At 45.7% G+C, this 144,179-nt stretch overlaps 2 protein-coding genes across 3 annotated transcripts; one reads left to right on the top strand and one right to left on the bottom strand.

The window, feature by feature from the left end:
- Positions 1-31,854: 31,854 nt before the first annotated feature.
- Positions 31,855-120,488, bottom strand: LOC135907460 (cytochrome P450 3A24-like). Its single transcript, XM_070536875.1, has 12 exons — positions 120,439-120,488; positions 110,856-110,952; positions 99,173-99,298; positions 52,321-52,570; positions 51,538-51,668; positions 45,513-45,573; positions 42,703-42,772; positions 38,064-38,172; positions 37,911-37,999; positions 36,762-36,902; positions 33,690-33,855; positions 31,855-31,986 (listed from the first exon to the last, which is right to left on the bottom strand). The coding sequence occupies exons 3-12, from the start codon at positions 99,290-99,292 to the stop codon at positions 31,909-31,911; spliced, it is 1,215 nt and encodes a 404-aa protein (XP_070392976.1). The 5' UTR covers positions 99,293-99,298; positions 110,856-110,952; positions 120,439-120,488; the 3' UTR covers positions 31,855-31,908.
- On the top strand, positions 65,191-83,336 carry LOC139059048 (sterile alpha motif domain-containing protein 3-like). Of its 2 annotated transcripts, none has more exons than XM_070536871.1 (10): positions 65,191-65,511; positions 66,694-66,810; positions 72,159-72,226; positions 75,403-75,546; positions 75,642-75,729; positions 77,625-77,795; positions 77,914-78,123; positions 81,452-81,623; positions 82,365-82,447; positions 83,027-83,336. In XM_070536871.1, the coding sequence occupies exons 1-10, from the start codon at positions 65,356-65,358 to the stop codon at positions 83,153-83,155; spliced, it is 1,338 nt and encodes a 445-aa protein (XP_070392972.1). In that variant the 5' UTR covers positions 65,191-65,355; the 3' UTR covers positions 83,156-83,336. The 2 variants fall into 2 exon arrangements, with proteins under 2 accessions (XP_070392972.1, XP_070392969.1); XM_070536868.1 differs by having other exon boundaries at positions 83,020-83,336.
- Positions 120,489-144,179: the final 23,691 nt, after the last annotated feature.

Below are 144,179 nucleotides of genomic sequence, written 5' to 3'. Positions count from 1 at the left end.
CATGTATACTCAAGCAAGACTACCAGTCATGGTCCCAACAATTGGTTGCTATCTTCCTTCCACCGAAACCCAAATTCGGCTTTCCGAGGCGGTATCGGACGTGGACAGCCCACCTCCTCCACCTCTGGGAAGCGCGGCGCTGCGTCGTCCGCCGCTTGCGCCGACAGAAGCATAACCGCAAACTTAAGGCTCGAAGTGCCGAGCTCACCTAGCAGGCGGCCAAGTATGCGGCCTAGCTCGCAGGCGCCAACTGATTAGATCGTTGCAACACGGCGGCGTGGCAGATGTCCAGCAAGAATATCTGGCGGCTCTTTCGCGCCTTTATCGACCCAACGCAGACACGCACAGAAACTCAGAAACATCAGCTTTCACGGCAACACACCTCAGCTAGCGCACAAGTTATGGGACCAATACTTGTGCATTACCCAGGACCCCCACGGACCGACGTACTCTTATGCAGGTTCGGAGAACACTGAGCTGGACCAGCCGTTCCAGCTCCGCAATCTGCGGGCGGCCCTGGCGAAAATGAAACGCGGCATAGCCCCGGGTCGGGAAAAAATTAGTCAAAATACTCGCTAACTTACCCGACCCGGCCTACCAGTCCCCATTGGATTACTTCAATTCAATCTGGCTGGGGGACGCGCCACTCCCCAACGATTGGAAAATGGTTTTGGTCACTTTAATTTCCAAAGCTGGCAAGGCCATCAACACGGACAACCTTCGCCCCATCTCTCTCATCTCGTGTGTGGGCAAACTAATGGAGACGATGGTGCGTGACAGGTTGTCCGAGTTCGTGGGAAATTAACACATCTTCGCAGACTCCATGTACGGATTTCGCCCGCACAGGTCCGCACAGGATGTTCTGCTACAACTCAATCGAGACATCCTTGACCCGGTCGAATGCCCCCCCAACGACAAGGTCGTACTCGCCTTAGACTTGCCTTCGACAACATTACTCACGAGGTAATACTCATTCATCTTTCAGAAACCGGCTGCAGACATAACGCGTTCAGATACATTCGGCAATTTTTGACAGATCGTGAATCCTACTTTAAGATCCAGGACACTGAACACGGCCGCTTCCGACTTGGAACCAGGGGAACACCACAGGGTGCAGTGCTGTCTCGTCTGCTATTCAATCTGGCTATGATGCACATTCGGACCCAATTGGGTGCTGTCGTTAGTGTGCATCATGCGCTGTATGCCTACGGCATCACCCTGTGGGCCACGCAGGGCTCCCTCGGAAATATTGAGGTTAACCTGCAACAAGTAGTGTCCATAGTGGACCGTTATTCTCGCCACTGGGGCCTCCAGTGCTCCCCTCAAAAATCTGAATTTGTACACATATGCCCCTCACCAAAGTGTACGGCAAAAATTGAGCTCTCTCTGAAGACAGGCCAAAGACAGTCAGACAGCCCGGTACTGGGGCTTTTCATTCATCAACATAGATGGTCGAACACTACCCTGGCCAAAGTCCGTAAGGTGGGGGACCAGATGGGCCGCAAAATCGGCCGGGTTCCCAACAAACGTGGGTGGTTGCGGTGCAAAAACATCTTGCAGCGGGCGCATGCATTCGTGACCAGTTGAAACTTACATTCGACTCCTTACCTCCACCTTCAGAAACAATACGAGGATGCGCTCGAAGTCATCCTCCGCAAAATTAAGAGAGCCCTCGATCTCCCCGTGAACACCTCCAACCAGCGTCTTCTGGGTCTAGACATTGTGAGCACGTTCCGGGAGCTCCGAGTGGCTCACTTAACCAACCAATACACACGCCTCTATAAGACACTGTCGGGTCGCAGCCTCCTTGCCCGACAACACATCCAACACACCAACCTTATGGAAGAGCGAGTATGACTCCTTTTGGAGTGAAGGTGCGCCCTCTACGTACGCCCTCTTCCTAACAACATGACAGGTGAGGACTATAATTGTCGACGCCTGGCGCGCGCGGGAACCCTTGGCCGCCATTGTGGGTCGAAACGCGGCACTTATTACGTGGCGCCTCGGGCCCCCTCCATTTGGGAGTGTACGCGGCCGCAGTCGTCCACTAGTCCAAAACAGTTAACGGCTTTAAATTTCGCGCCCGCGACATAACTCATGCGGAGCAGGTCACCATTGCACTGGCTGCTACCCACTGTGGTTCCAAAACAATTATCTGCGACTCGCGAGGGGCCTGTTGGAACGTCGAGCAAGGCTGGGCTCCATACTTCACCTACCGACTACATCAAAGGTGCACCTACGTAGGGGACTCCGTTCACCAGAACATAGTATGGGCTTCTGCTCAAATAGGTCTCGAGGGGAATGAGGCAGCCGCTGCCGCCGCCTGCGCGCTCTCTCTCCGGGATTCCTTTCTCGACCCCCTAGATCAGGATCTTGAATTAAATCCCGCGTATTCTTTTAAGGACATTGTCCTGCACTGTCAATCTGGCCATCTGCCCTTGTCTACCCGTGTCTACCCTCGTTCGAGTAACGCATTATCTAAGACGGAGGAGCAGCTCCTACTCCGTCTCTATACTAACACTCTGCTGTGCCCGGCAGCACTCAAACATTTTCATCCTTCCTGCACGGGCAGTTGTGTGCACTGTGCGGAGAAGTCTTCAGACATTTGCCACATGGTGTGGGCCTGCCAATCTAACTATTGCCCCTCACCCCAACCCCACTCGGGAGGACTGGGAGGCGACCCTGCTCGACTGCTATGACTTGCATGCCCAAAGGACCTTGGTCGAGCGCACCGGGGCAGCGGCCGCCGCCGCTAGGGTCCCACACTAGAGATCCAAGCTAGTGTTTTAAGGGCCGGAGCCTTAAGGACCGCCTCATGCATACCTCCATGTGCTTCTCTTCTGCGAGCAATAAATGTTTTTCACTAACACCACCAGCGCGAATGCCTCGACATAGTTTTCAGGCACAGCTGCCACGTCTGTGACCGGCTCTGGTTCGACGTGAATCTCTCTACGGTGAGCTCGGTGCGGAACTTTGAACAGAAGAGCTTTGCCTTGCAAATGCTTCGCGAAGCCTTTCCCGACGTCACCGGCCTGGCAAAACCTAGCAACCCTCAGCAAAAGCCGTAACTGGCTCCGTTGCACCACTAGTGCCTTGCACAACTGGTGCAAACTGTCCACATTTTTTTGTGAATACTGGTCTAGCATGAAAGTGAACTCGCGGCGTCAGATCAGGACACGTAAACGAAGGCACGTGCAGCCAAATGAATCCTCTGTTTTGGCTTGGTGCATCTGCATGCATACCCTGATCGCCAAGTTAATTCGTCGATTCAGTTAAACCTCCTTTATCCGGTCTGCATACAATGCGAACAGCATGTACAGAAAGCTTTTTTGTTTATTGTTTCCCCTATGTGCACGCTACAGGGCATTAACAAAATAAACAAAAACTGCGCGTTACAATACCCAGGAATGCCACGGCACTGAAAAAAGAACATTCAGGGCCAAGAATTGGAAAGACACTCCTTTTTCCGAGGTAGTTTAGAACCTGCACGACGGATGCAACGCTACATTTAGCCTAATGTACATATATTGTTGTGCACTCCCGTGGATGTAGAAATAGCATTCTAAAGATAAAAAAGTCATCTGCTTTATTTACTCACAGGTATATAGCTGAAACGAGTGCCGCTAGCAGAACGACGACCGTGATTGGCAGCATAATGCTAGCAGTCTCCGGATCCAATCGTACACTTTCAGCGCGAAAACGAAGTGCCAGAAGGCGCGAAGACACAGCACTGGTTAATACGAATCTCGCGGTAAATTCTAAACGGTTCTAGTCATATATATATGCGTACGTGCACACACAGGAAATCGCACACGTGTGGCTTCTCGGGGTCATCATATTCTTCATTCCTACTTGCATATATTATGTGGCCTGAATCCTATTTCACATGCAAGTGACGGTGCGACGGTGGCCGCGGCGGCTGAGCGGCCTCACGGCACGCAAAACATATATATATATATATATATATATATATATATATATATATATATATATATATATATATATATATATATATATATACATACAGTAAAAGCTCGTTAATTCGAACCGCAAGGGGAAGCCGCTTCAGTTCGAATTAATGAAAGTTCGAACTAACGAAAGTGAAGGATGGCAACAGTACACTGCGATTTGGAAGCAGTAGGGCATGTCAGAAATTTGGCGTGTCAGAAAGTGATGGCGTGTGCCGCGGGCACACGCCATCTTCAAGTCGAAGCTCTGGGTCCGACTGTGCCACACCACCGATGTCCACCGAAACGAACGTTAGCCGAGGCTTAACACTATCACAATGAATCGTGACGGCCGATACCTCCTAAGCTGAAAACAGAGGTGCACAACCGATGAAGACAGCCGAGACACAGACGCTGAACATGTGAAGGTGGCGAAGGCCCTCATTCGTTGGTTCTTGATTGCAAGCGCAGCTGCGACGTACTTGATTCGCTTTGTTTTGGAGCTTGCTGTGCCATCTCCACACCACATTAGCAGCTGTACAAGATTTGCAAAGCCTCCGAGATTCGCAACGGGCAAGAAGTCTCGGAGGTTACGTAGAACGGAGAGGCGGCAGCCGCCGCTGCCTTCTGGCTGACCCCGCGTCGGTTAGATTTTTTTCCGATTTTGCCTTCTCTCGCCGTTCTCTCCGTTTCGGAGGCAATACAGCCTTGTGTGTAGGCAGTAGGCGCTCTTCTCTGGCCGTGTGTCAGGCGAGCGTAGTTCGAATTATCCGTGAGGGAACCTTCTCGCGTTCGAATTAACGGACTTTTTTCTACATAGACTTCTGTGGAGCTTGGCCGGACCAAATCATACAGTTCGAATTATCCATAAATTCGAATTATTGAAGTTCGAATTAACGAGCTTTCACTGTATATACGTACACACAGGAAATCGCACACATGTGGCTTCTCGAGGTCATCGTATGCTTCATTCCAGCGTGCATACATTATGCGGCCTGAAGCCTATTTCACATGCAAGCGATGGCGAGACGGTGGACCGCGGCGACTGAGTGGCACCGCGGCACGCAAACATGTTTATATATATATATATATATATATATATATACATGTATATACACGTACGCACGCGGGCAATCGCACACGTGTGGCTTCTCGAGGTCATCGTATTCTTCATTCCTGCAAGCATGCATTATATGGCCTGAAGCCTATACACACGAAAACAAGCAGTACTTCTGAGGCACCAACGGACATGGCCTCTTCGAGTGAGGCCGACATTTACTTTGTGGAAGTATGCGTCACTTGCGACTGACGACGAATACCCTCAGCTTCAGTACGCAATTTCTTGCCAAAGAATCCTCCTCTTGTCTTTACTGCGAAAGTTCTTCATTTTAGCTTCCATAACCAGTGGACACTGCACAACCTGAGTGATGAACAGCTCGTTGGCTACAGCGCGAGAGGAGGAGGAGGAGGAGGAGGAAATAAATTGGCGGTGGCTTAGCTCGGCTATGCCAGGATATACGTAGTGAAAGCTAAGGCATAGCATAGTTAGCCTTGGTTAATCCTGATTACAAGTCAGGTTGATCTGGTTGTCTAGCTGTGTTGCGGTGTTTAGCCAGTCGTTTGGCGCGCTGTTCGTCCGTTTCCTGGGCGATCCGTTTCCTCTTATTTCGTTCCGATGTCGATTCAAGGCCTCCTCCTGCTTATCAGAATTGTCGTCTTCCATACTGGCCCCTCAACTGTGGTTGCGGTGCACGCGAGCTCTCCTTTTCAATCCTCCGACATGGTATCAGGCATGCGACGCAGCTGGCGAAGCGAGCGGAGGCGAGCGCAACGACGAAGAACGCGCTGTGACGTCACACCAAATGGCAGCGGTGGAGAGGCGTGGCGCTGAGCAGCGGCGGGACACCTGTGGCTCGGTGCTATTAGTGGCGCATGCGCAGTAGTGCCTAGGGAGCGAGAGAAATATCCGAGGCGAGGCGCGTGTTGTGACGCCATGTGCCTGCTCGGAGCACCACCATGGCGAAATCGCAAGTTTGCGGCCAGTAAAGCTTCCGCTTTAAAAACAGAAACTTTAGAGCGAGGCGTTTAAAACTAGCAGCGGGCGTCGTTTGCTACAAATGTAATCTGCTAAAACCGTCATCTCGAGTGGGCGAGTTCCCCGCAACGCCCGCGCTTCGGCCACGCCTCTGCCACGCGATCTACTAACGGCCGCTCTGCGACTGGTGTAATGGTCGGGGTCGGGCTTGAAATAGATGGCAGCTGGCCCATGCCGTCTGCCAACTCTTCCACGCAGAGGGTGTTGTTGAAGGGAGAGACGTGTTCTCATCGAGAACGAGGAATATGGGATTTATTTACAGTGTCTACATGGGGAACGTTACATTTGAGCAGTCTAGCATGACTGAAAGAGAATGCACACTCAGCAGCCGCGCCACGGCTGCTTATAAACACACTGTCCTCACTAGATCTCAAGGTCAGGGAAAAACGGCCATTCAACCATCGACCAATTCGGAGCGTCCAAAGCCATCGCAACGATTCTTTGTGACCACACCAAGGTGAGATGGTTTTCGCAGACATGGGTCTTGCCCTGAGCAGGCGCCCCTTGGTCCCTTGGTCCCAGAGTTTACGTGGGGCAGCTGACAGTGGCCACCACGTTAGTCCGTTGAATGACGACTTCTAAGACCCATGAGACAACGCCGCATAACACCTTCCTCCAGGAGTTCCACCGCTTCAAAGAAAACGTGACGGTGATGGCGAATCCTCTAACAATACTTCGTTCACCGACTGCGTGTAGACATCCCGGCACCGTTCGGTTGGGGACTGTCGTATTGTCACGTGGTGGTGACGTTGAAGAACACAGTAGCAGTACTGTGAAAGACAAAACTAACTTTATTGGGCGAACTTGTGCCCACAAAAACAGTCCACACTTTTAGCACAACGATAGCGGCAAGCACGGTCGGCGATCGTCGAAAATCTGATCGGCGGGTCAAGCGCGTTGGCTGTTATACATCAGTCGTCGACTGTTCCAGAGAGTAATTGCTGGGACCCGCGTGCCTTCCACAAAGTTCTACATCATTCGCGTCGCGCACACATGCGATCAGATTACACGAGGTTCGGTCACAGACAGCGGATGGAAGCATCGATAACATTCCAGAAACTTGCGACACATGCGGGCGCGTCCTGCGCAGTGCGATAACATTTGTTAGGCGGTGAAACATGTCGCCCGATATGGACAAACAAGTACACGTATCAGTATTGTCGTCCTTACAAAGCGAGTCACCGCAGTAGACATCCCGGCGCCGTTCCTTTGGGGACTGTAGCTTCCCCGAAGATCAACAGCCCGTGCAGGACGAACGTAACAGCTCTTCCATGGCCCGGAAAATCTCGACTGGCCAGTGCTGGTAAACGCTGGGCAGGAAAAGAATGGCTGGTGGCAAGGGGGGATGCCTTTTCTTGCAGCGACCAGCTGTGAAATGATGACACCACCCAAAACATCCAACAAGCACAGACGACTGCAAAACGAACCCCACCACACGGCTTTGCGCCGAGATGACGTATCTTGGATCTCACTTTAGACCCGCTTGGCTTCAGAAAAAAAAATAAGTTCAGAAACAACAAATGCTGCATTTCGCTACGCCAATGTTTGAAGGAATTTCGTGCTCACAAGGTGAGCAATCATGGATCAAGTCCAGCTAAATGAGCGGAATTCTTCTTGGCTTAAAAAAAATTAACAATAACAGCCCCAAAATTTAGGCAGGATCCCTAAACAAAGAATTCAAATTAGCCTGCTCAAACAATCCGCAATTGCTATGAAACTTTTTCTTCTTCTATCTAACGGAGTTGTACTCTTGAAGACTGTGGCTCCATGGGAGCAAGTGGCCATTTTGTGTGACATTTGATTGCGCCACGTCAGAGGACAGTGGTCGGTCTCAAAGATGAACCTCGCTCCATACAAGTAACACGACAACTTCTGGGCTGACCAAACTAAACAAGCACATTACTTCTCTGAAGCGCTGTAGGCTTCCTCTCTTACAGTTAGTTTACGGCTGGCATACAGGATATGATGTTCCTCATTATCGTCGCCGTCCTTACTAAGTGCCATGCCCATACCCCTGACGCTTGCTTCGCACTGAATTATGAATTCCTTTGTGTAGTCTGGCGCACGAAGCACATGACGAGAAGCAAATAGCGTTTTGAAACCTTGGAAAGCATTCTCTTTGTCCTTATCCCAGTGCACGCAATTCGGTGCTACCTTTCGGAGGGCGTCCGTTAAAGGACTTGCTATTTGCGAGTAATTCGGAATGTACCGTTGATAGTAACCGACAACTCCCAAAAATAAACAAATGGCTGTTTTCGTGCGCGGCTCCAAAAATCTCCTATCGTAGCTGTTTTCAGCTCGGCCGGCCGTCTCGTGCCTTGACCTGCAACATGGCCCAGATAAGTAACCTGCGAGCAGCCAAACCTACAATTTTCCGCCTTCATCGTTAAGCCAGCTTCCCTCAACCGTGAGAACAGCTGTTTGAGATGCAATACGTGCTGTTCCCAGCTGTCCGAAAAATTGCTACATCATCAAGATATGGCAAGGCGAATTCCTGCAAGTCTTTTATAACAATATCCATTAACTTAGAGAAGTTAAACGGCGCCTTCTTAAGCCCGAAGCTGAGAGCGAGAGGGCGAAAAGTGCATACAGGTGAGATAAATGTGGTATAGCTGCTGGCACTTTCTAAAAGGGGCACTTGCCAGTATCCCCGCACGAGATCTATAGTTGAAATGTATTATTGAAATGGGTATCCGGTACAGCTGATCCCTGGTGATGGCATTTAACTTCCTGTAATCAGCACACGGAGGGGGGTCTTTATTAGGGGTGCCTACAAATATTAGCCGTGACGTGCAGTCATTTTCAGCAGGCTCAACAACTCCCAACACTATCATGCTCTGTATTTCTGTCTCCATAATTTCTCTCTGTTGTGGAGACACCCTGTGAGACTTTGATCTTACGGGTTCGGTTGATTTCAGCTCTATTTCATGCGGTATTAGTTCTGTTTTACCTGGCCAATCGGTGAATCTGTCGAGATCTTCCCCTAACAGCCCTCTTAGCTCACCTATCTGCTCGCGTATAAGAGCGTGCGAGCTTACCGAATGTTTTACCACTTCTTCCAGGCTGATTTCACAGTTGGAGGTCGCCTTGTACTCATTAAACTCGGTACTTGTTTCATCCTGCTCCTCGGTGGTAAAGTTAACGATTCCGCTCCGCTCTACGTACTGCTTCATCAATTTGTAGATGTATACCCTTACCTCCTTCCTGCGACCGGGCATTTTCAGAGCATAGTTAGTATCTGAAAGTTTGTACAACATTTTAACGGGTCCTTCCTAGTGAACTTCAAGCTTGTTCTTTCTTGAATGTTTGAGGATCATTACCTGGTCTTTAGCGTTAAACGTACGAAGCCTCGCATTCTTGTCGTAATAGAACTTGGCGTTCTTTGAGCTACTCCCATGTTCTTTTCGACTAGTTCCTGGGTTGCACTTAGCCGTTCTAGAAGGTTTAGCACGTATTCTACCACTGCTGGACTCTCTCCTCTTCCCTCCCACATTTCAACATTCTCAGCGCAAAACAGTGTCCTCCCATACACTAGTTCCGCTGGCGAGAACCCTGTAGCCTCGTGAGGAACTGTTCGCAAAGCAAACAAAGTGGCCAGATGACAATTCTCCCAGTCCTCCTTGCGCTCGTAACATAGCGCCCGCAGAACTCGCTTAAGAAGTGAATGCCAGCTCTCTACACTATTTGACTGAGGGTGGCAGGCGGAACTGTGTATCAACTTTACCCCGCCCTTTTGTAAGAATGTGCCACTCAGTGCGCTGGTGAACCTTGATCTCCCGGAATTTCAGCTGGAGACCCAACTCATGCGAATACTGTCAAAAGCGCGTCTACTACTTTGGCGGAGCTGAGCACTTTCAGAGGGATTGCATCTGGAAGCTTTGTAGCCTGACACAGCATTATAAACATGTACCTGTAACCAGACTTCGTCTTTGGTAGAGGCCCTACTGTGTCTATCACAAGTCGCCTGGAAGGTTCTGATATTAAGAGCACTACATTTAGTGGAGCTTTTCATGTCTCTCCTGGTTTACCCGAGCGCTGACACGTGTCGCATGATCTTAAAGTTTTCTACGTCTTTGAAACAGCCAGGCAAGTAGTATTCCATAAGCAATCCTTCCTTCGATTTGTATATGCCTAGGTGGCCAGACCACCCATTTTCATGACAGAGACTCAAAAGGTCCTCCCTGTACTTAGCATGTACGACTAACTGCTGCAAAATTCTACCATTTTGGTCTCTGTAGAACCGATACAACAGTCCTCCGCTCTCTTGTATCACCACGTTGCGCCTAGCAATGCCTCCCTTAGCTGTGTGATGCAATCAACTAACCTGTCATCACCATTTTGCTCGGCTGCCAGGGATTCTCTGTCCACACCTAAGAACTTATCAAAGTTCTTTGAGGCCGGTGACAGTAACGACCCTGTCTCGCTTGCGAGAGCATCAGCTGGCTCTTACCACAGGAGTGAACTTCGACACTATAGTGATAAGCTTTCATTGAGCTGGTCAGGGGGCAGGCTTTCCTCAACCGCTTTTCGTCCTTTTAGCCTAGCTCGGATTTGGTTACTGAAGTTACCTTTTTTGTTACTTCCACTGGAGCAGCTTTTGCATTTTCAGCCGAAATCGACGCGATTTTCCGAGCTTGGCTTCGCGTCAACGCCAATACTAAGCCCTCTCCCAGTTTAAGATTCTGTTCCGCAGTAACTGATCCGAACGATTCGAAAAAATGTGAGGGTACTGAAGCGACAAAAATGTGGAAACTGCAACCTCGGTCACTAGCTCCCCGAACGGTCCATGTATTTTGACTTTGGCCATGGGCAGACACGTGGTGTGTTCTTCTACAACCTGTTTGATCCATGCTACTTCTCCAATGAAGTCATCTACCGTCACGTAAGACGGATGGACCATGTCCATAGTGGCGGCACTGTCTCGCAGCACCCGACATGGTTTGCCATTAACTTGCAGGTCGTGAAAATATGGGCTTAAAAGTTCCATATCATCGTCTATTTCATCCACGTAGGAGAAAACTACGCTAGGCTTCCCGCAGTTTACAGCGATATGTCCTAGTTGTAGCAGCGGATCAGTCTGAAATATTTGAATTTTCTTTTCTGCTTTTTTTGTACGATTTCCTCGTAGGACTTTTAGGACTCGTAGGACTCTTTTCGGAGGGCTTTTCCTCCACGTCTACAGGCTCCGATCGTCTAGTCTGCGAACCCTTTTTGAACGGAAATGGTTTTTGAACAGAAATGGAAACTGTCTCAATTTCCTTAGTCGGCGTTCAGCTTTCTACGCGTTGCGTACTCTGCGGCTAATTCAGCCACCCTTTTCGCAGTGTTTACGTTTCCTCTGTCCCGCACCCACAGCTTCACAGTTTGTATAATGCTTTTATAAAACTGCCCTAGACACAAGCATTCAAAAATCATGTCTCCAATCTAGTAGGTTTCCGCGCTTTTCGACCACTCGTCTTGGTGGGCCTTTAAGCTATATGCGAACTCCGGATACCCTTCGCTATCCTTCTTGCCCGTGCTTCTAAAGCTTTGCCGAAAAGCTTCTGCTGAAAGGCGGTACTTCTTGAAAAGACTAGCCTTAACCTTTGCATAATCATATCCATCTTGCGCAAAGTCTGGCGATTACTTTGGCAGCATCACACGGCAACACTGAAAGCAACCGCTGCGGCCATGTACTCGAACCGAAGTTCTTTTCTCAAGTCCTTTCGAAATTTCCTAGGAAGAAGCCTATGTCATTCCCCACCTCAAACAGCCTGTCGATTCGGTATGATTGCGCCTCACTTGATCGTTCCAGAGCCCCTTCACTTCCTTGAGACAACTCCAAACGTTTGCTTTCAAGTTCAAGTTGCATTTTTCTTAACTCGCGATCTTTCTCGCGTTCTTCTCTCTCTCTGTCCTATTTCTTTCTCTCTCTGTCCCGTTTCTCTCTTTTCCTAAGAAGTTCGAACCAAATTTCATTCTCCTCGTCACTCGCCTGTTCGAAAATCAGCTGCAATAATTCTGATTTTAGCTGTTCCTCACCAACAATCAACAATTCGTGTCTCAGTAGTGTCCTTAACTCCATTATTGCGGCTTTACTGCCTTGGCCCTACTCGCTAAACATACCTAGGTAAACACATCCTAGCTAACGATCAACAATCCAGCTTCCCTACTGTTCTAAACAGAACAACCACAATATGAAGCCTAGAGAGTCAAAGCAAGAACCAAGCACTCAGCGCAGACACAGCACCACGTCACAAAGTCCGTCTCACCGCTGTCAGCCAGTTGTAAGGGTTCGGATCGGGCATGAAATAGATGATAGCTGGCCCATGCCGTCGTCACTCTCATTCACTCTGAGGACGTTGTTGAAGGGAGAGTTTTGTTCTCATCGAGAACGAGGAATATGGGATTTATTTACAGTATCTACATGAGAACGTTACAGTTCTTCAGTCTGACTGAAAGCGAATGCACACTTAGAAGCCACGCCACCGCTGCTTATAAACACTCTGTCCTCCCTAGATCCCTAGGTGAGGGAAAACGGCAGTTCACAGCCAGTTCGGAGCGTCCAACGTCATCGTAGCCGACCCGCCTTTGAGTGGGAGTGCCCACGCACTCGCCCTCAAACCCACGCCGAGGTGAGTGGGTTCTCGCAGACCCGGAGCTTGACCCGAGCAGGTGCCTCTTTATCCCAAAGTCGACGCCGCAGGCAATGGCCGCCGCGTTTGTCCATTCTAAGCTGTGTGAGACGGCACCGCCAAATGTCTTCTTCTAGGAATTCCCTGGTTCCAATCAGACCACGACGGTGTCGGTGTACACACTAACAAAACTTGCTCCACCGACTACGTCCACACATATCAGCCTCATCCCCCGGTTGACGTGGCGCATTCTTCTCCTCACAAAGTGAGCCATCGCAGCAGGCCAGGCATATTTCGTCCTTTCAAAGCGAGTCGTTGAAGCAGATATGGTGGCGCCTTTTCGTCGTGATTCCCCGAAGATCGCCAGCCCCCGCCGGCCGTTCGTAACAACGTCTGCCAACGGCTCTTGTTTTCGAATGCCCCAAGGCGTTCGGGCGCCGTCTCGGTCACACATATGCAAGAGGCTTATGGATGGCTTTCAAAGAAACTCGCGTCCCTTTTCCCCTCTAGGCATTCGAGTAGAAAGGCGGCGCCCCCAGTAGAGCTCGGGGTGCGTGGCCTTTTACGTGAAGAACCAACACCAAATTACGGCATTGCCATTTCTTGGGCGGGTTTGTAAACTGACTTAAAAAGCATATTTAGTGCCAGTGAATAACGACAGAAGGGATGTGAAACACAATGCGCTTGAGGTCTAGCCTCCATTCTCTCCTTGTTCGCTGGCGCTAAATATGCTTTTCAACCCAACTTCATTACATTCGCCATCAGTAAGCGTATGTTGATTCACAAAACCTGAACAGCCGTCGCAGATGACGAAATAGAAAGCTTTCTCTACGATAGGGGTGTCGCAGCCTTACGAACATAATTATGTCGATCTGCGCCGATCGAGCCGACGCGGGTATGGGTCGGAAGATTCGTTGGTAAGTGCTGCGGGTGATTGGCCAGAGGCCACAACTGATAGCCGAGAATGACGCGTGCTTATATCTTTCTGTCGCGCTATAATATGTCATCTCACAGTGCACTGAGCTGTTTTAGTGCATAAATGTATTGGGAGTGCGCTACTGTGGAAAGCAGTAACAGTAGACTGTTTTAGCAAAACGTTTTTCACGATCCGCTCCACTCTCGCGTTCCCGCTCACAGTTAGCGGTGCGGCGGACGAAGAATCAGTTTTAGTGGAGCGCCCGGCTGACGTCCGAGAGGCATGTGTTCGCCGGCCGCACCACCTTGCCCCAGAAGATAAAACCACTCTAAACGTAATACTTGTAAGAATTGCCGCAATAAAATATTATTTTTGCAATTACTCAAATGTTTGAATGTACTTCACGAAATACATTGCATTTTCATTTGTTATAGATGTAATCCTTAGATTAACAAAGCCGTTACGCTGCGTTGTAGCCATGGCAAGGTCTTTTGCTGTGTCAATACATGTAACACGTAGCCCACATAAACAAACGTCCACACATGCGACAAACGTGTTGTTCATCTTCTATTTACACGTCCGCTGTTCTCCCAGAGTTTCGGTGCATCGCACAGCTTGATTTATGAGAACACATGACAACAAGGCAGAGCATACGGTGCTACGAATTAACTGAAATGGAAGAAACTGGAATACATTTTCCTGCGTACCCGCCGTGGTTGCTCAGTGGCTATGGTGTTAGGCTGCTGAGCACGAGGTCACCGGATCGAATCCCAGCCACGGCGGACACATTTCGATGGGGGCGAAATGCAAAAATACCCGTGTATTTAGATTTAGGTGCACGTTAAAGAACCACAAGTGGTCCAAATTTCTGGAGTCCCCCACTACGGCGTGCCTCATAATCATAAGGGGGTTTTGGCACGTAAAACCCCATAAGTTAATAACATTTCCCTGCGCGAAGTTTTTCGTAGTACGCGAAGAGAGCCGCTTCCTCCCAACGGACTTATGAATATGGATGCCATGGATGCTGGTGTTTTCAGGTCGTATTTTCGATTAGAAAAAAATGACATTTCAAGGCTTCATAATGCTCTTCATGATGCCTTAAGGATGTCAGATGTCATCACAACAGCTCAACGAATGACTGTGCCCGCAAACAAGAGTTTGAGCATTACGCTACACCTACTCTCGTACCCCGATACGCTGTGCGGCCTATAGCAACTTTTTGGCAGACATTATTCAGTTATATCATGAGCGACAAATGTCGTTCTTTCACTCATCGAAAGTAACTTCAAGCGCCTTTTGAAGGACGCAAGCAGTCAATCCTTGCTTTACATACCTACCTTGGAGGAATTTTCACAGGTAAATATCAGACATTTTGGTTCGTCGTCCGTCTTTACTTATTTATATTCTTTCGCACGTATACTTTGCAGGCTGTGCATTCCAAAGGAGCACCCCTGGATAATTGTTGGGGCTTCACCGACGGCACCGCGAGGGCTATCTGCCACCCGTCGACAAATCAAAATATGCGTTTTTTTTTCGAGCAGAAGCGCACCCATGCTGTAGAATACCAGTCGACCATGTGTCCAAACGGCATAATGTGTCAACTAAATGTACCGTACTTTGGCAGCCGATATGACGCAGGTGAGTTGATACAGTAGAGACGAGGGTTCCTATTCGCAAATTGTTACTGGCCATGATCGACGCAGACGTCATGTTTAGTTTCATGTTTATTAGAATAAATGCATTCACAATATGTAGATGAAGGATGGTACATTTTCAGTAAACACAGCAACGAAATAAGTTTAGCTAAATAATACATATCTGGTCAAAGTACATAAGCAAGAACATCAGCTGTAACACGTGTATATCAAAAGCTAATAATTATGCTTAGTAGGCAGATGAAAGCAAATACGTTTTCAAAAAATATCAAAGTACTTTACGGCAGCATTTGAATATGTAACTCTAGATTGTTTAGAAGGAAAGGGCGCTGAAAAAGACAATTTGTTTTCATAATTTGTCGTAACTTGTGGATGGGGAATGTTGTTTGATAAAGCAAATGTAGTTATACAAGTGCGTATGAATGAATGCGTGCAAAATAAGGGAAGTGTAACAATGCTGAATACTGAACGAAATTTAATTACGGCTCTCATGACAAAATCACTGCATTTCCTAATTACTGAACCAATATGAACATCAATTTCTCATTAAAACCTGCAAAGACTTGAGCATCAAATTTCTTATTGGAACCTGCAGCGAGTCCTGAGAACTTCCTTTTGGTGGAGTTGCTTATTTCAATATTGCTTATTAGTAATTGCAAATTTAAAGCCAGTACATTTTACACGATGTGTGACTGGCAAATTTGTGAGAAGTATTAAGCTTTGCTAAATTCAGCAAAGGTGTAAGCAGTGCAGGTTGCTGTTTACCGGTTTGCACACGCTGCAAGGTTCAAGAGTGCACTGCACTGCGGCAGCACCTTATAGCACCTTGGCTTGTACCCCGTGCAATCGAAGACCCAGTTGCAGGCAGCACAGCCGTACCACATAGTATCAGGGACTATCTTCAGAGAAGCTTGGCTGAATAGAATATACCTGTAGGTTGGTTTACTTTGTGTACTTTTAGACAGCACAGACAATAAGATGCAATATGTAGAGTGAGGTGATACAACTGATAAAACTATGTCTACTATTGCCTGTTTTGTCTTGTTTACAGCGGTTTTGGGAGATTTGAGCGTATTCTGAGTGCAACAACCACTTTGTGATCTTGCAAGTATACTGCGGAGAAGTAAGGCGTATGAGAAACTAGAAAGGCTCGTAAGGGCCACAGCTATCGCATGTGTGGTGATCCTGCATATCCTCTGAGGCTACAGCTACTGAAGCCATACAGCGGGACGTCTTCAAGTGGGCACCAGTTGCTGCTCAACAAGGAAATCAGCAAAGCGTCCCAAGCTGTCGAATGGGGTTTTGGCAAGACCGCAGGCTTAGTTGCATATGTTGATTTTCACCAAGATCAAAAACTGTGCCGCCAGAATTTGCCACGAATGTATAAAATAAGTGCTCTTCTGGCAAGCTGTCACACCTGTCTCTATGGCTTGCAGGTCTCCGCTTACTTTGGTCTTGAGCCACCAGCCTTGGAAATGTACAGTCACTTGCATTATGACCTGCAACACCAACGCCCATGGTCGATGGGACTCCAAGAATGTACGCCTGCCATGACACAGGGTAAATTCTAGACCTAGACATAGCTTCAATTAGCGGAATTTAATAAACCACTTTTTCGCATGTCACAGCAGCCGCGCAGCCCTGGAACCCCTTCGGCCACGATAAAGTGTGTTGGAAGTCATAAGGCACGCGACTGCACCTGAATTCGCAGCACAGGTAAAATATGAGGCCTAGTTCTGGGCATCATTTTTTTAAAAAGTAAGAATAGATTTGAGTGTATAAATAAATTCTTAGCAAATATGGATTGCACACCAGCCCATTAAATTTAATTTAGTGCATCAAGAAACCAATTTTTGGCAGTCGCATAACTAATCCTTTCACGTATATGAATGAAAGGTTAGTAAAATCTGAAGAGTTTCGGGAACTTAATCACGAAGCAACAAATAACGCACTATTTAATACGTATGCCTTGCTATAGAAAAGCTTGCTTTCGTGGTACATTGCTTGCCCAACTAGGAAAAAAAATGAATATGTAATGTCACTAAAACGTGCTTCCTCGAAAAAGTTGCGCTTATTGGTATAAAATTTTTTAAAAAATGATTTAAGGAAAACAAAACGAAGGAGTTGAAACATCTGCTTCATGCACGAAAGACTTTCAAGAGTTAAATTGCCACAGATTTGTGCTTTGTCCCCTCCAAACTTTTGCTCTTGTCTTCTACTTGTGTGTACCTATTTTTTTTTCTCGCCTGTGCAGCGCTAGTGCGGTCAGAGAAAGTTTTTGGCAAGTTATTTGCGAGATAATTTTAATCGTGCGAAGGCCAGGTTTCAGTCTAACTTGTTACATCATGTCTACTGTGCGTGTGCTGTCTTCGTTGTAGTGATTGAGTGTCATTGCGCAAACTTGAGAGTCAGCACGCGTAAGCAAATAATAAAAAGTAATGCACTTGTAAAAAATTTGGTATCGAACTTGGCCTCATGCCTTAAAGAGCACCTAAACCCTTGTGACTCCAAAAATTTGTTGTTTAACAACGACAGCGGATCAGCCTCTGCACTGAACACCCTTCCTCAAAAATGTTCTATTTGTAGCAACTAACGCGGCATGTATAGCTGCTAGGTTCATAAAAGATTGTTGTCACAATATCCTGTGCAAAATACGTGTTCAAAATGTTAAAGTTGGTCTAAGGGCCCTTCAAAAACATTACAGCGTGAGTAGTGCGCTGTATGACATTACGAACGTGTGCCGCGTGCTTGTGTAGACGTCACCGTACATCTTTGTTCACATGGAAGCAAAAATGAAAGTGAATTACATGCCCCATAGGTCACAGCACATGGACTTTGTGTAGTTTATATTGTAGAAAAATTTATTATACTGGGAGCTAAAGAAAATAAGTTTATTACAGGCTTTGGCAGTTCCCTTTATTCCCACGTCTTTCGAGTTTTTCCAGATGTTCCAGAAGCTGCTCCCTTTCTTCTGCTCGACACTGGACTTCATGTCTGTGAAGGTGTCAAAATGATGTTGACAGTTCAATCACAAATTGAGAAATACTCAAGCCACTCATAGACTGCTTCTTTGTGAGTGCAATGCATTTCGTTAAGAAAAAATTCGCCATTAGTCTGGTCCAAAATAAGATTTTTTCGAAACTTGAGTGAAGAATAAACATTTTTGTGATGGCTGAAGAGTAATTATATGGAAAATTAAATATATATGTATGTAGACGACATTACACTGAATGCAGCTTCATGAAATTTATTTTAAGTAATAGGCAGTCCGCTGTACTTTCCGTTTAGAAATCTTACCTCACTTTAGACCTAAATACTTTGGTTTGCCTTAATTTTTAAATATGCATAGATTGCATTTTTGAAACGGGCTGATGGCGCGCACTCACAGACGCCTTGCTAGACAGTGTTGCAAATTGAGCTGTTAGGTCCATTCGATTTGCTTGCACCACACTGAACGAGTTCACGGCAGTTTACGAACAATGTGACAATTGAAATAATTGCTATAGAATATACGTAGTGCAGACGTTATCTTTTGGCTAACCAATGTGCATAGAGTGCATAGGTTTAAGGGTCTCAAACTGCACTTGTGATCGCCTTTTCAGGGTTAATACACACCGCACTTACGTAGTCACGTCAAGGACCGTCAACCTGGGTGACTGGCTAGATGCCGGCTACTACACATAGCAGTTACTGCTATGTTAAGTAGCCGGCATAGTTTGTGGTTAGGGCCACATGGTTACTGGTTATGGGCCAAATAGACAACTTCGGCATTGCGCACATGATATAGGTATCGGTCAATCCATGGTCGATCCACAAGATTGATTGCACCACGGTGGCAAAAGGAGTATGTGTCCTTTAAATAGCTACGAACTGGGAAAAAGGCAGCTCCCGAATTACCCGATCAATATTTCCGCCTAATTTATCCCAGACCTTCCGCTGTCGCACTTCACCACTTGATGGATGCAATTTGCAGCAGAGAGTTCGCAGCGAAGATACTAAGGGCAGTGCAGGCTACTAGGAAGTTTCAATGGGTTGCAGAGTTTACAAGAAGACACATATTTACTGTGTCTTGGTATCATACAGCATTAGGGTTGGCAGTAAGGTTTCCCCTTCGGCTTTCTGCTGATGAGCCCGTGTGGTGTGGTTATCTACGGATGACATGAGGATATGCATCAGGCTCCATAAGAAAGCTATAGCTGACTTTGATAATTGCTTTCTGCGGTGTCTGTCTGACATTTTATTCTTAAAGGCGCCATCATGCACTCGTTCAACTATTCTCCTTTTTTATTATAACTCGGAAGCAGAATTTAATGGAGGGCCAATATGGTTATGTACAAAGATTTGGAAAAAATGTGATGTAGGCCCTCAGCGCGCATTTTACCTAAGAATTTTAACTTGAAATCACTGCTTCTACGCCCCCCCCCCTCTTGTCCCGTAAGGAACCACCATTCTGGATTGACTTTTGTGACGTCAGAAATATCGCGGCCATCGCTCTGTCGTCTGCTCCGACACAGCCCAAAACCACTCCTTGGCACCCAACGACGCAGAAAGGGCATCTCCATTGAATAGTCCCACTTCTACCACTGGGGTGACAGAAGCAGCACAGAGCAATGAACGCTCGCCGGAAGTATATGTGGCTAACCTCCGAAATGCGTAAGCAAAAACAAGAAGATGCATAGCTACCATGACGCACTTCCGGCTCCTGCCATCCCTTCTAGTTCGTGCAGTGTATATATATATATATATATATATATATATATATATATATATATATATATATATATATATATATATATATATACATATATGTAAAATGGCCTTCAAGATCAGCTTCGATCACTGCAAGGGAGCGCACGGGGGTGCAATCGCATAGTTTGCTACAATTACTACAGGGAACTCTCGTGTTGCGATCGTTCAACCACCATCAAAATGATGGGTAGTACATATATTTGTCTGACCTTGGTGCTTAGGAGTTGAGTCGTTTGTGTGGCTTCGTTTATTACGCCTTATGTGGGCCTGAATTGGCCTAATTTTCGAAGCAATTTATACTTCTTTTTATTACAGAAAGCACTAAGACTGCAGGCACACATTATCCCTGCTAATTCCAGTGGTTCCACTTGTCCGTGCCTCCGTGGCGCAATGGTTTGGTATCGGGCTTCTGTGCTTGAAGTCTTTGCGCGAGTCCTGCGGTGTCGTGATTTCAGTGATGTCTAATTATTTATCACAGAGTACTTGCCTAAAGAATGGTCGCCCTACAAGGCCACGAAGCCATTTAAAGCCAGAAGGAGGATGGAAGTTGAGGCATATTCATGTACTACCCATAAATCCCGTGCTGATTCAGATGCTCTAGCACCACGGTTCCCTCTAGTAATTGTGTGGGTTTTAGACGATGCCATCTACTGAAAGCGGGGTGTGATAGTTCCCCGTGACGGCGCGTGGACGGCGATCTGGCAGCGCGCGCTTCCTATTCTTCGTCTTTAGATAGAACACGCAAGGTGGGAACAAGTCTGAGAGGCTACTAAACCTGTGGTCATGTGACTCCTCGTCTGGCCGTCTCACTCTTCCCTCCTGGCTACAACATGGTGTCAGAAGAACAGGTGCTACCAGCGGACATCGGCTCGCAGTCATCCTCCGTGGAAAGGACGACACCGGCAAGAAAACGCCGGTGAGCTGATTCCTATGCGCCCATCTCGGAACTCAAGCAACGCGACCCCCTAACGTCGGAGACCATGGTGCCGTTCGTTATTCAACTGCCAGACGTCTTCAACTTTTCGTCACCGAATGAGTAGCCGAAGTGGAAACAAAGATTCGAATGTTTCCGAACCTCTTCAGTGTTGTGCGGGAAGTCCGAGGAACATCAAGTAGACGCGCTACTCTACATCATGGGCGAGCAAGCCGAGGAAATCTACGGCGCCTCTTTGCTCTCTGTTAAGAGAACGCCAAGAAATTCGATGCAGTTGTGGAGCAGTTCGACAAATACTTTAACCAGGGACGCAACATAATCTTCGAACGGGCCAGATTCAACCGCGGAGTACAGCAAGAGAGTGAATCGGCCCAAGATTTTGTCACTGCGCTTCACGCACTTTCGAAAGATTGCGAGTTCGGCTCTCTTCGAGAAGAGTCCGTGCCCGATCGCCTGGTAGTTGGGATAAAAGATTAGCAGTTATCCGCCTGGTTACAGCTCGACCCAGACCTCACTCTTCGAAAGCCTGTTGGGTTCGTCTGCCAGGTTGAGAGCATCTGTTGACAACAAGCCGAGCTCCACAAGGAAGTGCCATCTGTGAACAAAGTTACGTCCGGTCCCCAGAGGGCTCCGTCGAAACAGGACAAGAGCGGTAGCTATTCACAGGGCGTAAAAAAGCTGTCTTCATCCTTCGGTAAAAACTGCTTACACAAAACATGCCCTTGGTGTGGTCGAGAGCAGCACCTTCGCCCTCTCTGCCCAGCACGCTCGGAAGTCTGCAGGAACTGCCGAAAAAAAAGGGTCATTATGCCTCCGTATCCATATTGAGGAGCCTCAATTGTCTTGAAACCCAACAATCAACAGCAGGATTCCTCGGGGCAATCAAGCCGTCGGATGCTAGAACGTGGGAGGCAGCAGTCTTGATTCAAAGCCAGCCAGTAAGCTTCAAAATTAACACTGGCGCCGACGAAACCGTCCTCCCAAAGCAGATATTTCAGACACTCAACAACATACCTTTTCTCTCAGCTACTCCTCGCCAACTACATGGTCCAGATGAGAAGCTTCTTACAGCCACAGGAGTGGCACAAGTCGATCTCACCTACGGCTGCCGTACGACCACTCATGATGTCTACGTCCTAGATGAGGCACGCATTCTGTTGCTAGGCCAGCCAGCAATCAAAGAACCCAGGATGTTGACATCTGTAAATACGATTGCTCAGAAAGTGAACTCGAAAGAAGAATTTCCAATGTTGTTCCAAGGACCCGGCAAGGTACACAAGGAACACCGGATTAAGCTGCAAGCAGGAGCGAAAACTTTCGCATTCCGCTCTCCCGGGCGTATCTTGATTTGTTGATATGGAATGACAAAATTGAAACTAGAAAGAATGCGGAAAATGGGCGCCGTATCACCCGTTGATGAGCCGACTGAGTGGCGTGCACAAATGTTATTCATCCCAACGCCCTCGGGAGACGTGAGAATCTGTGTGGACATTAAAGAACTGAACCGCCACGTTCTGAGAAAATGGCATCATGTTCCATCCGTGCAGCACACTGTCGGACTTCTTCCCGGGGCCAAAGTGTTTTGCAAACTGGACGCTAACTCCGGATTTTTGCAAATTCCGCTGTGTGGAGATTCTAAAAAACTCACCACGTTCATCTCACCTATTGGGAGATTCTACTTCAACAAGTTACCGTTTTCAATTGCGTCTCCTTCTGAACACTTCCAGAAACAAGTACCATCCATTTTACGAGGCATCAACAGGGTTGTCTGTCACATATAGACGACATCCTGATCTGGCGTTCGAATGAGCCTGAGCACAATGAGACACTCACAAATGTGCTTCAGCTACTCTTCAAGGCTGGACTGTCATTGAATGAAAACGAATGCTTGTTTAATGTCTAGTGTCTTATGTTCCTTAGACAATGGCTAGACCGAGACGGAATGCGACCCCACTAAAAGGAGGTTGAAGCCATTTTGAAAATTGAGAGCCGACCAAGCTGCAGAGAATTCTCGGCATGGCAGCATACCTCGCCAGATTCGTTCCCAATCTCGCTGAAGTCCTGCAACCACTTGCTTCCCTGCTGTTAAAGAAGCAAGACTTCGTTTGGGATGCTCCACAACAGCAGGCGTTCAACAGATGGAAGTCGGTGCTTTCGTTTCTCCCTGTCTTTGAAGGTTACGATTCAGTGAGAGAAACAGTCGTCACTGCCGATGCCCCGTCCTTCGGACTTGGGGCATTATTCAGGCAGAAGCAAACGAATGGTATGTGTTCTGTAATCGTTAATGCGTCAAGATTACTGTCAGAGGACGAAAAGCGTTAGTTTAAAATTGAGAACGAGGCTCTTGCTTTAGTCTGGGTATGTGACAAGTTCAACGTTTACCTCGTCAGCAAGCTGTTCAAGCTGGAGGCGTATCACAAACCGTTGGTTCCCATCTTCACTTCTAAGAGCCTTGACGACCTGGCGCCTAGATTGCAGGCGCTAAAGATCGGACTAATGCGATACCAGTGCGAGATTACATACGTTCCAGGCAGACCTTCTAGCCGCACACTCTCGTTTCCAGAGCGCCTCTACGAAAAACAGAGGACCCAGAGCTCAAAGAAAATGTGGAAGCTTTTGTATGCTGTTTGAAAACCTCCATTCACATAAACGAACACAGCCTTGAATTGTTAAAGGCATCTCAAGAAACAGACCCTCTTTTTGCGCAACTTCGCCGGTTGAGCAACAACGAATGTCCCACCAGGCGAGATTCGCCAGTGGACATAAAGCCCTTCTACGAGCATCGGCACCAGCTCACTCTGAAGAACGAATTAGTCCTCTATGCTGCTCGAGTTCTCATTCCAGCTACTTGTCAAAGGGAAGTCCTGCGACTCTTACATGAAGGACATTTCGGCGTAAAAAAGACGCTTGCTCGAGCCAGATATTATGCCTGGTTTCCCAATATGAGAGCTGACGTCCCTGGTGACGTCCCTGGTGAAGCAATGTCAGCAATGAGTCGAAATAAGAGTTAATAGGAAAATTCTACTGATAAGCTCCGAATTTCCAGAAAGACCCTGGCAACGCATTGCAATAGACTTGTTTCCCTATAAGAGCCAGTGGCGGTTGAAAGCTACAGATCACTTAAAATACCCTGAACTGGCTCGGCTGGAGAAATTTACGTCCACGGCTGCAGTCAACCACTGGAAGTCCTTTTTTGCACACCATGTAATGAAATTCCACGGGAAGTGGTTTCCTACAATGGCCCGCAGTTTTCGTCAACTGAGCTTTCACTCTTCGCTCAAGTTTCAAGCACATTACATCTAGCCCGCACTATCCTCAGAGTAATGGACTTCCTGAGGCTTCGGTAAAAATCATCAAAACTTCCATGAGAAACACGAAAGACCCTTAATTGACGCTTTTAGTTTAAAGCTCCACTCCTTTAAAGAATGTGCATAGCCCTGCGGAACAACTCATGGGTCGTCGGCTAAGAACCAAGGTTCACCATAGTTCGACCAAACTGAGACCCTAACTGACGGATCAAGAAAACCTTCGGAACTTCGATGAACAATACTGGAAGCGTCAAAAGAAAGACTTCGACAGACGTCATGGAGTCCGCGACTTGCCGGAGCTTCTCTACGGAGACGGTGTCTGGTTGACAGACCTCAAACGCAAAGCAACAGGACAAGTCCCAGCCGATGGGCCTGGGTTAACTGGGTAATACTGGGTTAACACCGACACTGGTGCTGTACGCAGGAGCAAGACCCATCTAGTTCAGTATCCCCCTGCCAGGCACGTACCCAGGATTTTTTTCGGGGGGGGGGGGGGGCCACCACCTTCATCATCATCATCATCATCATCATAATCATCATCATCATCATCGTCGTCGTCGTCGTCATCATCATCATCATCATCAGCCTGTTTTAAGTCCACTGCAGAACGAAGGCCTCTCCCTGCGATCTCCAATTTCCCCTGTCCTGCGCCAACCGATTCCAACTAGCGCCCACGAATTTCCTAATTTCATCGCTCCACCTAGTCTTTTGTCATCCTCGATTGCGTTTTCCTTCTCTTGGTACCCATTCTGCAACCCTAATGGTCCAACGGTTATCTAATCAGCGCATTACATGACCTGCCCAGCTCCATTTTTTCCTCTTGATGTCAATTAGAATATCGTCTGTACCCGTTTGGTCTCTGATCCAAACAACTGTCTTTCTGTATCTTAATGTTATGCCTAGCAATCTTCGTTCCATCGCTCTTTGCGTGGTCCTTGCTCTCAAACATCTTTGTCAGTCTCCGAATCTCTGCCCCATATGTCAGCATTGGCAAAATGCACTGATTGCACATCTTACTTTTCAGTGATAATGGCAAGCTTCCAGTCAGGAGCTGGCAATGTCTGCCGTATGCGATCCAACCCATTTTTATTCTTCAGTGAATTTCCTTCTCATAATCAGGGTTCCCTGTGATTAATTCACCTAGGTAAGCGTGCTCCTTCACAGTCTCTAGAGGCCCACTGGTGATCCTGATCTCTTGTTCCTTTGCCCGGCTATTTATCATTATTTTTATCTTCTGCATATTAATATTCAACCCCACTCTTACACTCTCTCTGTTAAGGTCTCCAATGATTTGCTGTAACTCGACTGCATTGTTGCTGAATAGAACAATGTCATCGGCAAACCGAAGGTTGCTGAGATATTCGCCGCCGATCTTTACTCGTAAGCCTTCCCAGCTTAATAGCTTGAATTCTTCTAAGCAAGCAGTGAATAGCTTTGGAGAAATTGTGTCTCCCTGTCTCACCCCTTTCTCTATAGGTATCTCCCTGCTTTTCTTGTGTAGAATTAAGGTAGCTTTAGAACCTCTGTAGATATTCTTACGCGAAAGACGAGTCAGTAAGACGAGAAACTATTTATAGGTTATATTTACAACAACGCTTGCAGCGCTGACCGGTTAGATCCACAGCTCGAGCCCAGTTCGTTCTTACTCCTCTTTTCTGGAGTGATGGCCCCCACGCGCCTCGTTCAAACAAACACCACACGCATGTAGCAATATTACTCCGCCAGTTAATCACAGAAGCAAACAAAAGCATCGTCATGCGGCCTTATCAATATGGCGTCGTGCTTGATAGCTTCAGATCGTCCGCTGTTCTTGAAGAGTTTTTCCATCGGCGGAACCAGTGAGGTATGCAACAGACATGGACAAAGTGTACGGAGTCTGAGTATATTTCACTCTTCAAAAGTCTGCGGTACAGTTCTTTTCACTGCTGAGCCGGTTTACTCATGAAACTTCACTGCCAACTGAAGTGAAGCTTGACAATAAATAGTTGCAGCGAAGCAAGCATTTCAGTTCAATAAAGAATTAGGCTTTCGTCATTCCACTGTAGTAGGCGAGGGAAAACGTGTAAAATTAAGCGCTAATAATTTTACTTTTTTGTGGTTACCACCTTATTTGGGTAACAGGAAAAGTTTGAAGTACGGATTATTTGCAGCCTCGTGGAGGAACAGTGGCTGGTTGTAATGAGGGCGTGGGCGAGGCTTCACTGTAGACTTAAGTTGTCTCCGACTATAGTAGCATTTTTTGTATTAGCTCTGGAAGAATTACAGCGAAATATATATTTGCGGAACAATCACAGTTCTTTTGGATTCCTCGTTTACTGCTTCAAGTGCGAAAACGACTCGTGTTGTTATTTGGGAAGTTGCGTACCGCTGTGTGGCCGCCAGTCCCATACAACCGCGTAGAGCGCAGGATACTGCGATTGTAGACGTACTGCGCCCACCGCGAAAGGTTAGAAAAACACCCACATAAGCACAATAGAGAAGTGGCTACGTGAGGCGGTTCGACCGATAACTGTAGAAGCGTCATTCAAAACATGTAATTGTTCTCCGCTTCCGACGGCGTTTTCTCTAATTCCTATTTAAATAAAAAGATGTTGATCCATAAATATTTTATGAAGCAACGGTTATATTTGTTAGATTTGTTGTTAAATTCGCTTTTCCTCGCAGTTTGGTTGTTGCCTTGGCTCTCTCCCTTAGTAGATCGCTTGATTTCTCAACTCCTTGCGATTTCTGTTTCCAGTTGCCAATTTTGCACGAAAAGTGCTATACAATTAGGGAAAAACCAGACGAGGTAACGGGCGACAGTCATCTTGATTATCGGTTTGAGGGTTATTGCAGGTTTTCGTGATGGATGCTGTTTCACATTATTTTATTTCCCACCTTATCTAACCCATATCACGTGTATATGATTCCGGGCATCTGCCAGCGTCGCGACGAGCTGTCATTCAAGGAAATAATGAAGCAAAAGGAAAAGTTAAACGCAATTGGAGTTTTCTCCGCCCGCAACTCGTTCCACGAGAGTACAGACCAGCTGACTAACAGCCGCATCCCTTTCCTGGTCCCAGGATGAGCCTAAACAAAGAAGGTTGAACTAACAAAAGCAACAGCTATGCGCGTGACAGTTGAATGGATGGTGACAGATGAACGCATCTCGAGTTAATCTCGCGGGCGCCGAATCTATGAGAAAACTGGCCTTCACATCCCAAGAAATGCTGATAACTACCTCCATCCAAAAGGAGTGAAAAAGGCAGCATAATGCTGACCGGTGAATAGCTGCCAAGTCTCAACATCGATCTGGCAGCGCTTTAGGAATGTGTGAGGAGTGGTGGCGTGGGTGGGGAGGGGGGGGGGGGGTATGCCATATGATTTCGGGGGGGGGCCCGGGCCCCCCCGGGCCCCCCCCCTGGGTACGTGCCTGCCCCCTGCCAACACCAACGCAGAAAGTGCCCGTATCTGTGAAGGCAATGCAGATCCTCTTTCAGGTTGCCAGGACGCTTCCCACATGCACACCAGAAGTGGAAAGTGCGTGAAGCTGCCTTCTGCAGCCCACTTCGCTTGCTCTATTGGGGAGATGTTGTAGATGCCACCATCTAGTGAAAGCAGGGCGCGATAATTTCCCGTGACGAGGTTTGGTCGGCGGCCTCGCAGCGTGTGCTTCTTCATCTTTAGGTAAAACACGTCTGAGAGACTATAAACGTGTGGTTGTGACTCCTCGTCTGGCCGTCTCACTCTTCCCTCCTGGCTACAACAGTGTGAAACACTATATGTGCAATTTCATTTCACCACCAGTTAGTGTCACCAGATGACTGTATGGGACAATTGCTAAATAGAGCAATTCAAATACAATTTTCGTATCGCACCAAATACGCTCAAAGTATGCCAGCTTTGTGTAGGGTGCGTACGTTTTAACATTTGATGCATACTCAATCACGAAAATCTGCGTCATATGGTCCTTTAAGTTCCTCTTTGGTTGAGGAACACGAGTGAGTTTGCCTTCTCGGTCTGTAAGGCAGTTGATGTGGCTGTCACTTCGTATCAGCGTCATAGAAACAAAAGCTGTCGTCCACGGAGAAAGTATACACAGACACCCGAAATATGGCCGTAGTGATTGGGTGCCGAAACTGTGAAATCACAAACATTTTGAGCGTAAGTAGTTGATACCCGTTTGAAGAAAGAGTACAGCCGGAAAATTTCAAGGTGTAAATTTCCATGTAACCTTGCTACTTAGTGAATTATTGGAATTTTCAAACCTTTCAAATTTGCGCAGAATTCGTTTTTTCTTGCTTTCCAGGCATAATTTTAGCTTTAATCACCAAAAGCAATTGCGAAAGCTTTGGCTGATGCTTCCGCCGCTTACTTTCTCTAAAGCTAGTTAATAAATAGTTCTTGCGAGCTTATAAACATTTATTGGGGTATTTACCGCGGTTTTCGAGTTACTATGTTCCGAATACAACTTACACTGCCGCACAGTTGAGACTTGCGAGCGAGTAGTAAATCGAGGTTGCGGTGACGTTCTGGCGAATCAATCTTCTCCTTCTTTGCTCGTGCGCTTACACGTGGGAAGGTTGATGACAACGATGTTGGTTTGTCAGTCTTGCTGATGCAGACGACGTAAAAAGTGCGTCGTGTCGTTGCCGATCTTTTCCCGTTGAGCCATGCAATCGCGGCTGTCTGTGGTGATGGTAGATAGTGTTCAGATGGCGCGACCAGTTATCAACGAATTGGAACTCAAGCGCAGCAGGCTAAATATGAGCTGCAGGCTCACCTGGAGGTGACGATGGTACTGTGGTCGTGATGCTCAGATGTTTCTTTGGCATCTGCGATGTCCCATGGACGCCGATACCATTGTGAGCAGCGCTGAAAAAAAACACCGTCTTGATAATCACCTTTCTCGGTAGCGGGACGAGGTGGTAACGGCGGAAGGTCGGAGCTGCATGGCGCTGTTCGGACGCTCCGATGATGTCGGCAGCACCTTCTCTCGACCTCACCGCGTCTTTTTGTCTCGACGCGTTATCATTCGGAACCAGGGATGGCGAAGGCCAAGTTCCCAGTTCGCTCTCTTCAACGGGCATCCTTAGAACGAGCACGGTCTTTGTTTCGTTGATAGAGTCTAGTGTAACGATGTCGTCGGCTTGTCGGAGTACGGGCAGCTTCTCCAGTACCTGTCTTGATGCCAGGACGTAGCATAAAACGGCCTGCAACGAGGTGCAGATAAGCTTGGCCACCCGACCGCTGGGCACAACGTCGCGCCATCGTCGCGTCGACGGGCTGCTCACGTCAAAGTACGTCATATACGCCTCACCAATCTGTACTTACGCAGCTGCGACGCTCCGACGAGGTTTTGGACTGGACCGGACGGGCGAGTTCAAGAGCTGCTATGCGCACGCGGAGTCGGTGAACGTGCTGTTGTCAACGTCGGTGAGGCTAAGCGAACGAGTAGCTGGAAGACGGCGAGGAGGCCAGATAAGATAGATAGATAGATAGATAGATAGATAGATAGATAGATAGATAGATAGATAGATAGATAGATAGATAGATAGATAGATAGATAGATAGATAGATAGATAGATAGATAGATAGATAGATAGATAGATAGATAGATAGATAGATAGATAGATAGATAGATAGATAGATAGATAGATAGATAGATAGATAGATAGATAGATAGATAGATAGATAGATAGATAGATAGATAGATAGATAGATAGATAGATAGATAGATAGATAGATAGATAGATAGATAGATAGATAGATAGATAGATAGATAGATAGATAGATAGATAGATAGATAGATAGATAGATAGATAGATAGATAGATAGATATCTTAATTTGAGTGTACCTCAACAGACATTGGCCTAAACAAGCGCGCACTAGGTCAGATACAAACACCATGACATTACAGAAAAAGGAAAATCACAAAGGCAATATAGAGAATAAAGAGATAATCTAATTATAGGTGATCTGCAAACAAGTCATGGGACAAATGGCACGCATCTCAGGATAAAATGTATCACAACATTTGGCGACTTTTGCATTATGCACACGAAATCGTAGTGACGTCAATAACTAATCACTACCAATGGACCCACGCACAATTTTATGGAGGAACTGCTTGTCATGCGCAAGTCGCCTGTCCTGAAGTGTAGAAATACTAAGGCCTGCTAGGATAGAATCATAGCTATAAATACGACAGCGACCAATATATCTACCATACAGTATGTGTACGAATGTACACTGAACTTCAATTTCATTAGCTAACGGGGACGTCGTTCCAAGCTACTGACGCGAACTCGAGGCGTGGTCCCACGAGAGCACAGTAAATAATGCGCCGACAGTCGTACCAACGAACTGGTCGTGTTAACCTATAAATAATACCAATATCACTAATTGCGCGGAATAAAATTGAAGATACATGCAAGCGGAAATCGAGCTTTGAATCAGCAATAACATCAAGGTCTCGCACATGGGTAGCACGATATATTTTTCTGCGAAGAAGAGCATTAAGCATGTACCTGCTGCGAGACTACTCTTCCTCGCTTCCTTAAGAACACTCCGCCCAATCTAGCGCTGCCTCCGCGAGGCCTGCGCCTCGCCTCCGAAATACGTGGCTCGCTGGTGCGTGCGAACGCTGAGAAACGCAACCGCAACCACACTCGGCAACCGGGTTCCTTCTAGCTTCTTTATGGACGCACTGCGCCATTGATTGGCACTGCGCTTGGCCTCCGAGACGAGAAGCGTGGCGCGCCGGTGCCTGCGAACGTTGAGAATCGTTACTTCACTTGCCGCACACGCAGTTACACGTTCTCAGTGACTCAAGTTGGCGAGAAGTTCGTTGTAGAACGGCACATACCCGGTGCATTTGTTGTGCAGCCTGCTAGTGTGTCGGATTGTTGTTCTTGACGAATGCTTGTGACGTTGGTACAATTCCGCTCATCATCGCGAAAATTCGAGGGATTGTTTTCGTCGTTGTAGAGCGGGAGATTCACAGTTATACATACTTAGTTATGCGAGTTCGCATGAAAGACGTTCATTAAAGAGCGGCATCAAAAAAGTTCGTTTTAGAAGAGCACAAGACAGAGTGGCACATACCCAGTATTCCAAAACCGCGTCAAAGGGTTTCTTTGAACAGCGGTACGTATCCAGTACCGCGTCTCACAGTGACCCAATCTGCGTGCTAGCTCGAGGTTCGTTGAAGAGCGGCACATACCCGGTGCATTCATGAAGCTAACACGGGAACATATTGGTTGACAAAAGGACACCCCCCTCCCCCTACCCCATTGCCCATAAAAAATATGGCCTCTCACTTTTCTTTATTCTTCTGCCTCATTTCTCAGCGACGAGGGCCGCAAATTTGACAGCATTGGTCCGTTTATTTTTCAGCTGCTTGCTACCTTCTCACATACCACGGGGCGCCTGTGCTACACAAACGCTTGACGGTGAGAAACTCAACCCAATTTGTAAATATGTGGAACTGAATGGAAAGAGTTGACGAAGAGGTAAGTTGAGTGCCTGTGCTACGAATATCTACGTATGTCTTGTAGTGGTCTACATACGTAGAGTACCATAGTAGGCTGCTGGTAATAAGACACAGCAAATCGTTAAGTAATGTTTATGCAACACGAAAACATCTTGTTTATTAGCTTACAAAGCCCAGTGGTGGCGGTGCAGTTGTTGGGTAAGAGAAACCAATGGTTAAACGTTCTCAAACTTGAACCACACGGAGCGCGGCAGGCATGAGGTGATGAAATTGCTCCTGAACACCAGACCTTCCTGCAGAAAACAGAAAAGGAAGCGCTCAACATCATCAGCTGCAGCCTATATTATTGCCATATTGTTTCAGCATGGTGATACTTCTATATAGAGAGAGAACATGTCCAAAAACAGGTTACTGCCGGATGTTCGGAAGTAACAGTTCCTCCAAGTGTTCTGTGTAAGTGTAAAAGGGTGATAATTTGATAACAATAACTGCAGCTCAATTTAATACGCAATGAAACAGGACGCGTTTCGCATAAATACATGCACTCACTTTGTATGAACCGTACATTTATTTCATCTCGGTGCTCCTTTGTATAGGTGCCTTCTCATGAATTACGCAGATCCGACAAAGCAAACTGCACTTGTGTATAATGTGAGGACGACCGTAAATATCATCAATGCAAACAATATATTCTGCAGCCACATCGTAAAGGTTTCGGTTAAAAGTACTAGTTTTTAGAAAACGGCGCTGTTGGACTTTAGCAAAATAGCTGACTTAAGTAAAGTGAAGTAAAGCGTCGAAAGCGCTCAAAGGACTCTTGAAGGCAGATCCCAGGTGTACTAATGCCATCTTCGACTGGTCGTTTCTGAGCGCTCTGGAGCGCTCTCGCGAGCGGCGTTGTCTTCGGCTGGTTGAAAGAGGGTGCCCGCTCTGCGTTCGGCTGGTTCTTCTCGATTGCTCTCCTCCACCTTCGAGCGCTCTGAGGCGCTCCGAGCCCTGTCGTCGGAGCAGTCGTCGAAATTGAAACGTCATCGCAGAGCCGCGTTGCTGCTGTTGGCGACGGCCCACCGTAACCTAGGCAACCTAGGCCACTGCGACGAACGCTCGTCCCGCCGGCGCGTCCGCCGGTTTTCCCAGCAGCGCCGGGAGCTTTCGATAAGCGAAACAACGGACGTTGGTAGTAGTCACGTGGTTTAGCATCTGCCATTGCCTCCTCCGAGAGCGAGTCGCACGTTTGGCTTGCGCGCTCGTCCTCTACCTCTGAGCTCGGGGAACGCCGGATCTGCCCGACTCTGCTTCGGGGGATGGAAGCGACCAGCCGAAGATAGCATAAGTCTGCTCTCATTGGCACCCTTCAAACTACACCGTTCACACTGACTATTTCGTTATCGAGCTTTACAAGGCCTTGAATCGTGTAGCTCAGCGCCATTCAATCTAGAGATTCATTATAGCCGCAGCGCTATGGGACAGTGACACAAAGAATACAAACACAGCAGAAGCGCTGAACTAACAATCACAGTTTATTGCAATCTGAAAATATCTAGAACTATGTTCGTCTTCGTACGCCCCCTTACACTCACCAAACATTTCAAGAAGGCTGATATCGCAACCAAACAAGTTTTCATAAGATACGGAAATTGGAGATTGTCTATGTCGCCGTCGCATTTAAGCTTCCGTTATATAATGTACGTCAACGATCTCGCCTAGTTTTACTCCCTGCTGCCATCTCGAGAATATTTGCTTGACGAATATCCCGCTTACCCTGTTTTTGCCCGCGTAACTTGGTCAGCGCAAACTACAGTACATAGAGCATGTGTGATCGAGGTTAGTCTCTAGATCGGCCCTGCTCAGTTTCTTTGCCTTCCTTCCTCGTGCGAATCTCGCCAGCTCCATACAATGTAACACTACGCATCTTTCTTACTGGTTCTGACTTCTGGTGAAACTGAGAACCTGATTGAAATGCTCATGACTGAATGCGAAGTATACGCCAGCTTACCTTGTGATGATCTTCATCCATACGTACACGGTATCTTGAAAGTAAGGTGGCAATAACAGTTTTGACGTTCAGCATGGCGAATCTGCGGCCTACACAGTTACGTGGACCGCTTCCGAAGGGCAGGTAAGAAGCAGGGTTGATGCCAGTTTTGTTCTCATCGCTAAATCTGTTATTAAAGAGAAAAAGTAGGCTGAATCATTCATGAGGAACCCAATGTTTGTGTCTAACAAAACGTTCGAGTGCGAATGTTTGCGATGGATGGATGGAAGTTATGAGCGTCCCCTGTGGAACGGAGTGAGGGGTTGCACCACCAAGCTCTTGCTATTATACTGCCTAATGTCCTACACAGATGAAAAAGGGAAAAAAGGAAAAAAAACAGAATGAATTCCCATAACGAAATCTTCTCTCCCCCTATTGTGAACTCTGTTTTTGTACGTCTCGTTCTTTATCGTTTCCCTACTTTTCTTCCACCAAACTTCCAATCACCTCTTACTAGTCTCTTTTGTGAACGTCTTTACTTTCCCCCTGCTCTCAGGGAACCCAAGGGCTTTAACGAGGCCAGTGGTGCCAAATCGACCGCTGGGCAGATATCTTCACATTCTAAAACATCCTCCATCGTTTCCATAGCTTTACCGCAGCAAGCACATAAGTCTTCTTGCTTGATATGTCTCGCTTTATATCTTCTAAGGCATCCTGATCTGGCTTCGAAAACTAATGAGCTTCTCTTCGAGTTACCATAAATTGTTTCTTTCTTTATTTCGTTTTTTCCTCTTAAGTAGTTACTCATGGAAAGTTTTTTTTGCATTGCCGCCACCCATGAGATTATTTCAGCCTCTCTGACTTTCCACTTGACGTTCATTGTTGCTGTCTTGCCCACTCTACATGCCGCATACTTGCTGGTAAGCTTCCTAGTTCTTTTCATCCACTGTGAATCAATGTTTTTCCTGCACAAATACATCAACACTCTCCCAGCCCATTTACTTTTTTCCATATTCCTCAGTCGTTATTCATAATCAATTTTACTGTCAGCTTACCTCACTTCAAAACTTGTCGCGCCCATATCAACCTGCACAGCTTCATTCCTAATCTTGCCGTGAGCGCCCAATGCGAGACGTACCACTGACCACTGACTAGCATAAGACAATGAATGCGACACCCACTCACATCGCGTTGTAATCTGAACACTACTTAAGGCCCTTACTACCGCGCATGACTGAACCCTCCACTGTGAAACTATAACGAAGGTTGTACTTCATTTGGATAGTAAATCCCACGAACGATTTTATTTATGCAATACTTTCGGAAATGTCCACGATTTATGCCTCGGAGTACTGAAGCCGAAAACGTGTGATGGTCAGCTGACATCTGAATCTATAATATCTCTCAATCAATTTATTAAAGAAAGACGGATAAAAGAAGCAGTTATTTACGACTAAGTACAATTACGGCTGAAAGGACGAATGGAGCGTGATCACCAGTTCAGATATTTTTTACGCACAGTGCCCCCTTTCACCCAAGAGGAAATGATGAAGCTCATTAGGGCCCAGCACCAGACCTCTTAAATCATGGCAGTCCAGAGGGCCCGCGAGAGGGCCGTCAGATTTCACCTGGTGATCCCCGAGTGGGCCTAGTCAGGTGACGTTGAGTTTTTTTGCGTCTATTCTGGACCAAATAAAGTTGTTTCACTCACTCACTCACGCACAGTGCATGCTGTTGGCGTAAGCTTGTTTGCTCATAAATCGCCGCTTCGCACATGCTACGTGCTCAGATGAAGCTTTGCTTAATTGCTTTCTTTTTTCGAAGGAGGAGAGGTGGATGCCATGATAATGGTGGCACCATCTATTGTGCTCTCGGTGAATGAAGCCTGTTGACGTGGAGATTTCGGTGCAACCTTTGCGTCTTTGCCCACCTTTAATTTTCGGGAGAAGGCGGCTCGTCATCAGACATGTGGCACATTAGAGGCTTCAGAAAAGATGTCACGAACCAATGAAACACCAAGTATAATTATTTCAAACTAAACCATTGTGTAAATAGCCATTTCAAGGGCACAAATTACATAGAGTAGGCTTCACGAACCACCTACGTTGTCTTGCCTCAATCTCTGAGGCTGCCGTTTGCCAGTAGAAAGCGTCATTTCGAGTGGTTCTTGGTCCCCGAAGGCCTTTATTATTTTTTTGCTATTAGAAACTTTCAAATATGAAACCATGGAATTGATTATACGACGCATTTCATTAGCATTCATGATTTCGAACATTATAGCGCCGCTGCTTTTTGAAAGCGGAGACCGTCGGTGAGGTTGACTAGAAAGTGGCGTCATTGATTAACGAGAACGTCCGCTATCTCATAAGTAAGATCGGAGGTATTTGAAAGCCTTGCATACTATCCCGCAGAATGCACCATTTGAAAAAAGGTTCTTGGGGAGTCTCCAAAAAGAACAACAATAAAATGTCACAAAACAGCTAGCTTTGTCATAAAAAGACGAAGACAGGTATATGACAGGAGTTTCTGTCGTTACAGAATTGCCTTTATCGTAATATGACAGGACAACGTAGTGCGATAGAGGAATTTCAGTCTTTACGCAAAAAAAGATAAAGCAAGAGAAACAATAAAGATTGTATGTTCTGTTTGTCAAGTTTTATTTTAGGGCTTTCGAGTTCTTTTTGTAGCAGCGATTGTTTAAGTTGAACATGCAAGGGGACGTAAAGAGATAAAATATTTATTTAACAAACGAGGTTAAGCGTATACATACAAGCTTGGCATGCTACATCATGCATCTATTATCATAATAATGTATGATGACGGATAACAAGGAGGGAGGAAATTGAGATAAAAATAAAAAAAAACTCGCGTATACATGAGGACGCATGCTGACACAAAGCCTTCCAAATTTATGGCATAAATACATTACATAAAATGGGCGCGTTACTACTGATTCAAAAGACGCAACATGTTTGGTGTCTGATAATTTTCTTTCATAACAGAGAGCAGACACCATCATGCTACTTTCAAGAACTTTAGGCCTTTTTTAAATAGCACATTTACTGCTGTGCCAGCCCTCCCATATTTCTTTACCTCTCGGGGTCAAACACAGTTGGGTCGTTCCATATATCAGGGTCTACGTTGAGGCAGCTCGCAGCAGCTACTATGCTCACACCTTTTGGTATTAAAAGGTCTTTGTACGAGTAGTCGGAAACTGCACGTCTTGCAACAAACCTGTATCCAAGAAAATGAATTAGAAAGGCAACTAACAGCATATATATAGAAAAGGAAAGTTTAATTCACACAGCACCATTAAGGTGTAAGTTAAAGCTTGGGTGTTCGTTCTAACGCAACTAATTACGCTAATAGGCAAATCTGCGAATCACAATGCAAGATTTATCGACTTAATTTCTTTCGTGTGCCGTAGAATCTATGGTATGGAAGCATTTTCGCTTTGTTCATGAGAGCCAACTGATGGGAGAAAAAAATGACAACCAACATACAAGAAACACTTGTGCATGTCCATGTCAAGCTATACGCTGTACCATTTACGCGGTATCTTGCAGTGACGACTGCGTTTGTACGTATGCTTATTTGCGAAGATGCAAAAAGCATTGGCAACGTCTTTCAATCGCTGGTAGTTACTACACTAACCTTCAGAAAGCTAATCAAAGCTATTACTTTGTTTCGCATTTAACATGATTTGAAATGTTCCCATGCATACACTCTGCCCTCATGAGCTTCATACTTGCTGTTATGTGTGAGCGGGATTTCTTCCATATCCTCATTTGCTCAGGTGTCATTTCTGATACATAATTCGACAATCGAAATTTGCGGACAGGAGAAGCCTGCGACTGAATTTAGCGAAATTCCCAGTATTATGAACTGAATCAATAAGTGGCTCATCAACTTGAAGCCATCATCACTCGAATCCATCCATTCAATCCAAATATCCATCAACTCAAAACTTACAGCTGCGTCGCCATTGAGCAGCAACTCTGAGTTTCTCTTCATGTAATTTGCGGTGCACACCTTCTACATTAAATCATGATGTGCAGTGCCGGGTTGTTATTTGTTTCCAGCACCATATTGTATCATAAAGCTAGTTTTAAGGTTCAGTGAAGGAGGTGCCCTTAAAATGTCGTACAAGATTCATTTACTTGGTTAGCGGGTAAAACGTCCACCACGAGCTAGTTCGCGCGTCAGAGTTGCTTATCAAGTCAGGGTGAATGTTTCGTTTACCCAACGTTTTGAGAGTACAGGCGCATAGATTCCTTGACCACCATGTCGAGGTATTTCATTCGTCCGACAGCGTGATAGGTGAGCTGGCCCTGCAAGAATACAAGTCATGGAGATGATGCGCACATCTTCGAAGAGAACGACCATCCAGGTTACCTCCTCCTTCAGTATGTCGTGAATTTCTTTTCTCAATTTTTCTTGGATGTCCATATGCGTGGCCACGGAGTACAGAGCAGAGACAACTGTGTGAACCGTGCTGTCTAACCTGAAAATTGCAGTTATGAGGAAGCTTTAGCTCGGGAGATCTTGTCCAAATACTTGAGAAAGTAGAAATATCTTTTTTTCTGCATCCACTGCATTGACTAGAACAACGTTTGTTTTATGAAAAGAAAAAGAAATTAATACGTATTGATTGTTGGGAGTAATGTTTTGAAGAAGGCCATCATTTTGTTACAAAACTTGTTGAAAAGTGCAAGATGAAAAAAACTGACACGTGATGCTTGCCACCCAGTCTCTCAACAACAGGCGTTACCACAATTCTAAAAACTTTACCTATTGAGAAATCTGAAACGTAGAAAACTGATGGATTGTGCTTATGCATCGCTGTGGAATATACCATGTATTTGTAAGAAGAACTTTTCGCGAAACATTCGTAAACATCGTAACAAGTCGACGTAAGTTGCCTAACTGAGACATCAAGCTCGTCCGTTTCAGGCGCTCTAGCACAAGCAGTTCGTAAAACATCAGAAATTTACACAGCGTAACGGATTTGTAGGAATTGTGCTTGGGTATTCTTAATCTTACGAATCTGAGAGAAATTTATATTAGGTTTGTGTACAGCCGCTTATACGCGTGTACGCACAACATATCGCTTCTCCGTATATATAGTAATGTATATAAGACAAGTAATCTTCTTGGGCCAAATGCGCGTTCTATATATCTGATAGCAAAGTTATTTGACCATCGGGCAATCGGGCACAGTTCCGTATGTTAACGTATGTAGGTCTACAGAGAGCTATACAGAGGACTTTTCTAAATGAACAAATCCATTGTGCAGCTACATATTTTGTGTTGTAGACAAGCAATTCAGATATCAGAAGTTAGCTTACATTGTAGACAACAACTGAGATTTCAGCAGTTAACTTACAGAGGTGGTCCAGCTGGCTGCAAATTACGCAGTAATGTTTCGGCGGTATAATTCATTTAAAAAATGGCAGTTTCGCCGAAGGGCGAAGCACTGACTGCAATAGCAAGGTTTTAGCATTGAGCTTGAACTTGTCGAACGGTGTTCTAACCATGCGCGAGTCCACTAACGCGGACGCGGCATAAGCAGGTGCAGCAAAATTTTTGGCACCCTTAAAAGCTTTAACACGCCACGTAGGGCCTGTAATGGCATCGCGAAAACAGCACTACGCTGCCCGTAGAGAGCCGCTTCCCTAAAATCACTTCGAGGTTAGAGCACCAATATTGTTTTGCACTTTTTATGATATCCTCGTGGACTACAAAACAATTTGAGTTGGTGTGCTCATTCGAACTGCGCTCATTCATGCGAACAGAGGATCTAAGCCACGGTCGTCATGTTGATCTTTCCAGAATGTCAAAGATCAGGGAATAGGGCATCGATAGCGTCGATATACTGATCGAAGTTATAAACGTCGTCCTCAGTCGTACGTCGAGGTAGGCGCGATAAGCAGCCAGCGTCTGCGTGGCAGTTGCCGCTTGTGTAGCGTACTATAATGTCAAACACCTTTAAGCTCAGGGCCCATCGCGCAAGTCGGCCAGAGGGGTAACGTAGGCCCACTAACGAACAATATGAATGATGGTTGGTGATGACTGAGAAACGAAGGCCGTAGACGTATGGACAAAACTTGTGGCCGGCAAAAACGACTGCCAGGCACTCCTGTTCTCTCACTGTGTAGTTGCGCTCTGCCTTGCTCCATAAACGGCTTGTATAGGCAACCACGTGTTCAGCATTGTCATGGCGTCGCACGAGCACTACGCGGAGGCCGATTCCGCTGGCATTCGTGTGAACTTTTGTAGGAGCAGAAGAATCAAAGTGGCGCAGCACCGGCCCCAATGTCAGCATTAACTTTAGCTGCGTAAATACAGAGGCACAATCCGGTGTCCAGTGGAGAGCCCCATTATTTTGCAGCAAGTCAGTCAGCAGATATGCCCTATCAGCAAAACTTGGAATAAAGCGGCAGAAGTATGAGCATAGGCCCAGAAGACCTCGTAGGTCCCGGAGAGATTGAGGCTTCTTGAAGTTGCTGACAGCGGCGACTTTCTTCGGTTCCAGTGTAACGCCATTTTTGTCCACGAGGTGTCCCAGAGCCAGTGTTTCCCCTTCTCCAAAACGACATTTTTTGGAGTTAAATTTCAGTGCAGTTTTATCCGGACAGGTAAGAACAAGATCAAGGTGACAGGTAGGTTCCTCGAATGTTCGACCAAAGGTCGCCTCATCGTTCAGGTAACATAAAGAGATTTCCCATTTGAGGCCCCACAAATCTGTGTCCCTATATCTCTCAAACGTTGCGGGGGCTTTGCACAAACCGAACGGCATAACATAAAATTTAAACAAATCGTCCGGCGCAACAAAAGCTCTTACTTTTTTTGTCAGTCGGATGCACAGAAATTTGCCAATACGCGTATCACAAGTCTACCCAGGAAAAATAAGACGCCGAATGTAGACAATCGATAATGTTATGGTTGCGAGGAAGTGGGTATAGACGTCCTTCTTCGTTATAGAGTTGAGACGTTGATAGTCAACGGAGATCCACCATGACCTGTCCTTTTACAGCGAAGCTGTAAGCTTTAATTTGTCGGTGTACGTCTTTCTCTGTCATGCTCTAAAGGTAGTAGATATGTCTCAAAAAAACATAACTTTACGGCCAACTCGTTCCTTGAAAACCAAACTCATTACAGAAGCTGTTGCTCCAGTGTCTATCAAAGCCATTGTGCGAACATCGTAAACAAGCACATGGAGCTTGCTTTGAAGCATCGAAACTGGTGGAAACATACTTGTGTGCAGCGCGGTATGTCCAGCGTCCTCACCTCTATCGGCAGCGCAGGCTAGTTTCTGTGGCGGAGATGAAAGCCGCGGGCGGGGCAATGGAGATGGTGACCGTCCGTGGCACGTAATAGGCGGCGTCAGGCTTCGCATAGAGGCGGGAGAGTCCCTATGGTTGTTATGTCTGTACAAGGGCTGCTGGGCAGCGGGATCCGAAGGCCAGTAGGTGCGATGTGGCCATTGGCTGCGCCATGGGAATGCCACACATCGAAAATGCCATACGTGGACGACGTCACGTAGGGCAGTGCCGGGCTATGTGTCCGCGAACACCACATTTCCAGAACACGGGGCGTTCACGCGGCAAACGATAAGTCGCGGTATTTTGAGTGTACTGGGTACACTATTCCCACTCTGGAATGAAAGGAGACGGTTGGCTGTTGTAGCCGTAACCGTCACGGGGTGCATAAGGCGGCTCGATGTTAGAGGCCATAGGTAGTGGAGCTCTTAGCGGAGGCCTGCGGTTGCAGTAGCTGCGCTCCTCGAAATTTGCGGCATTGGTAGTTGTGGGTGGTATATCCCACTGCGTGCCTCTAGCTTGCACAGGAAAAGAAACATGTCGACGTAGTTCCTCACGTACAAGGAGACCAATGGTGGAGGAAAGGTCGGCAGGTAGTGAATCATGGCAGAGAGTGGCGACAAATCGTGCCGTTGGCCCGACGTACAAACGTCGAAGTGATGCGACTTCTTGTAAGGGCCTCGAAGGTTCGACAGTGATTCCGGAGTCTCCTTGCCGATGAAGTCATAAACATCGTCGGCATTACCTTTGAGAACATGGCCCACCTTGTCTTCTTCCACCACGTAGGTAATCCGCCGACTTGAAAAACTTCAGTATCTTTTCAATGCACGTTCTGCAAGTCTCCCCGGTGACTTGAGCTCTCTGCGACATCTGCTCCACACGTTTCTTCTTCGTTGCTGGGTCTCCAAAGCATTTCTTAATTTCCTCCACAAATAGTTCCCAGTTTTTCAAAGTGTCCTCATGGTTCTCAAACCATACCAACGCAGTGAAATCAAGGAACCACCCGACGTTAGACAACTGGCTAGCGGCATTCCAACTGCTGGACTGGCTCCCCGTTGATCGTGGCTGAGCCACTTATCCACGTCGTCGCCTGGTTTTCCTGTGAAGGTCCGCGGGGTCCTGTGTTGGAAAGGAGATGCCCTCGTGCACGCTTGCTGGGTGTTTCCATTCGAGCTCATTGATTGAGGCAGTGTTGCCAAGCCTGCAAGTCGACGGCTGTGGCGAAGCTTGTACTGTTACGCTTTCGTCGTTGACAGACGGTGTCCCTCGGGTACCACTAGGTAGTAGTTGGCTTACCCTGCACCTTCCACAACAATAGTCATGATGGATCGCGTTTTTTTTTTTTCACAAGATGAAGAATGCGAAGGTATCGCTGAGCGAAAGCAGTTCACAGCGCCGCACCCGAGCCAGCCCAGCTTCGTTCTCCTGTTCATCCAAACTCCGCTCGCACGTTTCAATAATTTTGTTCCATGGCAGTGATTTGTGGACTGCAAATCAAAAATTTCTGAGGAATGATTTCGTCAAGACCGTAAGACCTTGTATGTGCCACTTTAGCTATTGAACAGTGTAGCAATATAACCTGCATGTAAGGCATGGCGAAGCATGTAGCATAATTATACCTAAATATATGGCGAGCCCTACGGCGACGACCGCATCGCTAAAATTCGACTGAGGTGTACATGTAGTTGCTACAGCAACGAAAAGCGACTTACCCGGCAGAGACTAAAACGCACGCATTGATCATGATCTCAGCTCTAGATAGGCGGCTATGAACTTGATTGCCTGAAAAAAGAAGAAAAATGCAAACACCATCATGCCAGGATTTCTATTGCACAAGAAAATATTTACGAAGGCCAAGCGAGGAATTGAGAAAATGTTGAACAAATGTTGTTTTAAAGCCCTTAAAGCAGGAAAACTTTTTCAATGTTGTTAAATAAATGAAAGTCTAAACAATTGAAGAATTCTAAATATTTATTGAGCCTGAACGGCTAAACAGCCATGCACTGACTGAGCAACACCTCATATTGTTGTATTTCTCTTTAGTTCGTTGTGCAAGTTGTATGAAAATATTTTTGTTATTAACTACAATAATCATTTTAGAACAAGGAGCTATCGCTACCATACGGCAACAAAACATATGTTGTATCCAAGTAATACGTTTCTTTAGTTACTTACTCAGGTGCGCATGGTTAGCGGACGGCGATCTAACAGGCTGGTGGTTAAAAGAGCGAGGGCGTGTGAAGAAGCTGAGAGGGAAACACCAGTGCGGATGAGGCGGAGGAGTGTAATGGAGCGTGCGCAGAGAAGCAAGAAAAAAAGCGAACCACGTGACTGTTCTGCACAGGTGTTGACGTTATGCACACAGGAAGAGGAGAGCGCTGAGGATGGTGAGTACCAGGCCTCACCATCTCCACACAAGAAACGCAGAACGAGAGACGCAACAGGGTAATCGGAAAGATTTATCGCTGACTTTGGCGATGTTCTTTGGTAGTTCTGCCAGAATTTTTTTAATGGAAAGTTAAAGAGACAGCTGCAAGTATCGGATTACAATGTATCCAGTGCAAACAAGTCTATGAGGGAGCACAAAGGCTTACGTATTTTGCGCAAGCACGGGAGTGATAAGGTGCATTTGGGAGCACGCGCGGATGGGCTTCTTTAAGTAATCCTAAATCACCAGAAAGGCTCCTGGAAAATTTGCCGAACAAGGAGGAAATGTTAGCGAAGGAATATATAAAAAAGAATCATTTTTTCGAACTGAAAGCACATAATTGTACACTATATTTTCATTTAGGTTTTCAGAAACAGTTGGATTTCTTTAGAGCACCTGACCAACATTAGTGACAATATATTTGTCGCAATCATTACTTGCAATGTCTTATTGTTAATTCCAGTAATACATCTCGCTCGTGCTTCTATAGCTTACGACCGAAGTCACGGTTTTCATTCAATAATCTAATTAAGGCCCCAAGAGGGCCCCGAACACCTAGAAATAGAGAAAAACGTAAAAATAAGGTCCCACGTTCACCCGTTCCTGCATACTTGCAAAAAGCAAAAGTCGCAGTTTCCTCCCAAAGCATCGATTGCGATAGGAAATTGGTGGACAGCTATACTAAGTAAGATAATTAGTATTATTGGCCGTATAAAGTTGTAGACATAGGCAAACCAAGTAAATTAGCAAGCATGGTGTCCCACGCGCACAAGCAAACATGAACACATCTCACCCGATGACCACGGACACAAGGTGTCAAAATGCCGGAGCGAGTAAGCGCGGCACCAGCAGCAAGCCAGTTGACCTTCGTGCATCTCTCACTTCAACGTGAACGAAACGTCCAAAGCACAGCGCATGCGAAGCCACCGGCACTACGTGCAATCTGCAAACATCGCATAACTCTTTGCAGGTTAGGCCCGCGGCCATAAGCAGCAGCCGCAGGAGAACCCCCGCACCTCACCTCGCCGCGTCTCCGTGCCTCGCGCGCGATAGGAGAACGTGTGCTTCCACCCAGACTTCCTCGCTCGTGCACGCGAGGTTGAGCCAGTGGTTGAGCCGCGTTCGGTGGCTCGCACGGAGCCTAACACGGCGGTGACGTCGACGGTAGAAATGCGCCTGAAGTGTCCATATAATTGCTATCGCAATAAAAATGTTATCCCGCCATACCCGGTGGTTTAGGTTGCTTATAACATTTCTTGATCGTCAGATAGCCAGCGCGAAAGTACGAAAAGCGGCTCGAATAAATTATGATGTTGTACGTGCCAAAACCACGATCTGATTATGAGACGCGCTTTAGTGAGTGACTATGGAAATTTGTGCCACCCGCAGTTCTTTAACATGCACCTAAATATGATTGCACTGGTATTTTCGGATTTCGCCCCCATCGAAACGTGGCCGCCGTGGCCGGCATTCGATCCCGCCACCTCGTGCTTAGCAGCTTAACACCACAGCCATTAAGCAACCGCGGCAAGTGAAAAGCTGCTGATAACCTCACAAGGCAATTTACAATAAATTGTATCAGTCCCGATATTTATCTTGGTACCATCATTAGTAATTTTGCGACATATTCACGAAGATATCGTGGTTTAGCCGAGGTTTGCCTGTAGGGAATTATTTGGTATGGTAAGTTTAATATAAACGCTGAAGATGACATATAAGTGGCCAAGGCAGCAAACTTTTTCGCCACGAAAGTCGCAGTCTTGTGAACATTTTGAGCTAAGACAATTTGTCGTGTTGTGAAAAAAAACAGTAATTACTAAATTATTATACTTATTTTTCTAGGTTACGCGCGACGTTAGTTACTTTCTATCTTACTCAGCTACCACATACATCTCCGTCACGTTCCTACAGAAATGTTCCAAATGTGGTTGAGTTATTCTCGCCATGAAACGAAAATTGTAGATGGATATATATACTGCACACTGAAAGCATGGCTATTAAGGGGAATTAAGGGATAAAAGATAGTATACACAAGGTAAAGAACTCACACATGCAATCAAAACGTCTCGGTTTACATAGATTTAGAAGACATACCTGTAGCAGCATTCACGCCTTCACTCTTGAGGAGAACCTGTAGGATGTCACATGCCTTGTTCTGAAAGAAAATAAATATAAAATCCAGGGTGGCCTAGCGTATCCCAGGTACACGTGCATCAAGTCGCGAAAGGAGAATAATTGCGATATGTCTAACAACTTAAAAAGCACTAAACTTAGAAGTGTGCTGCTGTCATGCATGAACTTATCGGTGCGCATCCATCCTTTTCAATTCTACTGATCAGGATGCTTGCGTCATATCCTTTGTACCACTGTCCAATATTCCCACTGAACCGATACGCTTTGCCAGAATTTTGTTAAGGCACTGAGTAGCATATCTTATTTCCTGGTATTCGTTCTGCGTCGAAATAGCTTCTGAGATTTGATAACTGAAACCGATTGCTAAAGAAATACAAAAAATTCAGTTCCCAAGCAGCATACCAAAGAATATATACAGACTGCAATAACAACAAAATTCTCTAATAATTCCGAACGTCAGAACATGCATGCACACACACCTGTTCTGATCATCACTGTCAGAACACCCGTCCTTACTGCGTTGTTGGAAGTCATTCGAAAAAGGAAAGTTCTTGTTCAGTCGCTACGGCGGGAGCTGCTGGATTAATTTTTTTTTATTTGTAACGAAAGGAAAGAGAAACATACATACTATTTTAACTGTAAAACTAAAATGTGACCAGAAAACGTCCTACGCGATATATGTCTATAGGAGCTGAAATTTGGGCGAGTTTGTGAGACTGCACATTCGATTTGGTTTTCTTGGCTAGTGTCGACGGAGCCATAGGGAGGAACCTGGGTGGTTTCCCTCACAAGGTGGTGAGGTAGGTAGATGACTACCTAATCCTTCTTAATGGGATCAACGTCATGCAATAGGTGGTAGATGGTGGTGATAAACTTTATTGAAAGGGGGAAGGGTAAAGGGGGACGTGGGCTGAGGGATTGGGCTCAAGTGAGGCCTTGGGCCTGCTTGGCCTTCTCCGCCCAGTCCACCAGTTCAAGCTGTCGATCGACGTCCCCGGAACTGAGCCAGGCTGTCCAGTCAGTCTCGCTGCTGACGGGGGGATGAGAAAACGGGAGCGAGGTGCATTCCTACATTATATGTGTGAGTGTTCCTGCTTCTGAACAGAGCCTACATTGGTCCCTTTCCTTGCCCCTCTGTGATTTTGTTAATGTACTTTGCGTGTGGGTATGTGTTTGTCTGAAGCCACCGAAGCGCGACCGCTTGAGTTTTATCGAGTTGCTTGGCCGGTGGTGGAAGCACGCGAAGCCTCAAGCGATACCTATGGGCTAGGTCATGATAAGTCTCGCAGGGTTTTTCGTGTCTCTCCTCCTCATTCACGCCGTCCGCATCCGCGAACGAGGCTCGGCGCGCGAGATCTCGAGCCAAACTGTGAGCCGACGCGTTGCCGGACACAGCCACGTGAGCGGGCGTCCACACGAGGGTTTTCAAGCCGCTTAGGGGGCGTGGTGTGAGGACATGGTACGCCTGTTTGGAAATTCTACCGCGGACGAAATTGCCGATGGCCTGCTTGCTGTCGCTGATGACGGTATTCGCTTCCGCATGCATGGCCATGGCAATCGCGGTTTCCTCTGCTTCCACCACTCGGCCAGCCGTGATTGTTGTGTGTTCTATCAATCCTCCGTTGTGATCCGCTACCACCGCGGTCATGAGGTCGCCGTGAGGATGTCTGTCTGAGTCTGTGTAGACCACTCCATCTTGCGAGCCGTAGCGTCGAAAAATGGCTTCACTACAGGCCTGCCGACGGCCCTGATGGAACTCGGGGCCCATGTTGCGGGGTAGGGGTGGGGCATAAATATGCCCCCCGACCTTTCGCGGAATCGTCATGTACTCTGTAACATCGGAGATAGCCTCGAGACTGCGCTTCCGGAGGACTGTGCGGCCAGCCGGGGTTAGCGAGAGACTACGGACTTGGGCTGCGTGCTGAACGTCTAAGAGCTCCTCGATCGTGCTGTGCATGCCTAAGGCCTCTAGCCTTGCGGTGGCTGCGTGGTCCGGAAGGCCCAGGGCTGCCTTCGCGCTTCGTCTGATCATTGTGTTTAGTTTGGCTAAGTCCAATAGGTGGCAGAAGTACTCAGTGTATTCAAAGCGCAATGACTGGGTTTTAACTTTTGGTTTGAGTCCCCTGAAGATACAAGGATCCAGTTTCTAGACCTCCAACTTGTGATTGGGAGATCACCTGTGTGTTGTAAATACATGCCCCGTTCTGTTAAAGCCCTCCTAAGCTTTCGTTCGTGTCATTCGAAACTTGTGAAGATTGACATCGCTTTTTCCTGCGTCCGCTCGGCGGTGACTAAATCTTGCCAAGATCTCATAAAACAGAGCGTGGAAGGTCAGGTCAGAAAAGTTCGTGAAGCAGGTTACCCTCAAGCTTTTATTACAACAGCCAGCTTGAAGTGCCTCAAGGGCATAAGGTGGGAGCGGAGCGCGCACCAAATGAAAGGGTTGAGAACAGAAACAGGTATGCAGTAGTGCCGTATATTCATGAGCTTCCGCATCGCCTAAAAAAAGCGTGGCGTCCCGATATAATGTTGATGTTGTTTTAACTACTCAGAACAAGCTAAGTGCTATCTGTCCAGCTCTTCAAAAGCGCGTGCGCCGGAAAGGGAAGCCAAAACAAGCTCAATGCAGCACGAGACACAACACAAACTTCGTCACGTGTACATGGAATGTTGTATACCTCATTCCTTTTTTTTTTACGTGAACACAAATAACTCGAACAGACAAACCGCTGCCTAAACATTAGACTCAGAGTGCACGAGAGCTCCCTAAAAGGGTCGCCATATTCGTGTCTTAACACTTAACACTTAAGAAAAAAGGTATGCAGTATCGGTGTTTTTTTCATCACATTTTTTTCCTCAGAACTTGGACGAATAATTTTCACAACAACGTAGGACCTGGTATTATCAACTTTAGTGATGAAAGGGTGTGGCAATATAGCCAGCATGTACCGCGTGTAAAACAGCGTGACATCGCATATAGCATACATATGCGTAATTATGTATGGAACATCACGGCGCTGACAACGGCAACAATTCGCTTGGAGTGTCCATGAAGTACTAGTTAATAATCCATAAAATACTAGTTAATAATACATAAATACTAGTTAGCATTCACAGAATCCATCCTTCTTACTGGTGCTGTTCATGGTAAATTGAAATGTTCCTAACACTTAATAAATACTGCGCGTGTAACTTAACATATATGAATGGTAAACGAAGGTCATTATCTTTTTTTACTGAAAGACACTGTTTGATACACAATTTTCGCGGTACATTTTTTGTGCATACAGCAGGAAGTTCAGTTATTAAGGTTCTCTTTTATCTTCCTATATGCTTTGTATGGTTTGTCTCATGAACACTATGCAGTAACTGAAGTGGCAAGTATGAGTGTAAAATGTATGACTAATCATTTAGGCACTTGTAGTAAAACGTGATATCCATGCGCTAATTTGGAGGGTATTATGTCAGCCAGTTCATGGCTGCACCGAACGTACACCTTCAATACTTAACTTGAACTGCTCAACGCAAATACCTATTTTGCAATCTTGGGCAGAAATTTTAGTCGTTCAACTGCTTCTGATCGAAGTGGAAAGAACACCACACATTTTATGAACATAACTGTTAATCAAGCGTTTTTTACAAACAATGAGACAACACAGGTGTTCAGTTTCTTATTCAGAAAAGTGCCTAGATACGTAATACTGTCGATAATAAATCGTAATAATGTGCTGCCTCCGTACATACCAACATCATAACGCTTAAAGGCGGTAGAAAAAGCATAACCCCTCAATGGGCACAAGATATAATGAATACGTAACACCTTGAGCTAACCAACTGCATGGAAAGAAGCACTGTCCCAGATGATGTAACGAGGTCATTAAACCTGCAAGCTGTTGGTCATTTTAACGATAACTTGCATCTTGCAATTTTACGCCTAACTTGCAATTAGGCGTAAAATTGCATAACTTGCAATTTTACGCCTCCAGGAAACTCAGTACTTCCTACACGGAGCAGCTGCTAATAACACTATAAAAGGCGTTCTCTACTAATAAGCATATCATCACGATTATCTTATCACGTAAGTCTGCATTAATTGTGTGTGTGAAAATGTATACAGCTTCAGCTGTTAATCTCATTGATCAGAATTAATGCTAGTCACAATATACCGTGTGTCCCAGCTAACGTTAGCCAAGCAGTTAAACAAAAAAAATGTGATGTTGAAAATCACGGTACAAGTTATAACTATAGGATATACGGTGTTCGATCGTCATAGGTCCATATCTTGTATCGTGTCTGGCTTCATGTGTTCTGAATGTTTTTCATTTTTCGTTGAACAGCTTGGCTAACGTTAGCTGGGGCACCCTTTATAATATTGTATATGTCTCCACTCACATCGTCGAGGAATATACCACCGCGACATTTCGCTCCATTCACTTATTGTGTGCCTGCAACGTTGACCTACTGACGCCTCGATTCTTTGGTCTCTCCTCAGCATTCTTTTTCATCAATAACGGTATTCTACGGAGCCGTAATTTCAACCCTGACGGACATGATCTTGTCCTCATGGCCACAACACACCTGTATGTCTGGCGCTTAAAAGACGACGACGATTTTTGAGCTATCATCAGTTGCTAAATTTTAACCAACTTGTAAATACCCTGCATTTACATGCTTTTGAATATATGGGTCGCAGGTAACTTGTGCCATAATTTTAAAATGTGTAAATGCCACGTAGGGAGATAGAATCAAGGCAATGTTATTTGCTGTCACTTTGAGCAAGTCCGACTACAGTCGGCGTGTGCGTACGCGCATGCGTGAGTACGTGTGTGTGTGTACAACTTTCTCTGCCAATTTTAGCTATGAATACAATATTTGAGAAGTTGATCGAATAATAATATGTAATTATGTAAGTAGGCCAAATACAAACAGTAGTCTCACTTGCTTCAAGTGACGGCAAACAACATTACCTTTGTTCTGTACAGCTACGTCACACTCTCATATATTTTGAACGATAAGAAAGGGGGTTAACCGAAGGGCCCAATTTTTATAATTCGTATCACGAGAAGCGGACAAACAAAGATGCGAAGGACAATGTAGGGGAAATTACTTGTATTTACTAATTGAATTAAGGAAATGATAAATTAATGGCAACGAAAGTGGATGAAAAAACAACTTCCCGCAGGTTGGGAACAATCCCGTCTTCGAATTACGCGTGTGATACTATAACCAATTGCGCTACCGCGGCACCGTTTCCTCATGCAGTTTCTTGGGTATTTTATGTTTTTACTACTACAGGTAACGTTGTGAGTGTAGGCCAGCGCCACCACTCGCAAACCTTGACGGCGGATGTGGAACACCATTTTCTGCCGCAGGTGTCATGAGTACGTGATCTTTTTGGGTGAACGCAACTGGTCAGTAAGCCCACATACGCTACCTGAAGGCATCAATGTTGCCGGAAAGAGAGGGGGCGGTGTTGTACTCTGGCAGCAACTTTGCATTGCGCTGCCGCGTGTGCCATGTCTTTGAGGCTCGGCGACGGCTCGTACGTTTGTGCGTGCTGCGTCCTCGCCGCTCAGTTGGCATGGAAGAGATACACAGCATAAAGATCACTTCGCTCACTGCTGCTGCCGCGCTTCCTCTAGCCAGCGTTTCGACAGCGAGTGCTCGCGGTCATCGAGTGGAATGTGTTCATGATTGCCGGTTGGAACTCATACCGCGCTTGTTAATTTATATAGTAAGCGAATGTTTGCAAGATTACGCGGCCTATGGAACTACTATGCTTACTTCATATAGCTATCTACTCATTTGCTATCGCAAAGGCTAGCTCGCCTTTCGTTTTGAGTGCTATCCCACAAATATATTAGGGTGAAGCCGACCACCCCCAATATGAACTACGTGCTTCAGAGGAGCCAACATTCTAATTCGCTGGCAAACATTCAGCCACATAAACCGACGAAGAATCCAATGAAATAAAGGGCGTTCTCACCGAGTTCTTCTCCCGGCGCCGTTCAATGACTGGTTCCACCAGGTCCTTGACTAAAGCGACGAACTTATCCGTGCACCATGCAGTAACTGTTGCCAGCCGCACAAAAAGGGGCTGAAGTTCTGGCAGACAATCTGAAAAACACAAAGCAGGATATCCGGCGTGATGTGTATACAGATGTAAGGTTCATTTTTTTTTTACTACTACGTCACTTATTTGCTACGATTCTTGAAAACAGTCAAATGCATTCAAAAGAAAGTTTTGGGGGCATTCTATTTTGAAAAGATTGTTTTAAAAACGTACGAAAAACAAGAATGTCTGAAGCAATTAGTGTCTGCTAATTTAGGTGATAGCCGCTTCGTGAGATGGCTAGACCACGATAACGAAAGTGCCATCAAAATGGTTATATTTACAAAAACAATACAAAAGGTCACTTTCTGACACTTGTATAGCGACTTAATGTTTCATATAGGCAGTACCACAGATGTAGTCGTTGGAGATACAAGTCGACGAATTATCGGAATTTTTTTGAGCAACATCAAAACCCATTTTCGGTAGCTATACACAGTTAAATTCTGGGCACTGAATTAAAAGCAGTTCAGTTGCAGGCGTGATGAGAATGCTCTACTCGTGAATGCAGCGTACAAGTGTGTGATTTTTCATAGCGGGTTTGTATATGCTAATATATATATATATATATATATATATATATATATATATATATATATATATATATATATATATATATATATATATAAATATATATACTACAACATTTTGTCGTACTTGCTATTAGTGTGATTCCTTGCAGCCCGAGTGAATCCAACAGCCGGGAACTTCTAAGGGTGAGCTTGTCCCAAAATCCACCTGGTTCGGCTTTCTGCACGCCCATGTCGATGCCGAAGCTGGCCTTGAGAATCGTGTCCAAGGCGTATCGCCGCAACAGCAGCATTGCGTCCACTGATCTGTCGGCAGCGCTCTGCTTTCCGACTATGTCCGCCAGTTCCTCGCTGGAGGTTTCAAAGACCTTGAACGCCTGAGATTAGGTACATACAATTTTAATATGTTTATTCGCTAATTACGCAGTTCTTGTAGGCTTTTTTATTTGCACAACAGAGCTTTCATTAAGCTTATTCAACAAAGAAATATATGTTTATCTCTTACCTGTTCTTTTATTTATCTGTGTAAGATTAAGATATTGAGTACATGCCTGCGAACGGGAACGCCTTTGTTAACGTGCTTTCTGGACAACACGCTAAACGCCACCACTTCGTTATCACAACGTGGCCCAGGAATCAAAGCGCTAATGTTCGTTTCCGCGGTCGCTTGTATCCTATGTCAAATATACCGTATACTTATTGCTGGATTTCTCAAGTTTGCTTAACTGAAATCGAAAGTCGTAGCTTAGGGTTTATGTAAATTATTTGTTCCATGAAGATTTACCTTTACTTTTCAGATCAACGTGTTACACGGGCGCTCGAGATTCGATGTATTCCATAAGAGCAAAACATATTGCCACGTGGACTTCCCTCTCTTTTATGGGTGAGCTCTATAACGAATGTTATAGAGCTGCGCGGGACGCGCCCCCATGTATCTGAAGTTTCTCTAATGTTATCGATGGTTCTGTTGTCACGGTAGCTTGTGCAATCTGCTTGCGTGTGCGACGCGAATTGTGTAGAACTTTTGGGAAGACACGTGGGCACCACCGAATTACTCTGGAACCTTCGATGATTCGCGTATAAAAGCCGACGCGCTTGACAGGCACACAGTAAAATAATTTACACCCTCAAGGGTGAAAACTTTTCCCCATAACACCCCACAAGGGTGTTACGATGGCGAAAATAACCCTAGGGTGTTTTAATTTTTGGCATGTGGGGTGTTTTTCCTATCAGAACAACCCACTTACAGCCAGCAAGGGTGTATTTACTTCAAGAATTACCCAAACACTGCAAGGGTGTTTCTTTTTCACTTTTACTGTCTGTTACAGTCGGCATGAAAAATGCAACTTATCGTGGCAGCATTGTACACAGGTACTTAATGACGCATCCTTGTATCCACATTGATTGTGCTGTTTTAACATTTTGTTTCTATCACAGTCATGAGCAGAGTCACAAAACAGTTCACCTATTACCTCCGGGAAATGGAAGTCTTTATAGAATACTAATAGCATAATTAAAAAAATACCGTGCAAAGAAAACGGGGACCAAGAACACATTGTGTTCTTGGGGCTCGTCAGGTTTGCGCCGTAAATTTCTTTGAATAATAGCCTACCAACGAGCTCAAACCAATGCTCTACTGATATTGTGTGCATCTGGATTGGTGGCGGATATGAACTGTTATATGGTGTGGTGTAACGTAACTAGTGTTCATCAATAAAACAAATGTTTATTAAACTCTGGACAGAAAGCATGTATGAAAACTACAAATACAGGCAAAAATAAATGTAACAGTGCACAAGTAACCCATTTTCTGAATAAGGATACCGAGGGCGTGCAGAAACTTGCACTGCACTAAAAATATTTAAATCACAGGATCGAGAATCACGTGTGGCGCACTATTACTAAAAAAAGCAGTGTCACAGTGCATGCCTCCAGGAAAGCTGCAGAAAGAAAAATAATACAGAATGATGCAGGACTACTGTCCAGTGCAAAAATGAACACGTCAGAATACCAAAGCCGTAAATGTATCCACAGCTGTCGCAGCAAATGGCTGCATTTTTACTCAGATAGTGAAGCAGTGGCATCGGCAACAGACTAATATACACCAGATATACAGTATAGACATGCCAACAGAATGACAGTAGTATACCATTCTAGTAACACACAAGCCAAAGAACCAAGACAAAATTTATTATTGAGTTATTTGTTCCTGATTTAATTATTCTCTTTTATTGTGCATGTACTGGCTATACCACTAACAAACGAAATTGCAAGAACAGCTATAAGAAAGAAACAAGCACTCTAAATGCGAAAATTGCTATATATATATATATATATATATATATATATATATATATATATATATATATATATATATATATATATATAAACACCTGACTATGTAAACCTGACTAAAACAGCACAAGGGAGCCAAGACCCAGTCAGTCCTACCACATTTTGCCTTGGTTTCCCCTTTCCCATATATATATGTATATATATATATATATATATATATATATATATATATATATATATATATATATATATATATATATATATATATGTATATGTATGTATATATATATATATAAGCGACCTTCTAAGCACTCCCATCCATGTGCATCCCCTCTCTACCTCTTCCACGTGATCCGCTTCCCCTCACTTTCGCACCTACACTTTACTTCACTTTGATACTCCTGATGCTGATGTATTAAAATAAGCCTGTCGAGCGTAGCTGCATAGGAATGCATGCTACTGAGAACACTTAAGAACCCGGCCAAGCATGGCTCGCTCCATACCGTATTCGTGGCGTTGCCTGTACCTCGATGTACTGCACGTATTTCGCCTTATAATGCAATACAAGGTTGATTTGTGCAACGAGTGGTTGAGTACTAATGACAGAATTTAACTGAGTGCTTTCGTCATCGGGCAAGTACTTGAATGTCGCGGAGGAGTCTGTAATCGTATCCTGCATTTACCTCAATTTCTCGATTATTAAGGCTCTGTTCGAAATAATATTGACGCCTTAGAGATTCCCGAGAAGTAATCTATCACTTTAGTTTAACTTAATATTTGCCTTTAGTGTCCCTTTATTTTTGGAGCATCGCGCTGCATTGCTGGTGAACCTAGGTTCAAGTCCTCTATCAAACACGTTATCCATCTTTTTTTTTGTGGATTATTCGGCTGGACAAGAGCACTCAGCCGCAGCTAAAAAGTCCGTTAGGGTCTACAAAGAAAGTTTCGCTCTAAAAGCACTCGACTGCCGAAGCAGTTGATCATGGGAAAAACCGAGAGCAGAGCAGCGAAATTCGGGCAGCGGCAGCATCTATTTACCAAATTTCCAAGGATTAGAACTGAGAAACTCAAAAGCAGTCTGCAGAGAATAACCTTTCTTTGCAACAAAGTGTTGCAGGACAACTGGGCTAAATTTTAATATTCATCATTTTATACTAAATTTGTTAATTTTACAAACTGCAAATGATTATAACAGTGGCTTACCTGGCCTGCAATGCTTTGTAGAAAGTCAGTGGCGATGTACTGGGTCCGTCAGTCGCAGGTCAAAGAAATCACAAAGCACGCAAAAACAAATGACAGAAGAAGCATACCCTCACTGACTCGACTGCTAAACGTGCTGGCACTTTATACCAGTGTGGCCTATTGTAGCCGTGTGCGGCGCGCCCTGCGTACCTCCTCTCCGGCGGGTTATTTTGTTGTGAATACTCCTGCCGTGGAAAGGGAAGAGTGGCACGTTGTCGTGTGTCTTACGATATTTTTATGCAGTCCCTTTATGTACTAGTGTAAGAAGCAAAATATTTCTTAAATAACTTTTTTCTCCATATTCGTCATTCGTCTTTCAGCAACCTTTTTTCTGTGTTGGAGATCAAGCCAGGTTTCCGCGAAATCCTCATGCAGATATATTTAAATGTGTCCATCCGATGAGTGTGGTTGATCCGATGCTTTGTTCTCCCTTAGTGCTTAAAAAAAGCATCGTGTTAAAAAAAATTGGTTTTAGAGGCCGCTGTCGTCAGTGCAGAAGACCCACTCAGCGCGACACGTCAAGCCACTGTGCAAGACCAGATCCACCGAGATACTGAGAGACCCGGCAGCCAGCAGTCACGCCAAAGCCAAAAGAGTAGAAAGAGCTACGCGAAAAGACAATTAGTTCATACTATTTCTTTTCCGTCTTTATTGTTTGTTTCATTGGCTTGGTGTAACAAACAAATCATCCAGCCCAGGTTTCCCTTATTCTTTCCGCTAACTGATAAGCAGGAATTTACAAAGTAAAATATAGTACAAAGGCTTCATGACACTATGTGCAATCGCGAACGGACGCGAACAGAGATAGAAACACACTGTGTGCTTTTTTTCTAAATCCCCGTCCAGCTGCGCTTGCATTTGGTATCACGAATCCAAACCACTAGCCTGCCAACGTGCTTAAATCAAGTAGAAAGTCACCTTATCACGTCTAGGAACGGAAAGTACTTCTACGATTTCGACGACAATTGCTTTGTTCTAAAATACATCAAATATAACGGAGGATACAAAGTGGGGATGGATGAGAATTTATTGAGAAAACGCCAATATGAGCCTGAAGTAATATCGATATTCTAGCCTCTATACTCTAGTCAGAGGGAAGGGGAAGAGAAAAAAGAAAGGACAAAAGGAAGTGCACGATACTAGCGCAGATACTGCGCGCGTATCGTTTACTTCCTTCTGTCCTTCGTCCAGGTTTCGCTGAATATGTTCAGTTACCAACTATAGCCCAGCTTGCTATGTTAAAACATTCCCGCCCAACGGCCTTGTTATTAAGTGGCTCCAACGAAGAGCTCAATGTCTGCCATTCTCGATTTTACTTGGTACAGGCAACATGTATATACTCCACTATCGCAGATATATCAGATGTGTCACAGTCTGCTGAGTCCGAGCTGTTCGATGCAAGTATTCTCGCGTAAGGGCAACATCTAGACCACGCCTGTATAGGAGACGCTCGCATGAATAAATTGGATGCGATTCAGCAACCGAAATGTCCTATGCGGACATTTCTGTTTGTGACGATTTGTGACGTTTGTGACGATTTTGTTGTATTGCCCAATGCCCTGTTGTGGATTTCCGCATAGCGTCGGTGAGAAAAGCAATAGAAATATCGAAATGAGAACCGTGTGATGACGAGTACGTCATCATTTAAGGCCATTTAATTCATTGGATTGTTACATTCCAGCAGATGTGGGCGTTGGTAAGTGAGAAGCAACATATAAAAGACGATTTTGATGACCAACGCCTTTTTCGAGAATACTGTTGTGCACCTCATGACGAGGGTGCTGCGCCGGGCTGTTTAGCTGTAGGTTCCATTGCGTGTCCGGCGAAATGAAACTTGGTTTCTGAAATATTCTGCGCGCACCCTGCGTCCGGCTGCCAAATTCTGGCAGTTAAGAGCGTTGTTAAATGAAGCGCAAAACATAAAAGTCCACTTCGATGAGCAACGCCTTTTTCGAGAATACCATTACAGACTTCGTGATGAGGCTACAGCGCCAAGCTGGTTAGCTGTGAATTAATTTTGTGAGCATATGAGTTAGTGCCTTGTACAAATCTGGAACTATAATTATTTTCCTCAAGCAGGCCTTATTTGCTTTACAAAAAATAAAAACCCTGTCGCAATGATTCTTGCACGACTTAACAAAAAAAAGTTCTGCCTTTATTTCTACATGAATCGACATAGTTCAAGTTCTGTGTAGCGTACCACTGTCCATCCTTTAGCCAAATGTGAACTCTCTCCGTTTAATCGTTTTCACAAAAGAATACCATATTTGTGGAAAGTAAAAAAAAATTAAATGTTTCTATTAATAATTTTGGGCTTAATGGCAGCCCAACTGTAGCAGATACCATTTAAAGATTTAAAAAACACGCACACCTGTGGTGACGACCCCTTTGACCTTTCAAAGTGTCATCGCACCTGAAAGATTCTTCACGCACATCTGCCAAATTCCTGCAGTTTTGGTCACTGTTAAAATTAAAGAGCGTTTAAAATCCAGCTTAGACGGAGCCAGCGTGTTTCTGCCTCTTCCTTTGTTTTCCCACGAATGCTGCACCTGCTACAGCTGTGTTGAGCGACTCTAGGCGGGTGATTGACCCTATCGAGCTGTGTGGTGGTTGTCACAATGCTTTCTGGAACGCCCTGGCCGTGAATGCACGTTAGCCCTCCCCCCCCCCCCCTTCCCCCCCTCACCTGTCAAACCATTGCAGTAGCTGCTGCGGTTACTTTCATACTCACGTGCAATAACCCAGAAGGGAGATGGTATGGTAGAAAGGGGAGACATAGTAGATGAACCCGGTTTCTGCAGAATTGCACGCCTAATGCCTGTCTGTTAAAGTGCTGCGGTTTCGAACGTTGTTAAATGGAAAAAAAAAAGAAGGTTTAAACGGAAACTTCGACGGAGCCAACGACTTTTTGAAGAATGCTATTTTACATTTCATGACGAGCGTGCAACGCCAGGCTGGTTGAGCACGTGCGATTTCGCGTCGTGTAGGCAAAATAAAATAAATCAATCAATCTTCCAATATCAATCGCCAATTCGGATAAGCCAAATTTCCGCAGCCGCCACTGATGCTTCTTACTCCGATATACGAGAAGCCGGCATGTTCTACGCTTAATGGGCGGGAAGTAAATTTCTCTTGGGCCAAAAAGAGCTGTCCCGTCGTCTGTGAACAGCCCTAGGCTGGTTAGCTATTAGCCCCGAGAACGAACTACAGGGCCGTTGCGAGCTTGTTACGTCAGGGCACAGACAAGCGCCTGTTGTCTGCTGCAGTTCGGGCGGGGCGCCTTCTGCAGTGTTTTCGTTTGTTCGCTCTCGTTCCCTCTGCTTGTATACTTATGGCAGTCGTCTGAAATATATTTTTACGACGTCTTCGTTTGCGAAAATTTATCCAAAGAGCTTATTTCTTAGACGACAATACAATTCTCAAAGGCAGCGCTACGGTGCCAGCCGAAGGAGCGCAGAGCGCGCGGATCGACAACCGCAATAACATAGCCTGTAAGAATCCAGTTATGATACGATACCTGGAGCGGTGCCACAAGTGTGGCACAAACGCTGGCTATATATGAATTCTACAAGAGTTACCTTGATTTTAATCCGCTGAGACAGGTTTGCTCACGACGAGTGATTCATGGTATAATTTAGAATTTTTGCATCTCTTCACAGAAACGTACGCTCGGCAGTAACGGGAGGACTTAAGTAACATTGCAGTTCAGGTTCTACCATCACCACAAGCTTCTTTAACTGCATCTAAAAATTAGGCGGTTTTTCACGTGTTTATCTTAAGTGGCGGTAACTTCAAGTAATGCTAACTGAGGTTTACAGCTGTTTGCAGGATACGAAAAGGAATGTACCAATATATATTCCCTTTTCCATGATACACGTTCAACTCCCCTGAGGAATGTACATGACGAATCTGTTTGGCGAACTGGCACAGGCTGCTTGGCCGAATTTTTTTAGTGAAATATGCCTTTTGGACCGTATGGCTACAACTAGCTACAAAGAAGCCGAAGCACCATTCATAAGTAGTATGGGATATATTGAAGCTATATTTGTGTGTGGAGGGTGAAAAATCAAGCGACATATGTCAGGCTTGTGGTGTCTTCCTTATGAAGGTTTGCGAAGTTCTCTTTTATGTACTCACGAAGTGAATAGTTCTACGTTTGTATAATTAAACGACGCTGAATAGAGACATGGTGCGGCAGAAGGTGTTTGAATTTTGCTTTTCTAGGCAGCCCAAGCTGCGCTGTGGTACCTCGAGTATACTTTAGGCATCGAAATTGGCGCTGTAAAAAACTGATTCATGGTTTTAACTCTAATTTGTAGTAAACTGATGGGATTCGCGAACAATCCGTGCCTCGCCATAACGACAGCCGGTTGCTTCCGTTGCGTGAGGGGTGTGTCATATTGCCGATAAAGGCTTTTGAGGGCCACCATGAAACACTTCATGGCTTGCAATTGATTGGCTCTCGATCTTAACCACGAAACTTTTCTTTTGGATGATTGTTACTATGGTATTTATGAATTAACTATATATGTAGATACTATATATGACGCGCCGTCGTGTTAGTCGCCATGAGCAATTCGTGTTATGGGGACCTGTTTCAGAGAGCGGTGAAAGTAGCTGCAAATTTTCATACGAAATGCGCACCTAACTTTTTCTTTTACGCATTAATAAAGTGGCCATATTTGACTACAACAATTCACCAGAGTAATAAAAATCATGATGACAGCTTCGCTGGGCAGTGTCTTTCTAACACGGATAACATGTTGACACCGAATACCAAGATCTTTCTTCCATGTAAAATGCAATGTCTCTCATAGCTAAGTACTCAGGGAATAAGTGTTTAGCGAAGCATTATACACAGCTTCGCGTCTTGAATTTGCAGACATTCTTTTTACGCAAAATTTATGGACGGACATGGCGCATATATGCGTTACAATATCAGTAAACCCTTTCAACACTACATAGCTTGCGATATCCAAGCCGCAAATTTTTTCGACTCACGAACTTTAGAAGAAGGAACTGTGATTCATGCATGGCAGCAGAAAGAAGGCGACTGTCCTTCAATAAGTACGGCTCGATTCGCCCATACCTCAAGCATACAGGAAGAGAACGAGCGCGCGCGGCAGCCGAGCTAGCCGGAGGGAGCGGCGTCCTGGCCGTGACGTCACTCGCGACAGGGTGCCACTCCAAATTCTCGCCGCTTATACGTTCCTTTGCGTGTCCGGCGAAATAAAAATTTCGTAATGGTTTTAGCATTTCTGAAGTATTCTGCACGCACCCTACGTCCGGCTGCCAAATTCTGGCTGTTACGAACGTTGTTAAATGAAGAGCAAAACATAAAAATCGATTTCGGTAAGCAACGCCTTTTTCGAGAATACCATTACAGATTTCGTGATGAGGCTACAGCGCCAAGCTGGTTAGCTGTGAATTAATTTTGCGAACATTTGAGTTAGTGCCTTGTACAAATCTGGAACTATAATTATTTTCCTCAAGCATGCCTTATTTGCTTTACAAAAAAATAAAAACCCTGTCGCAATAATTCTTGCATGACTTAACAAAAAAAAATTCTGCCTTTATTTCTACATGAATCGACATGGTTCAAGTTCTGTGTAGCGTACCACTGTCCATCCTTTAGCCAAATGTGAACTCTCTCCGTTTAATCGTTTTCACAAAAGAATACCATATTTGTGGAAAGTAAAAAAAAAATTAAATGTTTCTATTAATAATTTTGGGCTTAATGGCAGCCCAACTGTAACTGATACCATTTAAAGAATTAAAAAAACACGCACATCTGTATACCATATTTGTGGAAAGTAAAAAAAAAATGATGTTTCTATTAATAATTTTTGGCTTAATTGCAGCCCAACTGTAACTGATACCATTTAAAGAATTTAAAGAACATGTACATCTGTATACCATATATGTGGAAAGTAAAAAAAAATTAAATGTTTCTATTAATAATTTTGGGCTTAATGGCAGCCCAACTGTAGCAGATACCATTTAAAGATTTAAAAAACACGCACACCTGTGGTGACGACCCCTTTGAACTTTCAAAGTGTCATCGCAGCTGAAAGATTCTTCACGCACATCTGCCAAATTCCTGCGGTTTTGGTCACTGTTAAAATTAAAGAGCGTTTAAAATCCAGCTTAGACGGAGCCAGCGTGTTTCTGCCGCTTCCTTCATTTTCCCACGAATGCTGCTCCTGCTACAGCTGTGTTGAGCGACTCTAGGCGGGTGATTGACCCTATCGAGCTGTGTGGTGCTTGTCGCAATGCTTTCTGGAACGCCCTGGCCGTGAATGCACGTTAGCCCTCCCCCCCCCCTTCCCCCCCGCACCTGTCAAACCATTGCAGTAGCTGCTGCGGTTACTTTCATACTCACGTGCAATAACCCAGAAGGGAGATGGTATGGTAGAAAGAGGAGACATAGTACCAGAAGCCAACGCCCCGACGAACCCAGTTTCTGCAGAATTGCACGCCTAATGCCTGTCTGTTAAAGTGCTGCGGTTTTGAACGTTGTTAAATGGAAAAAAAAAGAAGGTTTAAACGGAAACTTCGACGGAGCCAACGACGTTTTGAAGAATGCTATTTTACATTTCATGACGAGCGTGCAACGCCAGGCTGGTTAAGCACGTGCGATTTCGCGTCGTGTAGGCGAAATAAAATAAATCAATCAATCTTCTAATATCAATCGCCAATTCGGATAAGCCAACTTTCCACAGCCGCCACTGAGGCTTCTTACTCCGATCTTCGCGGAGCCGGCATATTCTACGCTTAATGGGCGCGAAGTAAATTTCTCTTTGGCCAAAAAGAGCTGCCCCGTCGTCTGTGACGACGTGGTAAACTCCATGGCTGGTAGCACCATTGATACAATAAATGAGGTGGTACTCGAGAAAACTACAAGAACCAGCGGCGTTAATGCACCATACATGCAGCTGATAATGCCCTGAAAATGTAGGTGTACGTTTCAACACAATGAGGATCCGGAAAAATTTGCGCGTGATAGTTGAAATGTTACATTTTTAAGAAAACGTCACATTTATACAGCGCCGACAAGCAACTCAGTAGATTAAGTAACAGTGAATAAATGAATTCGCTTTAATTGAGCTGCGTATATTCCATCCTTATGTCTGCCTTTTAGTTGTAATGCTGATTCAATTGCTATTTCAGGTCAGGGATATTGAGATGCATCCGATGTAATAGATATGGAGTTTTGTTGTTCACGTATGTTAAACCGCTGACGAACATCTGATATGGCAAGCACGTCTTCACGGTCGCTTCGAGTAACGAAAGTGTACCTAATAAATAAATAAATAAATAAATAAATAGGTAGAAATTGATCATATATGTTATACACTGACGGGGGGGGGATATTATTGCAGAACTTTCATAACGAAGTCAGCTTCAAAACAGGCCACAAATTTTTACATCCTCATTGTACTAATTTGCGAAGCTGCCTGCTCTTTAGTGTAACCTACTTTATGAACCACAGCCTTCTACGAGCTCTAACTCCATCACGTTGTGAGACGCAGTACAATGTCACTTGAGAGTTACACCGCTTATGCAATTCGTCCGCCATTCCGCCAAACCCTTGATAACGTAGAAAACGTAGAAAATGGCACGAGAAAGGGTGCCTGACAATGTAGGTGAATGCCACTTGTTTCGAACTTTCAATCCTATAATTTATACGAAAGTTTGCCGAAGACAAAGCAAAGGCCTGATTGGACTGAGCTGTGTGGCAGGACTTTGCTGTTCTCTGTGAGTTCCATAGTTTCCAAGTAAATTCATTTTAAGTAAGTCTCACGTATATATTTTTACAATTTTTCTCTTGGCTACGCAATGCCGCGAAAAGAATCGAAGCGTAAGCAGCTACAAAATCTTTTAAATGCGGAATACTGCCATTCTGGCAACTACGACAACGCGCGCGAAACCTTTTCGAAGTCATTTTGTGCGTCGAAAATAGAAGCACAACGTCTAATATAACATTTGTGCAGTATGTTCCTGTGTATGATGATTCACAGGTTAGTTTGGAATAAATAAGCTGTTTTAGGATAAATAAACTGAGGTGTACTTTGGAATAATACGATTTGATTTTCGTAACGCAGAAGCCTTTTTCTCGCAACGACTCACCAAGAACTTGAAACTTGGAAGCAACGAGTTAATTCATTAGTAATTGGCGCACTATACATAGATTCAGTTCTCGCAAACGAGTAATTAAAACGTTATTCAATTTCTTGAATTTTCTAGCCTGGTACTGAGTAGCCTATGTCTTATAGTTAATTATTCTTTACGAAGTATGTCTGCCTGAGAGCTCTGAATTAGCCAGATTTTGGAACGAGGCGTACAGCGCAGCACTCCTACCGCCTCTATGACGTTGCCAAGGGCAATATGGCTTCAAATGTCTGTCCTCCACCCTATTTTTCTTCCTTTTCTTTCTTTTTTTTTGTAGCAGCGTTTGTTTGCGCAATCAGCACGCCATTACACAAATTCCAAATTCTGTTTTGGTGCTTTGCTCCTTCAGTCGATACCGAAAAAGTACATGCGGCAGAAGAGACTAAGCTTTTGAGATTAATTTAGGTTAGTGAAAGTGACGTTCTGTTTCTGTGACTGCAAGCGACGATCTCGAAGGCCATGCAAAACCCTCTTACTCGCAATGAGTGGGGTCCAAAATATGACGACTATATATAGTCCACTAAAGCGTGCCTTCAAAGTTTGTTTCTGTTCTTTCAAGGAAGCTGACGCTGTGCGCAGAATTTGAATACCTAATTTTTTAAAACAATGTGTTTATTTCGTGTTTCAGGCTCGCAAAATGGTTTTCGCCTATGCAGTAAGCTTAAGCATTGCTCAAAGCGACGCAAGGACAGGACTTAAGCAATAAAAGCAACGCAGGACACCTTGCCCGCTTAAGTCCTGTCCCTTCGTCGCTTTGCGGAACCACGTTAATTATGTCGAACCAACTGGCTCATTGGGCAATCTTCCTCTATTATAAGCATTGCCTTCGAGATCTGGCTTTGTTATCCAGAAAGCGCCGTCACATGGGGCATGGATTTGCACACCGCTTCAATCGAGCAGCTGAATGCTTGTTTAGTTCTTCGTGATTTGGGAGAGGGAAAGTACGCCTAATTCTGCAGCCCATGTGGGAGCACGGCGCAGCGTATTAGGGATGGGGGCGGGGGATGAAAGATGAGGGAATAGAGGGGGAAAGGGAGAGTAGGTTTCAGGCAGCATACGTCAGCTTCATCCAAGGGGGGGGGGGTTGCTATCGGTGTAGCGCCTACTTGAACGGCCTGCTTTCCCTTTTTTATTCTTTTGTGTGTCGGCCTTTTTTGTATCTGTGCGTGTGCGCGCGAGTGTGAGTGTGTTGGGCAGGCCTCGTTCCCTTCGCTCCCTGCGTTCGCATGCTCGGTCCAAAGAAGGCAGTCCAATCAGCACCAACATCCACTTTTCAAGATGGCCGGCATGGCGGTGAGGATGGTTTATAAGACCCAGTCGTGCGGTTCGTCATTTCAAAGCGTTGTAGTGGCTGCTTCGCGACGATCTGCATCACTTCAACGTCTCACTGCACCTGCGTCGTCTGTAACGCCAGTCCGCTTTTGCAAAGCTCGATTGCGTTCATCGAGGTGACATGACTGCTGTCACATGCCTAGTGACTGTGGGTGCCAATGGGGCTCGGAGGAAGATGCGGCTTACAGAGGAGCCCAATTTGCGTGCTCTCAAGGCATCTGCCAGTGTTTGCAGTCTTCTGGCTGCAGAGATCAACTTTGATACCGACAGATTTCAGGTAAGCTTCACGAATTTTAACCGTTTTAAGCGTAGGTCGGCTGAATAAGCCGATTTTCTCCTACTTGTTCACCGATATTTAAGCAGGCCATGTATACTCACACCCATGTGCACTTACGTTACCGCTCCCAGCCACTCATACTCACCAACACTCACTCGTGTTCTTAGTCACGTCACACCTGCAGCCCCCGTTCACGCTCATACTCGGTCTACTCCCCCTCACTGGCACTTGCTCACACATGCATCTACTCGCACACGCCAACACTCGCTCAATTTCACACTGAAGTAACTGTCACCGACACTCGTTCGTATTCCCATTAAGTCTCGTGTACGGATCAGTTCACACTCACCGGCACTCATTAACGCTGTATCTCAATCCCGTGAAGTCGGCGATGAGTGTAGTGTTGAGTCACTAGGCCGACCTATGGTTAGAACGTTCTGAACAACTGAAACTTTAAAACAGTATTGAAAATCGTATATAACTTTTTTTTAGTTCTAAACAAATTGAGAGGGAATGTGTGTACTTCTCAGTTCATAAAAAAATGAGGCTTCATTATTCTTTTATATTCATGTAATACAATTCACAGTCCGGTCAACAGAGAAGCTTGCGAATGAGAAATTACTGTTTTGGATTCTCTGGCGCATTGTGACAATTTTAGTATACTGTTTGTGGAAAGACAGAAATGTGGTACTTTACAGCACCTTGCAATGCTCAGGGGTTCAAACATGATAATGAGCCCGCATGGCGGCCGATGCTTTTTGCCCCAGCGCTGGGAGCTGGGGACACCGAACTTGTGCGTTGTAGTGTTCGATGAAGGTAAGGGTATTTGTCGTGACTCATTGCGACGCATTTGGCCTCCCAACGATCACTCTGATCCCATCTATGGCGCAAAAAGCATCGGCTACCTTGCGGGCGAATTATTGTGTTTGAATCGCTGAGCACTGAGAGTGTTTTAAAGGGATGCAAGTGCGATAAGGTAGTTGATAGAGCAAATTTTATAAATTATAGCACTGTGCATTGTTGAAGGGATGTAAATATTGTACAACTAGCTAAATATCTAAAGGAGCCGGTAAGACATGATAGCAGCTCTTGAGTCTTCTGGGATCATAACGCAGGTCAAAATTGAATATTGTGGTTCGTGTCGTATTGTTTTTCTGATGCAGAATATTATATTTTCTACAGATTTTTGACAAAGACTTCAATGATTTTGTGGATTTGTTGGACGAGGATCCTATCCCTGATATGGCTGTTGTGCGAGTTGTCAAGCCAGTACATGAGGCAGAAGTATGCATTGAAGAGGTGAGTGCTGCACATTGAAACAATTATGGTGCCTTCATTCTTGTGTTGTTGGCATTTGTGTCAAACTGGGCACGCCAGGGCTAACACCTGCCATGTGCAGGAAGCAGCGGCCTAATGAAAGGTATCTAATGATAATATGTACTGCGACATCCAATTTGGACAAGTGCAAGCCACACGTTGGCATTATGAAAGCTCTTGGCAAGAGCAGAGATAAAAAGCACGCAAACTGCTTGAGGCATGTCACAATAAAGGGTCCCTCACCAGGCCCTATAGGAAATTTTCGTTATGCACTGGAAGTTACTTGTCCTCTAGGGAGCGTTCTGCCGCAAAAATTTTTCAAGTCGCCTCATTAATAGCAGAGATAGAAATATTTCAGTACCGCGAACCCATGATATTGGAGTCACTCCGCGTTAGCCCCTTCCTGCACGGCTAACTGAATCGCCCGTACTTTGAGCAGATCTTTCGTGACAAGCCGCTGTGCCGGTCACTGCTCTTGCACATATACCGCAAGCAGCTCTTCTATTTCGGCGAAGCGGCCCTGCTTCGGTCCTCTGATACCCTTCCTTGTTGCTTTGCTGGCGAAAATATTCTTCAGTTTGCGGCAGTCCAGCACGCAAGTTTCAGGAACTCCAAACGCTCGTGATGTGGCCCGATTTCCGTCCGTCTCCGCGCACATAACTTTCCTTAAATGCGGCATCATGATGACTCGGCGTGTCTTCGCAGTTGGCGCCTCCAGCTGATTGAATAAACGCAGAAAACGGGAAGACAGGCGGCAGACTAGGTTACACCAGCGCCTGGTTACACGTACAACATGCAAGTCTGCACATGAAGGAAGTTACGGCAGCTAGGCTAGAAGCGCGTAGGAAGAGGCAATTTTTCGATTGCCAATGGCGATATGGTAACGTGGATTTAGGGTCGTACTCGATTCTAACGCGCGTGCAATTTTTGGGCCCGTTTTATCGGAAAAAAGGTGTGCATTAAATTCGAGTAAATATGGTATTTTTCAAAGGAAAAATAAAGTATATAATTGTGTAAAGCTGGTTGGAGAGGGTTTTACATTGCAGGTTGCAATTTTCAAAAATGCTGGTCATAATAATACTAGTGCATTGTTTTATACATTGTTGGATTATCTTGTATTTTGCAATGTAGTATTGCACAGTGAATGTACAGTTGAGCTCCTAATGAAAAGTATGTGCTGATTGCTTGTGACACTGGCCACATTTGTTACTGTAGGCACTGCAGTATCTGCCCATAGCTTTTACATTTGTGGTGAAGCTAATGGTGAATGTCAGCAGCTGATTCCTATGAATGGTATGATTTCCCTTGCAGTACCCTTTAACTATTGTTTCTGCATATTTTGTTAAATTTTTGTTTTATGTGTGTAGATGGGCTGCTTGGTCTGTTCAATTTAATTGTGAAAAATGCAATGCAGATTTATGCACCTGGGCACCCTGATAGCCAAGTTCACATTAAGGAATACTACTTTAGATTATTATAAAAATTGCGGTATTTCACCTGAATGCCAAGAGATCCTTTTCTGAAAAAAAAAAGATGCCATGAGGGCACTCAGAACTTTGCACGCGCAAGTGAAAGTATGCTATGCAGAATATTTTACAAGATTATTATTCATACCTAATACTGCAGTATAAAGGCACCAATCTTTCATTACTATTGCAAATAATTTACTGGCAGTTTTCTTATTCCAAGGCACAGATAAAAATTACCAACAGATGCATTGCGATTTTTATTGCACCATACATTACTACACATTTCAGCAGTCGAAATAAAAATATAGTATGTAGAGCATTTCGATCAGAATGAAATTATGTGGGCTGAGGTGCGAAAACCTCAACCTGATTATGAGGTACGCCGTATAGTGGGGGACTCTGGAAACTTAGACCACCCGGGTTTCTTTAACGTGCACCTAAATCTAAGGATACAGGTTTTTCACATTTCGTCCCCATTCAAATGCAGCCGCCGTGGTCGGGGTTCGATCCAGAGATATATGGACCATTTATAGCACGCTTTGATATAAATGAGACGAAGTTTGTTGAACTGAACCTTTGCAGTGACGCACAAATATGTCACCTTTGCAGCAAAGCACATCGCTCAGAATGTTAGACTAGCTTGCCTTTTACATTTTTTTTTTCATCTTTCGGGCTTGTGGGAAGCAAGCCCGTCTAACATGTTGACCGATTTGCGGTGCAGCAAAGGTGAAATAAGTGAATGTTTGTGCAACACGATGATTGTTCAGTTAAACAACATTTTTCTCGTTTATAACAAACCATGCTGCTGCAATGCCTAATCAATGCCGCAATACGTCAAAATGCATTTTTTCGAACAGCTATTATACATACCTAAGAAGCCCACAATTCTACACTACTTCTTATAGCACAATTAGTTTTTCTTTCGTGAAATTTATCATTGCCTGCATTCTGTTTCTTTCTCCTGGCTGAACACGATGTATATAGCTTTAAAACAATTATAACCGTCATAAAAGATTGCCGATACCCGCCGTGTCGCTTAATGGCTATGGTGTTGCGATGCTAAGCACGAGGTCAATCGACCAAATCCCTGCTATGGTGGCTGCATTTCGATACGGTCGAAATGCAAAAATGCCTGTTTACTTAGATTTAGGTCCATTTTAAAGAACCCCAGGTGGTCAAAATTATTCCAGAGGCCCACACTACCGCATGTCTGATAATCCAAATCCTCACATTTAATTTAGGGCTGCCGCTCCAACGTATTTGAGAATCAGTTCCGCAGGTAAGTTCGTTAAAAACAAGCGAACTGGTACACTTGCGATACATTGACCCAACTGGTAGCCTGTAACAAACTTTGTGTGCACACGATTCCAATTGCGTGTAAAAGCAAACAGGAGTCAGGGGTGCACCATTCAAGTTAACGCCTGTATTTACGCATTGAACTATAAAACAGGTAGGGCTACGATTTAGAAAGTGATCCAGGACTTGAGAGGAGTCGCTCACGCATTTGCATCTTTCTGCTTACTGGTAGTTGTGAGAATGCCAGGTTTGCGACGTTTTGGCTCCATTTCCCAGCTCATCTTGTTTATGGCACAGCTGTTAATCAAATAAAACTTTCCTTTAAAATTCTCTACATTCAGGTGTCCCAGTCCTAAGAGGTAGATAGAAGTCATTGTCAAATAAACAAATCAGTTCATGCTGTCAATACAGAGGCAGCAGTTTAAATGTGTTCTAGTATCTGCACTAGCTGTGCAAATTCATTTTTTAAAAAGGCAGAGTGCTCCAGGTGGACCACTGAGTGTGCCCCCTATACCTGAAGTTGGGAAAAGGCCTTGTCTTGTGCGTCATGCATGCATCTTGCTGTTAAGTTGCTCGAGCATCCTTCAGTGATCCTTGGGACACTAGTACAGAATGACAATATTTGCACTGATGGATTGGCATAGGATAAACCAAGATGTATGCACAGAAATATAAACAGGGTCGTTTTATCAGCAATCTCGACGGTATGGTAACAGCAGTGGAAGAATTATATACATCCCTGTACAGTACCCAGAGGAGTCGGAACGCCTTCATTTGAGGCAGTAATGAGCAGGGTACAGAAACTCCTATAACTAGCGATGAGGTCAGAAGGGCCTTGCTAGACATGAAACGGGGTAGAGCGACAGGAGAAGATGGAATAACAGTCGATTTTTTCAAAAATGGAGTAGAAATAATGCATGGAAAACTGGCGTCTCTACACGAAGTGTCTATTGACTGCGAGGGTACCATAAAACTGGAAGAATGCAAACATTAGACTAATCCACAAGAAGGGAGACTTAAAGAATTGAAAAATTACAGGTCCATTAGCTTACTCCCAGTGTTATGAAGAAAGTGCGGTCACTGACGAAGTCAAGGTGAAAATAACACAGAAACGTATCGGGACCCGTACGACAAGACGAACTTTCGTCGAACTCTTGACTACATTCCCAGTGTTATATAAAAAATTCACCAAGATAATCTGCAATATAATAAGGGCAACACTGGACTTTAGTCATCCAAGGGAACAGACTGGCTTCAGGAAGGCATACTCTACAATGGATCACATCCATGTCATCAAGCAGGTTATTTAGAAATCCGCAGAGCACAATCAGCCTCTCTCTATGGCTTTCATAGATTACGAAAAAGGCATTTGATTCAGTAGAGATACCAACAGTCATTACATAATCAAGGATTACTGACCGCTTATGCCAATATGTTGGGAAATATCTACAAAGTTTCCACAGCTCCCTTAATTATGCACAAGAAGAGTAGGAAGATACCTTTAAAGAAAGGGGTCGGACAAGGAGACACAATCTCTCCAATGCTGTTCACTGCGTGCTTGGAAGAAGTATTCAGGCTAATAAACTCGGAAGGCTTAGGAGTAAGGATCGACGGCGAATATCTTGGCAACCTTCGGTTTTCCGATGACATTGTTCGGTTCAGCAATATTGCAGACGAGTTACAACAAATGGTTCAGGACCTTAACAGAGAGAGCGGAAGAGTGGGGTTGAAGATTAATATGCCGAAGACATAGATAATGATGAATAGATTGGCAAGGGAACAAGAGTTCACGATCACCAGACAGCCTTTAGAGTCTATGAAGGAGTACGTTTACCTAGGTCAACTAATCGCAGGGAACCTTGATCATGAGAAGGAAATTCATAGAAGAATAAAAATGTGTTGTTGTATCGCACATGGCAGACATTGTCAGCTCCTGACTGGAAGCTTACCATTATGATTGAAAAGGAAGGTTTACAATCAGTGCAGTTTACCGGTGCTGACATATGAGACAGAGGCTTGGAGACTGACAAAGTAGCTTGAGGACTAGTTAAGCAACGCGCAAAGAGCGATGGAACGAAGAATGCTAGGCATAATGTTATGAGACAGGAAGAGAGCGGTTTGGATCCCAGAGTGAACGTGTGTAGCCGATATTCTAATTGACATTAAGAGAAACAAATGGAGCTGGGCAGGTCATGTAATTCGCAGGCTAGATAACCGTTCGACTATTAGGTTTACAGAATGGGTACCAAGAGAAGAAAAGCACAGTCGAGGACGGCAGAAGACTATGTGGGGCGATGAAATTGGGTAATCCGCGGGCGCTAGTTGGAATCGGTTGGCGCAGGACAGGGGTAATTGGAGATCGTAGGGAGAGGCTTTCGTCCTGCAGGGGACTTAAAATGGGCTGATGACTATGATCGTTCAAATCATGGACTGCATCAGTGACAGTCTAGTCGGTGAGATGTCATGGTGGCACAAGTTTAGGTTTAAGTAAAAGTTTGTTTGAATTCCATTTTGTGTGTCATAGCATTGTGTATCAGACCAACGACACTTATTTGCTCTTTGCAGGAGCCGAGTTTATATGGTCCAGAGAATTCAGCAAGCAGCCTTGATAGAAGTTTCAACATCGCTTCAAGGTACAGAGTGCTGAGCATGGCTCCCATGCCTAACCTTACTAAAGTATAACCAGTCCTTGCTTTGCTTGTGTATCTGCAATAATTTTTGCGGTATTGTGAAATCACAATTAGCTTACATAATTTCCACAATGGGCGGGTCTGGAAGATTGGATTCTGATTTCTACTGTGCTATATAGATGAATTTGCAATATGTATTTGGTATAATGCAGCAGCAGCAAACCGAGATAGGATTTAGTCAACATGAAGAGTGCTCCGCTGTGATGGAAGTTTTCTGGTATTGTCGACAATATGCTACATGCGTGTTATATTGCAGACAACACTGGGAAACTTGCTTTGGTGTATAGGACATCGAGTATATTAAATTCAGAGCAGTAAAACGCAGCTTTCAATATCAGTTCTGGTTGCTTGAAATTATGCTTGTTTGCAACATTTCAACCTAACCACTTTTCTGCTAACAAACTTGCTTTGTGTGCTGCACACTTTCGTTTACACAATAAACTTTTTTAAGAGCAAGTTAAAGGGACCGACAACCGCGCATAACATGCCACGAAATGTGGATGGAATTGAAACGGTGATAATTCATAGATCTTGAATTGAGCATGCCGTTCATGGTTTATGTAGGAAATATAAAGGGGCCCAGAATGTCTAGAAAAACGGCATACAGTGCCACCTTGGAGTGGAACCTTTATACTAAAGTAGACAGCTGACTACGTAAACATGATTTCTGTACATAGGGCAAATATTAGGTGCACCATGTGTATTGCTTAAGTAGAAGAATCGACATTTGGGCGAGTTGCTACTGGTTGAACATTTTCAAGGGGCAGCGCAAGACGATGAAGACAAAAGGCAGGAAACGCACAGGACAGCGCTGAAATGAGAAGGAATACATAAACTTATGTACCACAACCCAAACCCACATGCTCTCCTATCAATGGTATAAATATCAACGTGCAGCCATAAATGCAATATCCTGTAATCTATTGTTGCACTATGTGGCAGTTTAAAAATTCAAGTTCACTGTCACGCAAATTTAATGATGGCATGCTTACACAATGCGATAGTAGGCCTGATATAGTAGGCCTCCTGATATATTAGGCCTCAACAATCTCCCTTGTAGTCCGATTGCTATGCGCGGAATGTGTTGTGGTGTCTTCATAGATTGCAGTGCACCCATGCTCAGAGCAGTGCTACGCGACATGTGGGTAGGCATTGCCCATTAGCGAGCACCTATGCTAGATAGTACCCTAGATGACCAAACAATCAATGTGCTAAGATATGTTGATGATTTTCTGGCCTTTGTGAAGAATTCTCATTTCCAACAAATGGTTCATGATGTACTTCAAGTATTCATTAAATGTTACCCAGGGTTAGATTTTAAGTGCATGCCAGATAAGAACGAGCTACAATTTTTAGATACAAGGCTTAACCGAACTGATAAGCAAGTGTGCGGGATGTTTTGTCCAAAGTCAGAAAAAACAATTTTAAGTTTTAACTCTGCACATTGGAAGTTGGTAAAAAAGGGCATTGCTTTTTCGGTTATATTTCCCGCAATTTCGAAATTCTGTTTTCACCAGACTTCCAAGTTTTTTTTTTAAACTGGAGGCGTTTAAGAACGGCACGTTTTCGGGAGGATGCCATCCGCATGACTGTACCGAAGCTTGCTAAGCGTGTAAAATTAGGAGCGCCCACAAGAATGAATAATCCAGAGCTTGCTGACAAGAAAAGTAAAGTAGATATAATTCCATATGTAAACTATCGCACAGCCTCGGGAATGTAGCAGGCAGGTTTGATGTAAAGGTTCTTTCTGCTGCCCCTAACAAGATGATTAAAATTTGCAGTAAGATTGATAGGAAGTTGTACCAGGTTGTCGCCATTCATGCTGGGAAAGGCTACACTGTTAAGCACACCTCCCCACCTGTACACTGTAGAATGGCAGTTGTTTATGAGCTTCCTTTTTCCTGCAGTCCCGTCTATATCGGCGGAACAGGCCGATGCCTAAACATTAGATTATCAGAGCATAGGCGCTCGCTAAAGGGTAATGCCTACCCGCATGTCGCGCGGCACTGCTCTGATGGGTGCACTCCAATCTATGAAGACACCACAATACGTTCCGCGCATAGCAATCAGTCTACGAGGGAGATTATTGAAGCCTACTATATTGGGTAAAAAAGATTGCGTTGTGTAAGCATGCGATCAATAAATTTGTATGACAGTGAATTTGAATTTTAAACTGCCTCATATTGTAGCATTAGATTACAGGATTTTGTGTCTATGCCTGTGCCCTGACATTTATGCCATGATGGGAGAACACGTGGGTGTGGGTGGTAGTACATAAGTTTGTGTATGCCTTCTAATAAAGTTTGTTGTGATTTCATAGTTATGAGTTCAGCGCTGTTCTGTGTTTTTCCTGCCTTTTGCCATCTTGCACTGTCCCTTCATGATGTATGTCTTAACATCAGCATATTATTTAGGTGTTTACGCTTTTTCATGTGGAATTTATGATCTAAAAGAATGTAACACATAGATGGCGTTACTATCGTAGTAATGAGTGAAACCCCAACACCATGGTGAGCTGTGGCAACCCTCATTGTATGGCGGCGCACATGAGGGCTTTTGTACGCGTGCAAGTTTGCGAATAAGTACCCCAAGTTCTCTGGTCTCCTTGTGAGATGCAAAATGCGATCGGTTTATGCTATCAATGGGTGCCAGCTCGACATGACTAGCACTACCTGGAGATCCTGCCGGCTCCCAACAACGCCAGCGTAGAATAACTATTGCGCTTGCTTATCAATGTTTCCAGCATGTTTCCCCCATACAAATTCATAATACATTCGCGACTGCAGATCAATAAGTTTAGATGCGGAAAATGTGGAACATCTTGTGCTTTCACTGTGGCATTGGACATTCTGACCAGTAAGGTTTATATTGCGCTAAACATCTTTCAAAACTAGTACCGTAAAAAGTGGTTGTCGGTCTCTTTAAGGAGTGATAGTAAAACCTAATATCAGATTGTTGAGCAGATACCAACATATTACACAACGGTTGTATAATACCACTGGTGCGCTTAGTAGCTTGACCTTTGAAAACATTGTTATTCGCCCTGATAACATGAGAACTATGAGCAGTTTTGTTGCTGTGTAGTAGCAGTAATTAATTCTGCGTTTGTTGCTGTTTAGCCAAGAGGACGATGATGGGATGGCTTTTGCTCTCCCAGACCTTCATTTCCTCAATGGTGTAGTGAAGGAGAACATACCAATAACATCATACATCACAACAAGGATTGTTGACTCCTTATTTCAAGAAATGATTGCACACACAATGTGAGTAAACTTGCAAGCAGAAATTTAAAAATCACTTGCAATATTTATTTACTTTTAGAAAGATGTACTATTGCAGAAAGTTAAATATTTTGCAGGTATCCGTCGCACAAGTTTTACCAGGGCGCTGCATCCATGTTAGTGTGCCGCTACCCAGAGCTTGCTGACCCGTGTGGCAGTGGACATGTGAGTGGTATCGCAGAATACCTGTGTATTTTTTCCTTTTGTTGTTGGGCTGGGATACCAATGCATGAGTTATGTTGTTTTCCTAATCTGCTCAGAGTAAGTGATCTCCTTTGTGATGAAGCTTTAAATATACATATATGTAATGAAATAGCCGTTAGTAATCAATGGCAATATAGGTTAAAAGGAAGTCACATAGGAAGACTGGCGAGTGCTTACCCAAACTATCGCAAGTAATTTACAGTGCTGGAAGCTGCTGGACTCCTTAGCCAATGAGAAGGCTGAATGCCCCTCGAGATGTGTTCATCTGCACCGCATCGTCTGCTGAGCGGCTGCTGAATTTTGCTGTACATGATGTGCATGCGCAAAGGTCCTAACACATCATCTATTCTTGTAACGTATCTTGTACCAAGCGATGACAACTCTCTAATTTTGCCATTAATTAAGTAGTAGCATGTGGAACTATTAGATACTGCGCAAGGATATTGCTTGTGTATGCCTCGTACCTTCGGTAGCTCTGAAAAGTACCTGTAAGGTGGAGGATATAGTAACTAGCGAGTGCTTATTTTAGCCAAGCTAGAATACATACAGAGCAAGAAGGCTGCACATTAGAAGCATTAAGAGCCAGCTATTTTGAGACCTGGTATTTAATTGCTTAGTATTTTACATTAGATGGTATTTGTGCATGCTCTTTTTTATTTCCCTGGTCGTTCTGCGTTAATCCTGTATTTTAGTGCTTTTTCAACATATCAAAGGCGGTACTCTTTGGTGATCACTTTTGAAGATAGATTCGCTTTCGCGATATACGGCACTGGATGCGTCGTACGGCAGACAGCGCTCTTGGCACAGTACCACAAACTCTGCCAGTCATATATGTGAAGACAATTAACTGTTGCGACTGAATCCGTTAAAGTCATTTTCATAGGTGTGAGGAAAAAACACAAGTTAGTAGTATTTATGTGCTGTGCCAGCATAGAGCTTATGTTAGCTGGCCAAACATGTGACTCAGAAGCCTAATCTTTCTTTGCTGCTATATGAGAATATCTGAAATATTGAACACAAACCGTGATGCATCATATTAAGTTTACAAAAAGTACACCACCTGTGTTCTGTAGACTATACAGAATTTGCCAATATCTCTTGTGATGTACAGCAGTGAAAGAAAATTTACTAATTGGGTTTTAACTCATTTTGGGGCATATTGCAACTTATAATTTGTAGCCAATGAGTTCACAAGGCATATTCACCTGAAGTGATTTCTCGGATTACACCAGTTTCAGAATATTCATTTCAAAAGTGGGCAAAGAAGTACATCGGCGTTTTGTTTATTTTTTGTGCTCTATATAGTGCATAAAATGGTGTTTTCTTTAAAAAGTGAAACGTTACATGTTTTACATCAAACCCGCCTCATAATTTGTTGCAAGTAGATATGCCTTGCAATTGCACTGACTACAAGCCATAAGGTTCAATATTGGTTGTAAAGTAATTTCTTAAAAACTGAACGAGAATTATTCAATTATGTATTTTGATGTAACGTGTAGCTTATGTCCACCTCATTGAGCAATCAAGTTAAAATATTACGAATGTGCTGTCACAATTGTTAAAAATTTTGTATATGCAAAAAGAACAAACTTCATTATAGGAGCTGCTGGCACGCTGTATCCTCACAATAATTTGATGTCTTCTGTTGGTCATTTATTGCAGAGCATTGAGTGCTATACGGCAGTCATTGGACTAGGATGAAATACGTTTTGTGTAGTGACTGTATATATATATTTTTTTTCTTTTTTGGGTAATGTGCTAAGGTGTTTTGAACCAAAAGGGGCTTTCTTGCTTCACTTCAGTCATGAAAGCGAAAGAAGGAATGCTGGTTTCTTAAAGATTATTTGAAATTGCAGGCTTCTTGGGTTGTGATGCTGCGGCAAAAGTTCAAAAATGAACGACGGAAGCTGGCCACGGATAGAGTGGTAATTAACCGACAGAAGTATGGCACTGCAGCAAAGCGGCCAAGAACATCCAATGGTGCTGCTCCCGAAGTATTGCAGCGTGGAAAAGTGGGACCCGTTTTGGTAAGGGCATCATACTGCACGTTCTACCTAAATACTCGTTAAAGGATCGCTATTCCATTAATTACATCTATCATTCCATTCCATCTTGAGAAGATGCATTTCATGTTTCGATGTGCAGTCACAACGTTTGGTGCCCAGTGGTGAAGACAGCTGCAGTCTTGCGCACCATGAAGCCTGGCTGGTTGCCGAATGTAAAAAGGCAAACCCTGACAGCCCGCAAATGCTCTCCAGGCTGCAACTGACACACTCTGCGAGGGTTAAGGAACTGTGCCGGATGTCACCTGTGGTAGCCATGGAGAAGTATCCGTACCTGGCGGACATAGAATGGGTGCGTGCTTTCATTACATATCTCATGTGTCATGAACTATCAGTGAAAAGCTTTTGGAGGTTTCGGCAAATAACGTGGCAGCTTAGCTGTACTTCTAAATAAATATTATTCTCAGGCGCAAGAAAGTTCCTCTGATCTTGCTATTTGCATGCATAAAGTGCAGTCGGGTATGTGTGCTTCTCCTAGAGCACAAGCACATCAGCCGCTACACCGCAAAAAAATAAATGCATATAAATGAGACATTTGAGGACCATGCTATTGCCATGCACACATTGTTCTGCTTGCCAAATGTTGCGTTATTGTGATGATGAAGCAGAGAGTACCAAACTCGCGAATTTTAATGGGCAGACGCAGAAAAAACAATGCATGCATAATACTGTTAGCGATACAATAAAACTGAAAGGTGGGCTAGTTGGTTTGACTTCATTGTGGAAAGTTTTGTGCACACTGAACGAAGTCGACAAGAAAAGGACCCAGACCAGCGCAGACTGACAACTGAAGTTTTATTCCTAAATACAGCCCGTATATACCCGCGGGACTAGTCACAATGATCAGCACGCATGGGTAACAGAGCATCCGTTCCACATAATAACAACACTCATAACATCATAATAGAACACTATCACCTAATATTGAGCACGTTGATTTCACTATCGTACAAAGCGACAGATGGCTGGCTAACACATGCTCCCTGTATTCTAGATATGGGCCAAAATTGTACAATTTCTCTTGTCTGGTAAGGACAAACGTACAAAATAGCAGTTTTGTCAAGCAGTGGTTTACGCTGCTCAATGAACATTGTGCGCAGCGCATCGCCAAATGCATATAGGGCCTTCCCTTCAAGCTGGCCAACTACTCTAACCTTTCGTGTATGCCTTGGCCAGTATGACCGAGGTAGTGCTGCCTACACGTGAAAGAAATTTTCTATACCACATTTTGTTTACATTTTCAAAACTGGTGCACGTGATGCACCCGGCACTTATTAGTGGTATATAAACTTCCTTTCAAGTGTGGCCATCACTATGTCGGTCAGGCTAGCCGATGCATAAATGTAAAGTTAAGAGAAGAGAACACTTGGCCAGCTTGAAGGGAAGGCCCTGTAAGCATTTGGCCATGCACTGTGCACAACGTTCATTGAGCATGTGTAAACTACTGTTTAAAAAAAAACACTATTTTGTATGTTAGTCCTAATTAGACAAGAGAAACTGCAGAAGCTTGGCACATATCTAGAATACAGGGAGACTGAGTTAGCCAGCCGTCTGTCGCTTTGTATGAAAGTGAAATCAACTTTCTCAATATTAGACGATAGTGTTCTACTATGATGTTATGTGTGTTATCATGTGGAACGGATTCTCTGTTGTCCATGCGTGCTGATCATGTGACGAGTCTCGTGGGTATATATGGGCTGTTTTTATGAATAAAACTTCAGTTGTCAGCCTGCACTGGTCTTTGTGTCCTTTTCTTGTTGACTTCATTCAGTGTGCACAAAATTTTCCACTATTGGCGATGTCATAAACATATCGGTCCTAGTGAAAGAAACATCAAATATCTAAACTATATCATTGAAGGACATTTTATCATTTTCTGTTTGGGCATGTTATCATTTTACCTAATGAGCACCAAAGAGCACTCAGTGCTCTTGGTATGCCCTTGTTACAGCTGTGCATCTTCTATGCCACTGATTCTCCTCTTAAGCAGTGAGAGCAACAAAAATTTGACAGTATGTGTGTTATCAGCTCGCATGCAAGGTTCTGACAGGGGGAACGCTAGTTAGCTCTAAGCTCTGGCTTTCCTTGTTTCCGACAGTTGCAGAATGCTTTTGCAATATGAAAGGGTTCTGAACACATTGCGCATGGGAGCCTCGCACCATGCAAATCTTTTTCATGCTGCCAATTCTTCTTCGTTGACCTTATAAATCTCCTCGCTCACCTTGTATCAGTTGTCTTGCATTATTCAATGCTTCTTTACTTAAACACCTTCTTGTGATCTATAGGGAGCTGTGTCCTGCGTAAATTTCGAGTTGGTACCTGACTGGTTTGATGGCTCTGTACACAATAGGGCCACTTCAATGCAAAGTCCTTAAAACTTGTGCCACAATAGGCAATATTTCATAACTGAATGTGCTATGGTTGAATGTATTGCAGTAACCTTGTGCAATGTCGTATTTTTTTATTCAAGCACATCAACGAAACTAGATCACCTGCCTAAAAAAATCACGGATGCTTCACGGATGCTTCGATAGAGTTTTCACAGAGCCCCACGTTTGTCCAGTTCTCCCTATTTTACGTGCTTTAAATGCATGTCGGAGAAATATCTCACACTGGTTTGTGTGATGCCACTGCTACTGCTGGAGGAAGGCTTCTGGGAAGCGTAACTGAAATGCGAATGTAATTTGTAGCACTATTTAAGGATTGACATTTTGAAAGTAGTGTTTGTGTTTAGGTTTGTACGCAGTAGACATGACCGTGTTACTGCTCGGTTTGTATTTTACAATTGAAATATGTGCCCTGAAGTGAATAATTGATTTCTTTAGACTGCGATTTCTCGTGCAAGTGATGACCACCACTTCAAATATTCCACATTACAATGCCGAATTGCAGAATATGCACCCCTTGAGATAAAAAAAAGGATAGAAATGAACCGGAAAAAGCTATTGGGAAGCCCACTGCAAGAATACTGCAAGAAAACAAAGCCAATAAACAATAAATCAAGGAAAGAACAGAAGAAATAACCAACTGTAATATTAATGACAAGTGAAATCAAGATGAGAAAAAAGACTCGTAAAACCCAAAACTTTTGCATGACAATGATAGCAATGAAGTTGCGATGCTTTATACCTGTTTAGCTACGGTGGCAGCTCTCCTCTTGTTCACTTTCATGGACGTTTGTGTATCTGTAGTAAACTTAGCTGTCAGAGTGTCACCCAATAATCGTCACTCACGGTCATACATACAGGTGTGGAAAATACTGTCAACAGCAGGCATTGCACTGTATATGTAAGCTCGTGAGCGAGAATCTGAGGAACTGAAGGGCTCGATATATTGCTAGCAGGAAGACGACTGCTTGAATAAAACACTTGGACTGCTCTGTACTCATATGCATAAACGGTGCTGTCTAATTCGTTTTTGTTTGCTTCATCTTTCAGTGCAGTCAGTCCATTCTTGCAATTCATCTCTACAGTTGCAATGTATTATGCACTGATGCAATCGGCCTGCAGTTGAAGTCCATTATACTCTTGCCTACTTTAGCGGTGGTTTCGATCTGTGACGTTTTGATTGTATGTGAGCTTAGAAAGTATAGTGCATGTTTTATTTCAACTATATTTCAGTTCCTTGAAGACTTCAACATCCTTATAAAGAAGGATGGCGCAAAAAGTGTTGAAAGCGGCTTCGAGAAGACGCAGTGCCTCGCTTTGAGAGGAGTATTGGGGGCCAAAAAGAAAGACATAACGCGTGTTATTGAGGCCCACACTTCAAGTGGTTCAGCAAGGCGCAGGAAGCGTAAGTGACAAGTGTGCACCAAAATCTTGATATGCTTTCCATTGGACTTTGCTTGCTAACCTATTTGCCTGCGATGTGCGGCTATTTAGGTTTGCACAGCTGCAATTCTGCTCTTCTATTTTAAGACCAATTCGAATCATGAGTGAACTTAAAGGAAGGGGTGGGGAGAGATAGGACATTACTGGTCACTGATGTCCGACAAGCAGTAGCGCTGTTTGGCTGTCTTTTTGCAAAATATGCTGAACAGTAACTATGGTTCGACGAACAGAACAAATTGAGCTGCCAGTTGATTGTTTGACAATTGCAGAAGCAGTAACACACAAAGAAGGTCTTACAGTTCAAGCGCAGACCATCTCGTTGCTAAAAATCTGACCATTGTCACTAATTGAAACTAATCATTGTCACTAATCAGCTGTGCCATTTAATGGCACAGCTGGTAGAGCCTCCCTGTTCTTTTTCAAAGATTGTACTAGTACTATCAACTGGAAGTTGTTAAACTGGTGCATCAAATACATCATAGATACATACCATACTTAAAGCATTAAAAATTAATTATTGGGTAATCATGTAAAGTCGCTTTATTTACCATTACAAAGTGACATAATCCAAGTACCACGCATGCTGCCTCTGTCTGCTTGATACAAAGGTAGTAAAGAAAGGCGAAATTCATAAAGTGAAGCATCACTCTATTGTGTTTTGGGAAGGCAAAAGGTCATGACTTCATGTTTTTTTTTTCTTCAGATATACGGGCTGTGCGAATCCTGCAGCTCCTATCCAAAATTTTAAACGAGCCCAAGGCAGTCGACACAATGTTTGTGCATATGGTAAGTTTGCTAAAGTTCCACATAACGATGTAAGACATGTCTTGCAATTTACATAATTTATAATACTATCGGTATAATTTCTCATAATTTTAGTGACGTATAATTCCAATTTATAGCAATCGTATCACATTTGTTCTACGGCATTTGACACATTCGTGTAAACGCAAATGCGCTCATTGGAAGAGCTTCTCTGTTGCATAGAACTAGCATAATTCACTGAATTTTGATTCTCTGTGTACGTAACTTCTAAAAATAAATTTAATCGAAAATTGGCTACAGGTAAATTGCCGACAAAAAGGATTGAAGAAAACCTACAAGATATGATTTTGTATCTCTTTAAGTCATGTTGCCACTGTGTTGGTCTGCAGGCAAAGGAAAGACTACATTTCAGATTTATTTCTTTTAATTTACGGATTGAGGTTAGCCTATTAAACGACACATGTGCACTGTTCATTTGAAATGATAACAATTCTGGAAGTAAACAGGGCATTGTGGTCTTGTCAGTAGAGTAAGCTTTTAGTAGTCCCATATTAGTGGAGCAGAAGGATTAGTGTACTTTCGTCTTCCTACAGGATGAAGACAAGCCATGTACACCCTGCGTTGTGTACTGCGGCAATACCCTTGAAGCTGCTGATGAGCTCTTCTTGTTTGCCGAGAAGAGGCAGCTGGCTAGAGTCATCGATGCACAGGAGGGCACCACTGCCATGATGGCTGCCTATTGGGCTTTTGACTTCAGTTACGCCAAGCAAGCATCTAATATATCCTGTGTGTTAGAGCACCTCTTTCTAAATGTGAATGTATCACTCCCAAAATGTGTTGCAAGAAGGTTTATTTCAGCTCATAAAGCGGAATACGAGAAGTAAGGTACAAATAAATTAGCTGTTCGTACTCTGGTGTATTAAATCTTTTGTTTCTTGCCCCACAAGCAGGCTCGTCCACTAGAAACAATGCAGCATGCTTCTACAAAGCTTTTCAAAGCACCCTTACACCCTTATGACAAACTGCTCAAAACACCCTTGCACCCTTTCAACACTGCAATACACCCTTGCACCCTCACAGAAATATCCTGAAAACACCCTTGCACCCTTTACACGAAGGGTGTTATACTGTTCAAAGCACCTTCCAACTTAAGGGTGTTACTTCAATCAATAATACCCAGCATAAGGGTGTGATGGCTCATTTAAAAACCCCTTTAAAGGGGTGCTAGGGGGTTAGTTATAGACACTCAAAAAACCCTTCGGGGTGTAAATTATTTTACAGTGCAGATCAGATTTTCGACGATCGCCGACTCTGTTCGCCACTGTCACCGTCCTTTGAGTGTAGCCTGTTTTTGAGGGCACAGGTTCGCCTCATAAAACGCTCGTTTCGTCATTCATAGTTTTGCCGCTTTCTTCGCCGTTACTACTATGGGGGATTTTTTCGCTGAGCTGCTCGCGCAAAGTATCGGCAGCGGCGTAATTGTTGACATGGATACTTTTTTTGTTAATACTGCCCCCCCCCCCTTGAGTGGGTATATGCCTTCCCGCGGGGAACACTAGTGTGGATATTCATACACGTTCTCCTCCGTGACAACAGCGGGCGAAGTTCAAGCGGCGCGAGGAACAGCCTCGTCCCTCCGGGTAACGCATGCAAGTACGCCCAAAAAGACTGGCAGTGCAGCAAAGCGTACATGTTCTCGATGTTTGACGGACAGAGAGACCCAGTGCAATAGTATAGAAGGCACGCTGCTCGCAGTGTCCAGGTGGCCATGTTCCTGGCATCGGCAAGTGCAGAAAACGGTGCATTGTCCCAAGCTGGGGTGAACGCCGTGGCCATTCGCTACGTAGGTGACCAGTTGGCTCGCCGGCTCCCCGAGGTTACTGAGGAGGGTAACTTTTGCCGGCGACAACATTGCTAGTTGGTATCCGTCGGAGTGTAGAAGGACAGCATCGAGCCTTGGTTACTTCGTGTGGGGGCATCTCTATTCGAGTGGTTCGGAGTTTGCCAAGTGGTGAAATCGATGCGTGCATTGCCACGTCTCCGCAATGTCCAGAGGTGGTTGCGAAGGGTTATTGACTCTTGTATGGCACCAGGAAGGGTCTTTATTCTTCTGCGGCGAGAGCACTCACGTAACACGAAAACGCGACTAACGCGTTGTGGTTGGACAAAGCGTCGCGTGATGTCGCTGCGAGCGTTATTGCTGCAGTTCAGGTCTCCGGTAACACGGTGTATCGTGAAGGTTCACCCGTTTACACACAAGCTAGAACTCTGTAATGTGACACAGCTTTTACGTAACGTTAGGAGCAACGTGGAGAGGACTGGATAACGTGGGCCGATCCCGAGCGCTGTGCAGTTAACACGACGTCTCGCAACGCTAGCTGTGCCACGGGAACAATGACAGTGTAATAAGGCGATTTATTAAGAGGCACTGGGCACAGTCTGGTAGCGCTGGCAGTCGACAAACGCTGATCACGCGCACAGCCGCAACAAGAGCGCCTTCTTCGTCTTCCTCTTCACCACAATTGCCCCCGGGAGAGAAGAGGTGCCATCCTGGAGACTTACGGCGTAGGTAGGATGAGGGGGTCATAGTACGGCTTAAGTCGGTTGACATGAACCGTGTCACGCCCGCGATGCCTATGGTCGGGTGAAGGTGTCACAGGTTCGACAACATAGGTGACAGCGGAGGTACGGTCTATGACGCGGTAGGGGCCATCATAGCGTGCAAGGAGTTTGGTCGAAAGGCCAGGGCTGTGAGGCGGGACCCACAACCAAACAAGGGAACCAGTCGGGAAAACTGGTGTAAGCGCGTCACTGTCACGCCGCAGCTTTTGACGACCTTGAGCAGCGGTCGTAAGGGCTCGCGCGAGCTGCCTACAGTCCTCGGCGTATTTGGCTGCTTCAGACACAGGCGTGCATTCGGAAGCGTCGGGTCGGTATGGGAGCATTGTGTCCATAGTACACGAGGGCTCTCGTCCATACAGCAGAAAAAAGGGCGAAAAGCCAGTGGTAGCTTGTGTGGCCGTATTATAGGCATACGTGACGAACGGCAAAACAGTGTCCCAGTTACTGTGATCCGAGGCGACGTACATAGTCAACATGTCACCGAGTGTGCGGTTGAACCTCTCTGTCAAGCCGTTCGTTTGCGGGTGGTAGGCTGTAGACTTGCGGTGAACGATGCTGCATGCAGCGAGAAGGGCTTGGATGACTTCGGACAAGAAGACACGGCCCCTGTCGCTGAGCAGTTCGCGTGGTGCGCCATGTCGAAGAACGAAGTTCCGCAAGATGAAGAACGCAACTTCGCGCGCAGAGGCTGCCGGGAGTGCGGCAGTCTCGGCGTAGCGCGTCAAGTGGTCGACACCTACAATTATCCATCGGTTACCCGAGGAACTGCAGGGAAGTGGCCCGTACAGGTCTATGCCGACGCGATCGAAGGGCCGAGCCGGGCAGGGCAGCGGCTGTAGCTCACCAGGTGGGCGCTGTGGAATTTTCCGCCGTTGGCACGCCGTGCAAGCGCGTACGTACTGGCGCACGAAGTGATACATGCCGTGCCAGTAGAAACGCTGCCTTAGGCGAGTATACGTTTTCAGAACACCGGCGTGACCATTATGAGGAGCAGCATGAAAATAAGCGCATATGTCAGAACGCATGTGTCGTGGTATCACCAGGAGCCATTTGCGACCATCAGGCAAATAATTTCTGCGGTAAAGGACGTTGTCGCGGACAGTAAAGTGAGCGGCTTGGCGACGAAGTGTTCGAGAAGAGGGTGTGGCGGATGGGTCGTGGAGGAAAGTCAGCATAGTTGAAAGCAGGGGATCCTTACGCTGCTCGTCCGGCATATCAGCGACGTTGAAGGCTGACATGGATGCGAAGAGCGAAGACAATGAAGCCACATCACAAGGTAGCGGCGATCGAGAAAGCGCATCGGCGTCAGCGTGCTTTCTGCCCGATCGGTAGACAACGCGGATATCATATTCTTGTAAGCGGAGTGCCCATCGCCCTAGGCGACCTGACGGATCCTTCAACGAGGACAGCCAGCAAAGTGAATGGTGGTCGGTGACAATGTCAAAAGGGCGACCATATAGGTATGGACGAAATTTGACGAGCGCCCAAATAATGGCCAAGCACTCCTTTTCTGTTACTGAGTAGTTGGCTTCTGCCTTCTTTAAGGTGCGGCTCGCATACGCGACGACGTACTCGTCATAGCCGTCTTTCCGTTGTGCGAGGATTGCACCAAGTCCGATACCGCTGGCGTCCGTATGTACCTCTGTAGGCGCTGTGGGATCGTAGTGTCGAAGAATCGGTGGCGAAGTAAGTAGGCGACGTAGTTGCTGGAAGGCTTCGTCACAGGAAGTTGACCACGCGGAGATGCCGTTAGTAGCGGTAAGCAAATTGGTCAGTGGTGCGATGATAGTCGCGAAATTGCGCACAAAACGCCGAAAGTAAGAGCAGAGCCCTATAAAGCTGCGGAGTGCCTTAAGAGTAGTGGGCGTCGGAAACTCTGCGACCGCGCGAAGCTTGGCTCGGTCAGGAAGCACGCCGTCCTTCGATACAACGTGACCCAATATTGTTAACTTGCGAGCAGCAAAACGGCACTTTTTGATGTTAAGTTGGAGACCAGCAGAGGTGAGGCAGGTGAGTATCTCACGCAAGCGAACGAGGTGCGTCGGGAAATCTGGCGAAAACACCACGATGTCATCAAGGTAGCACAGACATGTTTTCCACTTGAAGTTGCGAAGGATGGTGTCCATCATGCGCTCGAAAGTAGCGGGCGCGTTGCAGAGCCTGAATGGCATTACGGTAAATTCGTACAAGCCATCGGGCGTGATGAAAGCTGTCTTCTCACAGTCGTCATCTGCCATGGGCACTTGCCAATAGCCGGAGCGAAGATCCAAAGATGAGAAGTACTCCGCGCCTTGCAAGGAGTCGAGGGCGTCATCAATCCGAGGCAGCGGATAGACATCTTTACGAGTGATCTTATTGAGGCGACGGTAATCCACACAGAAGCGTATTGACCCGTCCTTCTTGCGTACTAATACTACAGGAGACGCCCAAGGACTGTGGGAAGGGCGAATGACGCCACGGTGCAGCATGTCGTCGACCTGCTCGTTAATGATCTTTCGCTCGGCTGCCGATACGCGGTATGGTCGTTGGCGTAAAGGAGGATGGGAACCAGTGTGTACGCTGTGAGTGACGGTTGCCGTACGTCCCAGGGATAGTTGGTCACAGTCAAACGACGAGCGAAAATTCTGAAGAAGCGCGAAGACTTGCTGGCGATATGGAGGCGGCAGATCGGCGTCTACGACAGATTCAAGAACGTCTGACGACGATGACGACAACGATGATGATGATGATGCGCATGGCACGGGAGAAGTGAGGGCGTCGAGTTCATAACAGGCCGTGTCGTCGGTAACATCGAGAATGTGAAGCGGGTCAAGGGGCTGAACACGACCGAGTGATTCGCCGCGCAGTAACGTCACATGGTAGTGAGACGGGTTACACACAAGCATTGAGGATAATCCAGACGCAGTGGTGAGGACGGCAAATGGGAGAGGTAGGGCCTTGCGACGGAGAAAAATCGGCGACGGTGTAAAAAGCACTGTAGCGTCTGGCGCGGTAGAGCAAGAGACGGGCACAAGCGCACACATGTCGGGTGGTATGTCCGTATCGGACACAATAGTGAGCTTGGAGGCTTTCTGTTCAGAAGGGTCAGGCAGTGGGGCATCGGCAAGCGGGAAAAGCGCTACTTCGGCTCGGGCACAGTCGATGATGGCACGATGATGAGACAAGAAGTCCCAGCCGAGGATAATGTCATGTGAACATGATGACAACACGAGAAATTCAACAACATAGACAATGCCGTCGATGACCACCCTGGCAGTACATTGAGCGAGCGGGGCTATATGCTGCGCAGTCGCGGTGCTTAGAAGCATACCAGACAACGGCGTTGTGACCTTATGGAGGCTGCGACAAAGCTTGTCGTCGATAACAGAAACTGCAGCCCCAGTATCAATAAGCGCAATTGCGGCGGTTCCTTCGACCAAAACGTCCAATAAATTGCGTGGCGACTGTGCAGGCCTTGTAGAAGTCGCGAAGCTGGCAGTTCGTGCCTGCGGAACTGCAGCAACTAGTTTCCCTCGCTAGGTGACTGGCGGCGACGTAAGGGGGAAAGTGAGCGACGACGTGGTGATGGCGAACGATGGGTGCCGACAGGGCGTCGAGGAGGCGGCGAAAACTCGTGGTCGGGAAGAGCCGCATGCCCGGTGGTGTCATGGGAATAGGCATATCCAGGCGGTGCGATAGTAGCGTTACCAGGTGGCATGCGACGATGGCAGAAGCGCGCAACGTGGCCGGCGACACCGCAAGCGAAGCATATGGGTCGGTTGCGTGTGCGCCAAGGGGTCTGAACTGGGCGTCGAGATGGAACGGGAGGCGACGCGGGAGGAGGTGCAGCTTGAAGTCGCATTGGCGCCGGAAACGAGAACGTCGGCGGCGCAGGTCGCGCGGCGACTTCGGCATAGGTCAGAGGTGCAGCCACGGGAGGGCAGGGGTGGGCGAAAGGTAAAGACCCAGCAAGTTCCTCGCGAATGGCCCGCCTAATGGGAGCAGCCAGAGATGTGTCAGGCTGGGGAGGTCCATCATTGAGAGGCAGCATAGACAATTGGCGTGCCACCTCCTCACGAATGAAATCCTTAATCTCAAGAGAGAGCGATGCTGCTGGCGTGGTGTTCGAGCGAAGTGTGAGGCCCGAGAGAGAGTCGCCAGGTGCGAGAGCGCTGCGCGCAAGGACCCTTTGTCGACGCAGCTCATCGAAGCTCTGGCAAAGAGTGACGACAGCTGCCACAGAAGTAGGGTTCCGCGCCAGGAGCATTTGAAATGCGTCGTCCTCGATGCCCTTGAGGATGTGCTTCACCTTGTCCTCTTCAGTCATGGTGGAATCGACGCGGGCGCAAATATCGATGACATCCTCTATGTAACTTGTATAAGTCTCGCCGGGCTGTTGAGCGCGCTGGCGGAGGCGTTGTTCTGCACGGAGTTTTCGCAAGGCTGGGCGACCGAAGACTTCCGCGAATGCAGTTTTGAAAGCGGACCAGGTTTGCAGTTCCCGTTCGTGATTGTGGAACCAGAGGTTCGCAACGTCAGCAAGATAGAAGATGACGCTACGGAGCTTCGTCGGGTCATCCCACTTGTTGTGTTCACTGACGCGCTCGTAGGTAGAGAGCCAGTCTTCTACGTCAGTCTCACCTGATCCGCTAAAAACAGGAGGGTCCCGCTGCCGTTGCATGGCGCCGCACATGACAGGAGCGGCAGATGCGCCGAGTGGATTGTTGGGAGCGTCGGTCATAGTAGCGGCTGGAGCAGATGTTAAAGTTCGGCTGCGAAGTTCCAGGGCGAGGTCGGGGAGTGGAGCACCTTCCACCAAATGTAATAAGGCGATTTATTAAGAGGCACTGGGCACAGTCTGGTAGCGCTGGCAGTCGACAAACGCTGATCACGCGCACAGCCGCAACAAGAGCGCCTTCTTCGTCTTCCTCTTCACCACAACAGTAACAAGCACCTGATGCACGTGTCGATATTCCCCAACGAGCTAGTCGGCTCTGACATGGGAGAATTATGCGTGCAATTGTGGCATATACCCAAACCGTGGCCCCATGTTCTAACCATTAGGCCAGCGTTCCAGTAGGCTCCGCCCCCCCCCCCCCCGGGCTGCCGTTGTTAAGAACGGCCCAGCAGAGGTGCAAATTTTACCAGCCAGTTGCGACAGCGGCGTCAACTTTCCTAGAACGCCACTGCAAACCTCTAGCCACGGCGTCACTAAGCCGACTGTGTGTTTAGAACAATGCTCGCGTCCTCGACTCTCCGTCGCTGGAGCCAAGATGAGTTCGACGAAGCAGGCTTTGGCCGGAACACGACACCACCTACACGGTCTGCCGCGAGCAGGGGAGTCCTCGAGGAACGTAGTTCGAAGCCCTTCCCATGCGCCGTTCAAGACGCAAGACAATGGGCAACCGGCTGCGCTGCGGGGGTCAGCTCGGGGAATAAAAGGCACCTCTCCTGATGTAAGCCCCGAGTTCTACGAAGCCCGTCTGGCCTCAGTTGGGGACCGTGAACCTCGCGCAAAGAAGTGTGTGTGAGAGTGTGTGTGTCCCGCCCGCAGAGAGGCGACTCGTTTACCATGACTGGTCGAACGTTTCTCTCACCTTGTGATCGAGGGAGTACCGAGTGTTTATACACCACGGTTGTGCGGCTGCTCAGTGCACTTTCCCTCGCAGTTATGCTAGACCGATGAACTGCGACATCTTTATCTAGATACTGTAAATAAACCCATATTCCTCGTTCTCCATGAGAAACAGTCCTTCCCTTCAACAACGTCCTCAGCGGGGATAAGTTAGACGACGGCATGGGCCAGCTACCTTCTAATTCATGCCTTTCTACAATCTTGACAACTGATTACGAGCGATGGGATTGACCCCCCAATCCTAACACCATGCACTAAGGCGGAGATTCGATCCAAGCGTCGGTCACACATTTCCCTTTATTGAAGACGCCCGAACGGTGGCGATACAGGAACCTAGCTACTACAAAGTGCCTAGAATGGGGCAATGTGGTATAAACTTTTTTAAAAACAGGGTTGAAGTGCCTCAGACAGGCTGGCCAACGTTTCGATAGGTGGACCTATCTTCGTCAAAGGCGGCCTCGTCATCCTCGGCGTGTTAGTTTTAAAGGGTTAGTGCAGTGACGTCACGTGCGGGTGTTGTTGCTGGCGGCTGGTTTTAAAGAGAGAGATTACAAGAGGGAACAGGCGCTGTCGTCCGACGTCTGTGAGCCTCATTCTCAAGACGAAGGGACAAGAGCGTGAGAGTGGGCACGCGGGGAGGAAAGAAAAGAAATAGAAGCAGAAAAAAAGGGGGAAAAAAAGCAGGGGGGTGCCAGGGCCGTACCAAGACACAACAAAGGGGGGGGGGAGTGAAAGAAAAAGAAAGAGAAAAATGAAATCTTTAAGAAATATGGGGGCTTGGGAGCGTGTTGGGGATGCGAACGGTTAGGAGGTAATCCGGGGGAGTCGTTGGCGGCATGTTTTTGAGGCATTAGAACGGCCGGTCAAGCGATAGGTCGAGTAATTTTGAAATAGTTAAGGTGGCGACGGGGAGTCTGCGGTGCAATGTGTGGGGTGAATGAAAGGCAGCGGCATGGTCTTTCAAGGGGCACTGCCCCACGCGCTTAACGTAGGTGTCGTTACGGCGGCATCCAGAAGGCGATGGTTGAGGCGCCGAAAAAGGCATATTGACTTCAGAATGTGTTGTCGAGGGGGTTTCAAAAAAAAAAGGACTAAAAAAGGGGTAAGGGGGAAGGGGGGGCGAAATCGGTATAGCAAACAGGAGGGCGACGCGTGCAGAAGCGGGCGCGGGCAAGTGTACATGGAAGAAGGGGATCGTACACTTGGTATAGACGTAAAATCCTGAAAGAGTACATTAAATTGAGTAGTAAGCAGGAATTTTTTTTTCTTTCTCTTTTTCTCCTCTTCCTCTCTCCCCCTCTCCCCCCCTTTTTTTCCTCCGAAATGAAAGAGTAGGTGAGGTTAAGAATTAAAGTTGGCTGGTGGCCTAATGTGTTTTGTGTATTGGTTGATGATATGAGAGTTTCAGATTTAAGTTACAGCTTTTAAAGATTCTAAGTTGCCGCGTGCCAAATTAATTCCTGTCGGCTGTAGGCAATTAAACTTGTGTATGAGGTATGATTCCGTGTACTTCCTTTCGCGAGGGGAACGGAAATTTGTTTGTAGTATATAGAGCCTTGCTTTGTCAAACATATGTCCATGTTCATTAAAGTGGCTGGCTACTGCTTTGGGTAAATTGTGTTTTGTGTCCGCGCGGTGACCATTCAGTCTTGTATTGATTTGTTGTCCGGTCTCACCTATGTATTGTTTGCTACAAGCGGCGCATTCTAGACAGTAGACTACATTGCTTGATGTGCAGGTGAAAGCCGAAGTTACTTTGTGTGTGTAATTCGACGCTGTACTTTTTACTGTAGTAGTGGATTGAATGTGTTTGCATGTAGAGCACCTGGGGCGACCACAGGGATTGGTTCCCAACTTCTTCTTTTTCTGTAGTTTGGCGTGCACAAGAACATCTTTAAAATTAGTGTTGCGTCTGTAGGCTACTCTGGGAGGGTCGGGAAAAATCTTCTTAAGTTTCTGGTTGCTGGTGAGAATCGGGTAGTATTTACTTAGGATGTTATTCACGTTTGGGAGTGCGTTTGAGAATTTAGTAGTAAGAAGAGGCGTTGTTGTTCTTGTGATCTTCGGGCGGGGCTTGAGGACCTCGGCTCGATCAAGTTTGGTTGCAGCGATGTAAGCTGTTTGAAGGTCACTGTTTGGGTGGTTCCTGTTTGATAGCGTTTCTTTAAGGTGATCGAGTCTATCTATGTAGTCTTGGTTTTCAACGCAAATGCGACGTAGTCGTGTGGCTTGGCCTTTAAAGATGCCTTGTTTGCAATGTCTGGGATGGTGGCTGGTATATTCTAGGTACTGTTGTTTGTCGAAAGGTTTCCTATACAGCGTTGTCTTTAGTTCACCATTGTCAATGTATATTGTTGTGTCCAGAAAGTTTATGCGCTCAGTTGAGGATTCTGATGTGAATTTTATTGTTGGGTGAACAGAATTTAGAAAGGATACATATTTATCTAGACTGTCTTGGCCCTGTCCCCAGATTATGAGTATGTCGTCTATGTATCGTAGGTATGTGTGGGGCTTGGTAGTGCAGCGCGATAGGAAATCTGTTTCTAGAATCCCCATAAATATGTTCGCGTAGGTTGGTGCAAAAGGCGTACCCATGCTTGTACCATGTATCTGTAGGTAGTGACTCTCTTCAAATTCGAAGTAGTTATGTGTGAGAACTAATTCAAGGAGAGACAGGTAAACTTCAGTAGAGTGTTGTGCACTGTATTTAGACAGCGTTTGTTTTATCGAAGATAAACCATCAGGGATTGGAATGTTGGTGTACAGCGCCGTGACGTCTAGTGTTGCGAGAATTGTGTTGTGGGGTAGTGTGCCTTTAGTATTAATGTCTTCTATAATTCTCAGCAGGTGGGGCGTATCTTGTACAAATGACGGAAGTGTTTTCGGCAAGTTACCAAGGTAGTGGTTAAGGAATGTGGAGATGTTCACTGTCGGGGTGTTGTTGTTTGATACTATCGGACGGCCTGGGATAATAGCAGTGTATAGCTCAGCGGATGGAATTTTATGAATTTTCGGAAGGAGGTAAAAACGTCCGGCAGTTTTGCTGCTTGGTTTAAGAAATTTGTATTCTGATGGTGCTATCAATTCATCAGCCAAAAGTGATTTCAGCCTGTTGGTAATTGTCACTGTATAGGACAAAGGACAGGCTAGAAAACTTACCAAAAAACATGTGAGCTACACCTTCCATCTGAAAACCTACACAAGCTGCACCGAGAAAAATATAATTCCTAAAGGCCTAACACTCAAGGCTGTACCAGCTCTAGGAACACTCCCACCACACCATCGCGCAAACTGGCAAACAACATTACATAATGCCTCACTTTCACTTTTGAATATCCTCAAAGAACACTGCGAAGAGCAAATCGAAACTTTTAACCACAGATTTAGGAACATAACCCTGACACCAGATGAGAAGAGAGATTTAGAACATTATGGCGAAAAACAATCTAGAAAAGTGGTTCAAAAACAAAGGAAAAAAGCAAATTTTAATCAAAAAACAACCTTCCAGCCAAACAGCCACCACACCCAGACAAGAGGGACCTCGAGCTTAGAAGGACCAGACAGAAAGGAAATTTCCACAGAACTAAACCGCTCCAATGTTATAGACATTTCTAAAACATTAAGTCAAAAAGAAATAGCCGTACTCAGCAAGGGCTTAAACTTTTGCCCCACGAACAACACAATAAATGAATTCGAACTTCACAAGGACCTCTCAGAATTCTCCCGACGAATGCGTATCCGACACTTTTTTGCAGACACACCAGACACCGGGACGACACCACTTAGAGCCCAATCCACTTGGACTCCCGAACCAGAACAAGCCATAGAACTTGACATATACCTTAAAACTATCACTAAAGAAATTATAAGCCAATCCAAGACATCTAAGCGACCTAAAAACATAACTGCGTCGGAGAGTCATATCATTTCAAATCTGAGCTGCCGGAATGACATTGTTATTAAGGAAGCAGATAAGGGTGGAAGTATAGTTATTTGGCCAATAGAAAAATACAAGCACGAGGCTTACAGACAACTAAACAACCCAGAACATTACCGCAAACTAGATAACGATCCGACATTGTCCTATACAGTGACAATTACCAACAGGCTGAAATCACTTTTGGCTGATGAATTGATAACACCATCAGAATACAAATTTCTTAAACCAAGCAACAAAACTGCCGGACGTTTTTACCTCCTTCCGAAAATTCATAAAATTCCATCCGCTGAGCTATACACTGCTATTATCCCAGGCCGTCCGATAGTATCAAACAACAACACCCCGACAGAGAACATCTCCACATTCCTTAACCACTACCTTGGTAACTTGCCGAAAACACTTCCGTTATTTGTACAAGATACGCCCCACCTGCTGAGAATTATAGAAGACATTAATACTAAAGGCACACTACCCCACAACACAATTCTCGCAACACTAGACGTCACGGCGCTGTACACCAACATTCCAATCCCTGATGGTTTATCTTCGATAAAACAAACGCTGTCTAAACACAGTGCACAACACTCTACTGAAGTTTACCTGTCTCTCCTTGAATTAGTTCTCACACATAACTACTTCGAATTTGAAGAGAGTCACTACCTACAGATACATGGTACAAGCATGGGTACGCCTTTTGCACCAACCTACGCGAACATATTTATGGGGATTCTAGAAACAGATTTCCTATCGCGCTGCACTACCAAGCCCCACACATACCTACGATACATAGACGACATACTCATAATCTGGGGACAGGGCCAAGACAGTCTAGATAAATATGTATCCTTTCTAAATTCTGTTCACCCAACAATAAAATTCACATCAGAATCCTCAACTGAGCGCATAAACTTTCTGGACACAACAATATACATTGACAATGGTGAACTAAAGACAACGCTGTATAGGAAACCTTTCGACAAACAACAGTACCTAGAATATACCAGCCACCATCCCAGACATTGCAAACAAGGCATCTTTAAAGGCCAAGCCACACGACTACGTCGCATTTGCGTTGAAAACCAAGACTACATAGATAGACTCGGTCACCTTAAAGAAACGCTATCAAACAGGAACCACCCAAACAGTGACCTTCAAACAGCTTACATCGCTGCAACCAAACTTGATCGAGCCGAGGTCCTCAAGCCCCGCCCGAAGATCACAAGAACAACAACGCCTCTTCTTACTACTAAATTCTCAAACGCACTCCCAAACGTGAATAACATCCTAAGTAAATACTACCCGATTCTCACCAGCAACCAGAAACTTAAGAAGATTTTTCCCGACCCTCCCAGAGTAGCCTACAGACGCAACACTAATTTTAAAGATGTTCTTGTGCACGCCAAACTACAGAAAAAGAAGAAGTTGGGAACCAATCCCTGTGGTCGCCCCAGGTGCTCTACATGCAAACACATTCAATCCACTACTACAGTAAAAAGTACAGCGTCGAATTACACACACAAAGTAACTTCGGCTTTCACCTGCACATCAAGCAATGTAGTCTACTGTCTAGAATGCGCCGCTTGTAGCAAACAATACATAGGTGAGACCGGACAACAAATCAATACAAGACTGAATGGTCACCGCGCGGACACAAAACACAATTTACCCAAAGCAGTAGCCAGCCACTTTAATGAACATGGACATATGTTTGACAAAGCAAGGCTCTATATACTACAAACAAATTTCCGTTCCCCTCGCGAAAGGAAGTACACGGAATCATACCTCATACACAAGTTTAATTGCCTACAGCCGACAGGAATTAATTTGGCACGCGGCAACTTAGAATCTTTAAAAGCTGTAACTTAAATCTGAAACTCTCATATCATCAACCAATACACAAAACACATTAGGCCACCAGCCAACTTTAATTCTTAACCTCACCTACTCTTTCATTTCGGAGGAAAAAAAGGGGGGGAGAGGGGGAGAGAGGAAGAGGAGAAAAAGAGAAAGAAAAAAAAAATTCCTGCTTACTACTCAATTTAATGTACTCTTTCAGGATTTTACGTCTATACCAAGTGTACGATCCCCTTCTTCCATGTACACTTGCCCGCGCCCGCTTCTGCACGCGTCGCCCTCCTGTTTGCTATACCGATTTCGCCCCCCCTTCCCCCTTACCCCTTTTTTAGTCCTTTTTTTTTTTGAAACCCCCTCGACAACACATTCCGAAGTCAATATGCCTTTTTCGGCGCCTCAACCATCGCCTTCTGGATGCCGCCGTAACGACACCTACGTTAAGCGCGTGGGGCAGTGCCCCTTGAAAGACCATGCCGCTGCCTTTCATTCACCCCACACATTGCACCGCAGACTCCCCGTCGCCACCTTAACTATTTCAAAATTACTCGACCTATCGCTTGACCGGCCGTTCTAATGCCTCAAAAACATGCCGCCAACGACTCCCCCGGATTACCTCCTAACCGTTCGCATCCCCAACACGCTCCCAAGCCCCCATATTTCTTAAAGATTTCATTTTTCTCTTTCTTTTTCTTTCACTCCCCCCCCTTTGTTGTGTCTTGGTACGGCCCTGGCACCCCCCTGCTTTTTTTTCCCCCTTTTTTTCTGCTTCTATTTCTTTTCTTTCCTCCCCGCGTGCCCACTCTCACGCTCTTGTCCCTTCGTCTTGAGAATGAGGCTCACAGACGTCGGACGACAGCGCCTGTTCCCTCTTGTAATCTCTCTCTTTAAAACCAGCCGCCAGCAACAACACCCGCACGTGACGTCACTGCACTAACCCTTTAAAACTAACACGCCGAGGATGACGAGGCCGCCTTTGACGAAGATAGGTCCACCTATCGAAACGTTGGCCAGCCTGTCTGAGGCACTTCAACCCTGTTTTAAAAAAGTTTATACCACAGTGTGCCATTCCATCTGCCAGCCCCTTTCTTGTAGAATGGGGCAATGAATGCTTCGCAATTAAGACAAATGCTACAGATTCAACGAGTTCGAATCTGTGAGTGCATACAGAGTCGAAACACAAGTACACGATCGCATACACACAGGCGCGCAAAGAAATGCGTACACACACACACATGCACACGCACACAAGCGCGCGGGTACACGCAAATTATATCGAGCCTCCTAGACAGTACTACCAACTACGACGGACGCCTTGAACGCATTCTTTCAGAGGCAGCATTGACATGGTTTACATGGTTTTTTTTTTCATGGTTTGAGAGGCAACGTTTACTTCCTCATTACCGTACAGCCACGCATGAGTGCAGGCTAGCTTTCTGGTTCTTTTTCATTAATTACCCATACGGCCGCGGTTGGATGAATGCTATTTATGATCGTCCTCTTTCAGATAGGGCATTTGCGCCACCAAGAACTTGTTATGAGTTTGCCTAATGACCTACTTATCTTTATATATACAAAGAAAAAACTAAAAGAATTTCCAGCATCAAACTTCATGAACCACTAAAAGGAACTTTGTTTTTGTACGCCTCCATTGTTTATGGTCTCGCTACTTTTCTGCCACTGAATTTCCAATCGCGGCTTACTAATCTCTACTGCGGAAATGTTTACTTTCTCCCAGCTATCGCTGAATCCAAGGGCTTTAAGGCGGTCAGAGGAGCCTAAACTGACAGCTGGGCAGATACATTCGAATGCTTATATTGTGAAGAAAGCAGCCAAACTGAGAAAGACGAAACTAGCGTTTTATTGGGCGAACTTGTGCCCTCAAAAACAGGCTACACTCAAAGAACGGTGACAGCGGCGTACAGAGTCGGTGATCATAAAATTAGATCAGCGTGTCAAGCGCATCGGCTTTTATACATCAGTCGTCGAATGTGCCAGAGTAATCGCTGGGACCCGCACGCCTTTCACAAAGTTCTACATTATTCGCGTCGCGCACACATGCAATCAGATTACACAAGGTTCGGTCACAGACAGTGGATGGAAACATCGATAACATTCCAGTAACTTCCCACACATGCAAGCGCGTCCTGCGCTGTGCGATAACATTTGTTAGGCGGTGAAACGTGTCGCCCGATGAAGACAAGTACACGTGTAAATATCATCTTGCGTCGTTTCCTTAGCTTTACCGAAGCAAGAACGTGCTTTTGCTTCCTACGTGTACCTCGCTTTATAAAGGTATCCTGATGTCGCCTCAAAAAATACAGTTTTATTTGATTTACCATAAGTTGTTGCTTTCCTGGTTTCGTTTTTTCCTCATAAATGGTTATTCATCACAGGTTTCTTTTCCATTCCCACCACACCTAACATTGCCTCAGCCTCTGTGACTTCTCGTTTGACGTCCTTTGTTGACATGCTACTTATTATACCGGTCGCATATTTGCTCGTGAGCTTCCTTCGGATGGGCGGAGGCGAGTGCCATCTGGTGGTGAGGCAAGGAACCAAGCGATGCGTGCTCAGGTGTGATGGGTTCACCCATTCGGCCAGGGAATAGCCAGGCCGCAGCGCTCACGGTCACGAAACACGGCAGGGTTCACAAAGTAAAGCTTTGCTTTAAAGAAAAACACAGGAGCGCGGAAATTGTCATTGTTAAGACACGTACCTGCGTCAGCTTGCTCGTCGTGAATGCTGGACTGATTGCTCCTCTCAGGGACTTCCAGCGGTGGGCGGGTGCCACGAACACCAGCGCTTCCGGATTTACGGGTGCAGGCAAGACGCCCATTATGTTCTGTGAACAGGCACAGATGCTTTAATTTAGCGGTGCTTTTTTTTTCATGCAGTAACTGCTCTCTGCAACAAAAAAAAAACGATCTACTGGAAATATTGACCAGTACTGCATTGCAAGTGCAGTGTCCTGGAGCACTAACATTATTTGGCACAAAGGAAAGGATACAAAATCAATAAAAGTCTGATAGCCTTAGCGCTTGCCTTGTGTCTACTGACGTTTGTTCCGTTGAAAGCGTATGCTTGTGCAATCGGCAAGTATTAAGCAACTAGCACGTGCCATTATGCATTGTAAGTAGACCATTTACACGAAAGAGCGGCCTGCTTCGTGTGGTACGTATGGCTAGTTTCTCTATGCGAATCGTGCGCTTTGGCAGTCGGGCAGGAGGTGGTTATGCCGGCGAAATGCGCAATACTGCGTCGACGGCTGCTTCACGAGCGCACGTCAAAGCCAACTCGCCAATCAACACCCCACCCTGCACACTTGAGCCTCCCATCCTATATATGCGAATAAAGCTCTTGGTCGGGCTATACCGGGTGTCTCAGTTAGTTTTGACCAAGGTTTTAAGAAAACCCAAGGGCTCCAGAGAAATCGTACCGACTGCATAGTAGCCATAGTCGTGTGTACTTACAGTTAGTATTTTTTTCATGACGAAGTATTAATCAATTCATCACTTTTAATTAGTGAAATTTTTATTATTGCTTGAATCGCAAACATACCAAATATAAAGTTATAAGGCACCTAAAATAACCTCCTTGACAAGCATTTGTTTCGTGCTCAGCTTTGCCTCGTTGGTTTTTCCTTGGAAAAACAAAATCGCGAAACATCCAAAATGCGGAAAGGGTAAATGGCTAAACAGTTTCACTTTTAAATGTTCCTTTCTGGGCTGTTGAGACTCCTTGCGTGCTTTTGGTTTATTCTTTATTGAAATCAACACCTGAGTAGATCTTTTCAGTTCTTCCCAGAGCTACCTTCTTTCTTTTTTCGTACTCTGTTGCACAGTTTTTTTAAACTTTGGTTGGATTCATTTTGTAGCTTTGTTTTATTATACGCGAAGGTTAAAGCTATTCCGAGTGTATCATGACCAAGCCCAACATTCTTGCGTCTACAGATGCTCACGCTTATCGCACCATGCTAGTTAGGTCGCGTAACCTCTTGAGCCATATCCTACATGACGAAGCCTTGCATGATGCGGTGATAAACGAATTCAGCCGTGTATCTCTCAAAAGCTGCTTGGAGGCGCTTTATTAGCTGCGTGCGAGCGCGGATCTATGTCATATGTCGCATACTTCGCGGGCTTCTTTTTTTTAAGAAGAAGAACAACCAGGCACACTTTAGCACGAAATAAAGGTTTGATTTTGAGGTTATTTAAGGTGCCTTACCACATCGTAATGGACATGTTTTCCATTCAAGCAATAACTAAAGCCATCACTAACTAAAAGCAATTAATACTGCGTGATGAAATAAATACTGGCTCTAAGTACATACGACGGCCGCTACTATGCAGTCGGTACAATTTCTCTAGAGCTCTTGCTTTTGTTTTAATATTGGACCAAACTGACTTGGAAACCTGATATAGACTTCAGGCTTTGCGTGATGGGAACGACTCGACGACCCTTTTCACCTACATCCTCTGACAGGACCACATGTGGAAATATTGCGGAGCAAGGAAATTACAGTTATCCCTAAAACGCCCGGGATCGCCTAAACGTGTAGGTTAAAAGAAGGGAAAATCAGACATCCACCCTGTCGTAGCAATTGCTGCAATAGAAACCCGTATGGGTTCCTCGAAAGAAAATCCTCAGAGTTGAAGAGCTTACCAGAGCTTACTAGCCGGCTAGCAGATGGCAGGGCGAAGTCGAATATTTGTGCCAATTTGAAAAATTCTTGCCGTTGAACTCTCCGTAGATAACACGTAACAATTGTAACTTTATAGCAATTGCTACGAGTAGCTGAATGTTTTATTTTCCCTTAATTAATTACTTTTCTCCATCTTGCGGGTTTCCGCAGAACCATTATGTCAAACTCTTGCCTTTGCTTCGTGTTGTCCACAAATTCGAGTTCGGCCTGCCATCTGCTAGCCGCCTGGTTAGCTCAGATGGTAGAGCGGCTGCCCCGGAAAGACGGTGGTCCCGGGTTCGAGTCGCGGAGCAGGACGAATTTTTCTTCAACTGTGAGGTCACTTGGTGGCATGGCGAACGCATCGCGGGTTCCACCAACTACGGACGCGAGCACAAGTAAAAGGAACGGCAATTGTCCAGTGGCGTTATGCAGCGTAGTCCTCTCCGTTCATTTTAGTACGCGTGCTCGCGTCCGTACTTGCTGGAACCCCCGATACTTCCACTGCACCCTTCTCCTCCACTTTCCTCCACCCGCTTTTTTCACTCTCATCACCATCTTTCATCCCGCGCCGCGCTCCGAGTTCGCTCGGTTACACAGAGGGACGGTACGGCACGCCGTTGCTCAACACAGGAAAGGGCCCGTAAGCGCTGCGCTCTAAACATTCCTGCAGTTTTCACAAAATTTTCTCTGTTGTGGGCATGCCGAACAAAATGGCCAAAAGGTGCGGCCAAAAGGTACGGCCCTAAGCAGACGAGCACGATGTGAGACAAAAACTGCATATGCGGGATTGAACTACCAACTGCTTATTCGCCAGAAACCACGCGACGTTTTACACGAATCGGAAGTGCGAAGTAATCACAGCAAAACTCAGCGCCCTTCCACTCTGTGAATAAGGATGACCAGCTGAGCTGTGTATGTGGGCCAAGGCCGGGATACATGGAACGTTTTTCTAGACGAATTTCGCACAGCAGGAAACGCCGCGGCGGCGTGACGCCCAATTTCCGCTGGCTGGGGATACTTGGAGCGAATTAGCTACGGGTGCCACCTCAGTGGGGCCAGAAAAGGCAAAACTGCTTTAGTCAACCTGAAATGCACAAATAAAGTTTATAGACCTTTGCTCTCTATTACAACAAAATACAAACGAAAAACCTTAAAACCTTGTCTAAAGCTCCTTCAGTTGCTCTTAATAATGTATCAGTATATCTTGTGCCTATTTTGCGCAGAGATTGCATTGGAAATAGGCGGTATGGCGAGGCTGTGCGTAATTGAAAAGACCCGCCGTGGTAGCTCAGTGGCTATGGTGTTAGGCTGCTGAGCGCGAGGTCGCGGGATCGAATCCCGGTCACGGCGGCCGCATTTCGATGGGGGCGAAATGCGATAACACCCGTGTACTTAGATTTAGGTGCGCGTTAAAGAACCCCAGGTGGTCAAAATTTCCGGAGTCCCCCACTACGGCGTGCCTCATAATCAGAAAGTGGTTTTGGCACATAAAACCCCATATATTATTATTAATTGAAAAGATTGACGTACAGACGTGTCTTCGTCTTTATGATCTTTATAATCGACCCTTTCACTATCCCACAATATGGGACACTTCTGTACCACGCAGATAAGATTATCGTTAAATTCCACCTGAGCTGCCTTTGAAGGCATGGTCATGTCGCTAACACAAAGTGCCATACCCGCAAACCAGAAGCGTGCGCACGGAAAACATGTGCCAGTGAGGAAGACGGAAGTGACGTAGGTGTTGGCCAGTAAGCCATGGCTGGCTGTCCTTGCTGGCCGCTTCCGGCAGCGTCCGACGGCGCGCGTCAAACGTCTGGCGGGTCCTGATCCGTGGCCACGGCGGGCGTTTTTCTCGATGCGGGCCGTCTACTGCGCGCCGTCGGGTGAATATTGCAGACTTGCCGCCATAGAAACACTCCATATTCCCCGGCCTTTATCGCCTGCTTCACCTGCGCCGCGGGTCGGCCCGGCATTGTACTATCGTCGGGATCGGCCCACATGAAAAATTGTTGGTCCATGTCCACGGAGACGAGTTCCGCCAGAACCTAGCCATAAAGAGCTTCGCTGTAAAAAATAAACTAACAACTGTGGTAAGGGCTAAAAGCCGCTCGTAAGCCAGTGATCATCAGAATGTACAGACCTAACAATGTAGCTGCACTTGACCAACAATGCAACCCACAGAGGAAGCCTGAGATAATTTCGAAAAATGGCAGTGCAGAGCACGGAACCCCTATGGCAACGAGCTCATTTTGGCCTTCCATCGCGAGGTCGGGAAGCTGCAACGACGTCTTCCGTAACCATCCTCGGAGGTGCACCGTCTCGAGTGACGTTCAAGAGATTTTGGGAAGCGCCCGAAAAAACAGTCACCAACCTGCTTCAAGCTGTACCCAACTTGTAGTCATGGTCAGAGATGTGGCGAGCCTTCGGACGAAGAAAGTAATTTAGCCTCAAGCCCGCCACTTCTAGCCCAAACCGTGCTTTCGGCCTGGCCACAGCGAGCAACTTCCTGCGCGGGAGACTCGCTACTTCTACTTAAGCAGCCTCCGCCTTGGAACCACTTGGGGCACGGCAGCGCACCGAGCGTGGTCAGGACGCCGACTTTGTTTGCGCAGGTTACTTACCTACCTTGTGCAAGATGTGTACGTTCTAGTGACCGAATGTTTATCGCTCTGTCGTGCCCCTCTGACGTATTTGATGCAACTCGAAAAATTTTGTGCCACTCGCTACGTTCATTATGTGTAAATGTTCACCTCACTTTACTTTTACTAGCCCTTTCGGGGGACATTGAACTTAACCCCGGACCTGTTAATGACATTCCCTCTCCGGTTTTTCTTGAATCCATTGCTAGCGCCCTATCTCGTTTAGAAACCTCTTAGAACACCGTTCTGTCTGAGCTCGCTCTAATTCGTGCTGCACAGGCCACCATTGAAAACCGGGTCGGTCGTCTATACGAGCACATCATAATTGGATTTCTCCGCTCTTTTTGCGCATGCGTGAGGAGCAGTGGTCACGAGAGAGAAATGTGGGGACTTTTGGTCCTTGAGATTTCACTTTGCCTAGGTACTACGAGGAAGAAAGTTGTTAGCTCCGTTTGTCCCTAGCCGAGCTAGCAGCACAGAATCGACAGAATGCGGGGCCGGCAAGGAGAAGAAGCCGTATCCGAGGCGAGTTTGTTGCTATATACCTGCGACGGTAGCATATCAAATTTTAGTCGCAGGGGTATACGTTTGGAAGTGAGGTGTCTTCTCGGATGACTTTAGTGGCAAAGCATTACATCATGCCGATGCATTGTTCATTAGTGTCGTTGAGCAAGGTCAGCATACCGCACACTTAACTCAGGAGATTCGCGGGAACGGAAACAGTTTATGAATTCGACTGCCATGCCGATGCGAGTTTGTTGCTTTTTTTTTTGCGGCGGTAGCATATTAAATTCTGATAGTCACAAGGGCATACGTTCAGACGTGAGGCGTTTTCTCGGACTTTAATGGCAAAACATTACGTCATGCCGATGGATTGTTCATTAGTGTCGTTGAGCATACCACACACTTCAGGGGAATCGCGGGAACGGAAACATTTTACGAATTCAACTGACGTGCCAATGCAGTAGTTCTTAATGTAACTGAGCATACAACACACTTGGAGATTCGTGGGAATGGAACACTTTGTACTCTGTATGTGAAAGTACCAAAAATTGCGTCACCATGCAATCTGAGCCGTAAGTCGTTGTGGGAGCTGTACAGCCACACTGGCAAAACACTACGCCCTGCGGATGAATACAAATGTATGCTTAAGAAAAATGGTCGTCATGCAATTTCATACCCTTGTGAAAGCTGTAGAGTAACACTGTTATTGGCTAGGTGGTGCAGATTCGTAGCGATTCTTAGGTGCTTGTGCGCAAGGGTAATAATGAAGGATCGCGTATTACTAATCCCGGCTGTTACGATGTCTAGCTGGGTGAAACAAGGGCTCGGATCACTACAATTGCGAGCGAAATAGCTCTGAAGGCCTGCCAGTACACTTGTTCGGCGTCTCCGTGCTTGTACTGCGACAGTAGACGTGACTGTAGGTGGGCACATATATGACACTATATCCTGTGACAGTGGCCGCTTTCCACTCTTGGTATACTTCGCCGCAATACACTGCGTATACTTGATTGCGCGACATTGGTGGCTTGCGCCAAAGCTGGCTTTAGGCAAACGGCATTATGCAACACTCGAGCCATCTTGTCCGTCACTGCGGATAGAGAACGCATACACGTTCAAGCTACTTGAGCTGCATCATTTTGTCGATGTTTTCCCCTCTTTGCTAAATGAAGAGGATAACGTACGCCTGTGTGAGTGATTTAAAAGATTGATAAAAAGCCTGGTAAGCTATGTGCAGTCACTAAAAAACACTATTTATGCAGGGGTCCACGCTCCTCGCTCCTGTAAAAAAAAATGCAATTGAGTGATGACTCTCTGGAGAGCGATCCGCACCTATGTAAGCACAGCCGGCTCATCAGTCACAAAGTAGGAGTCGAAGATAACTTTTTAATGCTCATTATACGACATTGATAGAGATTAATTTGTGCTCAGCCAGTGACAAACGCCTTGCACTTAACAGTGAGACTTCGTCTTAATCCGCAATGCTTATGTGGCGAACAGGAGAGCAAAAGGTGAAAACAATGTTTTCTTACAAGGCAAGTCATCCATGTAGTGGAATTGCGTTTATCGTTGGTGTAGTGTTGACGCACTTACTTTCTCAAGTCCAACTTTTAATGCAACTTAGTTTCCCTTGGTGCAGGTTCTTCTACTGGAAGCATCCAAACTATGATTTATCAAATCAGGTTGCCGTCTTGTAGTTTCAGAAATTTTCCTCTGGTCTTCAGTTCTTTCTGAATCTGAAAGACCTGGCTGATTGCACAAACCACGCAGCCAATATCAGTGTTACTGTATAGCTTCCAGAAGGGTCTACTGCTATGAAATAGCATGACGACCATTTTTTCTTTAGCGTACATTTGTTCCGTATTCATCCGGAGGGCGTAGTGTATTGCCAGTGTGGCTGTACAGCTCTCCCAACGATCTACGGCTCAGATTGCATGGCGACGCAAGTTTTAGTACTTTCACATACAGAGTACAAAATGTCCCATCCCCACGAATCTCCAAGTGTGTATGCTAAGTTACATTAAGAGCTACTGCATCGGCACGGCAGTTGCATTCATATAAACTGTTTCCGTTCCCGCGATTCCCCTGAAATGTGTGGTATGCTCAACGACATGTGCACTAATGAACAATGCATCGGCATGATGTAATGCTTTGCCATTAACGTCATCCGAGAAAACCCCTCACGTCCAAACGTATCCCCCTGCGACTATCAGAATTTAATATGATACCACCACAAAAAATAAAAATAAAGGCAACAAACTCGCATCAGCACGGCAGTCGAATTCATAAACTGTTTCCGTTCTCGCGAATCTCCTTAATTGCGCGGTACGCTGACCTTACCCAACGACACTACTCAACTGTGCATCGGCGCGATTTAATGCTTTGCCACTAAAGTCATCCGAGAAACGTGTCCCCCTGTGACTAAAGAAATTTAATATGCTACCGTCGCAACAAGATAGTAACAAACTCACCTTGGACATGGCTTCTTCGCCTTGCCGGCCACGTATTCTGTAGATTGTGCGGCCAGCTCGGCTAGGGACGAACGGAACTAACAACTTTCTTCACCGTAGTACCTAGGCGAAGAGAAATTTCAAGGACCGAAAGTCCCCCACCCCCCACATTCCTCTCTCGCAACCACTGCTCCTCGCGCATGCGCAGAAAGAGTGGGGAAATCCAATTATGATGTGCTCGTGTCGTCTATCCGCCCGTGTCGACACCCTTGCGAAAATTGTAGAGGCTTATAAATCAAGTCACTCGATACCTATATGCAGTGACAACCATGAAATAATTAAACTCACTTCACAAATAAAAAACCTCGTACAGAAATGCGATGACTCAGAAAACCGCCTTCGCCGGGACAGCGTACTTTTTATTGCGAAAGCAATACTGCTCGCACTTTCGGCCCATCGGTGGTCGCGGCGCCTCCTTACACAGCTGCGGGTAACGTGACCATGTGACGTCACGCCAGACCGAGAGACGGGGCCCCAGCTCGCGGCATCGATGCTGGAGGCGAAGCCTTGCCCGCCGCTGCTGCGATGCTACCGAGAGAAGGCGCTCGCTGGTGTGACGTCACGCTAGGAGGATAAATGGGGCTACAGCTCTGCTCCTCGCAGTGGTCGGCGCGCTGCCTTGCGCTATGTCGGATGATGTATAGCCATAAGTTTAACAAAGGGCAACCATGTCCACACCATCAGCCGAACCAAGGCGCAGCCAAGGGTATTGTTTTCGGAATCTTCCAGGCTTAACCAAGCTAAGTCTTCAGCCAATTTTTTTTCCGGTGTTGAGGATGCGCGCGATGAAACTTGGAAGCAATCAGAGTCTCGTGTTATTTCACTGTGTGCAGATAAACTTCCGATTACCATCACCAAATGTGACATAGAACACGCACACAGGCTTGGCCGTTTCCAGGCCGGTAAACACCGACCAATTATAGTGAAGCTTGCGCGGTTCAAATATAAGTGTAACATTCTGTCTGCGGGCCAAAGCTTAAAGGTTCGCCAATTTCTATCTGCGAAGATTTTCATCGCGCATCCGGCTTGCAAGGAAAACGTTGTACGCCTATGCGAAACAAAACAACGCCTACACTTTCAAGATACGCTTCGATAAGCTTCAGATGGATGAAAGGCAGTTTTTTATGATGTGCAATCCAACTCAGTTTTAGAAGTTAAATCCTAGCCATCACCGCAGGCTTACCGAGCACTCTCCTTTCCCTCCCAGCCACTATATACTAAACCCTGTTGACGCCTCACGCAATCACATACTGTCTGGTATACTGGCTAGTAGTCGCAGTTACATGTCAAAAACAGATGCCGTTGAAGCCCTTGTCGTCAAAAATAATACAGACATGGCCATTTTCACTGAGTCGTGGTTAAGCCCTGACATAGATAGCACTGAGCTACTGCATGAAGATTCCCCCTACACTGTTTTCAGACGCGATAGCAAGGAACGAAGGGGTGGCGGCGTTCTTGTCTTCACGAAAAACAGCATTCCTTGTTACCAGCTCCCGAACAATTGTACTCATGAAATTCTTTGTGTGCACATATCCATGCCGACATGCACATACATGCTCATAACTTGTTATCGCCCACCCGATTATGACCTTTCCTTTATCGGCGAACTTAACACGGTCACTTTAAATGCACCTCTCAATTTCCACGTGCTAGCTATATTATTTGTGGTGATTTTAACTTTCAGGATATCAACTGGGACAATCTAACAGCATCATCCCGCCAGTCAAAAGATTTCCTTGATTTAGCCCTAAACTTCAACCTTACACAAACAGTAAACTTTTCTACACGTGGCTCAAACACCCTTGACCTGGTCCTCACTTCTCAACCCGAATACATTCAGTTATTAGCATGTGTCAGTAGGCTGAGTGATCACAGTATTGTCCTTTTCAATTTGAATATCCTTGTTCCAATCAAACAGCGTTCAATACGATTAATACGGGACTACAATAAAGCTGACTTTTCCAAAACTAACAGTGAACTAGACATTTTTCTTGAATACTTAAAAGAAACTGGTTCTAGAAGGTCTGTTGACGGAAACTGGCTATTGTAGAAGCAAAAGCTACTCAGCTTAATAAATAATTACGTACCCCTTGTTTGCATTCGTGGTGTCATGGGAAAGCCTTGGTACACAAACCAACTAAAAAACTAGCACAAAAGAAAAAGTGCCTTTTCAGAGTGGCAAAACAATTGTGGCTGTGCCCCGAAATGGAAGAAATTTTTCACCTGCCTACACGAGTACAACAGCCTTCTGAAGCTTTCTAAGAAAAAATTTTATCACCAGGATCTTCTCAATATCACCCGTGTAAAACCGCAAAAATTTTTGAAAATACCCGCACGAAGTAGAAATCAGTCGCATGCCATTACCATAACTAGTCCTGATGGGTCTCATGTTTCAGTTGAAAAGCGTTCTGACGTCTTAAATTGATACTTCTCTTCCCTCTTCACTTGTGAATCTTCCATCAACATTCCTGCTTTACCTAGATTTTGCGGCACTGAAATGCCTCCGATTGATGTAACTGCTGAAGGTATCGCGAGCCTAATCAATAAACTTTAAAAGATCTACCTCCCCCGGACCTGTCAACATACCGGTGAAGATACTAAAAGCCACTAAGGCCATTTATAGCCAGATATTTCAAATAATTTTTACCCAGACTATAAGCGAGGGTACTATGCCCAAAGAGTGGAAACTAAGCAAATTAACGCCCGTCTTTAAATCTCGTAAGCGCTTCGACCCATCCAATTATCGCCCGATCTCACTTCCATTTATTACCTGTAAACTTTTAGAACATATCATATATTGCCATATAGCATGCCACCTCGACAGAAATTCTTTTTTCTTTGGCAAACAACATGGCTTTCGTGTGGGCTTATCATACGAAACACAACTTTTTGAATTCACCCCAAATCTCCACCTAAACTTAGATTCTTCATTTCAGACTGACGTAAGTTGCTTAGATTTTTCAAAGGCTTTCGATCGCGTCCCTCATCATCGACTAGTGTCCAAACTTTCATGCCTTTACCTCGACCTGCTAATCCTATCATGGATCATCGGCTTCTTGACAGATCACCTCCAGTTCACCTGCTTTGGTAGTGGCCGTTCAGATACTACCAAAGTAACATTGGTTGTACCACAGGGATCCGTCGTCGGCCCACTCCTTTTTTAATATACATTAACGACCTCTCAACACATATCATCTACAATACGTCTATGCGCCGATGATTGTGTTATTTACCGTCGTGTCACTACTAACACTGACCAATCCAGTCAGCAAAATGACCTAAATTCTCTTGAGAATTGGTGCTAACGCTGGATGATGAAACTAAATGTCTCCTTAGACCTCTCTTTTTAGTTGAACAGCTAGACTAACGTTAGCTGGGACACACGGTATGGTCTGATACTGTAAACATCAATACACAAGTAACGAAAAATACTGTGAGCAGAATAAGTGTCAGAGCCGTATTCCTTTGTGCCTATCGCAAATCATCATGCGTTGCCTTGTCTAGGTGACACTGTGTTTCCGAGGGGTCAATTGATACTTAGGAGCGGGCTTCTTTGGCTCCTCCTCAAGTGCTTCCGGTATATGCGGTTAGAGTATGAATTGTGAGCCGTGCGAATCATTGTAGAAAGGATGGTGCGCCATCTATGGCGCCCTCTGTGAACTTTCCTTGTGTTACCGGGTGCTGCTACGTTACCACACGCATCGTGACGGATTTTAGACCGTGTCACGTTTGATAGCGAGCGCTCGCGCGAAGCAATTGCCGGCAACTCTTGTAAGGCTACCAAAAACTGCAACCAGGAACACGTTCGTTCATTCACTTTCACTACAGTACACAGCTGAAAGGAGTGCTCGCCAGGACGACATCTCGGCTCTTTAATATAAGTAATGGTTACCTTACCCTGCCACTTTATTTTATACCAAGTAAAACCAATCAAACAATCGTTCCCTTCACATTTGCAATATCACTCAATCAGTGAAGCTTGATAGCGCTTAGTGTAATCGCGGTAAAACGAAATGTTACCGTTCCAAAATAAATGAATGAAACCAAAATTCTACGAACCCCTCGATCAGGGAACACCTGGAAGTCTTCGATTAGAACTTTCTTTAACAGGTCAACATCTTTAACCAGGAGAAAAGGCGCCGCTCCATTGAAGAACCTAAATTGTCAAAAAAGTAAAAGAAGAAAAAGCAAAGTTAGGCCCCGTGTTCCACCTAACTATAATCAAACATTAAATAAGGAGTGTTACATGTTAAACGAGTGAGACCAACAGTTCAGTGTTGTTAGTTGTCTTGAGTTACGGAGACAATCTTTATGTTGGATTAGTCAGCTAATTATTCACGTATAATTGTGAGATTTCCAAAATTATCGTTCAGGGGCATAAGTCCTCCTCGAAAACTTGTAGCACGTGCTCAGAAACCACTAAGGAAGTTTGAATTACGTGATTCTTTCTTGCTGCCTCTGATGAGAGCCGACGTAATATGAAAAGAAAATGAAGTCACTGCCCGCTTGCGGGTCTGGATTGCCGTGCTCTCGATTGCGTTTCAAAACAAGAAAACCCGCATGCTTGTGTCGAAAGCCGACGAGTGGATTTGCATCCATTTTGACAGGTAGCCTATTACTTGTTATTTGAGAAAGTGGAAGCTTCCGATCTTCTCAAATATGGTGGGGACGAATGCCGGATGCCTTGACCGATCGTTATTTTTTTTGTGTGTGTGTTCACATGTGGGCTTCGTTCTGGCCATACCGGGAAAGAACACGTTTTGCAGTAGATGGCGGTTGGCAGCGGTGAGCCTGCTGCTCTCGCAGCATAACAAAAGATAGTAAATTCTGTGCAAGAAACATTGCTGCAGTGTGGTATTTTAATGGGACAGCATTATAGGCGGACCTCACACATTTTCCAAGTGTCCGAAAGACGAAAAATGTGGACCGACCCCAAAGGTAGGGCACTCTAAAAAAATAATCACAGGTCCGCGCGGCACACGCAACCGACTCGCAACGTTAGCTGCAGGAGTGCCTCCATAGGAGCTCCATTTTTCAGCAGCACGCACCTGAGGATTCGTGCCTTTCGAGGAGGCGCCATAACGTGTGCCGAAGAGTGAAAACATTTATCGAGGCTACGCGACGCACATGTGACATCCCCTGACCCGTGGTGCAATACGATGCTGTCGTTGTTGATGATGATGATCATCCTCATTTATTTGCATCCCCTTTGAAACGAGGCGGTGACGAATAGTCACCTAACGTGCTTGAGTTGACCATGTCCGGCTACATGAAAATTGCAACAGCTAGATGCAACTGCTGCATGTGAGGATACTTTGTGGAATACAACGCAACTGCAATGCAAAATTTGCAGATATCGATGCCGCATGGCGTGTATGTCAAGTTGTGACAAGCGGCCCGATATCGTACTAATGATGATGATGAGGATTTATTGGCATTCCCTTTGAAATGGGGCAGTGAGAAACAGACACCTGGCCTACTTGATTTATTCAGGTATGCTATACATGCTTTTCACTCCGGCATTTTTGTATATAGCCCCTTAATCTTCTTTTCCTTCGTCAAACCTTCTCTATCTACCTTGTACCGCTACCTATAAACTACAAAGTGACGTACCACCTGGTGTAATAATATGCAACTGTAACACGAAGTGTGCACGTATCGACGCTACGCGACGCACATCTCCCATTGCGTGACCAGTGTCACGATACGATTAATGATGATGATGATGATGATGATGATGATGATGATGATTCATTGGCATCTGCTTTAAAACGCGGTGGCGACAAAGAGTTACCTAACCTGCTTGATTTAATTAGGTATGCCATGCTTGTTTTTCATTCTAGGATTTCTTATGCAGCATCTTAATTTTCTTTTTCGCCCAGACTATCTACCTTGAGCCGCTACCTGTGCAACTGCGACATGGTGGACCCCCTGGTGCAATGATATGCAACTGCAATGCAAAGCGTACACGTACTGACGCTACTCGCGGCGGGCATTTCACATCGCCAGTCTCATCCCGTCCTAGGATGCATGTATCGGGCATATTTAGGCTACAAGCTAGCACGTGCTGGCGTGGGCCAGTGGAAGTGCAGCTAATTCCTGCGCTGCACACCCGGGTTCGACCATGGCGGAAACTGGTTATTTTTATCATTCGCGGCGGGCGCTACCGCTCAACCGAAACGGCTATTTGAATGAGCCCATAACAACTTACGCTATAATATCTGGGCCGATTCCTAAAGCAGTCAAGTCTAACACAGTGACTCAACGCTCTAGCTGTCACGATGGAAGAATGCGAGAAAGTGCCACGTGGCGCGCGAGCCAAACATTTCAAAAACGTGACTGTGGCACGAGAGAAGCGTGCGATGGGCTGCTGTGCTGGAGGACAGAGACTCAATCCCACCATCAGTCAGGCTTTTTTTCATGGCATTATAGGCACACTTCATGCACTTTGGAGGTATTCAACAGAGTACTCGAGGTGAGGTGAGCTTACGCGATCGCATCGCAGTGTGTAAGAAATCGCGAAAGACAGAAACGTCATTTAGACAAATGAGAGTGTAAAGGGTTGCGTAACGCACGCGCTTGCAGCCATCACAGCCATCACAGTATAAGCAGCAGGCGGTTTTTGTTCGTTTGTTTGTTTGTTTGTTTGTTTGTTTGTTTGTTTGTTTGTTTGTTTGCTTGTTTGTTTGTTTGTTTGTTTGTTTGTTTGTTTGTTTGTTTGTTTGTTTGTTTGTTTGTTTGTTTGTTTGTTTGTTTGTTTGTTTGTTTGTTTGTTTGTTTGTTTGTGTTCCTCATCGCATGAGCAAACGTACGCCTCACCAGGTTGTCTGCATCCTTCGAAACGTTTTCGTGCCACACAAGTGAAACCGACTAACCAAAATACAGTGCAACACTTCACAGTCATGTAAGAGTGTACTTTAACAGAATACCCTCGGGTCCATGTGAAACTTTCCGAAAGATGACTTTTCTTCATACATTCAAAAGAAGAGAACTCGTCTCTACCTTGATGAAGGTAATAAAGTATTTGTGGAAGTTTGGCGCTGAACAACAAGTTACCTCAGGCTCTGCTCTTCTTACAGCGCAAGGTTTATGGGCTTAGTCCAATAGCCGCTTCGGTTGGCAATGTTGTCTGCCGCCGCCGGTGTCCGCCGCAGATATAGCCGACAATGACAAAACGAATCCCAAGTTCCCGCCGGGATTAAATCAAGGCGCACTGCGCGAGAGCTCGCCACTCTACACTGAGCAAGGCCAGGGCTTGCTAGCTTGCAGCGGAAACATGCCCTATATGCGGGTCCTCGCGCGCGACGAGACACACGTTGTGTCATGCACGCCGCGTAACATCGATAGGTGCACACCTGGTGTAAGAATATGCCGTAGCATATGATTGCACCACATGCCGCACTATGTAGCAGTTCCAAAGGTAGCGGCATAAGGTAGCTAGAGATGTCTTGAAAAGAAAAAAGAAGATTAATGAGATTTTTACAAAAAATGCTAGAACGAAAAACATGTATAGCAGACCTGATTAAATCAAGTAGTCTAGGTGACTGTTTGATTAGCCATGGCATCGTTCCAAAGGGAATGCCAATGAATCATCATCATCATCATCACCATCATTAGCATCGTATCGGGCCATTTGTCCCCCGATGGGACATTTGAGCCGCGTACCTTCAATACGCGCAAACCTTCTATTGCAAGTGCGTTGTATTCCACCAGATGTCCCGACATATAGAAGTTGCGTGTAGCAGTTGCATGCTGCGTGTGACTGGACTTGGTTAACTCAAGCAGACTAGGCGACCATTTGTCAAGGCCCCATTTCAAACGTTTCCGACGTGACCGCTCTTCCATCGACAATGTAGTTGATCTTGTTTCATATGTACAGCACGAAAGGCCCCGTAAGCGGCTATCTGCAGCTTTATTCTTAGATGTGAAAGGGGCATACGATAACGTATTACATGAGGCCATTCTCGACGCTCTTGCGGCGGTTGGCCTAGGTGGTCGAGTCTTTTTGTGGATTGAAAGTTACCTATCTGCAAGATCATTCCACGTGTTAACTGACGATGGCCCAACTACGCGACGCTACACCAGCAGGGGCATTTCTCAAGGCGGTGCTCTCAGCCCGACGCTATTCAACCTCGTTCTTGTCGGACTTGCTGAATACTTGCCAACTACCATCAAAATTTCAATATAAGCTGACGACATCTGTGTTTGGACTTCGGCAATCACACGTCCTCAGATACGTGCGCGGCTTCAAAGAGCGGCAACTTTGACGGCGAGCTACTTGTGTAAACAATGTCTCAGCATATCACCAGAAAAATGCGCACTAGTGGCATTTACTCGCAAACCGATGATGCCTTATGTCATCTCAATCAATGGGCGGCCCATTTCCTATGTCAGAACCTACAGATTTCTTGGCGTAATTATTGACCGAGACTTCTGTTGGAGCCCGCACGTGGCCTACATGAAACGGCGCCTGACAGCAACTTCCCAGTTCTTTAAATGTTTGACAGGAAAGACGTCGGGGATGTCAGTAGACACAATGCTGAAACTATACAGAGCTCTTTCTGGCTTTATTTAAGATATAGTCTACCTGTACTAAACAACACCTGCAAGACAAATATTCGTGTTCTGCAGGCAGCACAAGCTCAAGCACTCAGAGTCTGCCTTGGTTTGCCCAGATGCACGTCAACAGAGGCAACTCTTGCGATTGCTTGGGCCCATCCAATGCGAAGTCACATTACGGTGGAAGCCCTGAGAACGCACATCGGACATTTTGCACGTGCGCCCTATCACCACCTTGCAACACTACTTTCAAACAGGCACCAAGCATCAATTTCTAAAACTATCGTCACGTACAACGATAAACTTCCCTCGGGCTTCACCGCTGCATCTAAACCATCGAAACCCCCTTGATGTCTTATCAGCCCTACAGTCCATATCAGTGTACCAGGAATCGGGAAAAAGTCTGAGCTGTCGTCGCCTGTGCTGAAACAACTGTCTCTGCTTCTTCTCCACGAGAGGCACGCGGACAGTGTACATATTTATACTGATGGCTCCACAAATATCCAGTGTTCGTCCGATGCTGTGGTTGCCCAGCAAAAGCTATTACCATCAGCTTTAGGACTGACCACCCAACAATATCGATATCTGCGGAACTAGCTGCTTTTCGCGCTGCACTTTGCTTCGTCAATCGGAAGCCACCTCGAGAATGGTCAATCTTCAGCGACTCAAAGGCAGCCCTACAATCTGTGCTATCAGCTCTGCGTCACGGGCCATTCGAACAGCTCGTATTCGATATTAGATGCCTACTCCATACATCACAGGAGAAAGGACACTACGTGACGTTTCAGTGGCTGACAAGTCACTGCAGCGTCATAGGAAATGAAGACGCCGATAATGCAGCTCGGGTAGCTTTTGAAGACACACGAGAAGAGGCCATACGACTTTCACGGTCCGACGCAGCTAGCAGACTTCGCGTGCTTACACAGGAGATCACGCTCTATCTATGGTGCACACCAAACAGCCAGACCAACCGGAGCAACCGTCAATACTACCTGCCCTCTTTGATGCATGTCTGTATGCCAACCGGACTTCGCCGAAGAGAGACCACTCTGCTTTATCGCTTATGGCTAGGGGTGGCTTTCACGAAATCTTACTCATTTCGCATTGGAATGGTCGACAACGCTCTCCGCAATGCCTGTCTTTGCGAGGAGACGCTGGAACACATTCTGTGCGACTGTCCTGAATATAATGTTCAGCGACAGTCCCTAGCATCTGTTCTAGCGCACCTTGACACTAGACCATTGTACCTCGAAACGATTTTCACATGCCGCCGACCGAAGACATCGCAGCTGAAGGCGACGAAGGGAATACTTCGATTTTTGAAAGAGACGGGATTGGACGAGCGGCTGTGACAGTGATATCACGTACCACGCAAGAGTGATGGACTCTAACTGACGATGTGTGTGCTGTGTTATGTGCTCTCTCTCCCTTCCCCATCTTTCATCCCCCCATCCCGCTCCCATGTGTAGGGTAGCAAACCGGTTAACCTAAGCTGGTTAACCTCCCTGCCTTTCCTTCTCCACTTTTTCCTTCCTTCCTTCCCATTTCAAGGTGGATGTCAATAAATCCTCATCAACATCATCATCATCAACAGTATTTTATTGTGCCACGTGCTAAGAGATGTGACATGTGCGCCCCTTAGCCTGGATACCTGTGTTTACTCTTCGTTCGCGCTATTACGATTCCTCGCAAGGTACGAAACGCTGCTGAAGAAGTGAATCTTAGAGCTCCGCGCGCGGCTGCAACCAGGCAACGTCGGATTCGCCAGACTACTGTGCAGAGAGAAACACAAACTACAGCTCGGCGTCGACGCCGAGCCGACAGTTCAGATCTTTGTCGTGAGAACAACGCGAAGAGACTTCGCCGCCAAAACCCTCTAGTGCATGCTGCCGGTAATGGAGCTCCTATGGAGCTGCTCTTCCAGTTTAAGCTGTGAATGTACTGCATGTGCCGCGCGTGCCTGTGACTTTCTTTAAAGTTTCCACTGTTTCAGCAACGTTCTCTACGCAAGTCCGTGAAAAATACTAAACAGATATTTTTCTGACGAAATTCACATCCCGGCATGGTAAGAACAATTCTGGTGAAATCCGCAATGTGGAAATCTTTCTATGAAATAAATTGGCTCGCCATTACGGCCCTGCAAATGTAGACGCACAGCGAAGCTGTTTGAAACCATTAATACAACTGGTGAGGTGCGTATGCAATGCTTTATTGCTTTAGAGTAAGGATAGTAATGGGAGTAATGAGAATTTTGACAGCACGCCGCCACTGGTCATATTGCCATTTCCTTTTCCCTTTGGCGCTCCTCATATTCACACTGCTCCTCTGGAGTCCTGATCACGCGTTTCCTACTCATAACGGTGCTGCATTAAAATGAAATCAGTTGCTAGGCTGGTTCTATTATATACGAAATTTTGTAACGTCTCCTCCCACGTCGCAAGCTGCCATCGCCGTGGCAGCTAGCGCAACAGTAATCGTTACCGGGAAACGTCTACGGGGAGCGATACGTGCTTCGCGTTGTTTTCAGGAGCACCTTATAAACACTTATATTAGTTCGGATGCTTGTTTTGCGCTCCACTTTATTGAAACGAATGCTATTCTGTATGTTGTATGCGTGATGCTAAAGAATGTATGCCCCTTTTAGCTTCTCTTTGCTGTTGCTGAGGCTTTTTTTTTTTATGCCCACGGACGACGTCACGAGAAATGACGACCGAGAGGCTAACAGCTTCGCTGTAATAAAAAAAGCATTTACATTCGAGTACCCCGACAAAGAATCAACCCGTACAGGCTTCTCATAAGGAAAGCTTCGTAGCTCAGATGGCCGGCTATTGAAAGGAGTTGGTCCCAGTTTCCATCCCCACGGACCAGTAAAAATGTTCAATTGCGAAGCTTTCTTTGTAACTTGTGCAAGCTCTATTATTCTGAACATCGTCAAAACCTGCCATACTGTCCCATTTACCATCTTCCCAGTTCTTTTTTGCCCACAAGGCAAACCTTGGCTAACAGCTTCGCTGTAATAAAAAAAGCATTTACATTCGAGTACCCCGACAAAGAATCAACCCGTACAGGCGTACAGGAAAGCTTCGTAGCTCAGATGGCCGGCTATTGAAAGGAGTTGGTCCCAGTTTCCATCCCCACGGACCAGTAAAAATGTTCAACTGCGAAGCTTTCTTTGTAACTTGTGCAAGCTCTATTATTCTGAACATCGTCAAAACATGCCATACTGTCCCATTTACCATCTTCCCAGTTCTTTTTTGCCCACAAGGCTGCTACGACCTCTTTGATCGGCTCAAAATACCGACATCACAGAATTTGACAAAATGGCGGAACTTGAAGATGTACAGAACAAGATTCTAGGTTGCAGTGTTGTGCTTCTTCTGGTTGGATGAAAGTGTTTCCTTCCATAAAACTTCCTCCACTTCATGGATTACCGCAGAACTGATTTGCCAGAATCGAGGATACCGTAATCATAAGTGCCGTTGCGATCTCGAAGGCCAGACCAGCACGTTGGAGTGCCGTATACACAGAACAACATATGTTTATTTCCTTTGCCAGTGTTTCACAAACTGCTATAACGATTCGTGGGTGACACTCTTGCAATCATTGCGCCTTCATTTGTAGGTGTCATCGCGCAACATTGACCAAGCAGTGGTCATAGCTGTAATATGAGAACATGCTTAAAGAATCTGAGCGTGGGAATTTCTTGAAAGTAGTGGCCAACATTTGCGACGCACTGTCAGTCTGATACAACGAGCGTGTCATCATGACGGTGATGGGTGGGTGATGTTTAATGGTGCAAGGGCCAGTTCTGGCCAAAGAGCGCCGAGCAGCTGATATATTCTTCAATGGTACAATGAAGTCCGAAGTGTAGGTGTCATACAGCTGTATATATGCCTAAAAAACAGTTGCTATATAAAGCATAAAATAGTTACGCTTCAAAATACACAGTAGGCTATGACCATAAAAGGTGTCAGTGCCCGCAGAACTACTGCCTCATCGGAGTCCTAAAGGCACTGGCCTGGAGGCAGGTCGCCTAGAAATAGCAACTATTGGAGCAGCAGCTTCTGGTAAGAGAATCTGCTGCAAATATGTTGGCCTTATTACATATAACATAACGTCACTTAAGAAATGTAGAACTGCTTCAGTTTCAAAAAACATGCCGTTTCGCCCGAAAGGCGAAGCATCGATTGCGAGAGCAAATTAGCAGACAACCATACGAAGTAAGGATATTACCGTTGTCGGTCGTATCAGTTGTCAACGTTCGTTTGCTAACTAAATTAATAAGCGAGGTATCTGCGAGCACAGCAAGCGTGAACACATCATGTGCATTCCATGACTGCGGAAACTCGGCGTCAAAACGCTGGCGTGAGCAAACGCGGCAGCAAGAGCGAGCGAAGTGACATTCGTGGTGTTTACCACTTCAACGCAATGCGAGCGCCCAAGACAGAGAGCATGCCCAAAGCAACGAGCCGGCGATGTACATACCTTGACTTCTTCCCCGGTGCAGATCGCTCTAAACATACGGAAAGGACGCCACCCCCTCCCTCTCCTCCCCCCCAGCCCCTCCCCCCCCCCCCCCCGCCACGTTGGGAGCCTCGAACGCGAATGAAGACGGCGCGCTTCCTCTTTGATATCGGCCCTTTCGCGAGGGCGAGATTAAGCCGCCATCATCGGCTCCCTTCACACGACTTCACTCGCAGATAGTGCGCAGGGCGCGCGGCCACGCTGTTATCGCCCTTGGACTTTATACGGAACCTCATGGCGGCGCCGACGCCGACGCCGACGGCAGAAATGCGCTTCGAGTGTCCATACAATTGCTATCGCAATAAAAACTGTTTTACGCCAAAACACACTGCTCAACGGAGGGAAGGGAGCTGCTGTTGGGTAAGAAGAAAGTGCTTTTTTCGTGCAGCTTTTGCTCCCCGGCATTTCAACAAGTCGTGGAGGACGGTCAGCCTTTCCCAACGTCTACCACATATGGGAGGCTCCCCACCAGTCAACAGATGAGAAAACTAACGCGTCCTACGCGAGGTGGTATAACATCGATTATGCTGCACCAAGAGTATGAAAAAGGCAGACTCACCCAACTATATCACCATACTGCTTTGTCCAATTGCTAAAGGCAACTGCTGATCCCTGCAACGAAAATAATATATGTAGAATGAAAAAAGATACCCTTATGACAAACAGTGACCCTTTTTAATGTGCTTATATGCATACCCGGTACATGTTTGCGCATAATCACAAAAGGCTATATATAAATTTTTGTGCTATTCTTATCTAAAAAAATGGTTTACGCGGAAGCTATTTTCAAAATCTTTTATTGGTTCCACAGAGTACCATAAGTTTAAATGGCTGAAATTGAGTGTAATGAAAATGTTGGCGGATGCTTGTTACCAGCGTTTCAAACGCAACACATTGTTTTACAAAACCTAATCGAATTGATACATTCACGTTAATATGATTTTGCTAGCACGCATACTTTATTACGAATATTCACAAAAAGCACAATGCCCCGCTTTTGTTTGCTATCAAAACCATAACAAAGTCACAAGAGCTCAACTAACTTAGTCATGTATCCTCACCCCCTTCTCTCTGCAATAATACCTCCGGGTGCGGCAGGTATTTGGAATAAATAAATAAATAAACTTTAAAGCTGTAGGTCACTCACAAGTAGACCGAAACTGCCGCTTAATTTAATTACCCTCTACGTGTGCCATAGTGTAATACACGTACAAATGGCAGCCGCGGCAGCACTTATTGCTGCATATAGCGGCCAGCCGCGCATGCAGGCGCCACATATGCCGCAATGAGATTTTCCTTTTTAAAATAGCGAGAGAGAGAGAAAGGACAAAGGGAGCAATGAAACTGGGATGGATCAGTATATCCCGCAGTCAGCCTACGCAACGTCAACTCTCTTTTTCATCCCGTGCCTCCAAAAATCGGTCAACCAACACGCGACTTTCTAGGGTACTGGACTGGCTTGGGCGGGTTAGTAACATTCCATGACGGTTGACCTTTGCGCACAAGAGAACGAAGGCGGGGGACTTGACGAACACCCAGGAACAAACTTTCAACTGAATTTTATTGGTGAAAAGGGTTGAGTTTTAGGCGATGGACGGCGTGCACTCGCTTCGTAAAGACACGAAAAACAACAGCACAAGGAATCTCTTAAACCAACAAGAGCAATATTAAAATGGCGACGCGTTAAGTCTCCTGTCTTCGCAGTGTAGCTCGTGCGCGAAAGCCCACCGTCAAGTGACTGAGCACTCGGCAGACTCGGCGCGGTGTCTTTGGATCCAGGTATTTTTTACACAATGCGCACTTGTTCGGGTGTTTTGCCAACCACTATTTGCACGCTTCCCCGCGACAAGGACGTGCAACTTTGGTAGCTTCTTTTTTACGTGTACACTGAGCTTCTTCGCCGCAACGTACGAATGAGCCACTGTGGTAGCTCAGTGAGGTTGCACTGCTAAGTTCGAAGCCACGGGTTTGATCCCGTCGGCGGCGGCAGCATTGCGGTTTGGGGGGAATAGAGAAACGCTCTCGCACCGTGCTTTGGGTGCACGTTAGAGAACCCCATGTGGTCCAATTTAGTCCGCAGCACTCCACAAAGGTGTCCCTCCTGAATCATTGTTTATTTTTGGGACTTTGGAACACCAGCACTTAAAAATAAAGCAGATGCCAGACACTGGCAATGCCCATTATGCGAATCATTTTATCGCGTATTGTCTACCCAGTATCGTTTGGGATAACGCAAAGCCACTAGCACCTGGACCGACGTGTTTGTGCAAAAAAAACAGCCGTGTGTCTGACGCGAACATGAATGTGACGCCAGCAGCGAGACGGCGGTGACGACTATCGCGTGACGGCTACGGCATGATTTCTACTCGGGCCGTTCGACGCGAGCTTACGACATGCCGAATGTTCGGTTTGGCATAGGTACTCGGCGAGCGTCCGCGAGAGAAACGCGCGTTGTTACGTCATTGTACGTACCTGCATACTATTTGATGTGGTTTACGGCAAAACGACAATGATATCTGCACTCCAGCGACGAAACCCTAAAACCTGTTCAACCTGGGCCGATCCTCGAGGGTGTAGAGTGTCGCGCAGTTTCTACGTAGTGTGAGCTGCCATACGGCGCAAGTACTGGGGAATGACCTCCTACAACGAAATTTTGAAATGGTACAAACTAGACAGAAGGACTATGCCGCCAGCTCATCCACGCTTGACCCGGAAGAAAACGGTGTTATATCGATAACTTCAGATGGGGTCGTTACTCACCCCGATGATAATGAGGCACGTGTGTCCCTGTGTTTATGTGAGTGACCTGTGTTGTGTGTGCTGAAAGGAAAGAGTCACTGCAGCTCACATCCTTTGGGACTGTGCCAAGAATCCTCACGAAACTACAACGATTACAACAATCCCGCCGCGGCTCGAGTCCGCAACGAGGTGCTACGATCAAGAGGTCCAAGCCCAGGCCGTCCAGCAGATCTCGGTGGCCCTTGAAAGGCAACGATCGAGCGAAACCGCAAGGAGGCTGCCACCCCAAAAGAAGGCAGGTGCGGTCGACCAAAGGGAGTAGTGCTGCCACAGCCGGTGTAAAGCCGCCACACGCCGAGAAGACGTCATGGCAGAGTCACGGTGACGCCTGTCTTACAGGGGAAGGCTAATCGTTCTGCAGGCATTCCTAGTAAAGTTGCTTCGCTCACCCGCTTGCTCGCTCGCTGAGGATTCTGGCCCCATTTCGGAGACGGCGTCTCTAAGCACGAGCTGTGACGAGGAAAGAAAGCGAGAAACTCGCAGGTGACGCACGTGACCTGCAAAGCATGCATGTGCAATCGTGGACTAGTTGTTAGAGCATTGTGTTCCTGTGCACGAATGCAGACGTTCGATTCCATTGTCGGTCACGCATTTAATTGTTCGTATTACAGAGGGCCGAAGTGTGGTGAGACCGGAAATACACGTGGCTGTCATGTTTAAGTCTTCCGGAATTTTCGAAAATCATCTGTGGCACATAATATTTGTCCTTGATCACGATTATTCGAAGAGTCACACATTTCTAAGACGAGAAATCCAAGCACATATTCCACTGATGAACAAGAATTTGCTAAATAACTTTCTAAATAATAAATTTACGGCCCATATTGCAACTGAATAATTGTAGCCAGTGAGTTTGCACACTCGAAAGGATTTTCCAGGATGACACCAGTTTCGATATAGTAGTTCCCGAAGTCTGGGACGAAATACGTGGCCATTCCAATTACTTTCGTACATCAATGCATAAAAGAACGTTTTCTTTAAAGAAAGGTTAGTGGAACAACAATGCATTTTTACGCTGAGTTTGATGGCGTATACCTCCAAATTGGTGTAATTGTGGAAATTCATTCTGACTGTACACGCCTTGCAAATTCACCGGCAACGATTCGTACATTGCAATATGTGTCGTAAAGTAATAAATGAAGCAGGTAATTAGTGAATTCTTTGTTAGTTGAATACGTGTTTCTATTTCCCGTGTAAGTAATGTCCGCCCCTCTGAATAATCCAGCTCAAAGACAGCAATTATGCTATCTGCAACAGTGTTCTTTTTTTCTAAATTCCGGAGAATCTAAATATTACCGCCCCGTATACCGCTAAGTATCCGAAACGTGTCAAATAATGATTCGCATGAAGGCAAGAGCCGCACATTGCTGTTCACCTGCTGTGTCTTTTCGAAAGAGCGCACGCCGACATGGCCAAGACATGGCGGAGAACAGTAAAACATACCGTGACATGATCAAGTGCTGGGCGTTCTCTATAATGCGCAAACATTTTTTGGCGAACTCCATAGCCCTGTCACGCGAAAAGTGTAATGCCTTGTATGTGCACAAGATGCATAATTTGCTAAGGCAACAATGGTTATTATGGTACGAATGTACGTGATTGGCAGACCTTAAGCGACAAGGAACAACGTAAAGCAAAAAAAATGGCTGTGGCTTAGGTAAGGTTAAGCCCAGGATGCGAAGCATACTAGCCTTTATTTTAGTTGTTGAAACACTGTTTAGCCTGGTGAACTGCTGTTGCTTGGCTATATTTGGTTCGGCTAGACGAAGAAACAACTCATGCATTACTGCTTCGCCTTCAAGAGTGGAACGCGACAGCGTTCCCGTCGACTCGCCAAGGGGTGTAAGACAATGGGCTACAGGGCAGCGACTACGCGCCCCGCATTGGACGCGGTGAGCGTCGAGCAAAGCAGCGTTCGGCGCGGCAACGAAATGTGCGCCTGAGCAAGAGACGCACGCCTTAGAAACAGCTCGTTTCTAAGGCAACATCGCATTCACTAGAGGCGCTTTTGTACCGCTTTGAAGCATCGTACTCGTGGCTCAGTGGTAGCGTCTCCGTCCCACACTCCGGAGACCCTGGTTCGATTCCCACCCAGCCCGTCTTGCAAGAGTTGAGCCAAAGCCACTTCTCCTCTGTCGTGACGTCACGGTGTCACGTGGTTTCATGGCGACACCGCCGCGCCTGAGGAGCTGGGTTGAGCTCTCGTAATATGCTTCGCATAAAAATAAACTAGAAAGAGATTACCCATCGAGCTACATAGTGCCCCCTTAGAAAATGCATGGGAAAGATTACAGTGGTTGTGGGCTAACAGAAATTTGGCAGTGGGTCAACTTGAAATTTAGAATTAGGTCAACTGAAAATTTGGAAATGGACCTACTTATGTTTGGCGGTGAGCCAATATGAAATTTGGGTGTGGGCCAACTAGAGATTTTGGGTAGGCACAGCGTCCAGTTAGAGGCTGCTGAGCGTCCCTCGAGTTGCGAGCACCTCGCGGTCAAGCGAGCGCCTTGAGACGCTTGGCGCGTTTTCATTGGGTCTCGCCGAGGCGCCGTCAGAATGAGGACGAGCTCTTGCTTGTACAGGGAACGCGTTCATAACGCACGCATGCGAGAGCGACGGCGAGGGTTTGTATACAGCTACATATATGTATGTACATGTATGTGCGCATATGTAATGCTGCCTCCCTGCAGAAACAGGGATTGTTGGACACGTCAAGCTGTTGAAGGACAGCTTTTTATCTACAGTCCCTCCATCTGTAAATGTACAGGATGGCAAAATAAACAATTTCATTTCATTACATGGCACCGCGGCGACGCACTCTCCCCATGTTCCCTTTCGACTGCTCTGCTCCGTCGGGTCAAGTGGTACGATTCTACTAGAGGGGACGGATGCGGCGAGAAAAATCTTACAATTTTCTACTAACTCCTAAGCATTCTTTGCTACCGGTAAGGGCCATTGGTTAGGCGCGCATAAAAGCAGGTAAGTAAACCTAAGCAAAAACGAAGTCACATCCGAGCCAAACAATGCTTACGCGATAGTAAATGATTCTCAAGATTTCTGTTCAGCTTTATTTGTATTTCGGCACGCTTCTACTAGTTATTTTGTTTGCTATGACCAAAACCTAGCGTGTTCTTCTTCCATGTCGCCTAGAGCTTCCCTGAAACGGCTTCAAACGCGACGTCCGTTTTTGAAACACCGGTGTCCGTATACAAGAGACACTTCGTGTGCAAGAGCTGTTTGTAAAAAAGAGACGCTAAATTGTGACAGCAACTGCAACATTAAAGAAGGTAACTTGCCAGTGAGAAATTGGGGATATCAGTGGTGCAACGCTTCCTGACCGACCTTTCAACAGAACGTTCGATAGCGTGTTTAGGTCTTTTCCCGCCCCACCAAAACAAGTGAGGGCAGTCCTCTTTATCTCCGCTGATTCATGCCATACCAGAACCCTTTTAGCCATGCCCAAAGGATTTGCTCAAGCAGTTTCCATACTATGCTGTGCTTACACGTCTTTATTCATGAGGTATAAGTGCGACAATTTTTTGTTTTGTCATCTGATAGCACAAAATACCGTATTTACTCGACTCTAATGCGCATTACATTTCCCGGGAAAAATTGCTAGAAGCTGTCGCGCTTAGATTCTATTGCGAAACCAAAAGCTCAATAGTGACAAGAAATCGTTATTGGCAATAAAAATTTCTTTAATCCAACATATTGCATACGTCGCTTCAGAGGTTCTATTCTAAACACTCTTAAACTCCGTCACGTTGCGGAATTCGCCATTTTTTTCATATCTTATTGGCTCAAAGGGTGGTCTGCGTACTCTGATTGGCTCAAAGCGCCAACATGGCAAAATTTGGCAGAGTCAAAAATTTAACTCTAACTGTAGGATCTGTGGTAACTGTCTGTCCCCTCCACAATTTAGGAAAGGCTTCCAGGGTTTCCAGGGTGTTTAAAAAATGCGTTATCTGAAATGTCATTGACGCCACCGAAGATGAGATTCTCTGAGGCTGTTGACACCGGGAAAGAGGCGTGCGCCAGAGACAGCGCTTGGTGAGTGCTCCACATTTCATAGAATACAATCAATTATACATGCATATATATATATATATATATACACGTATACACATTTCGTCGCATGCAATCAATTATATATATATATTGCCGAGTGGGAACAAACCACCCCTAAACACTTTCTCTCTTACTATGAAAAAAGGGTGAGTGGGGAATCGAGAGTATGGCATTTATATGTCTTGAAGTATGAAAATCGGAGTCTGTGTTACAATAGAGGGCTGAGTACTTTCCATAACATGTCGTGTAAATGGATCTACGTTACAACCGAGATCACATTATAATTGAGTAAATATGGTATTCATATTTTATAATTAGCAACCATACAGCGTATAGGTTTACCTTAGCTCTGATTTCTGGTATGTTGCCGCTTATCAGGTTCGGGGGAGGTCCGGGAACTCCGAGTCTTCTAAACAACGAAAACCGCCTTCTGCGTGACCTGAAACAAAATGTAGAGTAGTAAGAGTGCAAAACAATGTTATCAGCTCAGATGAATGATCAAACATAGGCGCAAATCTGCTTATTGGAGCAGAAAAAGGGGAACGCCACAGAAATACTGGCAAAGTATCAAAGCAGAACCATCAGGTGTAATTTAGAGGGAAAAGTGTCCAGGACGTCAGCGGTGGCCGGATCACGTCACTGTGCTATCAGCCTGGATCAGCTGCACGTGCAAGTTCGGCTCGACATCACTGAAAAACACGCACATGGTCATCCCAATCATCCGGGTTTTCTGCAGTGAATACGACATAATGTTTTCCGCTGAATGCGGAGCAAGGTGGTACTTCGCAGGCTGGCCTGAGGCTCCATTCTCCACATTCCGACATTTCGATTGAGGCATGACGTAGGCGACATGCGCATGAAATGGCGCTGTTGGCCCCGATTTGCTTTCGCTACGTGACGCAAATATGACGTTTTGCCAAAGCAACTGAAATATAGGCAATGAACTTATAATCTTCTCATTAAGTCAAACAGTTTTCTTCCTCGGTAAAAAGATGCAGTTTCGCCCGAAAGGCGAAGCATGGATCGAGAGATCAAATTACTAGAAATCTATGCAAAGCAAGGGTAGTAGTGTAGTATGACGATTTATTATAGTACACTAACGTCTCACACAATCCAGGTCACACCGCCAGTACACGAACACTGATCACGCACACACCGACACGCGCAAGAGCGTTTTCTTCGTTCTCTTGTTCACTACAGTGGCCCCCGGGAGAGAATATTAGCCATCCTGACGACTTACGGAATATGTAAAATGAGGAGGTCATAGTATGGCTTAAGTCGGCTGACATAAACCGTGTCGCGCCCACGATGTCTATGGTCGGGTGATGGCGTCACGTGTTCGACAACATATTTGGCAGGGGAGGTACGGTCTATGACCTGGTAGGGGCCATCATACCGTGCAAGAAGTTTGGTTGAACGGTCAGAGCTGTGAGGTGGGACCCACAAACAAACAAACAACGGAACCATGCAATTGGAAAACGTGGTGTAGGCACGTCACTATCATGCCGCAGCTTTTGGCGACCCTGCGTAGCGGTTGTAAGGGTACGAGCGAGCTGCCTACAGTCCACTGTGTGTTTGGCGGCTTCAGACACAGGTGTGCACTCAGAAGCGTCAGATCGGTATGGCAGAAGTACGTCCATAGTGAACGAGGGCTCTCGTCTATATAGCAGAAAGAAAAGGGCGATAAACCAGTGCTAGCATGTGTGGCCGTATCATAGGCATACGCACATTACAATGCAAAACAATGTCCCAGTTACTGTGGTCCGATTCGACATACATAGTCAACGTGTAACCGAGTGTACGGTTGAACCTCTCTGTCAAGCCGTTCGTTTGCGGATCGTCGGCTGTAGACTTGCGGTGAACGATGCTGCATGCAGCGAGAAGGCCTTGGATTACTTCGGACAAGATGAAACGTCCCCTGTCGCTGAGCAGTTCGAATGGTGCGCCATGTCGAAGAACGAAGTTCCACGAGATGAAAAATGCAACCTCGCGCGCGCGGAGTGTGGCAGTCTCGGCGTAGCAGGTCAAGTGGTCAACACCTACAATTATCCATCGATTACCCGAGGAGCGTCAGGGAATTGGTCCGTATAGGTATATGCCGACGCCATCGAAGGGCCGAGTGGGGCAGGGCAGCGACTGTTACTAACCAAAACGGCGCTGTTGAATTTTACGCCGCTGGCACGCCGCGCAAGAGCGTACGTATTGGCGCACGAAGTGAAAAATGCCGTTCCAGTAGAAACGCTGCCTCAGCTGAGTATACGTTTTCAGAACGCCGGCTTAAACATTATGAGGAGCAGCGTGAAAATAAGCGCATATGTCGGAACGCGTGTGTCGTGCTATCACAAACAGCCATTTGCGACCATCAGGCAAATAATTTCTACGGTAAAGGACGTTGTCGCGTACAGAAAACTGAGTAGCTTGGCGATGAAATGTTGGAGAATGGGGTGTGACAAATGGATCGTCGAGGAATTTCGCCACAGTTGAAAGCAAGGGATCCTTACGCTGCTCTTCCGGCACGTCATCGACGTTGATGGGTGAAATCAGTGGGAAGGGTGAAGGCACTGAAGCCAAATCAGGAGGTACCGGCGATCGCCAAAGCGCATCGACACCAGCATGCTTCCTGCCCAATCGGTAGACATCGCGGATGTGATATTCTTGTTAGCGAAGTGTCCATCGGCCTAGGCAACCTGACGGATCTTGCAACGAGGACAGCCAGTAAAGAGCGTGGTGGGCGGTGACAATGTCAGAAGGGTGACCATAAAGGTGCGCACGAAATTTGACAAGAGCCCAAATAATTGGCGAAGTACTCCTTTTCTGTTCCAGACTAGTTGGCTTCCGCCTTCTGTAAAGTGCGGCTCCCATACGCGGCGGGCTACTCGTCGTAGCCGTCTTTCCCTTTTGCGAGGACAGCACCAAGTCCGATGCCGCTGGCGCTCGTCTGTACCTCTGTAGGTGCTTTGGAATCGTAGTGTCGAAGAATCGGTGGCGAAGTAAATAGGCGACCTAGTTTCGTGAAGGCTTCGTCACACGAAGGTGACCACGTGGAGATGCCGCTGCTAGCGGTAAGGAAACCGATCAGTGGTGCGATGATACTTACAAAATGGCGCATAAAACGGCGAATATAAGATCAGATCCGTATAAGTCTGCGGAGCGAATTAAGAGTAATGAAACCCTGCGACCGCGCAAAGCATGGCTGGGTCAGGAAGCGCACCGTCCTTCAATACAACGTGTTCTAATATTGTTAACTTGCGGACAGCAAAACCGCGCTTTTTGATGTGGAGTTGTAGGCCGCCAGAAGGGAGGCAGGTTAGTATATTACGCTAGCGAACGAGGTGCGTCGAGAAATCTGGCGAAAATGCAACGAGGTGATCAAGGTGGCACAGATGTGTTTTCCACTTGTAGTTACGAAGCATGGTGTCCATCACAGGCTCGAAAGTAGCGGGCGCTATATAAAGCACAACAATAAAAAACAATAATTAATGTGCAAAGGCGTAAGTAGCTCTTCTGTGACTCAGCCTTGCACCGCTAGTGGAAACTGCCCACTTTTTGGGGGGGGGAGGGGGGGAATACTGGTTCAGCATAAAAGTGAACTCGCGGCGTCAGATCAGCGCGCGTGAAAGGAGGCACGTGCAGCCAAATGGGTCCTCCGCTTTTCGCTTGGTGCACCTGCATGCATACCCGGGTTGCCAACTTGTTTCGTCGATTCAGTTAACCCAGCCTTATCCGGCCCGCATACAATGCGAAAAACAGGTACTCAAAGCTTTCTTAGTGATCGTTGCCTCGATGTGCACGCTACAGTGTATTAGCAAAATAGAAGAAAATTGCGCGTTACAATACTCAGGAATGCCACGGCACCGAGGAAGCATTCACGGCCCAGAATTGGAAAGACGGGTATTTTTCCAAGGTTGTTTAGAACCTGAACAACGGATGCAACGCTACACTTAGTCTAATCTACATATGATGTTGGGCACTCCCGTACATGTAGAAATGGCATTCTAAAGATAACAAAGCCATCTGCTGTATTTACTCACAAATATATAGCTGAAACGAGTGCCCCTAGCAGAACGACAACTGTGATTTGCAGCATAATGGTAGCAGTCTCCGGATCCAATCGTACACTTTCAAGGCGAAAAGTAAGTGCTGGAAGGCGTGTTGACACAGCACTGTTAAATACGAATCTCGTGGTAAATTACTAACGTTTCCATATATATGTATATATATATAAATAAATATATATATTTATACGACCCCACACAGGAAATCACACACGTGTCGCTTCTCGAGGTCATCGTATTCTTCACTCCTGCGAGCATACATTAATGGCCTGAAGCCTATTCCACATGCAAGCGACGGCGCGACTGTGGCCGCGGTGGCTGAGCGGCAGCGCGGCACCGAAACGTAGCGTCGTGTCACATGATCCGTTTTGGCGCGACGCGCGCAACTGTGAACGGTGTTGCTTGCGGTTAGCGCCCGCAAGCCGGGATTTTCATCGGTCTTCAAGAGCTGCGCCTTGCTCCACATTTGAGCTGCGCCCTTCAGCTACTGGTTTCATCGTTGTATTCACTTGATGCTCAACTTTCGCGCTTGTAGAAAGAAAATGAAAATGCAGTGCTTCGAACTGGCAATACAACTTCGTTATTTACATTTGTGTCTCTTTTAGGCAACAGCTTTGAAATCTCGCTAAGTACATACACACATAATTAGCTATATGGAAGCAAAGGAATAAGTTCGTTCGTATTTCAACGATTTGGCGCTTGCAGCACGTGCACGTCTTCCAACGGCTCTTGCTTTCGAATGTCCCAAGGCGTTCGGGCGGAGTCACGGTCACACGGATGCAAGAGGCCTATGGGTGGCTTTCAGAGAAACTCGCGTCCGTTTTCCCCTCTAGGCATTCCTGTAGAAATACGGCGGCCCTTGTAGAGCTCGGGGTACGTGTCCTTTTACCTGAAGAACCAACACCAAACTACGGCATTTCCATTTGTTGGACGTGTTGGTAAACTGACTTTTACAGCATATTTAGCGCCAACGAACAAGGACAGAAGGGAGACGACACCACAGTACGCTTGGGATGTAGTCTCCATTCTGTCCTTGTTTGCTGGCGCTAAATATGCTTTCCAAACCAAACTACGAACGCGCTAGCAGGGAGTTGTAAAGAAAAAAAAAGCATACCTACGTGCGCTGCGGACGAAAAGTATGGAGTGCCGTTTCGTTCCGTCTGTCCGGAGTCAAATGGGGTCATCATCGGGGGGGAGGGGGGGGGGGAAGAGGCAAAAGGAAGAAAACAGCACGTGCGAACAATATTGCTCCTTAGAATGGAAATCTGAAACGACACACGAAAACAAGCGGCACTTATGAGGCACCAACAGACATGGCCTATTCGAGCGACGGCGACATTTACATTGTGGAAGTATGCGTTGCTTGTGACCGACGATGAATACTCTCAGCTTTAGCCCGTAGTTTCTTCCCAAAGAATCCTCCTCTTATCTTTTTTGCGAAAATTCTTCACTTTAGCATCCCAAACAAGTGGACACTGCACAACCTGAGTGATGAACAGCTCGTTTGCAACAGCGCGAGAGGAGGAGGAGGAGGAGGAGGAGGAGGAGGAGGAGGAAGAAGAAGAACAAAAACTTCAGCGCAAGACATTGAAAACTGGCAGCGGACGTCGTCTGCTACGCAGGACCACCTTCCCGATTTTCCAGTCCTTAGGGAGGCTTGATGAATCGAGCGACTGCTGGAACAGTTTTGGTAGTATAATTGAACTATAAGCGCAGGTACTTTTTAGGAATTTGCAACTAATTTCATCACATCCCGGAGATGAATCGGGCTTCAAAGACTCGATTAATTTAGCAATGCCAAGAGCATCAATAGTTATTGGTGACATAATGAAAAATCTGTGATGCGGCTTATCTGGAAGATCAACTGTCGTGCTTGAGGAAAAGCTTTCAGTGAATGTTCTATTCAGTATGGTAGCACAAAGGTTATTTGGGATTATGTTGCCGGAGGTATCTTGCAATGTAATTAAAGGGTCGTGTGCAGGGTGTATAATGCGCCAGAACTTTTTAACATTTGTTTTCAAAACAGATGGTAAAGTAGAAGACAAGAAATTGCTTTTTGCAAGTGTCAGGGTTCTTACGTATGTGTCGGAAGCAGTCTTGTATGTCGACCACCGCTCAATAGAAGGTGAAAGTTTGGCAAGACGGAACAAACGTTTCTTTTTGTTAGATAGTCGCCTGATGTATGAATTGTACCAGGGTGCTTGAGGGTTAGAGGTGACGACGCGCTTAGGAATATATTTGTCTGATAGTTGGTGTACCTTCGTTTTGAACAGTAGCCAATTTTCTTCGACAGAGCGGGTATCGAAATTAAAAAGAAAATGATCGATAAATGTAGATAGTTCATTATTAATAGCGACAAAGTTAGCCCGTTTGTAATCTAGGATGGTTTTCTTTATTTTATTCGTTTTAGGACGTGGCGTATTAATGACGAAATTGAGCAGAAGATGATCACTGATACCTGGCAGATTTGTTAGATCTGTAGCTAGCTCTGGATTTGTGGTTAGGATTAAATCTAGAGTATTTGCAGTACATGTTACAGTCCTAGTGGCTTGCGTTACCAACTGTGTTAGCGAAAACAATGTACATCGATCTAAGAATTCTTTAGCTTGGGCCAAGGGCGGCGACGAATAAGGTGGATGAGCAATCCACAAGATACTTGGAAAGTTAAGGTCTCCGAGTATACAGAGTGGTGATGTAGGATAGCGTATGCGAGCCAAGTTTAAAGCATCATGGAGTTCGTTAGTAAATGTGGACGAATAGCATGGAGGGCGGTAGCATACACCAATGATTATTTTCAGATGATCGATGACTACCAAAGCGAAAACTAGCTCCAACTCGCTGCAGATTTGAATGCATGCAGAAGGAATATTTTTTGAAATGGCAAGCAGAACACCACCGCCATGTCTTGCCGTCCTATCAGAACGATATATCGAGTAACGACGAGCGTCGTGAAAGATTTCAAAATCAGACACGTGCGTTGGGAGCCAGGTTTCTGTTAGTGCAATAATGTGAGGTGTACATGTATCAATGACGGAAGATAAGTTAGTGTGTTTATTAAGAACGCTTCTGACGTTGATATAAAGGACAGATACATTAGATAACTTCCCACTGCCCCTCGCAATCCTCCAGATCTGAAATTATTTTACCACCACAACCTGTGGTCATTGAGCCTTTAATGCTTTTTATGTTCCGATAAGTATTGAGGATATTTGTTGCCGACGATATTAACCGCATAAGGTCATTAAACTTTTTACCCGCTTTGCATATTTAATTCAAATCATCCAGTATTTGCTGGCTGTTATAGTATTCGTTATTCCTCAGAGTTCGTATGTTGAGTTTTTGAACACCTATTACCATGCCTTTATGACCAGTGGACAATATCTGCTTTCCTCCTGTTCGGAATGGATTTGCACGTTTTGCCATGCCCGAACACTGCCATTCATTCTGTAAACAACTTATTCATTGCTAACATGACTAGTGCTGTTGCCCCATACCGATTAAGGCATTTCATCGCTCGTATCAGCACTCTCACTGGAGCATAGCAGTTTAATAATCATACCTGATATTTATATCTGCTTGGCAGCCCGTGCTATCGGTGTAAATACGGCCTTCCAGCTTTCCAAGTTCCAAATTTTCTATCTTTACATATAACCTTAGGGCATGGCTGTGAGCCTATCTGCTGATAATGCACCTGTAACGTATCAGGGGCCTTCATAGGTAGTATTTTATTACTCACCACCACAGACTATCCTGTCGGATAATCATACATTTCTGTATGTCATTCTTTTAGACCCTTACATTCACCACTTCGTCATAAACTTTTATCCCATTATACCCATAGGTAGACCCTCGGCCTATGCGCTCGGCTTACTTTTCGTGTGTTACCACTTATGGAGCGTTTCAGCCGACTTCACCAAGCTTAGCACTACATTTGCATAGCAAGGTTTGAAGCCCCTTGGGAGTATTAGTTGACACCCTTCAAGGCGTTACCCTTTCATTTGACATTCGCGAAAACCAAGTTTCGCCTATTACAATTCGTTGACAAGAATGGTTCATAATTTCAATTACTTATCAATAAAAAAAAATCTACATTGCAACCAAAAAGAAAACAACCACTGAAGGTTATGGCGACAAAAAAAAAAAGCTCGAAATAAAGCATTTCTTTCAGCGGAACACAGACGGGTGGCACAATCTTTAATTGAGGGTGCGCTCGCACTGGCACTCATTGAAAGTAAACTGTACTTCTCCTCTTCCAAAAAGAAAAAACAGTTTCCTGCGCATACGCTCAGTCACTCAACCTAGTTTTTGCATTTTTCACGGGATTTAACCTTGAACACGCTGTCTGCGCAGTCCTTTATTTATACAGCTGCCTTGACCCGCGAAATGTATTTCGCACGTGCCGAATATTTTACATATATTTAAATATTTTTCTAGAGACAAGAGGTACAGGGTCCTGAATAATTCGCTGCGCATCTACGAAAAAAGTTTTCGCGCTCACCGCTGCACTGTTCTTGCTCAAATTTTGCAGAACGATCGCATTTCGTCGTCGACTTCGTTTAATATAACATTTGGCACAGTTAAGTGCCTGGTTTTAAAAAAAAATTGGCAGAGGCTTAGCTTGGCTAAGCCTAGTGGATTGCGAAAGCAATCTTCTGTTCAGGTTGTAGAGTTCCATACTGCTCATCGAACGTGTAGGTGCAGTCTCGTCGCCATTTAATGCATCCATAAGGCTTGCTGTCGAACGATCAGGTGTCGCCAAAGTCACGTCAGCATTGAGAGCATGCATGATACTTGTAGATGCACCCAGATCAAGAGATGTTGAACGCATTCGCCTGGCTGCATAATATGCACGCCATTTAGCTAAACGTTGTTCCCGCTCTTCATCCGTTTCTTCCGCACGCCGCCGCTTCTTAGCTGCAGCATATCGTTGCAGCTTCACCTTATACACATCATCCGACATACCGCGGAGGATTCGCTGGGACGTTCGCGACAAGCCCAGTTGGGCCCCCGCTTTTCCGCAGCTGGTATGACGTCACGCATAGGTCACGCTAAAGGTCAATGGTGGATTCTCCGGGACGACGGCCAAGAGCGGAAACCTCGAGCAGTATTGCTTTCGCAATAAAGAATATCCCAGATTTTCGGCGTTCATAAACATGCGAGCTGCTGCCGCGACGACGCAAGCATAAACATGTGTCGACGCCTGACGTCAGCTGCAGAAAGCAGACTTTCAGGGAGGGTAGTCGCTTGTTCCAGGAGCGGGCAACACGCGGCAGCCCTCCCTGAAACGCTGCTTTCTGCAGGCGCCGAGACAAGTTTGTGCTTGCGCCGTCGCAGCAGCACTAGGCTGGACGCACGGCTACAGTGTACTAGATAAGGGGCAGTGTGTTCAGGAAGCGCTCGCCGCTGAGGCGCTTCAGGTAGATAGCACAAGGTGGCGCTGTAGGACCATGGTCTGTTTCACAGTGAAGGAAAAGAACTAGGAAGCTTACCAGCAAGTATGCGGCCTGTAGGGTGGGCAACACAGTAACAAAGAACGCCAAGCAGAAAGTCAGAGAGGCTGAAATAATCTCATGGGTGGCGGCAATGGAAAAGAAACCTGCCATGAGTAACTACTTAAGAGGAAAAAACGAAATCAGGAAAGAAACAATTTATGATAACTCAAAGGGAAGCTCTTTACTTTTCGAAGCGAGATCGGGACGCCTTAGAACACGCACCTATAAATCGAGATATAAGAACGAAGAAGAAGCATATGCTTGCTGCGGTAAAGCTAGGGAAACGATGGAGCATGTCTTATTAGAATGTGAAGACGTCTACCCAGTGGTCGATTTAGGCACCACTGGCCTCCTTGAAGCCCTTGTGTTCAGCGAGGGCAGTGGAAAAGTAAACATGTCCGCAATAGGGATTACTAAGAGGCGATTGGAGGCTTGGTGGAAGAAAAGTAGGGAAACGACAAAGAACGGAGACGTACGAAAGCACAGTTCGCAATAGGGGATCAGACAATTTGGTTGTGTGAGTTCACGGTGTTTTTTAATAATTTTTTTATTGTTTAACCTAGGTAGGACATTAGACAGTATAATAGCAAGAGCTTGGTGGCGCAACCCACCGCCCAGTTCCAAAGGGGACGCTCATAACATCCATCCATCCATCCTGTACGGAATGGATGGCGCAGCGCCAGCGCTGCATGTTGATATTTTGATAATCATTTTCTGTCGCAGTCAAATAGACGTTCAAATGCTCGGCGGATGTTAAGATGCATCCCCGAAACTCACTTCATATAAGATGTGAATTATATGTGCACTCCTAGCGCATCTCAACGCCCATTAGACGGATTTATTAACCTGACAGCAAAGGTTTTGTAGACACGAAAGTGGCGCCGTAAAGCCGTTAAATTTGTTTTGAGCCATGCTGCCACGTAACCAGAACTTATTCGGACGGAAAACTCGGCTGGAAATAACAGCGTAGTAAAGGACATCGAACTGATTAAAACCAACTCGGATTCCAGGTGCACGCATTTTCTTTTGCGGTTCGCATTCATAAAAAGCGGCCGCGGCATCCGCGACCCAAAGTCAAGCGCTTATTGTTTTGCCTTCTCTCCTACAACAGCGGCTGAGGAACTATGTACGTACATAGCCCAAAGCCAGAGAGCTTTCCGGCTTCGCATTTACCTTCTTTCGCCCTGGTTCTTTCATTCTGTTTCGCGAACCCCCTGCAACTACATTTGCACTGTTTATTCGTGAATTGTTTTATTTACATCATGAAGTGCTCCCAAACGGCAGGCTCATGTTCGAGTATGAGACACACCGACACCCTACATTTCCATGAAAGGAAAAAACACGTAGGAAAGACGCCAAGTAATAGGGATCTCTGCAAAACTACACACAGTCTGCCAAAACACCGAAAAACAGTGCGAGTACATTCCATCCCATGCAATGGAGACCTACAGCGGAATTAATATGCGCATATGAATTCCTTAATTCATTTCCTAATTATATTTCCAAATTAGCTTTTTGAATGCACCAGAAAAAGTTGTGCATTCAGATAAAAAAGACAAAATAGGGCCCGTATACATATGTTGCACCAGCCTGCTAAGAACAGTATAGGTAACTTTAAAGTGCAATTTCTTTTTTGTCGTGCTTTTATTCACTGATTAAGACCTTTACGCAAAAGTGCAGCCTTGTTAGGGCATAAAAACGCGGAACTACTCATGTGAAATCATCAGCATGTAATTTGCAGCCTATGGCACAGCCAAATTTAAAGCTTTCACTAGAATCATGACATCAGCTATGCTGTCGCTGCAAAGCTTCTCTTTGCTGAAGAATGTTGTAAATATATTCCGTCAAGTTTCTTTAGTGCTTCAAAAAGCAACTTTGAGGGGTGCAGCAATCCTCCTCGGTCACAAATTTCGTGCATTTGGAGACTCTGCTACTGACACTAGAGTTCTGCAAAAGAAGAGAGCGGCAGTCCTCACACTTGTTGCGAGTAAAAAATGTCTGCGCGACATACCCTGCCATACATAATGGATGAGGCGGTCATCACTCCTTTCCTCCCCATAAGCCCGGTGCTTTGGCGGAGTACTGTTTAGCCTTTGCTCTACCAGCGTCAGATTTCCAGCTTCATCAAGTGACGCAACGTCCCCTTCCTTGTCAGAATTATCAGGTGAGTGAAGTAGCGATACCAAATCTTTACTGACCTCTGTGTTCCCTGTTTGCATTGCCTTCACCAAGATATAAAAAGACTGGCAATTCACAACAATCAAAAATTGAGACGGCACACGGTGATCGTTGGATCCGCACGACTACCTCACAAGAAGTTCTCCAACTTATATTGGCTTAGTCTAGATGTCAATAAGTATTTAAAACCCTCTCCTTCCAAGTATACTAACAGAGCCAAAGTGCTGCACAATGTCACAGGGAGCCCATCTGCCCTCGACTGGCTCAGAAAGCCGCAAAGCCCTTTTGCATGCGACTCCCAACGAGACAGAACCTCAAGAGATTCCTTCAGAGTCCTTCAGAGCAAGCACGCTGCAACCGGCCGCAACACACGAAGAACGCGTCCGTGCAACCCGTGCGACTGCAGCGCCGCTGCATACATCGGGGACCTGTCTGCGCTCCCGACTTCAAACCAGTGCGTGGCACGTTCCGCCGTCTGAACACACTGCCCCTATTCTAGTACACTGTAGCACGGCATTAGAGATGCCACAACGTTGTGAACTTGTATATACGCACCTGTTCCTCACATCATCATCATCATTTGATAGTATCATCACGTAGTTTAGCAATTGCAGAAGCTAAGGAAAAGGAAGCTGGAGATAGCACATGCTATGGGCCGACTTTATATGTACAGGTTTTATGTCCTGATCTATTTCTCTACATACACTGCTGGTGTGACCTGCGCGAACCTTCTGCTGTTGCAGAATTAAGTGCCGAGTCAAATGAATCGTTGAAGTGTGCTGACAACTTGTCTACGTTCATATGAGGCTAGAAAGCAGATGTTTAACGTTTTCCATTGTTAGTGCTGCCTTTCAGCAGCTAGCGCATAAATAGGGAGTCCACGATACAAGAAGGTGTCTCTTAACGAACGCGACCACGCACATTGGGCACATTACAAATAAACACGACGTACGTAGTTTCGGTATTCGCCTGGAATCTATTTTAAAGGTGAACTATAATGAACTTTTGGGCTGCATAATACATATACGTTTCAGAGGGTGCATGTATTGCCACGGTGCTTTTCGGGCTCTTCGTTCGGCAGAACTGGCTGTGCTCTGCCTGCTGGATTTACTGCCTGACAACTGCGACTTGAGGACAGGAACTTGAGAACACTTTTCTTGAGTTTTCCTTGAATGACAGCCTTGATGGTATCTCGAAGGTTGATGAGGCTCGACCTTAGCGTCCGACGCGGCAGCAGACATATCGTAGGCTTGAACGGACGTCAGTGTTGTTTCCTATGAATGTTGCTACTACTGGGCTGTAATTGCTTCTTGGCTGTGCGGGGCCCAAGTTTGCCGCAACAAACGTTTGTCTAGCCGCATGCTCGTTTTTTTTTGTGGTTACCAGCATTGAGCGCCACCCGTGACAGCATACGGCAGCCTCCGTGAAACATTTCGGGTTTGAAGTACAAGTGGGTGCATCAGATAGAGGTTGTGGTTATAGACGTTTGTGATAGATACACTTCCACTTAATCAACAGTAAAACTAAACTGAAGAACACCGCCATTACCGCTGTCGGGAAATAACACAAACCTCGAACGTTGACAAACAGCCGCAGCATGGAAGAATAAATATCCATCGTGTTTATGCTGCATGAGTAGCAGAGTTACATGTGTAGCATATATGATATATGCTACTCATTATAACTACTTTAGCAAAGATAAATTATATTTACAGTTGGCTATAAATGCAATGTAATCCTTAGTGTGTCAACTATTTCTCTCTACAAATTTTAGGTGGAAACCAAGAAGAAATAGCTAATCAGTCGACTGAATATTTACAAGACTTTTCAAAATATTACCGCAGTAAGACCCATTTCCTTAACTAGCATTCCCTGGAAAATAAGAGACCATACATAATACTCGCAACTCTACCTTTCTTGAAAGTAATGCCTTTTTCACATCATCACAGCATAGCTTCCGACGCTGGTTTTCCTGCAAAATGCAACTTCTTTCCACTCATTCTTTGCATGCTATACTAAATCAGGGTTCCCGTGCTGATTGTATTTTTGTTTATTTTTCGAATGCGTTTGACAAAGTCATAAAGTACTAATGTATAAGCTGTCCTTACTTAATTTGTATCATACTACTACTGTGGCTCGAGTGTTTCTTTACTAACCGCTTTCAGTATGTTACAATTAACAACCACGATTCACCACTATCTGAGGTACCACCTGGTGTTCGTAGTTTTAGGTCCGTTACATTTTCTAATTTATGTGAATGACTTGCCTAACCGAGTTGACACTAACATGCAGACGACTCTGTTCTTTACGGCGAAGTCCCTGACCTCAGTGACGAGCAGGCCTTAGAAGCTGACCTTGATTCTGTCGCAGTTTGGAGTAAAAACCTGGAAAATGGAACTTTGCCTTAACAAATGTAAACTAATGCACATTTCACGTCAGAACATTTGTCTTCAGTCTCACACCTTAAACAATATTTCGCTAGAGAAATTATCTACCTATAAGTACTTAAGTGTTCTCATATCTGCTGCTCTGTCTTGGAAACCCCACATTCACTCGATAATCTGTAATGCTAACCGCGTGTTAGGGTGTCTTCGACGGAACTTCGGTAAAGCATCTGCCCCTCTAAAAATATTCACGTATAAGACACTCGTTCGATCAAAATTAGAGTATGCAGTTGCTATCTGGTACTCTAACCAAGCTAACCTATCGCAAGACCTTGAACTTGTCCAGAATAACAGAACTCGCTTTATCCTTTCTAATTACGATCGCACAGCCAGCGTAACACTAATAAAAAATAGCTTATCATTATCATCGCTGTCATTATACCGAAATTCTTTCCATCTTTATCTTTTCCATAAAAGATACATCCGCATGTCTTTAAACGACCAGCTCATTTCAACACCCACCTGTTATTTGTCTCGGGTTGACCACAAAAATAAAGTCGGCTGCATGCGCTGCAATACGAAGACTTTCTCTAATTCTTTCGTGCCACGCACAACTACAGACTAGAACCACCTGCCTGTTTCTATTGCATCTGTCAGGGACAGTACGCTGATTATTTTTCTTGCGATACTAAGGCCTGATATACTTATTTTTCTTGTTCCAGTACGTATCATATACATCTGCAATAAATATATATATCTTTTCGCATAGTGCACATTCACTGGGCACTTTACAATATGTGCGCATATAGCATATTGTTAACGACTGGTGTTTATCTTTCTTTTTTTCACCCTTTCGGTTTATGAGACTCTGCTTGTTTAATGTCAGACCATCTTTACTGTTTCTTATAATTATGTTTTCCAGTGTTCTTATATTTCTTACCCCTTGAATAATGTTGCCAACTTTCTTTCTTATGTTTCAATTGCTTCTTCAATTGTAACTCTACTCCCCCTCTTTAAAGCTTCAACGATTGAGGGTACTTATGGGTAAATAAATAAATAAATAAATAAAATGCGTACTTTAATATCGCTTCGCTATGTTCCCGCTTAACAAAATCGAAAGACATACAGGAAATGTGCGGGACATTCATCACCTAATAGCCTTTGTTTTTGTTTTTTGTTTTTTGTGTGCCGTGACTCTACTGAGTAGGTGAATGCCGAAGAGCACGTGAAGCACGAATCAGAAAATGAGTGACGTAACTTCGTGGATGAGACTGCTCAATTTATCGAAGCATAAATTGGTTTGATTGGGTTTTCTTACTTACTTACTTACTTACTTACTTACTTACTTACTTACTTACTTACTTACTTACTTACTTACTTACTTACTTACTTACTTACTTACTTACTTTCTTTATTTCTTTTCTTCCTTCTTTCTTCCTTTCTTTCTTCATTTCTTTCTTTCTTTGCTTTTCGTAGAATGCTAAAGCTATTAGATTGCGAGCGCTCTTTCCCATAAACTTTCCAAGCTTCAGTTCCTTCCTTGATACTAGCGCTCGCTTCTCCCCTGGCGGAAGGATTGCGCCTCAGGCGGGTGTGTATTTCAGCCGCTCCCCAACGAGATCACGTATTCGTTGTATGTAGAAGGTCTCGTTTGCGATGGCTGCGGCTCTGCCCGGACAGAAAAGGACTACGCATTATGCGGGAACTGTCATGACAGCGATGCAATATTAACACAAATTGGCCGATACCATCGGGTAAATTTCAGCCCTTCCGGAGGTGATAGTATCAGAAAAGCAGACGGGAACGCAGACGCGCATAGGTAAACGCACTCATGGTGGTGCGTCGGCGCTGCCTAGAGTAGGCAGCCTAAGGGTAAGCGCTAGACTTTCGTTTAGTAAGAAAAAAAGATTAAACGGGCGGGTTTGCTTTTGTTGTCTATTGGCTGGCTGCATTTGCTAATGTGATGCCCGGGCATGACGATTGGCTGGATTTTCTCCCACGAACATTCTTTGCGTAAGAAATGTTTGTGAATACGGGCCCTGTATAATGTATGTGCACTTTTTTAACAACGGAGCAATCTTTTGTTACAACGTAACATGGAAAAAAAAATAATGATGAGAGTCTGGCGTTCGGTGGCATTTTCGGTGACAGCATCTTCGGAGCACGTGCTCGTCTCCAGATAATTTTTTTCCTAAGAGCCTTCTCAGCTCAACGGTTATTAAAAAATTCGGTTTTAACGCGATAGGTTTAAGGGCCCCGTGACACAGAAAATCCGTCGTTGGCGTCCAGCGCCAACCGTCGTGTGAGCGAAAAATCATTCCGAACCACGCGCACCCAACCACGCAGGTCCTCCGTGTGGTGCAGAGGCGTAAAAGAGCTCATTGAATTTCTCAAAGTAAAATGCGCCGGAAAAATTCTGAAGTACGACTTACAAACAGCCTAAAGACATGGTTGCGTTGGATTGTAATCTGAATATACGAGAAAACGTAATTCTGTTACGCGGAAACTAAAACGGAAGCTTCTTTTCCGGCGTTTCTAAAATTCATAGAGCTGCGCGCCCGGTTCCTTGCAACACCATCCAGATGGCGCTCGCCTTCGCGCATTCGTATGCATCCGCGGCCCACGCAAGAGGCCGCGTTTCTATCAGAAAGCTCGCCTTCGTGCATAGCGATCAGCGCCAGCGTTTGCCGGTAAACATTACGGTGACATAAGCTGCATTTGCCGGGAAGCGTGGGAAGGAGTTAAAGATCCTTTAATGCTACCACGTTCCACCCTTAAAGGCGAAGCGTTAGCGTCCTCCAAATTTTGGTCATCTTGCGCTTTCAGACGCCTTTTATCCCACGCAATAGTTTTAAACCAATAACGTTATTTAGCTAAATCACCCACTTTTGATGGACGTTGGTCGAACTCGCACGATAAAAACCATAAGGACAATCAACCTGGGCGACTAAGTATATTCTGGCTACCTCGCATCGCACTCAACGTGGACTACTGGGTGCGTGCCCGAATCGGCAACTTATTGATCGCTGCTGTCTGGCCCAGTAGACAACTTGTGCCGCTCGATATGGGCCTTTCTGACTGGTTATGTGCCGGTAAACGTCGCCATTGCGCACGCGGTAATGGTAGGGGCCAAATCACGGTCTATCGCCAATAATGTGCCATGGTTACACAAGCGGCATGCAGCCTTTAAATAGCTACGAACTGGGAAATAAAGACACCTCCCAAACCACCCAATCAATATGCGCGTTTAATTTGTCGTAGACCTTCCGATCTTGCACGTTGTCCCTTGGTGGACAGCCACTGTAACAAAGAGTCTGCAGCCAA

The sequence above is a fragment of the Dermacentor albipictus genome, chromosome 1 (genome assembly GCF_038994185.2).
Source record: "Dermacentor albipictus isolate Rhodes 1998 colony chromosome 1, USDA_Dalb.pri_finalv2, whole genome shotgun sequence".
Classification (NCBI taxonomy): Eukaryota; Metazoa; Arthropoda; class Arachnida; order Ixodida; family Ixodidae; genus Dermacentor; species Dermacentor albipictus.
The sequence above is the reverse complement of the archived record's forward strand: the minus strand, read 5'-3'. Positions and strand labels throughout refer to the sequence as shown.

What these genes read in the sequence shown, in the direction of transcription:
- LOC139059048 (XM_070536868.1), top strand. Translation starts at nt 65,356, where the DNA reads ATGACTGCTGTCACATGCCTAGTGACTGTGGGTGCCAATGGGGCTCGG. An exon ending in AGTTTCAACATCGCTTCAAG is followed by an intron (nt 72,227 to 75,402) that starts GTACAGAGTGCT and finishes GTTGCTGTTTAG; the next exon opens with CCAAGAGGACGATGATGGGA. An exon ending in TTCAGCAAGGCGCAGGAAGC is followed by an intron (nt 81,624 to 82,364) that starts GTAAGTGACAAG and finishes TTTTTTCTTCAG; the next exon opens with ATATACGGGCTGTGCGAATC.
- LOC135907460 (XM_070536875.1), bottom strand. Translation starts at nt 99,292, where the DNA reads ATGGGCGTCTTGCCTGCACCCGTAAATCCGGAAGCGCTGGTGTTCGTG. An exon ending in CGACGAGCAAGCTGACGCAG is followed by an intron (nt 52,571 to 99,172) that starts GTACGTGTCTTA and finishes ACCTAATCTCAG; the next exon opens with GCGTTCAAGGTCTTTGAAAC. An exon ending in TGGATGAAGATCATCACAAG is followed by an intron (nt 31,987 to 33,689) that starts GTAAGCTGGCGT and finishes TGTTTTCTGCAG; the next exon opens with GAAGGTCTGGTGTTCAGGAG.